Genomic DNA, 144,179 nt, shown 5'->3' on the forward strand with positions numbered 1-144,179 from the left:
CACAACTTTTAAAGTGCTAGGAAAATGTACCATGCTATTTTCAAATGTGTTTGCATTTGCCTCTCATTTGAGAGAAAGTGATTTCTGCTGAATGCTAACCATCACAGTTCAAGAAAACAAACTGCCCCTTTCCTGCAAGTGCAAGGCTAACAGAGCAAGAGCAACACAAAATAAATCTCTGATAACAATTCCTGTGTGCACACAGACTCATGGTGTGATTCTAGGCAGAAAACATTATTTCTGGGTGATACCAGTACACCTTAACTTATGCTGAAGACATTCTCAATAATATCTTACAAGTTCAAGACAGTTAAATATCTCCCAAAATACAAAATGTGAAAAACAACTTGAAAAGAACAATCACATTTCTATTATTTATATCAAAATGCACCACATACATTCCCTCTCAAATTCATAACTCACCTTTTAAAGTAGTTAGTTCAGAAAGAAATGTGGCACTCAAACAGCAGATTATCAGAGCCAGAATCTCTGAGCTGTACACCTCTCTCCTCTCACCAGAACCAGTTAATGGCAATGTTTCCCTCTCTTTTTCCACACATATACATGTTAACTCCAAATCACAGTGTTTCCCTAATTTTTTCAAATGGAATCACACATTTCTATTGGTTGGAAATTTCAACCCTTTCCAAATGATCCCTTCCCCCAACATGACTTCTGCCTGCTACCATGGCAACAGGTCATGGAACACTGGTGTGAGCAGAGAGGTCAGAAGTTCAGCACACAATGTTTCTAATCCAAAGAGCAAGAGTCCTTGACTTTTCAAACCTAACAGCAAATCCAAATTAATGTTCTGTGGGTACACATTTTTCTGAACCAATACAAAACATGCTTGTAAAAATCTAAACATACAGCCTAGTTTTAACTGTAAAATGGTTTGAATCAACCAATCAGTTCTTCTTAAAAAAAAAAAGTATGTTAGCCTCCATTTTACATCTTTCTTTCTTTTCATATTGCCATTCTACTGAAACACACCTTCTGAGTGCATCCAGATCTCCTTTGAAGATGTTCACAGTGTGGATTGTAGGTCACAGCTATGTCTTCTGGAGTGAAAAGTTTGCAGAAAAAAGAGGTATTGTGAAAGATCTTGCTTTGCCAAATGTAGACATTAAATGGATTGGTCAGAGAGGGTTAAAGTGGCACCAATTAATGCCTTTGGTGAAAACCTTTCTACATCTCCCACAGCCTGACCTTATGATTGTGCACTGTGGTGGAAATGACCTAGGCACTTTAACTGGGGTAGGTCTGGAAATGCTTGTTAAGGACACCTTTTTGCAATTGATGTCACTTTTTCCAAAAACTGCCTTTGTATATTCTAATATATGCCAAAGGCAAAGGTGGAACTGGTTCAACCAATTCTGTCCGCAGATTAACAAAGCAAGAAAGCACGTCAATAAGTCTGTTTCTGCTTTCCTCAGAGACTATGGTATGGGTTCTATATACGTTAAAAAACTGTTACTGGGGTTTTAGGTTTAGGTAACGGCGCCACAGGGAAACTTCACATATGTTATCTATTTGCTTAAGTAATATGACGGTGCTAGAAGGTGGGAAGTACCGCCCGACTTCCCAGAAAAGAGAGCCTTAGCTCTAAACAGTTTTGCAATCAGTCCTTAGCACACGTCCTTTTCTATCAAACATCAAGTTATCTCGTGTTTACACAATGACAGTACAAATCAGTAGGCAAAAGAAATAGATTAGTCTCCTCTTATGGGTGGTTCTTTATTCGTTAGGTGTCTTCCGTGCGATACACAACATCCAGCCGACACGTGTTTCGTCGCAACAGGGGAAAATTAGTCCCGCGACTTTTTCAAGGCTGTGTTACAAAAGAAATTGAGAACCTATATAGTACATAACTTGAAAACATGTACTTAATGGCAATGTGTGCTAAGGACTGATTGCAAAACTGGGTTCTATATACCACAACTTTTTAGAGCCAACCAACATTTAAACACTTAAACTTGATTTTTAAATCTTTTTTTTACATTTTTTTTACCGCCGTACGCTTACCGTACGCGCACGGTACGCTTACCCTGCGATTTTTAAAAAAAATTTAAAATGTATTTTTCACACTTCTGGGTCCTTCTTGGACACCCTGACAAAGGCTAAGGGGTTTTCAACTCTCTACCTTGCCCCCTTTTCACGTTCTCCACCTTTGTATTTCAGTGTGAGACACACAAAATGGCAGCCGACACTTCCTGATTTCGACCGAGTGGAATGTTTACTGTCATGTAACCACCAATAAGAATAACGCTCACGCACAGCGCCGTGCATGTACAGTATGCTTACCGTACGCGCACGGTACGCGCTTATAAATATATATGTACTTTTAACTGCATTTTTCTCAGCAACTACTGAACAGATTGACTCCAGATATCCAAAAGGCACATCCCTGACCTGAGGACTACCTCTATGCCAAATTTCAAGTAATTCTGTTCAGCCGTTCGGGCTGTACCTTGGACTAAAGGTCCCTAAGGAAAAATGCATAGGGAAAACGCGTTTTGGGACCCCCTTTTTCTCAGCCCCCGCTTCACGAATCCCCCCAAGACTTTCAGCGTAGGAGCGGAGCGGAGCGCCCCACGTATTTTGAAAAATTTGCGAGGATTCATCAATCGGCGCCAAAGTTATTCAAAATAGAATTTTCAGATTTCCTATGGAAACACGGTCCTAACTATAACTATCTACTGGCGACCGCCAGTAGATAATATATATATATATATATATATATATATATATATATTAACAGAAAAAACCATAGGTTTCAGGCACGTTATAGTTAGGAATTAGCATTTAAAAAACCTCAGAAATTCACTGAAAAAACCATAGGTTTCAGGGGTGTTATAGTTAGCTGGACTTTTCACTTGTACAAAACCATTGAAATTCCCCCGTTATAGTTAGTTCAGCTAACTATAACTCGCGCGCCCGCAATGCACTGCTGATGACGTCACATATTACATCACTCATGACATGGTCAGTGACATCACTCATGACATCACTGATGACATCTCAAATGACATCACTGATGACATCACTGATGACATCATCCAGTGAATGTGTGTTATTCTGAAAATTAAATATGTTTTATATATGTATATCTCAAGGTCGATGGAAGAATAAATGGGTATATAAGTGTCTAAATGGATGATTTGTTTTTGAAAAATTGATTGTGTAACTGACTGATTAAGTGTATCATAGTGAATACATGGCTTAGTGAGTAATGTTTAAATATGTAAATATCTGTATCAGTCTCTCACTTTGTGTATAAGTGGCTGCATGGGTTGGTGAGTAGCTACATGGGTGTCTATATAGGTTATTAGTTGGTTTTTTGAGTATCAGTCTGAGGGTCTGCATGGTTCGGTGGGGGGTATTACGTAGTGCATAGGTGCATGAATGAGTGACTCACTGTTTGTATGTGTTGAACACAGTATGTGTGCAGGACTGTATGGGTGGATGAGTGTGTGTATGGGTGTGTTAGTGAGTGAATGACTGTCTCAATAGTGTCTTTATGAGTAACTACATATGTTTTAAACTAGTATATGTGACTATTGGTGTATATATGTGAGTATATGTGAGAGTGAGAGATTGAAAGAGTTCCTGTATGAATAAGTATGTGTTTCTATAAGTGATTGTTTAAAAGACTAAGTATGTGTAAGTTTCCGTAGAAGTAAGTGTGGTGGTGTGTGTATAACTGTATATGCAAGTAAATGTATGTTTGATTCTTTATTAGCATGAGTGACTATGTGTGTGAGTAACTCTATGGATGAGTGGCATTGTGTAACAGGATGTATAGGTGTATGAGTACATATGATGAGTGAGTACATGTATGAGTGACTGTATTGGACTGTTGGTGAATGAGTGGATGTGTATGTGGATCTTAGAATTACTGAAGAGGTTGTTGTAACTGGTATTGGTATGTCCATTGTTTTGAACATTTTAGTCTCTATTTTTGAATGTGTGTATCAAAGGTTATATTAGGGTGAGAGGAGGTCTGCCACTCTATCACAAGGATGATGTCATCAGTGATGTCATCAGTGATGTCATTTGAGATGTCATCAGTGATGTCATGAGTGATGTCACTGACCATGTCATGAGTGATGTAATATGTGACGTCATCAGCAGTGCATTGCGGGCGCGCGAGTTATAGTTAGCTGAACTAACTATAACGGGGGAATTTCAATGGTTTTGTACAAGTGAAAAGTCCAGCTAACTATAACACCCCTGAAACCTATGGTTTTTTCAGTGAATTTCTGAGGTTTTTTAAATGCTAATTCCTAACTATAACGTGCCTGAAACCTATGGTTTTTTCTGTTAATTTCAAAGGTTTTTTAAATGCTAATTTCTAACTATGCCTACAGAGATAGGACATGTGAAGAAAGAAGAAAAAATGCACAGAAAGAAACAAAAGAAGTGCAGAAAGAAGCAACAGAAGTCCTCAAAGACGAAGAAAAGTGCAGAAAGAAGGATAACGTGCAGAAAGAACAAAAAGAAGAGCAGAAAGAAGCCTTGTTGCAAAATCATCCTGTACCCTCAACTTTTTCAGACGGATACTGGTGGTAACTGAGTCTGACTAACCAGTCCTAGAGCCAGTGCTATGTTAAAAGACACTTAGAATACAGTGAAAACACCTACATACACTAGGGAACATTATGCGTTGGGGTCCCCCTGTGATTAGCCTTACCTCCTCTATAAGCCCCTAGTATATAATAGGGCATGGGGATTAAAACTACCTCTTAAAACAGGCCACAGGGCGTTTTTGCACACGTTAACTCAGGCCCCGTCCCCTCCTTTCACCATTGTGTAAACACGCCCTGTGTCCGTTTTTAGTTGGGAGATTAAGTTCATTTGAGTCCTGAGGGTCCCTAGGGTCCAACTAGCCCACTAGGTACCTCCAGTAAGTGCCACAGAGCTGCGTTGCAGAGAGGTGTAAAAAGTGGCACGGCCTGGACCACCTCTCTGCAATGCAGCTCAGTGGCGCTTACTGGAAGCACTTGGTGGGCTAGTTAGCCCCCAGGGGCCCTCAGTATTGAAGGGAAATTATATCCCCAATTTAAAACGTGCCATGGTGCGTGTTTGCACACGTCACCTCAGGCCCCGTCCCCTCCCTTCACCACTGTGTAAACGCGCCCTGTGGCTGTTCTAAGTTGAGAGATTAAGTCCCCTTGAATCCTAAGGGTCCCTAGGGTCACACTAGACCACTAGGAACCTCCAGTAAGCGCCACAGAGCTGCGTTGCAGAGAGGTGTAAAAAGGGGCTTGGCCTCAGAACACCTGTCTGCAGCGCAGCTCCCTGGCGCATACTGGAGATGCCTGTTGGGGGCGCGTTTGCAGAGTGCTGCATGGAGGGGGCATGGCCTCCGGGACGATGCCAGTCTTTTATTTATTTTATTTTTTTAAGAAGGGGGGCTGTGTGGTTCCCCTTCTTATTCTAATTTATTGGCCCTGATGACCCCATCCCCCAGGGCCTGTCTCCTAATTATATTTTTTTGACCCCAATCCCCAGGGCCGGCCACTGTTTTTTATTATTTTTAAAAAATATATATTTATAGACACACCTAGGACATGCTGGACAAACCGTACGTACCTATCACCATGACGATTTGCGTGATATTCATTAAAAGGCGACTATGCATGCAATTAATCCACGTGGAATGTATTTACACCACTAGTGAAGCTCTGACATGTCTGATGCTCTACCGTGCCTAATCCCGGTAGACACCCTTGTCGTTTATTTATACAAACATGGGTAGCTATTGACGGGCACATTTAATACACATGCACACCAAGCCATTCAAAGGGGATTCGACAAAAATTCGACCAAAACTATGCAAGAAACCCCCCTCACAGTTAATAAAACACACATCCACTGCCGGATGTGTAATACTTTTTATTTTACTCTCTGGAAAGGGGACGAACATCACTTGCGAGTCACAGCGCGCTCCTGACAGAGCCCAATGCTGTGTTACACCCACCATTGCCTGCCGAGTGCCACACACCTCTGTATTGTATTCCACTAGCTAGTGCATATGCTATGACACTCTCTAGCCCATGTGCACTGTAACACCACCCCGTGAAAATGTCATGCCACACTTGTCTTCGCACGGGTTATATTGCCCCATCTAACGTGCCTTCCTCGATGCCTATGTTATAATGCACAGTGCTATGCCATACATATTACAATTTGGGATCCATATCTTTGTCACAGTGCATATGCAACGTTACACTCCCCAGCACATATTTTATATTACAACTTTAGAGACTAGTTAGGTTACACAACACTGCCCTGTGCATATTACACTCCAAGGCGCATATCGCATAGCACGCGCTAGTGCCTGTGCTATCTCGCGCTCTCCAATGAATCTGTCATTGCGCACAATGTATTGCATATTATATTTCACGCCTGGTTCATCTTATATCACACTTTTTGGTGCATAGTTTATACCATACACTATATCTAGTTTTCATTTTCAATCGTGCTCTCAGGACTATGTTCTATATAACACTGTGTTCACCTACCCTTTTCACGGGCATTACATTTTGCGATAGGGGGTGGAGGGTCAGGGGGTGTTTTTGCCAAGTGAGCCCGGAGTCACAGTTACTAACGTCTTCTTCTTCCTGAATAAAAGTGAGATTATGCTGCATACTTGTTCATATTTTAAGTAGTTTGCACAGACAAAATGTTTTAAAAACAATAAAGTTTCTAATACCCGCCTTCTCTGAACAGTTAGCTTGCTGCCCCATCCCCCTCCTCCCTATCCTCTGTTGTGTGAATCCATGGACTAGCCTCCTCCCTCCTGCCATGCATGGTCTGATGTGCTGCCACTGCCCTCAATTTAGTATGATGTACCAGTCCACTCCTCCTGCCCTCCATTGCCCAATTCTATGCCCCATCATTGACCTCCTGCTTAAACTCTGTGCTTAGCTTGCTGCCCCTATTCTCCTTCCCCCTGCCCTCCGATGTCTTTGTGCATGCCCCTGCTCCATCCTTTTTACCCACCATGTCCCATGGACCTGCCACTCCTATCTACTCTGAGTGTTCTGTTGAGCTGCCACTCCCCTCCCACCTGCCTAGCATTGTCAGATGACTGTAACCTGTCCCTGCCACCTCCACCCTGCCTGTCCACATGCCATGCCTCTATCCTCTTCCTCCTGTCCTACATGGTCCATTGTACTGCCACACCCTTCTGCCCTCCCTGGTCTGTTGTGCTGCAACTGCTCCTCCTGCCTGCCCCGTGTGGTCTGTTGTGAGGCCCCTTCCCCTGAACTTTCTTGTCTGTGCACAGGTCCTGACCCTCCCTTCTATCCTCCATCGTCCTTTGTGCATGCCCCTGCACCCTCCTTCTTGCCCATCATAGCCATTGTGCTGCCACTAACCCTCCCACTTGCCATGCATGGTCTTCTGTGCTGCCATGGCCCCTCCCACCTTCCCTGTGTGGTCAGTTAGCTGCCCCTGACCCCCTCCCACCTTCCCTCCATGGTCTGTGTGTATGCCATCACAGTCTCACTGTTGCTCTTCATGTTGTGTCTTGCTTCTAGTGCCCATCCTGCCTGACCTCCATGGCTATCTTGCTGCTCCTGCCCTGCCCCCTTGCCCCCAGCCCTCTGTTTACATGTGCAGACCCCTACTCCCTCCCTCCTGGCTTGTCTGTTCCATTGTAATGCCCCTGATCCGTCCCTCCTGCCCTTTATGGTCTGTTATGCTGCAGCCTTCTCTCCTGTCTGTCCATTATGGTCAGCTAGCTACCATTGCCTCTTGCCCCTCTGTTCTCTGTTGTCCATGTGCATGGTCCTGTCCCCTCCCTCTTGCTTTCTATGGATTGTTGTGCTGCACTCCCGTCCTGCATGCCCTGTGTGGTGTATTGTGCTGCTGCAAACCCTGATGCCTGCCCTGCAGGGTCAGTTTGGTGCACCTCTCCATGTCTCTCCTGTCCTCTGTTATCCAAGTCCATGTCCCTATCCAATTTCCTTTCATGATCCAATGTACCATACTTGCGAACATTTTGAACTTGGTAAGAGGGAGATTTTGAAAAAAAACTGGGGTATTGATTTTCCCCTTTGAGTTACATTGAAAAAGAGGATATTGTAGACAGGAGACAGATCAAATAAAGCCCATTTGAGCTTAAAAACATTGGACGTTTCCTGGCTGTATCGGGTCTGTTGGCATGTATGGTTGTACTACCATTGCCTCTTCCTTCTGCCCACAATGGTCTATTACATTGCCACAGCCTTGAAGGAGGGTAGATTTTGTATCACAGGGGGCCCCTGGCCCGTTCTGTCCACACCTGAAGTATGAGACCCTTGTCCTTGCCCTGCCAGCGGCATTTGTAGGCCGTATTAAATTGACCAGCGGGTCCTGTGTTGCTATATAATTATCCTGAGACATCCTTACCACTCAGCCAGCATAAAACCCCTGTGTAGGCCCTTCTGTTCAATATGTAGGCCTCTTTGTTAAATTGACCATAGCTCTGCAATTTTAGTGTATAGCAGTCTGAAGGCAGGTCTGCGAGGCCTTCTGCTCCAAACTAGTAGCCCCCACCCTACCCGAGTGCTCCGTGCTCGGTATCAAAGTTCAACATCCCCCTGAAGCTGTCGACATACAGTAGGCTGCATCCTGGACTGGTACTTGCTTCCTGGGCAGGTTTCCCGCTTTTAAGGAAGTGGCAACCGCAGAGCGTCAAGTTAGGAGAACTGAGGAGATTTTATACATGAATATATTGAATTCCTGTAGAATACCCATTATTTTCTGCTTGCTCTATGGAACTTACGATAAGCGATTGGCCTGAGAGACTGACCTTTTCACCCAGTCCATTGTCAGCATTAAGTGGGTAAATGACGAAATGTCTGGTAAAATCTGCAGACGAAGCTTTTGGGTAGCATACGTAGGTAGATGTAGCGTGCAAAGGAGCCCACAAAATGATATAAAAAGGGAGCACCCACAGATATCGACGGACAACCTCGTCGTCTGTATGTAGGTTAACAGGCTGTGCAGGTTTTACCCAAGAACTGGGAGCTCTTGTCTTCCTTTGCTTCAAATGTCTTGCTCTGCTTTGCTTGAAGTATCTTATTCTATTTTACCTATATGAAATGTCATGTTATTTTTTAACCATTGTTCTCTTTACTTTTGCATTTAAAAGATGTTGTATTGTAATTGCAGGAATGCTTGCTCTAAGAGTAAATGTGAGTGTCCCTAGGTAACATTTTCCTTGGTGTAACTTGTTTCTCATGATGCATTTATAGATGTGTTTTCTCTCTCTCTCTGTCAGTCCATTAATTGAGATACAGAGAATATCATGACAGCTGTATGATTATCTGGATTCTGTATTTTGTTCTTTATGTCTCTATTCTGTGGTTTCTTTGAAGTTGCATCTTCTCATTAAACTGCCATTGTATTCTGCCTCCAATTCCATGTCTCATATGTCTGTTTTCTTCATTTTTGGAGCAAGCGTTCCTAGGCACCCCGGCTCAAATTAAGGTGCCCCTTTTGTCCCTGACTCACTCTCCTGCTCAGTTCTGTGGTGGCTCCCGGGGCTCTGGGGACCGCCCCTAGCTTCCTTGACCCGTAATAGATCTTCCCTCCAACAGCCTCTCTTGCAAGTCCTGTATTGTTGGTTTGTTGCCTCTGCCCCCCTTTCCACTGCCCTCCATAGTCTGTTGTGCTTCCACGGCCCTTCCTGCCTGCTCAGTGTGGTTAAATTGTTGCCTTTGCACCCTCCTACCTGCCTTCAATTTTCAGAGTCCGTGCCCCTGGCCTCTGCCTCTCAACAGTATCCTAATGAACAACTAGATTGCTAACATTCTATATTTATTACAAAAGTGTGGAACGCCTGACATCATCTTAATGTAATCAAAACTGTAATACCTAGAGCATTCCTTTAGAAATTACATATATGAGAGGGTCTTATTGGCTTCAAAATTATGGTTAGTGCTCTAAAAGACTAAAATAAGGACATATTTTCTGAGTTTTCAAATAGCGACAAAGCACTTTTAAATTATTTGTTTTCTTTATGTTTTTTTATCTAGTTGACAACTTGATTAAATGTTGCACTTAGGGGAGAGGATGTGGTGTTACTTCCAGAACTGCAGACTTTGCAACTGGGGAACCAGGTTGAAGTTTCTGCTTCAGCTCGACATTCTGTGATTCTGGTCAAATCACTTAGTCTCCCCATGTCTACAACCAAAATGAATTTGTTCTTGTGTGATGTAACCAATGCTCATGTAAAGCACTCCAATACCTGACAAGTCTGCACTATATAACACTGCAAAAACACAAAATAATAAGTGTTTTGCACACTTCTGTCATTGGGCTATATTTGGGCTATATCTGGGTGATTTTGGGCTACATTTGGGCTCTTTTGTCTCCGGTGGCCATCTTGGGAGATTTATTTGTTATGAAGTTTCCTAATTTCCTCATGTACTGCAGTCTCCTCAGTCGGAAATGCTTTCAGTTTTTTACTTTGATTCCATCATGAAGGTATTCAGATATGTCACACATTTGCCATAAATTCTGAATGTTAGCACTCTAGTTGCTCATTAGATCACTGTAGTAAAACTACTGTTCACCATGGAAGTCTGCTCCTGGTATTAAAAGTGCATGTTTCAGTCTGCATGTCAGAATTTTTTAATGAAATAGAAGAGGATTTGAGAAGTCACTCAAAATGTGCCCTCATTTTCTTTCTTCAGCATTAATCATAATTTCTATGGCAAAATGAACCCCCTCATTGTGTTCCTTTTTAAATTAAATGTTTTAAGTGTTACCAGTTTATTCCAATCAAGATGGCTTCAGGTGTGCCATACTTTTGTCATAATGAAGACAGTAAGTGCTCTAGTTGTTTTTAAGAACATTCTTGGACATTCTGTCATTGGGCTATACTTGGGCTACATCTGGGTGATATTTGGGCTACATTTGGGCTCTTTTGTCTCTGGTGGCCATCTTGGGAGACTTATTTGTTATGAAGTTTCCTAATTTCCTCATTTACTGCAGTCTCCTCAGTAGGAAATACTTTCAGTTTTTTACTTTGATTCCATCAAGAAGGCATTCAAATGTGTCACACATTTGCCATAAAATCAGAATGTTAGCACTCTTTTTGCTCATTAGATCACTGTAGTAAAGCTACTGCTCACCAGGGAAAACTGCTGCTGGTATTGAAAGTGCATGTTTCAGTCTGCATGTCAGAATTTTTTAATGAAATAGAAGAGGATTTGAGAAGTCACTCAAAATGTGCCCTAATTTTTCTTTCTGCAGCACTAATCATACTTTTTATGGAAAAATGAACCCCCTCATTTTGTTCCTTTTTAAATTAAATGTTTTAAGAGTTACCACTTTAATCCAAGCAAGATGGCTTCAGGTGTGCCATACATTTATCATAAGTAGGACGGTTAGCGCTCTAGTAGTTCTTTGGAACACTCTTGAAAGCTGCAGTAGAACACAAAGGAATCAACTGACAGTCTCTGCCCTTGTTGGATGTACATGTTTTACTGAGAATGTCAGACTTCACTCTCACATGACTGAGAAAGATAATGTGAATTTACAGAAAATAAGCTCTCAGTTTAGCTTATAGATCACCTTCCAAACCTCTGTGGTAAAAGCATGAGAAAATATTTTTCTCTCAATCATGATATCCCAGCAGAAGGCTTTTTCACATGGTGAAATCACCTTAGAACATACCACAATTCCTAAAATGAGTATGGTACCATCAACAAATGATTTATAATGTAACTAAAGTCTTAAAACCTTCTATTAACTGCAATGCTTTTTAATGAGGTGCTATCATGTATATTGGTCCCAAGATGGCTGCCAACACTTCTTGGATGAAGTGCTGACAGCCAATCAGATCTCAGGATGAGATGTGTGGTTAGGCTCCGCCCACATATATATATTGATTTAAATGCTATTTTCTCAGGAACTACTGAACAGATTTACACCAGACCTACAAAAGGCACTTCCTTGACCTGAGGACTACCTCTCTGCCAAATTTCAAGTAACTCTGTTTAGCCGTTCGGGCTGTAGCTGTGTCTAAAGGTCCTATGGAAAAATGCATGGGAAAAACGCGTTTTGGGACCCCCCTTTTTTCTCAGCCCCCGCTTGACGAATCCCCCCGAGCCTTTCAGGGTAGGAGCGGAGCGTAGCGCCCCACCTATTTTGAAAATTTCGCGAGGATTCATCGACCGGCGCCAAAGTTATTCCAAATAGAATGTTGCGGATTTCCTATGGAAACAGGGTCCTAACTATAACTATCTACTGGCGACCGCCAGTAGATAATATATATATATATATATATATATATATTCCAAAACAAAGCCCCTTCCGGACAGCTGGCACCCGTGGAAAGTGGCGTACACGCCAGCAGAGCGGCTGGCAATCCTCTATCCAAAAGTCCAAAATACGTGCGCTCTCAGTCCACAAACCACACTCTCTCAGTGATGATGTGACTAGAAATTTATTACACGACGCGTTTCGACTGTATCCACAGCCTTGCTCACGTGAATGGTGCACTGACTCAAAACTCACATTAAGTAAACACGGAAGACTCGTCATCGTCAATAGACATAAAGGAAGGACATTTCTAGTAAACATAGTAGCAGCCATGTTGAAAGTAGTATCACAGTACATAAAATATACAAGGTACATCAAGAACCTTGTGGAACACTAAAGAGGGGGGAAATCTCCTGGCTGTTATTTACACAGATTCCTCACACTGATACAAATATCAGAATTCTTCCGCATTGGTAAATATCAAATGGCTGCCAGAGGCATTGACACGTAATGACCGTATACTACGTAAAGGTCAATGGTAATACCCTCATGCATCAAATGGTAGGAAAGGGGAACATGTTATCATAGTGTATTAGTAAAAGAGGTTAATTATAGTCTGCAGTGTCAACGAAAGCGTGGGCAAGTGCCCAAACTTTATAACTTGCAAATAGACGTTGACAATGAGCAGAACTACAAAAATAAGCAGGCAAAATAAATTTCTTATGTAAAAAAAAGGGGGGGGGGGAGGGAAAAAAAACATACCGGCATAGTGCGCTGGAGGTAAAGAGTCTCCCTTATTGTATTCTGTAGTGTGAACCAACTAAGGGCACATGCCAGAGCACTGCAAATGATAACTTGATGTAAAGCAGAAGAGCAAAGCAACCCAATGTAGAGACATTGAAAAGCAATGAATACATATACAATCATTGTTAGTTATGTAACATAATAGAGATGTCTTATTAAGATTACTGTAATTGCTTAAACTCTGCTGTGCCTAATGCAACTAGATCCTCTAGTACGAAGCTTGAACTGGTCTACAAATACAAAGTGCAAGGGCGTGTCAAAACCATATCATATCCAACAAGAGGAACCACCTAGTTACCAGTGTAAAAGTGGAATACTTGCTGCCTTCCTCCAAAGTAATGAATACTTATTGTCCGTGATGCAAACATGAGTGCCGGAGTCAACGCATGTCTCACTTAGTGATAACAAAAGGTGAAATCGAAGAAAAGGTTGGGCAACCTGTGTAGTGATTAGGTGCCTTCCTTCCCTCCTGCAAAAGAAACAAAATAAATAAAATTATACTTCAGAAAAAGTAAACAAAAATTACAGTTTCAAATGCACTCATATCATGGATATAGGAGGCTATCTAATATAAAACTTGATCTACTGTCACAAGATACTCAGTAAAAGTCTCTTAAGTCCGAAAAATAGAATAGTGAGGAACATAGAAGGGGAGAAAGCAGAGTTGCATCATATAGGAGAAACTTATTCTTTTCTAAGATGTATCGACAGTTCTTCGTCCTGATTCATTCCTCCAGGAGCTCTAGTCTGTAGATCCAAAATATACCTGGACTCTTTCTGCCTGAGTCTTAATGTTCTATTGCCTCCCCTATGATCCATCCGGATCTGCTCAAAAATAAAATATTTCAGTAGCGAGGAGTTAGAAAAATGTCTATCTTGGAAATGGCGAGCCACTGGGTATTTTGGATCTTTATTGGTAATGGCTTGTTTATGCTCTAGAATCCTCTTTTTTGCCATCAGAGTGTATATATTTGTCTCGGATATCTATATAGTTAGTTCATGTTTAGTTAGATGTCTTTGTCTCGTCTGATGATGTGCTTTGAGGGGGCGAGGAGGATTGATGTCTCATATAGAGTGTTTAGTATTAGATAAGTTAGATAGTTCAGAGTAACATTTAGTTAGTATAAGTGAGTTCAGATTAAGTTAGCTGTAGTGTTTAGTGTTACTTTAAGGTAGGTAATTTTGTCGATTTTGAATAAAATGTTAGTGTTTTGGATTTGCGGTTGCACTTATGTTTGAAGTGATTTGATGGAGTGGCGCTTTGGACGTTGTATACAACATACTCAATAACACGAGAAACATTAGAATGTCTAAGTGTGGTCATGACATAATATGTTTTGGAATGGTTACTATCATGATACTGTAGGATTGTGTTCAGGGAACACGTATAAATTTCAGGATGGCAAATTTGAGTATGCGCTTGGATAGACGATACTTTGCTGATATGTTTAGCATCTTCTGAGTAACTCACAGAGGTTTACACCACATTGGGGCACATTTACAATAGAATGGAGAAGCATGGGGTTGAGCAAACATTAAAATCGCTACGCTTATCTATTCAGAAAATGCAGGTATGGGCCATGTTCACAAGAATGCTGCACACCCCTGCATTTCCCCTAAGCCTGGCGCAGAGTCCAGCTGCCAGGCACCAACACAGGCACCCTTGCTACATTGTGAAAGGGTGTCTTTATTGGCAAAATTGAATGTTTATGTGCAGGAAGGGTCACCTTCCTGCACATACACAATCTGGTCAGTTTGCTGGTCCAATGTGTCCTGCACAAGACAGAACACAATGAAACAACAACCACAAGGGAAAATAATGAATTTCTCCTTGTAGTGACAGTGTAATACCCGGTTTTCCCTGGTATTACTTTTGGCACTGCTTCCTATTTATTCTACCCTTGGAAATGTGGGACAACATCTGAATCTATGCTAGTTGCGGTACACTAAACACCCCAAAACTCATTGCCCTCCCCTTAGATGCTGAGCACAGCATGAAAGTGTGCCTTATTTACAAGACATTGTTAAGCCACATTAAGTGGCTGAATGCTGCCTTTTAAATGAGGAAAATACCTTATTGCCACCACAGCGTCACTGAAAGTGAAATTGTGGTTCCAATAGAGCCTTGTAAATATGTGCCATTGCGCTTCCTCATCTCTGTAAATATGATATGGGCTCTATCTTGAGTTGTGACATACCATGACACCCATCACAACAAGCTTTGTCCGCACTTCTGGTGGCATGACACTGACTTGAACATTGCAGCAGGTGCCTATTACCACCCTGAACATGGCGAAATGCTGACTTCTTGCAAGAATGTTGTATTTGAGCCAAGAGGGATTGGCTAGTTCACACACCCTGTCATCGCTCTGCCTATCTGGGACACAGACTCAACATGACCATTTATCAAATGTCCCTGTGGTTAAGTTTTGATGGAAAGACTGATCTACATTTTTTGACACGTCTATACTTGAATGGTCATAGGCAACACACATCTGTGAGACTTTAGTGATTTTATTTACATGTGCATTCACAGAGGAAGCAGACTGGCCCAGTTCTGTGGAAATCAACCCCCACATTATGTAAATGCCCAGTGGTGGGCCAGACAGAGTCATTGGGGGGAACATGTCCAGAAACATGTTAAGGGAGAGGCAGAGTTCAATCAGCAGGCTGATTGCAGTGTCATTGAGGACAATGGCAAAATTGGCAGTCTTATTAAAGTCCAAGGTGAGTGATTTAGAGGACAATGGAAATTGATGTTCCGAGGCATAATGGTAAGCACAGGTCGAAGCAGAAACTGTCCATTTGACACAGATGAGTTTTACAGTTGACTTTTTTGCCACAATGTTGATTCATCCACATCTCCCTCCTCTAATGTGGCATGTGCCTCCTGTGTACCTGATGGTGCATTGGCTGGAGCACTGTGAGGCTGTAACACCTCAGGGGGGGAAGAGGTGGATGTTGACGGTGCAGCAGCATTCATCTGTGCCAAATGATGAGACATCACTGCAGTGATGATAAGCTGCAGGGCTTGCAAGACTACAGCAACGTCTCTGTGATACACAGCCATGGCACGCCAAGTGTGAATCATGCATCCCCCCCATGCTCTCCATGATCTTCCACATTTCACGCAGCTCCTTGGTGACATCGCTGGAGCCACTTTGACTGGACACTTGTCTCTGAGTAAGTACTCCAACGATGTCAGCCATGGAACGCTGGAGAGCATGGAGCGGACTGTGGGTGCCACGTATCCCTTCAATTTTGGCCGCTGTTGTGACATATAAGTTGGATATTGCTTTGATGTTCCCCATGATATGACAACTAGATGTTCTTGATTTGCCATGCTCTGACAAATGTCTATGTATTTGAAGGTGACCAAATAACATTGACACATGTCATTCACATTGATGTTTGTTGATATGCAGGGAGGGGACAGCTTCTTGTTTAGTGCCATTTTTTCACTTCAACCAGTCTCCCTTGCACTTCGGTGCATTTTCGATGGTGATATGTACCAAGCCAGAGGACATATGACTCTTAGTCTGGCTCATGAACTTTGTGCATTGTTGTGCTGCAGATGTTTTTCTTGCCTCTCGCAGGACATAGTTACAATGAAGTGACAGAGTGGGCCTTCTTCTTTCGGGATTAACTCTGCACTCCTCCACTTCTGTGACACAGGCCCGCACCATAGTTACAAGTTTGAGGTGCAGCCCTGCATTTTAACCTGCACTGCGGTTACCTTGTCATCGTGGTGCAAACACAGGCACCTTTGCAAGATAGTGCAAGTGTGTCTGGGTTCAGGGGAAAAATGTTCATGTGCAGGGAGGGACCCCTTCAGGTACATTAATGATGATTGACAATTTGATGTTTTTTATGTGTGCTGCACAATGCAGTGCACATGGAAACATACAAAACAATGAGAAATGAAGGATTTCTATTTGTTTGCATGTTTGAGATCATGGTTTATCTGGCCTTTAGTTCTGTGATAACCTCCAAATGACTTCACCCTTGTGAATATAGGGCAGCATGTTTTTCAATGGGTGTTGTGGGGGGACACCCAACACAACACCCATTACCCTCCCCTTTGACACCAAGTGAAGTGTGTTAGTGACCCTTGATTACATGGGTGGACTTTATGTTGGCTTGTAAGTCATGCAAAGCCCATCTCTCCATCCCAACTTCACAGCAAGTGACATTGGTGTGGTGATTGGGGCTTGTGAATATGGCCCTCAGATGTACAAATATATGATACATGCGATTCTGCTCGTGATAATCGGATGCCTTTGTTTGTGTAAGTATGTTTTCAGACATGACTGCCTATGCATTGGTTCACTGCCACTGTTGACTTTACCTAAGGACCGGTTTCCATGCATGTCAATGTGTCTTGGACATCCCACACCAGGACCGTGATAACAATACAGTACTGGTAACAGTACAACACATGTAGATACTTAGATGTGGATGACTGCGTTTTGATGTTTCAGGTAAAGGTGACATATACCAAAATGACATATATAGGTGCAACATTGTAAATCTTGTTCATTGTCATACCTCACTTGACATGCACGTGACAGGGACTGTGTGGTTCTCTGAGCATGGCAGACAGAGCAAACATGTTGTTGTTTTAGGGGACACATTCCTGATATGCAGAGTACTTACACTGTACTTTTGGATGCATATTCCTTCTGCTCATAGTTGAACATCACATTTGCCCTCCAGTATGTTCATTTTTGACAATTTGGAATGTGCACCTTTTAGACCCAGGGGTGCATATTTGCTATGGAGGGCGATGCATGTGTTTATGCAACGAAGACTCACAACATGCTTTGTCACTTTGGGAACACAGCATTGCATCTCAAAAACACGCAAAGGGGCATATTCACTGGAGAGGTGGCAGAGTGTTGCTAACTTCTTCCCCAGAGCAGGGTGGTTCAAGGAGCTGCATCATATTGTTGTAAATGAGATGCAGCCCTGTGTTCCCAATTTGGCTGAGTTTGGTGTTGAGCCAAGGAGACTAATGCAACACTCTGCCACCTCTCCAGTCAATATGCCCCTTTGGTTGTTCATGTAGCCCATAGTTTGGAGACTCATGAATGGTACATTTTCTTTTATTTGATTATTTTGATCTGCTGAATTCCAAGTCAGTGACACCACCATTATGTGTCTTTCTATGTATTTAAAAGCTAAAGTGACATGTGTTTATACTCTTAGATACCTATGTATCTGGAAGTAGATCTGCACACAGTGTGGGTGTGCACTGAGGAATATTTGGTTGGACAGGAGCAATATTAGTCCCTACCCCCTCACTCCCCCCCAGTCCCTGGTTTTTACTTACCCTGTTGTTGATGTAGCTGGTCATGTTCAGCGCTATCGTGTCCCTGGACTCCAACCACTGACTCCTCGCAGATGACTACAGACACCTGTTCCTCCAAGGCACCCAGCTCCTCCTGTGGTGCTGGACTCCAACCTCCGGTCTGCAGTGCTGCCTGCCGATTGTTGAACAGTTTCTGCTTGGTCTTGCGCTTAGCATCATGCCAGCGCTTCTTGCAGTCGGTCTCTGTCATCTTGACCTCTGCTATTGCATTCACCTTGGCTACGATGGACTGCCATATTGCATTTTTGGTCCCCAATGACACTGTGGAGCTGACAAATAGCTGGTGTTGCTTGTCTGTCACCTCCGCAATCAGGATCTCATGTTCCTTCTGGCTGAACCTGGTTTTCCTCTTCCTCTTCCCCTGGGTCTCTGGCTGGTGCTCCTGTCTGTCAGGGGGGATAGGGGGTTGTTGTCTCCTGCAGTACTGGTTCCAGGATGCTCCATGTTGCTTTCAGGGTAGTACATTTTTGTGATAAATTTTTTTTGTGCTTCGCGGGCTTTTTATAGTTTATTTGTTCCAGCTAAGCGTGAAAAACTGCAGTCACGCTGATTAACATGCATTTTCTGGCCGTTGAATGGCCAGCTGTCACTTTTTTCATGTTAGCGGTAAGATTTCTATCTCTGAAACGTTGGTCTTTACTTCAACAATTCCAGCCGCGATGAAAAACTATTGCCATGTAGCGATGTATTGTAAATACGTCGGTACCATGGTGATAGTTTCCAGTGGCACACCGCGGTAAGAAAACTGCTGCTAACTAACGCTAACGCTAGTTAGCGGCAGTTCTTGGAAATATAACCCTCACTGTTTTAAGTTAGCATGACAGTTGTATGAGTCCCCATTTTGCGAACGATGGGGCAGATTTATGAGCCCCTTGCGCCTCATTTACGCCGCCGTTGCATCACTTTTGTGACGCAGCGGCGGCGCAAATCCTGTGCCATGCTGCGGGGTATTTACAACGTGACGCATCTGGCAGATGCGTCACGTTGTAAAGCCCTGCGCCACATGTAGGCGTTCTAGAGCAGGGGGGGGGCGTTCCGGCGCAGGAACGCCTCCTAAAAGTGGCTGAGTGAAATCTACAAGATTTCACTCAGACACTTTTAAGGCCATGCTGCGTCAAAACCCTGCGCCTGCTTGAAGCAGGCGTAAGGATTGACGCAGCATGTAAGGGATAGGGCACCCCCGAGCCTTGCTGGAGCTGCGTCGCGCTTGCGACGCAACTCCAGCAATGCGCCGCCTTCCCGACAGGAGATGCGTCACGCATTTGCCCATCCGAGTGCCACGGTGCGCCGCATTGTAAATGCGGCGCATCAATGGTGGCGCACGGGTGGGCAGATGTGTCGCAACTCTTCTGGCGCATCTCTGCTGATTAGCAGAGATGCGCCCGACGTCATAAATCTGCCCCGATATATTTACTGTAGCGACGCAAAATTTGTCAGGCTGGCATTGGTAAAATTCGGAAGCGAGTTGAATTTTTCTAGCTAAAACTCTGCAAAAAACTTTTTAAGTTCAATCCCTGTAAAAACACCCATTTATTTTGCAGAACAATTCAACTATTCTGTAGAAACAATCTCCGGCAAATTTGACTCAAAGGAGAACAACCTTTGCAACTTCTTAATGAGGTGTTTTCATCTATTCGCAGCACCAACACTACACACACAAACAAGTGCCGCGTTCACATAGGGACAGGGCAGATCCCAAAATGTATCCAAGCGAAGAGTCTGACACAACTGTGAACAGCAATGACAGCTTTGAATTTCGCAGGCTGCGGCATGTATTTAATGACACAGGCCGCCTGCTGGTGCATTGACACCCTGTTCCTGCTTCGGCGCTTCCGTTCTGACTTCTGGCGACGTGACAAATAAAAGTTATAAAAGGGAAGATAGCAGCAGTAATAGGAAACAGAAAGAAGGGTGAGTGACACTTTGGCTTTCTTCCCTTCCCTTGTCATAAGCTTCATATGAGTGAGAGATATCATCTCTTAATAAAAATGAACAGTAAATGCAATGGTGTCTAAATCATGGGTAATTTTAACAGGGTTGAGGTTACTCAGACACCTATGTGAATTTCTCTGTTATCTAAAATCATTTATTTCTCTAATCTTGCGGAGAACAAATTTTGCAGCAACACACAATCAGAATCATAGACAAGAAATGCTTTTTTGGCAACTCAGAAAAGTGGTCTATTGTGAAAAAGGTTTCTGTGTATCCGTCTGTTATTGTTGAGACTGTAATTGCATTACAGGTTGGTATCACCTGCATATTTACATACTTGCAGCAAAAATTGCTGAATAAAAATCAGTAGCAATGTTACTGCTAGCATGTTTCACACCCTCATCTAAGCACTAAACAGATGTGGACACATTTGGGGAAAATGCTCTGAGATGTATCGTTTTCTATGAAACTTCCAGTAATGTTCTTTAATACTGTTAAGTTGTAGCTTCCAAATAAAGTCCCTTAACACCATGGTCGACTTAAGACTTTTAGAGGCCCTAAGCACTTAAAAGATTTTGGTGCCCCCCCATATGTATCTGATTCAAAATATAAACCATAACAAACCATAAGATATTTCAAAATGAAGCAAAGCTTAGAGTGAGATGGTAAATAATGTTTATTTTTGCATACTTCCAATGTATTTATAGGTTCACCTGCACCATTTTCAGTTGTTCACCATATGGTCCATGGTAAATCTGGCAATGGGAAATTTCTGTGGTGCCCCCTTTCCTTGATGCCCTAAGCATGTGCCTATTTTGCTTAGTGGTTAATCCAGTCTCGGTTAACACAAATATCAAAATATCTTCAATTGTAATGCTTTAAGAGAGAGATCTAAGAGTTGCTTCCTACACCACTGGTGGGGAAACTACAAGAGTACAAGTCTTAATCCCCCCTCCAATTTCTGAGTCTCCTTGCTACTCTCATACAGCATTAAAATAATTCAGTCAAGCACACTAGAAAGGAATCACCTTGAGGTATTTCGAACAAGATAAGAGAGACGAGACACATTTATTTTTGTAATTTTCAGAAATGTACAATTGTTTAATGCACCCCAATCCTACCAGGCGGATTTCAGCATGTTTTCAATTTTCGATAATTAGGCTAAGTTTGGAAGCCATGATTCAAACACAGGTCTCCAGGTGCTGAATTCTTCTCTTTCTCTTGACCTCCTCTCCAATTTCCGGTTAAAGTCCAAAGGATCAGCAAATGTTCCAGTCTGTTGATGGAAGAAAAGAAGTAATCAAAATAGTGGCCATTTTTCTTCAGGGGACATGAGGGGCAATGGTTCTCCTGACACAATATTTATATTAATATGTTTGTAAGGAAACGTCTAATTATTTTTTTCAGCTTAAAACAGCTACATGTGCTTCATGCTGCAGATAGAAAAATTCTTCTGCCGTCCCTTTAGGGTGTATACCAATGTAAGGCTTAAGACTTGAGCTCCCTCTTTTGGACCTTGTGCCAACCTACTGTTCTGTTCTACTATGTAGCTGGCCAATTATCTTTAAAGCCCCCCATTTAGTTCTGTTTATAATACGAATGTTGGGGAGAAGGAGTGCCCACACCACATTGACATGGAATCTTAGTGCTTCATTTACCAAAGCAGCCACATCTTACAACTCTCCTATGTTACACCAACATCTGTTCTTACGGTATGTTTTCTTTTCCTATCAAATATAATGACTGTCTTACAAAACAGTTTTAATCAAAAGAACTCACAAAAATAAACGCCACTTTTTTAGGTGTTGCAAAACGTACACATTTTAAAGGGAACTTCAGACATCCTTCTCTCACTTAAAATAGTTTCCCTTACATTCTCTTTGTTCCCTGCCTCACTCTGAACGTTTTTGCTGTCCCTTGTTACTGTGTGTGCAGCAGTTTCGTTTGGTACTTCCATTTGTAACATAAGTGAGTAGATAAGTGTGGGAATTGCACTTAAGCATGCTTGTGAAAAACAAGTGTTACCTGTATTGGCCTGCACCACATTTGCATGAGATTTCCCTAGCCACTCCATCTAAAATACCACTGGGGGCACCCATAAATGAAATTTAAGAGTGCCCCATTCAGACACATGAACCTTCCCTTACGTACAGATAATTCCCTGATTGACACTAGTTTTTAGCCATTTGTGGATACAGTTTAAGTTGCGAAATCGTAAGTCACTTATCTTAAACGGTGTAGGTCAGCCCTAAATTGAAAAATGATCCCTGTGAATCAGACCCTGATTCCGCCCTAGAGTTGCCTCATAAAATATGTCACCTCTTTTAATTGTCTGCGAATCTCCCCTTGCAGCCTTCGTTATCATATTCCCACTGTCAGACATGATTTCTGTATTTCCTCCATGACAAAGCATAAAGAGATGTCGGAAAGGTTCTTGTGCTACATGAATGGCGCTGTACAAAACTCATAGGTACATACATTATATATAATTACATACATTGAAAAAGTACATTCATTATGGATAGACTGAGTTCACCTCTCTCAACCACCTGCAAGGAGTTGAACCTTTCCACTTATGTCATAATAAAAACTGTAATTTACAGTGCTTTGAGCCTTGTGGCAATAGGCACTGGTGCCGATCACGATCCTGCAAAAACCGGGTACGAACCGTCGGACGGAGCACAATCTCCGCCCGACGCGTACCCGGTCGTCAATTTTCACAAACAAGGAATTACGATTCGCACGGGTACACCATTACCGTACGAATCGTAAAAAAGCCCAACCGAACAAAAAAACACCTACCAATGCGATCCGGGAAAGCGCCGACCTGACGTCGGGACGCTCGCAGCCAGCCATTCACGACCCAGAAATCACGATTCGCACCGACGTCACCCCGCACGGTGAATATTTTGCGGCAGCCAAAAACTGCCGGGAAATCAGGACGACGCGAACAAGGACCACCAGTACGCGACGGACAGACGACGACGCGAACAAGGAGGACCAGTACGTGACGGACACACAGGACGACGCCACCAAGGAGGACCCGTACGCGACAGGACGACGCGATCAAGGAGGACCCGTACGCGACAGGACGACGCGATCAAGGAGTACCAGTACGCGACGGACAGACATGGACCCGAACCTACGAGTCATCCCTGCCCTCATAGCAGTACACCTCCTCTACAGGTTACGACGCAGACGCCGCAGAAGGTCAGAATAACTAAGGGAGGGGGGAAAGTGGGGTGGGGTGGGGTGGGGGTGGCACGACCAGGGCAGGCCACAAAACAACCACATAAGTCACACACCACACATGGCCTGGACATACCTGACTCCCATGCCCTGGTCACCACGAGGGGGTGGGGGCGTGTCCTGATAAGCCAGCGACCGCCACAACGGAAGTCCGTCACCACGCGAACCGGCAACACAACCAGACAGGTACGTCCCGTACCCACGCCTGAAGAGCGTGGGTACGATTCGTACCACGCCCACACACACGTCACCCCAACAATGGCGGGACGGATCGTACCCACGTGGCAAAGGCCTGGGTACGGGCTGCACAAGCATCACATAGCATGGGGAGGATATGTACGGACCCTACCCCCACCCCGTATGCAAGGAGCGTACCCCCCACCCCAACAGTGAAAGTACGACCCGTACCCCCACCCGCGTATGCATGGAGCGTACCCCCACCCCAACAGTGTAAGTACAACCCGTACCCCCACCCGCGTATGCATGGAGCGTACCCCCCATGCCAACAGTGTAAGTACGACTCGAACCCTCACCCGCGGACGTACGGACCGTACCCCCACCCCCACCAGTGTAAGTACGACTCCTACCCCCACCCGCGGACTCACGGACCGTACCCCCACCACACCAGTGTAAGTACGACTCGAACCCTCACCCGCGTATGCAAGGAGCGTACCCCCCACCCCAACAGTGTAAGTATGACCCGTACCCTCACCCGCGTATGCAAGGAGCGGACCCCCCACCCCAACAGTGTAAGTACGACCCGTACCCTCACCCGCGTATGGAAGGAGCGTACCCCCCACCCCAACAGTGAAAGTACGACCCGTACCCCCACCCGCGTATGCATGGAGCGTACCCCCACCCCAACAGTGTAAGTACGACCCGTACCCCCACCCGCGTATGCATGGAGCGTACCCCCCATGCCAACAGTGTAAGTACGACTCGAACCCTCACCCGCGGACGTACGGACCGTACCCCCACCCCCACCAGTGTAAGTACGACTCCTACCCCCACCCGCGGACTCACGGACCGTACCCCCACCACACCAGTGTAAGTACGACTCGAACCCTCACCCGCGCATGCAAGGAGCGTACCACCCACCCCAACAGTGTAAGTACGACCCGTACCCTCACCCGCGTATGCAAGGAGCGTACCCCCCACCCCAACAGTGTAAGTACGACCCGTACCCTCACCCGCGTATGCAAGGAGCGTACCCCCCACCCCAACAGTGTAAGTACGACCCGTACCCCCACCCGCGTATGCAAGGAGCGTACCCCCCACCCCAACAGTGTAAGTACGACCCGTACCCCCAACCGCGTATGCAAGGAGCGTACCCCCCACCCCAACAGTGTAAGTACGACCCGTACCCCCAACCGCGGACTCACGCACCGTACCCCCACCACACCAGTGTAACTAGACCCGTACCCTCACCTCGAATGCATGGAGCGCACCCACACCGTGTATGTTCCAAGCGTACATATCCAGAAATAGGAGGTGTGTGTGCAGAGTCCACCCAGCAGTGCCCAGAGACAGGAGGGGTGTGTGCAGAGTCCTCCCAGCAGTGCCCTGAGACAGGAGGGGTGGGTGTGGAGTCCTCCCAGCAGTGCCCTGAGACAGGAGGGGTGGGGCCCTATCACTCACAGCAGTGCCCTGAGACAGGAGGGGTGGGGGCCCATCACCAACAGCAGTGCCCAGAGACAGGAGGGGTGGAGCCCTATCACTCACAGCAGTGCCCTGAGACAGGAGGGGTGGGGGCCCATCACTAACAGCAGTGCCCAGAGACAGGAGGGGTGGGTGCGGAGTCCTCCCAGCAGTGCCCTGAGACAGGAGGGGTGGGGGCCCATCACTAACAGCAGTGCCCAGAGACAGGAGGGGTGGGTGCGGAGTCCTCCCAGCAGTGCCCAGAGACAGGAGGGGTGGGTGTGGAGTCCTCCCAGCAGTGCCCTGAGACAGGAGGGGTGGGTGTGGAGTCCTCCCAGCAGTGCCCTGAGACAGGAGGGGTGGGGCCCTATCACTCACAGCAGTGCCCTGAGACAGGAGGGGTGGGGGCCCATCACTAACAGCAGTGCCCAGAGACAGGAGGGGTGGGTGCAGAGTCCTCCCAGCAGTGCCCTGAGACAGGAGGGGTGGGTGCGGAGTCCTCCCAGCAGTGCCCTGAGACAGGAGGGGTGGTGGCCCATCACTAACAGCAGTGCCCAGAGACAGGAGGGGTGGGGGCCCATCACCAACAGCAGTGCCCAGAGACAGGAGGGGTGTAACACATGTGTGTGAGGCCGGAATTACCCACATCCATACTGCCTACAAGGGAACATGTCCCCATGAACTCATGTCAACAGACTCCACACACAAGTACAGTGATCACCAAGGATGCCACGATTGTTGCAGGTGGAGACATGGCCATGCATGCATGGCCAAAGTAGAAGGGCTCCGTCACACACACAGCTCATGTAGACACAGCTCTGCGCTAAACATTGTGAACACCCTGCAGGGAAGAAATCTGGGTACACAGAGGAAGGAATACACCCTGGGACAATTGAACCATGCAGTAACTGCTGACATGACCTAAGGAAGTTAGCCAACACCTTGTGATGGCACACAGATCCCAGGGTCGCCCCAATGGGCAGAACACTACTACAAATCCCACACACCCAAAGCCTTAAACACCACCCAAAACAATGTAGCAGCCCCACCAACACCAATACCACCATAGCAGGAGTGTGATAATGAAAACAAAATTAAGCTTTATTCAGCATGAGCACAATGTCCGTGGATCGCAGGCAGTTCAATTTTAACAAAGGCCATAGGGCAGTCAATGATTCCCAGCTGGATGGGGGACACAGTGGGATGTGTGTCCCCTACCTTGCCTGCACAGTCAAATGGCATCGTCTTCCATACTGGTGAGGGCATCAGGGGGGGGGAAGCAACAGGCACCGCAGGGACATCAGGGCAAAGGGGTGGCGTTGTGGGTGCAGGGATGGAGGACTCAACCACAGGGGGTGTGTCATGGCCAAAGGCGGAGGCCAGGATGGCACTACACACCTTAGCAAGGTCCTCCAGGGAGTCCCCTGCACCCGAAGTGACCTCAGGCCCCAAGGAGGGGGGGGGGTCAGAGGGATGGGTTGCAGCGCCACCGGGGGAGGGTGGAGACAGGGGGGGAGACTCAACCACCCTGACCGAGGACTTCCTTGACCGCTTGCGTGGTGGTGGAACTGTGGGGCTCAGGGACAGAGCGGCCATGAAGGAGTCCTTGGGGGAGATGTGGCCAGGAGAGCTGAGGGGAGGGGATTTGGAGGGAGTGGATTGTGTGGAATGCGGACTCCCACTCTGGCTGCGTGTCACACGTTTGCCCCCCGACCCAGTGGGTGTGCCTATCTCACCCTGTGTGTGCGTGTCAGGAGGAGTGCGGTGGACCTTCCCTGCTGGTGTGGTGCCTGTGTCTGTTGTGGTGGGTGCATGCCGACGTCTGGGTGTACGTGGGACAGGCATGGAAGTGGGAAGTGTGGATGGGGCAGGGGTAGGTGGGGGGAGGTCGCGCTGCAGGAGACCCACTGCTGCAGTCAGTGTGGAGTCTATGGACCTCAGCAAGTTGCGTTGGTCAGCCTGCGAAGAATGAATGCCCTCCAAGAATGCCTCGATGTTGGTGAGGGTTTTCCCGTGGGCATGGAGGACATTAAGGATTGCAGCCTGACCAACCTGCAGTTGCCGCTGGATGTCCACAGACTCAGCATTGGCGGCAGCAGTGGAGACAGGGGCAGGGGGTGCGGTGCCTGGCCGGAAGGAGACATGCGGTGACCGGGCACGCTGGGAAGGGACACGAGCAAGTGGGAGGCGGCTGATGGGAACTGAGGGGGCGGTGCAAGGTGTTGTTCCGCTGTCAGCTGCTGGTGCAGCCACCGCCCACTCGGAGAACTCCTCCTCGGACCTGTCAGCTTCGTATTCTGACGTGCCAGTCGACAGGTCCTCGGCAGCACTATCCTCCACCTCTGTCCCACTCGATGTACCAGCCCCGATGTCACGGCTGGCACTGGTGCTCGGTCCCTCCGCCTTGCCTGTGTCCATGTCTCCCTCTGTGTCCCCCGACGATGCTGTGGGCAGGGTGGAGAGACATAAATTAATCAGACAGCTGTACACATCAGTCACATGAGTCCAATAGACATAGGTAACATTGCATAGCCTGAAAAGGAAGATCCCTAACATCTTCAAAACAAGGTACCGATGTAGGGCATGAAACACACAGTTGGTTGAGCCACCATGCCACTGAAATACCATGGAGAGCATGAGACAATAGCTAAAGACAGGAAACGGAGTCTGACATAGCACCCAGGCCCTGGGGACAATCCAGCACTGCATCTGCACCACACAGCATTGGCGAAAATACCGATGACCAGGGACCATATCCATGAACTTGAGACACATGCTGCATAGGTAATGCTGCAAACATGCCCAACATGACTCGGTCACTGCACCTTGCGTGTGTGTCCAGTAACATCACACACTGGCCAGACCCAGCAAGTAGAAATCCGGATTTGACACATAGGCATTGCCCGCCCCAACAAACCCCCACACGAGGCAAATTGTTGAGACACAGGTGGCACCAACATCTCATAGTCTGGGTGATAAACACAGGGGCAGGCAAAAAGCAAGATTGGACGCCAAACAGCCAAGGTGCGCCTGTACAAATAATGAGGTACCAGTGCCCATCCTCAGATGAGTATAACAAGACACACAGGCACTGGCAACTGTGAGTATGAAGAAGGACAATCAGGTCAGGCTGCACAGTGGACACCTGTACATAATAGCACGTCTATATACATGGTGACAGGGGACAATGGCACAGAGCACAACCTACGCTGTAGACAGTGAGAGTGCCCACGTTGATGATGACACATACAACACTGAGGATAAGGTGCCCCAGGGGACAGTAGTGGGCACGCAACTACATGCTACTGAATGGTAATGACTGCTACACACGTCACCATCCCTGCACTATGCGTATCGCACACTCATGCACATCATGTCACAGGCCACTACATAGGACATGCGCGCTGTGAGGCATGACACATGAGAGACCAACTCCCATGTCTGGAGTCAGCATCAGTGCCAACTGACATGGAACCCACATGCAGTGAACTTGACAGTGCACAGCCAAGGTCCCACAACCTGTTACACACCACCCCCAGACATGATGCTACAGTCATTGTTCTCGTGGACAAAGCGCCAGCCTACATTACCTTGTGAAGGAGTGACTACACACAGACCAGGGAACACATTGCAAGGAGGGGAAGGGTGGCAGGGGCGCAGCGCTATACTGGGGCAAACTGGATCTGCACAGCACCTTTAAACCCTGCCAGTGAATTCATGCCACTGTGCCCATACAAATGCCGGAGACACACAACAAACGCACATGTACCTACCCCCTTCCGGCTGCTGCATCGCCTGTAAGCGCCTCTCCAGGTCTGGAAAGACCACCGGCAGCACACGCCTGTGGAGGTGGCTCAGACGGCGGCGGCCGCGGTTCTTGTGGCTCTCAGGTGAATCCCCCAGCAGGAGCCGTGCAATCCTCCGCGTCCAGCACCGGATATCCTGCCAGCGTTTCCTCACCTGGGACAGGCTCCGCCTCCGACCATCCACACCCCTCACGGCACTGACGGCGGTCAGCCAGATCTGCTCCTTGGCAGTGGCGCCTACCTGTGAGGAAGAACAAGTGACACCACATCAATACACCAGCCACATGTCACAGAAAGACATATGAGAACAAATTAGCTGGTTACAACAAGGCATGTCATGCAGCCAACGCATTGCACCTTTGTCATAGGGACATCATCCTCTGGTGAGGGAAAAGGCAGTACGTGCAATAGTGGGTACACAGGTGGAATGATGGCAATGTCACAATCAATGATCAAGGCTCACACTGTGCATCACACCCACCCCTCCTGTCTCAGGGCACTGCTGGGAGGACTCCACACCCACCCCTCCTATCTCAGGGCACTGCTGGGAGGACTCCACACCCACCCCTCCTGTCTCAGGGCACTGCTGGGAGGACTCCACACCCACCCCTCCTGTCTCAGGGCACTGCTGGTAGTGATAGGCACACACCCCTCCTGTCTCAGGGCACTGCTGGTAGTGATAGGCACACACCCCTCCTGTCTCAGGGCACTGCTGGTAGTGATAGGCACACACCCCTCCTGTCTCAGGGCACTGCTGGGAGGACTCCACACCCACCCCTCCTGTCTCAGGGCACTGCTGGGAGGACTCCACACCCACCCCTCCTGTCTCAGGGCACTGCTGGGAGGACTCCACACCCACCCCTCCTGTCTCAGGGCACTGCTGGTAGTGATAGGCACACACCCCTCCTGTCTCAGGGCACTGCTGGTAGTGATAGGCACACACCCCTCCTGTCTCAGGGCACTGCTGGGAGGACTCCACACCCACCCCTCCTGTCTCAGGGCACTGCTGTGAGGACTCCACACCCACCCCTCCTGTCTCAGGGCACTGCTGGGAGGACTCCACACCCACAACTCCTGTCTCAGGGCACTGCTGGTAGTGATAGGCACACACCCCTCCTGTCTCAGGGCACTGCTGGTAGTGATAGGCACACACCCCTCCTGTATCAGGGCACTGCTGGGAGACATCAGGCATCCCCCCCCCCTGGGACCCTCCCTACAGTACATGGCATGTGTGTCACACCAGGACACAATGCCTGAAGTCACAGTCACAACATTGGGACAGTCTGTGGCAGTGGCCTATGCACTCACCTGATACCCTGGTCGCCCATACAGCATGGAGTACTGTGGGAGGATCACATCCAGCAGAGCCATGTTCTCCTCCAGGGTGAATGGCTGTGTCCTCTCCACAGCCCTTGATATGGTTCCAGGGAATCAGTAGCAGCAGCTTGGTCGACAAATGCAAAGATGTGCAGGCAAGTACTCCCTCATGGGACCTGGCTGCCTTATATGTGCCCTTCTGCCCAGTCTCATGCACAGGAGTACAGAGTGATTGGTCACTCACATTTGCATCCTATGTTTCCACCAATCCCTTCAAACCTAGCAGTCTGTGGGTTCTCTATTGGTTTCATTCTCCTGCATGATGTCAGCCCCACAAACACATTGCAACAAAGTAGAAGAATTCCAACTGACTTCTGCTGTGCACCTTCCAGAACAATTTCGAAATTTGAACTTGGTCTCCATGACAACCAGCATGCATGTAGGCCTTAATACTTGTCCCCTATGTAATTTGGAGAATCACACACAGGTACGGTGCGTTTCGGGGCCCTAGGGCACCCCAAATGCATGGCAACGGCCCGTACATGCATGCCTACGTTCACTATCACTATGGGTCTGCACGCGTATGCGTACCCGTAGTGGTACGGACCGTACACACGCATGTACGCTCACTATCACTATGGGTCTGCACGCGTATGCATACCCGTAGCGGTACGGACCGTACACACGCATGTACGCTCACTATCACTATGGGTCTGCACGCTTATGCGTACACGTAGTGGTACGGACCGTACACTCGCATGTACGCTCACTATCACTACGAGTACGCATACGCGTGCAGACCCATAGTGATAGTGAGCGTACATGCGTGTGTACGGTCCGTACCACTACGGGTACGCATACGCGTGCAGACCCATAGTGGTAGTGAGCGTACATGCGTGTGTACGGCCCTATCACTATGGGTCTGCACGCTTATGCGTACTCGTAGTGGTACGGACCGTACAAATGCCTGTACGCTCGCCATCACGATGGGTACACATACGGCAGCACTCCCACAGTGATTTGGGAACATACACAGCCCCTCTTAGCAGCAGTACGGCGGTTTTTACACATCACTGTGGTGATAGGCGACACACAGGTAGGAATAGGGCGGACATACTTGTCCATGGATGGACATACTTGTCCAGGAATGGACATCAAGGCATCGTCTGTGCATTACTACATGTGTGGGGCACAGGTGTGACAGGCTGTGATGTGGAACATGCCTCCTGAGTGGAGAAGGCACCAGATGTATGATGAGATGTGTTCAGGTGTACTGTGTGAGGGTGCAATGTGTGCCAGGCATGCCCTTGACATGTGTGCATGTCGGACTGCGCACTTGGGGTGAGCGTCACTGGCATGGCACGGACACCAACACACGGAAGTGTCCCATGATGCCCGGTACAGGGGTCATGACACATGACTTGTCACTACCCACAGTGCACAATGTGACTATGTCATTCATGTGTCCGGGATTTACATCAGGTTGATGTTGTAGCACCCTCAAAAGCTGCAGCCGTTGCAGCAACCAACATGTGTCTGTGTGTAGATTGTCATTGCACACTGTTCCGCACACCATGCCACATGTGTTATCGGATGTGAGGTGCACATGTATGCATGGGACACGGAGTACCGTGACAAGGCCATGTCAGCATCCTCACAAGGAATGTGTGGTGAGTCATGACATGTGCACCTTCATGGCAAGGTGTGTGGGCTGGACTAGTGTAATGTCATGTGACCTGTGGCTCCAGTGTTCCGCTACCAGTCTCTGCAATCGGCATCCCACTTCTGCTGATGTGTGGGTGTATGTCACTCCTGTCTTGCGTCGGGCTGTTCACTTGCACTGGGACACAGCTATTCCCATGGCGTGGCATGGGGAGGTTCTCAATCACCGTGTGTATCTGGGTCTTGGAAGGAGTGTCACCTTGCATCCATACGTGTCCTGGGCATGTAGCACATACCTGACTCCATATGTAGCATATGTGTATTGACAGATTAACATGTGCTCAGTACATATGAATTGTTGTCGTAGTGCACTCACTCTTCCTTGTCACTTCCTCATTACTGCAGAGCACCGCCTCTTGCCCGGATAATTCCAGACTTGGCTGCCATGCAGGAGAATGACAGCATCCGGCTCTACCGCTTCACCCAACCGTTGATTCTGGAGTTGACGGCGAGACTGACACCACACCTGCAACCGCTGCACAGGTATCCCACGGCACTGACACCCCAGCTGAAGGTAAAGGCTGCCCTACATTTCCTTGCCACGGGTACCTTTCAATATACCATAGCTCATGTTGGTGGCATGTCCCAGAGCATGTTCAGCGGTGTGCTGCATGATTTCTTAGAGGCCATGTTGATTCACCTGGATGACTTCATCAAGTTCCCAACCCCTGAACAGATGACAGAGGTCAAGCGTGGATTCTATGCCCTGGGAGGGATGCCCCATGTCATTGGGTCCATAGATGGAACACATGTAGGTTTGGTACCACCACACGCACGGGAGGTGGCGTACCGCAATCGGAAGCACTACCACTCCATCAATGCCCTTGTGGTGTGTCTGTCCAACATGGTGATTTCACATGTCTGTGCTCGTTTCCCAGGATCAGCACACGATGCCTACATCATGAGGCATAGCGGGATGCCTGATATGATGATGCAGCTGCGCAACGAACGGGCATGTGTTGTTGGTGGGTACAGTCTGTCTGTCCTGTATTCTGTTTGGCCGAGCAGCACGACCGCTTCGCCAGTTCTAACGATATCCATGTGCTTTCCATGTAGGGGACGCTGGCTATCCCAACATGCCTTGGCTGCTGACACCTCTCCACAACCCCATCACGCCGGCCCAGCTCCGCTACAACACCGCCCATGGCCGGACAAGGCGAGTGATAGAGAGGACGTTTGGCATGCTGAAGAGCCGATTCCGGTGCCTCCACAAGACCGGCGGCGCACTCCCATATGCCCCGGCGAAGGTTTGCAAGATCTTCATGGTCTGCTGCATGCTGCACAACATGGCAGTCGAAAGAGCTGTGCCACTCATCCTGAATCAACATGACGAGGACCATCCACCCGTGGAGGACGAAGGGCTTGGCAATGGGGCTAGTGATGTGGAGGATGTGGAGCCGCAAGAGGACATCCGGACTCGGCTCATACGCGACTTCTTTGCTTAGTGGTGAGTACCAGTGTCTGAGTGTGCACGCCTTGGTCCCCGTGTGGCATGTGTTGTGATGTGTGTCTCCACCTGCATGTATGGCACGTGAGTCAGAGGTGTGTGTGGGTGTGTCACTGGAGTGATGGTGGCAGTGATGGTAGTATTTCCCCACTCATAATTGTGACCTAGCATGTTGTCATCCATACATGTGTCGAGTCAATGCACATGCAAGTGGCTGTGCTTTTTGTGGCTGACTTCTTGTGTGTCTCTCTTCCCCAGGTACCTGTGCATGCCATCTTCTGGTTGCATTGTTGTGGCACTGCTATTCCTCATGGACATGGCATCGTGGGCTGACTCAGCGTTACAGGCACGGACACGTTTGGAAGTCTCCATGGGGTAAGGGATGCATCTGGGGTGTATTGGGTGTGGCAGTTGTTCACGATGTGTGCACACTGCCCCGGTCGGGGTTTGGTTCCTCTGCAGACATGTGGCATCCCCATGGGACACGACATGCAGCTGGGTACACCTGAATAGATGGGCTGCCTGGTTGTCAGTCATCAGTGATGGGATAGTGGATTGTGATGATGGCATCAATGTGTGTGACACTGCCCTCGGACACATACGGTTAACATTGGCTTGACATGGCGTGGGACTTCCACATCAGCGGATCTATGGTGTATGGCAGGCTCTCTGTGTGCAGCTGTGGGTATTTAGCTGTTAGCCGACACTTGTGTGCCAGTACCATGGCTATCACGCATTTGTACTGCAGAAGGGGGGTGCCAGTGTTGGACCCACATGTTACTTCACATGATGTGTTCATGTGTACTTCAAGTTGCCTCTGCAATCCCAAAAACATGACTAATAAAGGTGTCCCTATGCCTCCAAGGTGCCTCTTCTCAGTCAATGCTGGTGTGTTGGCACGGTGCATCCTGCATGTCTGGCATGGTATTCCCTGATTGTGGCTATGTGTCAATGTGTCGAGTGGCAAGATGCAAGCTGTGTGTGTGTGCTGAGACTGTGTATTGGGCATGATGTCCATGACTGTGTGGGTATTGTGACATGTGCCATCCCCATGCATCCAACGTTGTCCATGACCCCATTCTCTGCATCCACCGGACTCAAGCTTGCAGGACATGGTTCTGCCACCTGTCTACACATACCTGGGTGCCCCCCAGGACACTGGCCAGGATCCCTGACCTCTGCGCATGACTGTTGCTGTACTCAATGTGTCTGTCAGCACGGTTGTTCGGCCACCCCCTCAGCTGGTTGTGCCCATCACGGGTGTGTATGGTGCTCCATGTCTGTCTTGCCTAATAAACTGTGACCCATGTGTCCTGTGCCAGACTCAGGCCCCAGGGTGTGGATGGTTGAAGAGAACAGATGACTCAGGCATGTTTAGACTGTACAAGACACATGTTAGGTAATAATGCTACCAGCCGGCATCTACTCTTAATAGTGTGATTTATTATTGGGGGGGGGGGACAAAGTGAGGGGCTTTCCGGGATTAGGGAATCCAAAGTTCAGTAGGGGAGTTGGTGTCCTTGCCATTGGAAATCCTCAGAGTCAATGCCACAGTCTTTGTCAACATTGGTCAGCCAGTGACCAGCAGGGCCATGTGGCAGAGAATGTCTCTTGATGCTGTGATGCTGTTGCTCCAGTGGGCCAGGTGCCAGGCCAGGTGTCCTGGGAGATGGTGATGTAGCAGCCACCCTCACGGTCCTTTCCGTGGACGACCCGGCTTCCTGCGGGGAACCTCAGCAGCAGACCGTGACGACGTCTGGGATGCTCCGTCGGATGTTTCCTCCTCCTCCTCCTGATCCCTCCCTGTGGGTGGTGATGTTCTCCGCCTTCTGGCACAGGGAGGGTCGGCCATGGTGTCGGCCATCCGATGGAGTGTAGCGTGAATCCCCTGGAACGCCGTCACTTGCTCAGCCTGTCTGTCCTCCATCCTCCGTTGGTGTACCAGTAGACAGGCTATTAGCTCCGCATGTTGCTGGGCCTGCTGGACCTTGATCCCCTCGAGGACGGACACAACCTGGGCCATGCCCGTGGTGTCCTGCCGGTATGAGTCCAGGATGTTACGGACATGGGAAAATACCGGATCCCCAGCCAACTGGTCAGGCTCGCGCCTCCGCCATCCTCCACTCCCACCACCCCTGCCCACTTGCGCCTGGCCTGCACTTGTGGGCACATCGGGTCTCCGGGACCCCTGAGGGGTGGCATTGGCGTTGTCGCCTGCCTCCTCCTGGGTGCCCGGGACACCGTGTCCCTCCTGGCGAGCCTGGCTGCATTGTGGTGTTGGGGCAGGGATCCTGGGTGTCTCCTGGGATGTGGCAGGAGTGGGGGTGGTGGTTGGCACGGTTGTACCTGACGCAGGTGCTGCAGGTGGTTGGACACCAGAGGGGCCAGGTCGGTCGGGGTCGTCCGCAGAGTGGTGAGAGTGGTCGCTGCCGGTGGGATCGGTCTCCTGCAGATCCGGGTCCTGTGAGTGTTCCCCCCCAGTGTTGGGGGGTGCAGCACGACGTTGACCTGTGTGTGAGAGAGACAATGTTAATTTTGGTCCATGCAACATCCATGTTTCATCCGTTTCAAAGTTGGCACATTTCCTCTTGGAATTAGGATCTGTCTTGCATTCCACTCACAGTGCACTTGTGCATGGGTGTGTCCCTTGGGCACCAATTTGGCCCCTTTAACTATGTGTGGCACAGTCTTACTTGCTGCGTCAAGTGTGACTGCAGTCAGCAGTGGAGTGTGCAGGTGTGGCGAGCCATGCATTTGCGCCTTCCTTGTAGCACTGTACATGTGCACATGGAGTGGATCCACACACTTATATGATGCAGGTAGCTGTCCTTGTGCTCGTGTACAGGTTGTGACATGGCCCTGCGTTTTGCCATGATGAAGAGGGGGGGTTCTGGCACTGGCCACCCTTGTCTACATGCACGCAGTCCACCTGCTGACGAGCAGACATTCCCACACACCAAAGGACTGATTTGCTCTCCCTGTGTCTCCCTCCTTCTCTGTCCCCCTCTCCCTCCCTCTCTGTCCCCCTCTCCCTCCCTCTCTGTCCCCCTCTCCCTCCCTCTGTGTGTCAGCCTCCTCCCTCTGTCCATCTTCCTGTGTCTCCCTCCCTCTCTGTCCCCCTCTCCCTCCCTCTCTGTCCCCCTCTCCCTCCCTCTCTGTCCCCCTCTCCCTCCCTCTGTGTGTCAGCCTCCTCCCTCTGTCCGTCTTCCTGTGTCTCCCTCCCTCTCTGTCCCCCTCTCCCTCCCTCTCTGTCCCCCTCTCCCTCCCTCTGTGTGTCAGCCTCCTCCCTCTGTCCGTCTTCCTGTGTCTCCCTCCCTCTCTGTCCCCCTCTCCCTCCCTCTCTGTCCCCCTCTCCCTCCCTCTGTGTCCCCCTCTCCCTCCCTCCGTGTGTCAGCCTCCTCCCTCTGTCCGTCTCCCTCCCTCTCAGTCCCCCTCTCCCTCCCTCTGTGTCCCCCTCTCCCTCCCTCCGTGTGTCAGCCTCCTCCCTCTGTCCGTCTCCCTCCCTCTCAGTCCCCCTCTCCCTCCCTCTGTGTCCCCCTCTCCCTCCCTCCGTGTGTCACCCTCTGTCACCTTGGCCCAGCTTCCTGGGCACACACTGTTAGCAGATCTTTGAGTGGCCCTTGGCCTGTTGATGTGAGTTTGTTTCTGATCTCCAGGCACCCATTTGGTGTGATGTGTGTCTGTGCGCTGCTGCTGTGGTGGTGTGTGCTGCCACTCTTTCACAATGTTGGCTGTTCATTAGCTGCTGTCATGTGCAAAACAGTGCCTTAACCCCCATGTGTTGATGCAAGGCGTGCGCCATTTGCTGGCAAGTCATTCCTGTGTTGGGACACACTGTTTGTCTGGCTGTGACCTAGGCCATATGGGCAGAGGGCATTGTTGTCTGCTTTGGAGTCGCACTATGTGATTTTTGGTGCCCAGCCTCCCGCCATCCGGGTTACCGTGTCATGTGTTGTTGTCTTCTGTGGCCTGTGACTTGACATTGTCCAGCTGGGTGCATGGGGCATGGTGGCAGCAGTTGCATGTGCCTGCTCATGGAGTGTGGTTGAGTCATGCGATGGCTTGTGGTGGTTGCGTGCCTGTTAGTAATTTTGGTTGTGGTTGCAGTTCCCCCCATGTGAGGTGCGTTGTTTGTGTACTCACCCGGGTCTCGGAGTCCTTCTAATCCTTCAACTGCCTCCACCGGCAGTATGGCCATCTCCCTCTCCTCCCAGGGATGGTACTGTACGGCTCTGCGGGAGGGCCCTCCTCCGGTGGCGTTGGCCTGGTCGTGTTCCTCCTGCCTCTTGGCTCTGACCCTCCTCCGCAGATCGTACCACCTGTTCTGGCAATCCTGCTTGGTCCTCCTGGTGTCCGCAACGGCATTCACAGCATCGACGATGGTCTGCCACATGGCTGTTTTGGCTGCCTGGCTGGTGCTTCTGACCAATGTTCCAAAGATCTGTGGCTCGACTCTGAGGATTTGATCAACAAGGACCTCCAACTCTCGGTGACTGAACTTTGGATTCTTGGTAGTGGGCATGGTGAGGGGTGTGGGTGGGGATGGTGTGGGTGTGGGGGGTGTGTGGATGTTGGGGGGGTGTGGATGGTTGTGTGTGTGTGTGAATGTGATGAGAGGGTGTTTGTGAGGGTGGTCGTGTGAAGGTGTGCAAGTGTAAGGTGTGGTGTAGCTTGTAGTCTGGTTCTGTGGTGTCTGGCAGCAGTGAGTCTGTTGCAAAGGCTCATGGTTTGTGTGTGTGGGCCCTTTTTATTGGTCCATGGGTGGGTGTGGCAGTGTTTGAAGTTTGGGTGGGTGTGTTATAAGGAGTGGTGGTGTATTGGGCCTCTGTTTGTTTTTGGCAGTTGCAGGTCAGTGATTGTGTTATTTTAGTGGTTGTTGGCCATGTTTAGTGGCTTTGTGCCTTTCGAATGGTGTATTCTTGTGTTGTTTTGTTTTGTCCTGGTTGTGTACGTGCGTTTTGAGCGTGTGTACGGTGTGTACATGGGCCATTTGGTTGTACGATGATGTCCTTGTGTGTGGATTTGTACGACTCGTACATGCGGTTGTGATGTTGGGGCATGGGGTGCGCTCCGTACTTAGGAGGTTGTGTTGGGGGTGCGCCAGGAACTACTGGGGTGTACATAGACGGTGGTACGACACGTACAGGGGTGGGGGGGTGTATATTGATGGTGTTACGACACGTACTGGGGTGGGGGTACGACTGGAACGTACTGGGGTGTAGGTAGACGGGGCTATGACACGTACTGGGGTGGGGGTACGACTGGAACATACTGGGGTGTAGGTACACGGGGGGTATGACACGTACTGGGGTGGGGGTGGGGCTCGAACGTACTGGGGTGTACATTGACGGTGGTACGACACGTACTGGGGTGGAGGTACGACTGGAACGTACTGGGGTGTAGGTACACGGGGTGTATGACACGTACTGGGGTGGGGGTGGGGCTCGAACGTACTGGGGTGTACATAGATGGTGGTACGACACGTACAGGGGTGGGGGGGTGTACATTGACGGTGGTACGACACGTACTGGGGTGGGGGTAGGACTGGAACGTACTGGGGTGTAGGTACACGGGGGTATGACACGTACTGGGGTGGGGGTACGACTGGAACGTACTGGGGTGTAGGTAGACGGGGCTATGACACATACTGGGGTGGGGGTACGACTGGAACGTACTGGGGTGTAGGTAGACGGGGCTATGACACGTACTGGGGTGGGGGTACGACTGGAACGTACTGGGGTGTAGGTACACGGGGGGTATGACACGTACTGGGGTGGGGGTGGGGCTCGAACGTACTGGGGTGTACATTGAGGGTGGTACGACACGTACTGGGGTGGAGGTACGACTGGAACGTACTGGGGTGTAGGTACACGGGGGTATGACACGTACTGGGGTGGGGGTACGACTGGAACGTACTGGGGTGTAGGTAGACGGGGCTATGACACGTACTGGGGTGGGGGTACGACTGGAACGTACTGGGGTGTAGGTACACGGGGGGTATGACACGTACTGGGGTGGGGGTGGGGCTCGAACGTACTGGGGTGTACATTGACGGTGGTACGACACGTACTGGGGTGGGGGTAGGACTGGAACGTACTGGGGTGTAGGTACACGGGGGTATGACACGTACTGGGGTGGGGGTACGACTGGAACGTACTGGGGTGTAGGTAGACGGGGCTATGACACGTTATTGGGTGGGGGTACGACTGGAACGTACTGGGGTGTAGGTAGACGGGGCTATGACACGTACTGGGGTGGGGGTACGACTGGAACGTACTGGGGTGTAGGTACACGGGGGTATGACACGTACTGGGGTGGGGGTGGGGCTCGAACGTACTGGGGTGTACATTGACGGTGGTACGACACGTACTGGGGTGGAGGTACGACTGGAACGTACTGGGGTGTAGGTACACGGGGTGTATGACACGTACTGGGGTGGGGGTGGGGCTCGAACGTACTGGGGTGTAGGTTCACGGTGGTACGACACGTACTGGGGTGGGGGTACGACTGGAACGTACTGGGGTGTAGGTACACGGGGGGTACGACACGTACTGGGGTGGGGGTACAACTGGAACGTACTGGGGTGTAGGTACACGGGGGTATGACACGTACTGGGGTGGGGGTACGACTGGAACGTACTGGGGTGTAGGTACACGGGGGTACGACACGTACTGGGGTGGGGGTACGACTGGAACGTACTGGGGTGTAGGTACACGGGGGGTACGACACGTACTGGGGTGGGGGTACGACTGGAACGTACTGGGGTGTAGGTACACGGGGGGTATGACACGTACTGGGGTGGGGGTGGGGCTCGAACGTACTGGGGTGTACATTGACGGTGGTACGACACGTACAGGGGTGGGGGGGTGTACATTGACGGTGGTGCGACACGTACTGGGATGGGGGTACGACTGGAACGTACTGGGGTGTACATGGACGGTGGTTTGACACGTACTGGGGTGGGGGTACGACTGGAACGTACTGGGGTGTAGGTACACGGGGGGTATGACACGTACTGGGGTGGGGGTGGAGCTCGAACGTACTGGGGTGTACATAGACGGTGGTACGACACGTACTGGGGTGGGGGTACGACTTGAACGTACTGGGGTGTACCTAGACGGGTGGGGGTATACATACACGGGGGGTATGTGTCGGACGTATGGGGGCTGGGGGGAGTGTTGGGCGCGTATGCGGGCACATGTCTCCATGGTTGCTATAGGAGTTCGGTGCGGACGGTGTTTTTTCCATACGGTTGTACGCTCGGACGCACAGGTTGGATCGTGATTCCTCGGTCGGACTTGGCTTTTCACGTTTGTAAGGTAAATCGTCCGAGGACGTGTCGGACACATTTTCCGACCCGAGGACGTGTGGGGAATGATTCCCAGTGCGGTTCGTATGGACTTTTTACCATGCGAATCGTGATTGCCAGTTCGTACGGCACTTGTACGATTCGTACGGTAATAAGACCCGATACGAGTCGCACGGGGGAATTTTTTACCGGATCGTGATCGGCACCACTGTGTAATCCTTGTTTCTGCCATCACTGATGAGAATACTCCACATTAGTGTACCTTAAATCGTCTGATAAGAATAGCATCGCCTGTCTGATGTCTGCTTTTCAGTTTGCTTATAATAGGATACGGCATCTCAGCGGGTTGACAAGTCTACCCTGGTTAAAAGATCTGTGTGCAGTCACAGGTTCTAACTCCACAAAGCAGAGTTTCAAATCAAACACCTCTTCATAAATTTCAGTACAAAGGTTGTGGCTTACTAGTGAGGATGAGTTAGGCTTCCCTATGCTTGAGGTAGATAAAATAAGGAGTAATAATTTACTTCACTATTTTGTAACTCAGTGCTGTTTAAAAAGAGTCATAAATGTGATAACATAAGGATAAATCATTTACTTCACTACATTGTGACTTAGTGCTGTTTAAAAAGAGTCATACATGTGATAAAATAAGGATAAATCATTTACTTCACTGCATTGTGACTTAGTGTTGGTTAAAACGAGTCATACATGTGATAAAATAAGGATAAATCATTTACTTCACTACATTGTGACTTAGTGTTGTTTAAAAAGAGTCATAAATGTGATACAATAAGGATACATCATTTACTTCACTACTTTGTGACTTAGTGCTGTTTAAAAAGAGTCATAAATGTGATAAAATAAGGATTAATCATTTACTTCACTACTTTGTGACTTAGTGCTGTTTAAAAAGAGTCATAAATGTGATAAAATAGGGATAAATCATTTACTTCACTGCATTGTGACTTAGTGTTGGTTAAAAAGAGTCATAAATGTGATAAAATAAGGATAAATTATTTACTTCACTACTTTGTGACTTAGTGTTGTTAAAAAAGAGTCATAAATGTGAGATTATTGTCCTAGCTTCATAGTAATATACACTGAGGTCTAGATGTCTTCTTACTCTGCTCTGTTTCTCCCTCTTCTAAAGTTGTTGCTGTAAGTTATCAGGTATCATGACTGTCTTAATTTAACATACAGTATATCGAAACAAAAAGGGGTTTAAAATATTGCACTAGTGGTTTGCCCATGAACTGAACCTAGCCTATTTTGGAGCCCCTCAGTTCTATGTATGTTCTATGTATGACATTTTCAAACTCTGGCGCTCAGTAGCCTGCTTCAACATTTATGTATTTATTTTAAGTTATGTCTAAAGCTACATCTAACATTTTGGTTGCTATGGAGTGCTGTAGAAACCGTCAACATACCAGTGGTATGGGTGGGTGAGAGGGTGTGGCTTAGCGGGTAGGGGGGCCGCCCTTGAAGCTGAGGGGCCCAGTTCGAGTCTTGGCCGGAGGCTCAAACATCCTGTTATTCTGTGCAAATCACTTAATCTCCAAGTGCCTAAAAATGAATGTGTCCGTCTCTAATGCAACTAATGCTTATGGAAAGGGCTCTGACATCTTCAGATCAAGTCCGCGCTATATAAAAGTGCAAAAAAAAAAAACATTGTGGCCCTCAACATTTTAAAGAGGAGCAACACAGAGGAGAGGGTTTTTTCGGTGCCTGAAGTTGGTGCAAATTCAGGCCATTTCAAAGAGGCTGGAGCATGCTTTCCTGTCTAGAGCACAGTTACTTAGGGCATGAGTTAGAATTTGGTGTATTGGTACTTTGTTACAAATGTGATGGATATCCAGTTTGCCTTATTACAAATGCATTATAGCCTATGAAACCTGGAATAACGAGGAGAGGAGATCCCTAACATTTGTGGGGGCTTGCAACTGGTGTGAAAATAAAAAGTGTGAGAATTGTGATAAAGTGTGAGACAGGTATGCTAAAGAAAGGGAGTTAGTAGGGTGAGAAAGAGGATGAATAATAAAAAATGTTCAAGAGTAGCTAGGAGAAGCGAGGGCAGTGTGACACACAGGCGAGAGCACGAGCACTTTTTGGAGAACATACTGTGTAGATGTCTGAGTTGTCAACAGCTGGGGCGTGGTACAAGCAGCACAGGTGGCCCCATTGCTAGAGTGGGTGGTACAGAAAAAATGGCTTTCAACTAAGATGATAAACATCTGGTACTTGGATGTAGGTGGTAAGAAGAAAAAAGGAGTAATAGAGAGAAGGAAGTAATAGAGGTAGTAGATTAGAGATGAGAGTGTGGGAAAATGAGATGAGTGCAACAGCAGGTCTGAGTACTTGATTAAGGTGGGATAGAAGAATGTGGAGAGAGGCAGGTGTGAATGAAGACTATGAGGGAGTTGATGGAAAGAGAAAAGAGTTTAAAGACAATGAGAGTGAAACAAGAGAAAAAGGAGATGAGAATAAGAAAAGAGATCTTTAAGTTAAAGAGGTGAAAAAAGAGGAAGGGAAATAAAGAAAGACAGAAAGGGAAAGCAAGGATAGATGTAGAGACAGCATACAGAGGAAGAGAATAAATTAAATGGGGAATATCTAGGGTGAGAGAACAAAAGACAAGTACAATGGCATTTTTTATTTTGCCATTTGTTCTTCAACAGCAATACTAAGCACAAGCCTCTCTTTCCATCCCCTTTCACACCGCAACTTGGTAATGGCTCAGTATTAGAACAGCAGTGGTCCAGCCCATAAGATAAAAAGTTAATTGGCAAATGTGCATTTGAAAGGCAGGAGTTTGATCTATAGGAAGAGACAGGGGCAAGATTGCAGGATGTGACTCCAGGAGTTACAGCAGAGACAACAGCTCTCCAAATAACATTTGCAGGATTTTCAGTTTACTGACGTGGAATATCCCCTAAGTGAGAGTCTCTCAGTGTATTAAGCCTCGCGTCAAAGTTCTAAATTCTATAGGTCACTGATGAGATAACTTTACATGTTCTGTGAGCAAAGAAAGCTTAATGAATCTGTCCGGTAGGAAATGCAAGAATGCACTTGCTGCCTTCTGTGATAGAGGGAAGCTTGCTTTGCTGCTGTCATGCTGCGCGTGTTCAGTGAGGACACAAAGCCTGCACTGTTTTTTTATGATTTTTAAAACTCCTTTGACCAAGAAAGCTTGCAGCGTTACTGCTCTAGCTGTACTTCCACCCTAAAGGAGGGTAGATTGCACTGTTTCTGCCCGACATGTACGTGTTCTATGATGAAGGAGTGCACCCACTCAAGTTGCCTCAACTAATGGGAGAAACAAGGGGCATATTATCAAGAAACGGCGTTAAAATTATCGCCGCTTTAGCAGCAGAAAACTGCCAATAAAGCGGCGATAACGGGCTTGATAATATGCCCTTGAGAATTCCCATTGAAGCCCATGTTCTGGTGTGAACCTGGGCTTCTATTGGAATTCTCTGCGGCATATTATCAAGCCCATTATCGTCGTTTTAGCGGCAGTTTTCTGCTGCTAAAGCGGCGATAATTTTAACGCCGTGCTTGATAATATGCCCCCAAATTATTAATTGAATGTACTTGCAAAACGTGCCTTATAAACCAGGGGATGTTTCACAACACCTGACATGAGATACCATGATCTATAGTCCTGAGAAAGGCACCTGATCTGAAAGGGTAATACTTTAGTGCTGAAAAATGTCAACAAAAAAGAAAAGCAGAGTGGGTTGCTCAACATTATTGTTTTTATTTCTATGGCAGGGAGCTAACATTAAAAACCATTTTAGCTCACTAAATATTATTAGAACATTGGAATGTGGAGCACTCCATTGTAGACAATGGAGTGCTCCATGCTTCTACAGGCCGGTAAAGGCCCGCAGAGCAACATTCCAATGTTTTACAAAAGCCTCTTGAAGTTCGAGGGGAGTTGAATCCCCTTGAGCTTCGAGAAGCCTTTGTTTAATTTGTTAGAACATTCTGCCCTCTAGTGGCAGAATGTTCTAATAGCCTTATAGCCCTTCGTAGCGGGCTATACCGCTATTAAAGTCTCGCTGCTTTTGTTAAAGTGCCTCGCCTTCGGCTCGGGCCTTTAACGCTGCAGCGGGCATTTAATAGCCGGTATAGCCCGCTACGGCGGGCTATAAGGCTATAGTACAGATCTTACAGTTTAACAAAGGTAGAATATAAATGTCGCCCTAAGAGATGTAACCTCACCCATGACTAGATTGTACAACCAGTAAACAGTATTACTCTTGTAGGCTTCACAGGTGTTAGTTGATGCTAGATGTATAACCCATTGATGAATCATTCCACATTAGGTAGGTGATGGTTTATCATAATTTTTCCTATGCTAGTTACAAGAACATATGGAAATTCCGTAAGTGGTTAGGCTGTTTCTTCTGGGATTGTTGTACTTCTTTTACGTTTGTGTCTGTTTAGAGAGAGTATATAAAAGTTCTGTGTTGAACCCTTTCTGCATGTGTGAGAGAGGCCTGTGATGTGCAATGCTATTGCAATGTCCCTTTACTTATTCGTTGTGTTAGGGAAGGTAGCACTCCTGTTATTCTTTGTTGTACCTTCGTTGTGTTGGGAAGATTGGTATAACATTTTCCACTACACAAAAAATAAACCGATTTGCATTGTCAATGCTTGCTTTAATGCATGATATGAGTACAATAGTGACCCCAAAAAAATGGGTAAGCAAAGGTTTTGGGCCTGATTTCAATCTTGGTGGACAGGGTTACTCTGCCACAAATGTGATGGATATCCCTTCCACAAATGTGATGGATATCCCGTCCACAAATGTGATGGATATCCCGTCCACAAATGTGATGGATATCCCGTCCACAAATGTGATGGATATCCCGTCCACAAATGTGATGGATATCCCGTCCACTGTATTGCAAGTCTAATATATTCTATGGCACTTGTAACACAGCAGAAGGGATACCCGTTAGGTTTGTGACGAAGTATCCCATCTGCCAAGATCGTAATGAGGCCCACTGTCATGTATAAAACATTTTGCTCACTCTGCCCTTTTTTCCGACATCACTTTGCAATCTGGGTTTTAAGTTGATAATGATAGTGTTAAAAGCAAAACTACATGCCCCACAATGCAACATACTGTTGACCGAAAAGTCACAAGTGGCTAATCGTTTCATATGCCACTGTGCCATTTGCAGACTTTTGAAATCAAAATTAAAGTTCAGTTCCTGACTTTGCCTTTTTCCTTTGAAGGCAATAAAGGGTTAACACACCAGGGGGAGGGAGTGCAAAAACAGCCTGTCAAATGAAATCATCTCACTTGCTAAGGGCTTAATATTACCTTCCTTGGCTAAAGGATTATATTTACCAGAACTATGGGTAAGGCAGCAGCTAGGCACACCTGAACACACACTGAGAAAGGAAAAACAATGTGCTGGCACCCCTGTTCGTGAGTCCACCTTACAGTGACCTAACTCAAAATGATGGGCTCCCTGCAAAATGCAATGAAGGGCCCCTGTTCTTCTATATAGCACAGATATTCAATGGCCGCGGGGTGACTGGGCCTCCCCTTATGGTGACTTGGGGAAGGACCGGAAGGGTTGCAGGATATCCTGTGTGATTTGGCTGGAGCACCTGTTGCACTTTGTCATCCGGGCTGCTTTGAATATTCTCAGCACCAGCCTCAGGTGCTGCTATGTAAGTACGCCAGTGCAACAAAAAGTTCCCCTTGTTTCTTCGTTAGTACTTCAAAGATATGACGTCCTCAACATACAGGATAAATGTTGTGTTATTCCTAATAATATCCAGAACCCGAGCTATTGAAATAATTTCCTATGAATAAACTTGACAAAAAATTCAACATTTATTCTCTCACAATGGCACATGGACATATGACTTATCTCCGACTTTCGAGAGTCTTGCAGCACTACCGAAGATAAAGTGCTTTTTAGTTCGAGACGCCGACCTCACGGTCCAGGGCATACAACGTACAGTACACTATGCTACTATGACAAAACGAATTGCTGTCCGGCCAACTGCGAACCGAGGCACCTCAGACCTTCACGAGAGGCTGTAAGCCGCTGCTGTGCATCCATTCCCTTGGCGCGGGGCTCAGACAAACTGCTAAACTGTGCCTGTGAAAGGTGCCACTAGCAATCAGAAGTGAACCAGCAGCAAGCGCGCGAGAGAGCGCGCGAGAGAAAATGAACCTCCAGCCAAAGCGAGGGCACTTGCCTGTATGTCATGGGCTCTGGGAGGTAAACTAGACATGCCAATTTAATGCATAATCTTTCCATTCACCTGTGCTCCAGTTCACATCATTTAGCAAATACCATGACTAATGGCCTTGTTACCCGCCCACACTTTTATTCCCATCAACGGGCTTTAATACAATTATTTAAACCATCCCTTTAGGGTATTTTGACAGGTCTGATCCATTCATATATGTTAAAATCACTGCTGGTGTGCAAATTATTCTATTTTTGATTGTATGCTATTGCTGCGGTTTTTTCTTCATTTCTGAGTTTTTGGGCTACAACGTCTTATCCTCATGTTTAAGGAACTGTGGGGTCTTTCAAATTAGGCCCACCCTCAAACTGGGCATAAATTGTAAAATGTGTAGAGAGGACCAATATTTTACCAAGAAACCCACAGGAAGAACTACTAAATGTCAGAGTGCCGATACCAAGCCTGCATATTTTTGATTCCATCTATAAACCATTCAAGACACTCCCAGCTCAGTATTGGTCTATTTTAATCTTCCTACTTTTTTCCTGTCGTGTGATTTTCTCTCTCTCTTGCTCTGGGGCAAACTCTGATGACTTTAAATGAGCGTCAGTGGGCCCCATCTGCAACCACCTGGCATCCTCGGCGTTGTTTTCACTAATGTTTTGCCTTCAAACCTCCAGTCTTTGCTGACTTCGTTTTTGCTGGCCTTAGGACTCTGTGCACTTTACCACTGCTAACATGAGCTAAAGTGCTTGTGCTCTTTCCATAAAACATGGTAATATTGGCTTATCGCCGATTGCCATATTTAATTTGCTTGTAAGTCCCTAGCAAAGTGACACTATATACCCATAGCCGGTAAATTAAATCCTACTAGTGGGCCTACAGCACCGATACTGCCACCTAGCACTTTAAACGGTCTAACTATCGAAGTTTAAATATCTACCTACAATTATATTGAGTAAACAATATCGTAGGGACAGAATATCGATGTTAAGAATATCGTTGACCAGAATATCGACCTTAAGGTAAGTAATATTGTTTTTTTTTATATCGAAGATAGTAATATCGAAGTAAGTAATATCGTAAGCAAACATTTCGTTGTTAATAATATCAATATTTATATTAGTGTTATGAAAAACGAGAGGCTCCCTTGGTGGAGCGGGGGCATCTAGCGCACATAACCACTACGACAGCCGGAGAGTCAACACGTACCTGGGGTTCCGCCTGCTGCACCAGGGCCACCAGCGCTGTGTGTCTTCCTGCCGCCGTTCTGACATCTTCGCCCGCAGTGAAGAGACTGCAGCTCCCAGGCTGCAGAGCGGTACTAGGACACTTCCGCCCGCCATCGCGCCCGGAGGCGCTGAAAAACGAGAGGCTCCCTCCGCGTCGCGGGACGTGCGCGGGCGGCGCCGGGAGAAGCCCGGGACAAGGGCGGGCCGTCTTAGGCCGTCAGGGGCCGGAAGAGGCCGGGCCGGGCCCCCTCTCTTTCATTTATCCTATCTGAAGGTAATCAGTGCCAAAGTCTACATTTGGGGTGTGACATGGCGAAAGGGAAAGGCTCCAAAGCAAAAACACCAATTGGAGCCGGCGCTACATTAGATTCATTTCTGATTAGGGCCATGAACTTACTAGCCCACGAAATTGAATTAACAGAAAGGAGACTGTCTTTGGAACCTGGTTGTGCTCCATTGAGAAGTCAAGGTTTCCCTGCCCCCTTAACTCCCCAAATACCAAATCATGTCTCCCCAGGCATTCCACGAGACCTACTTGAAATAGAAGGTTCTCCAATACCATTGATTACAAATATTGGAGAAGTCAACTTAGCAACCGGCACCCAATTAAGCCCATCACCTACCATTGAGGACATAATATCACCACCCAAGGCTAGACAGACTAGAGCCAGGAACATGCTGGCTATACATAAACCTACAGCTGCTAAAATGGCTTGTGCCACGAAAAAGAAAGCACCTTCAAAAAAACCTACTAAAAAACTCGTTCAGCCCAAAGCAACCCTTGCAACATCTAACCTTGCTGTCCCTCATGTTATTGAGCAGGCTTCGATATGGGATGATTTATTAAAGAAACTGGATTCTATTATGGACCCGATAATCAATAAACTGGCCACTATTGAACTAAGGATCACCAAGCTGGAGACGCAATTTGACAATCTTTTTGCCCAGGACCAAGGCTACCATATATCTGATGGACTTTTACGTTGCTCTCAGCCAACTTTAATTGGAAATTCTCCTATATCAAGGGAACTGGCAGCCCAATCCCTGGCTATAATAGCTCCACCTATAGAGCACACGGAAACTATGAGGAGACTAGAGCAGTCCAAAGTTTCTCACACAGAGTAGATGGCCCTTGTGCTCCCGAACAATTGAAGGCACCAAAAATGGTACCTACCGCTAACAATCTAGCACAAACGCAACCAATGTTTCACTTACCTCCTGCAGCGGCTCCCTTGGTGTTGGTTTTGGCAAATGTACCTCCGTTAGAAGCTAACCAAAGAGAGCCCACTATCCATTTAATGGATAAATGCGCACATTGGATTGCTTCGAATGTTAATGCTCCTGACTGGGTATGTCACTCGCTTGTGAATGAGATCATTATGGCCAGAAGAGTTCCTTGGGTGGGTACCCAGGAAAATAAGTTAAAGGGGGACTGTGTGATTGTACACTTTTCTAGTAGTAAAGTTCTGCCTGTTCTCCTTCGGAACCTTTTTCCCCCACAAAGGAGATCTTATGAAATAGTGCCTCTATCACTTGATTACTTTTATAATAATCGTTATTTTAAAAAGACAAGACCAGCTAGGGTAAATAGCACTATAGCACAATCTAGCGCTTTAATAACGGCTAATCCATCCTGTGGTAACCCGATACCGCTCTCCAATAGATTTGAAGTATTTTCAAACCTATAGTGCGATTGACTAGGGAGACATTTTTCACCTATAAAACAAATCCCTATCCAACAGGAGAAAGAAAATGTTAATGCTAGCGGGTCTCTTTTTAATATAGTTAGTTTAAACCATTTGTCAACTAATCTCGCATTGTCTAATTTGAAAGAACCAGCTCCAAGGGATGAAATTCTAAACACACCCAATGCAGAGAATCCTCGTATTAAACTCCAAACTATCACTGCCCCTTGCTCAGATCTTAAAATTAGGATCCTATCTTGGAATATTGCTGGTATAAAAACCAAGTTAGATAATCCAGAATGGACAAAGTTTATATCAGAGTACGATGTTGTAATGTTCCAGGAGACTTGGTCAGTCGAGCCCATATTGTCTCTAGGGTTTTCGATTTACAATGTAGTAGCAACCAAGGGAAAGAGGGGCAGACCTTACGGAGGGCTCTCACTATGGGTTGCGACTTATTTAGAATGCACAATTTCTGAATTAGATTTTTCTTCCTTGGATCTTCAAGGTCTAGTCCTTTCTTTTAAATCTAACTTTAAATTAATCCTTATCAATGTTTATTCATGCCCAATGAGTCTCTCTCAGGAATCCCCGATCTTTGATCTATTATCTATCTGTATCGAAGATTTACCCAAATATGATAGACTAATAATGGGGGCGATTTTAATTGTCAATATGAACCGCTCGTTGATTTCCCATATATACTATCTAATGAGGAGGACATTTGTAGTTTAATACCAGATCCCCAGATCCAGAAGGTAAGGGCTTGGACCCCATTGGTCATGCAAATTAATGCATTTGTTCTCATGCATTCGATGAGGGCCTGTAATGGCCATTTAAAATCAGACCAGCCAGGGAAACCCACTTTTAATAGGATTGATTATTCTTCCCTAATAGACTATATTTTGGTGGAAGTATCCTCGTGGCACTACATCGTTGATTTTTCTGTCATTTCTAGATCTGACAGCGATCATGATGCATTGCTTCTCGAAGTATTAATTCCTGTTCTTCAAGCATCTCCCACCTCAGGCCCAATGGTTGATCAGAACCTCCTATTGGACAACAACAAAAGAAGAATTAGATGGGACACAGTAAAACGTACTCCGGAAAAAATGCTAGAACTTTATAGGTCGATTCTTCCCGCACTTCTAGAAATAGAAAGGTTATTTACCCCACTGTCGAGTGTCTGGGATCTACAAGCGGTAGAATCTATCTATTCCCATCTTACCTCGGCTCTTAAAATCTTTTTTAATCCTGCCTCAAGTAAACCTAAGCCAAAATATTCCTCTAACATGTGGTATACCAATTCATGCAGACAGGCTAAATCTGCTCTTATTGAGGCAATTAAAACAAAAAAACAGGGCAACATTGAAGTCCTCTAGGAGGACCTACAATGATACTATCAAAAAGGCAAAAAAAGCATGGGAAGCAGAAAAATGGGAGGCCCTTAAAATAGCTCTTTCCAATAAGGATATGAGGGGCTTCTGGAAACTTGTTTCTAATACAGGCAACAAGGATGAACGATCTCCGGTTCTCCCAAATATTGCAGCTGTCTGGGAAGCCCACTTTAAAACCTTGTATTCTATAGAAGTTGATTCATTAGTTGCAGAGGCTCCCCTCCCATTAGAGCAATCTGTATCCATTGAGGAAATACCAGCATTAGAAATAGAGGGTGCTATCAAAACTCTTTCCATGTCTAGAGCACCTGGGCTCGACAAGATCCCTGGGGATCTCTACAAAGAAGAACCTTCTATATGGGTACCATATTTATGGACCCTATTTAATGCCATTACGAAAGGTATGAGTATCTCAGACACGTGGTTGGGAGCTGAAATATTTCCTATATTTAAAAAAGGTTCACCGTTGCTCCCTGTAAATTATAGGCCAATTAGCCTAATAGATGTTGCCCAAAAGTTGTTTGCAAGAATATTACTTAACCGTCTGCATTTATGGATGGAAAAGATGAATGTCCTGAGTGATCTTCAGGCAGGATTTAGGAAAAGGGTGTCAACTGTGGACCAACTTCTAAGGCTGCAATTATTATTTTGGAAGACAGTCTCAGTGGAGGGTGGCAGTCTCTATCTGATATTTGTCGACCTGAAATCAGCATTTGATATGGTCCCGAGAGCTAAACTTTGGGCTGTATTAGACGAGATGGGAGTCCCCATAGAGTTATTAGCTATGATTATTAGATTGCACACTGGTAACTATGCACAGGTCAGATATGGGAAGTCAGGCCATTTAACCGCGCGCTTTCCAGTTTTATGTGTAGTGGGTTGTGTGTTTAACGGGGAATAGGGTGGGGAGTATTTTAATTTTATTTAAGTAATTATTATTTTAATTGTATTGGTATTTATTAATAAATCATTAGTTAATTAATTAATTTTAATGTGTGATTTATTCTACAAAAAGTATTTAATTAATAATGATGTTAATTTTACCCCTCCGCTATCCAACACTTACACTACTGTTGCACTCACTGGAGTGGGAGTAGTCATTTTTACCCTTCCGCTATCCAACACTTTCCCTACTGTTGCACTCTCTGGAGTGGGAATAGTAATTTTAACCCCTATACACTTTCCCTACTGTTGCACTCCCTGGAGTGGGAATAGCAATTTTTACCCACCCGCTATCCAACACTTTCCCTACTGTTGTACTCACTGGAGTGAGAATAGTAATTTTTACCCCTACGCTATCCAACACTTTCCCTACTGTTGCACTCTCTTGAGTGGGAATAGTAATTTTTACCCACCCGCTAGCCAACACTTTTCCTATTGTTGCACTCTCTGGAGTGGGAATAGTAACTTTAATCCCTACGCTATACAACACTTTCACTACTGTTGCACTCACTGGAGTGGGAATAGTAATTGTAACCCATACGCTATCCAACACTTTCCCTACTGTTGCACTCCCTGGAGTAGGAATAGTATTTTCTACCCCTCCGCTATCCAACACTTTCCCTACTGTTTCACTCTCTGGAGTGGGAATAGTAATTTTACCCCAACACTATCCAACACTTTCCCTACTGTTGCACCCACTGGAGTGTGAATAGTAATTTTTAGCCCTACGCTTTCCAACACTTTCCCTACTGTTGCACTCTCTGGAGTGGAAATAGTAAATTTTACCCCTACGCTATCCAACACTTTCCCTACTGTTGCACTCTGTGCAGTGGGAATAGTAATGTTAACCCCTACGCTATCCAACACTTTCCCTACTGTTGCACTCACTGGAGTGGGAATAGTAATTTTAACCCCTACACTATCCAACATTTTCCCTAATGTTGCACTCACTGGGGTGGGAATATAATTTTTTATCTATACACTATCCAACATTTTCCTTAGCGTTGCACTGTTTTTAGTTGGAATAGTAATTTTATTACCTCTGCTATCTAATAGTTTATATATTTTTTTTGTTAATGTAGCATATAATTAATATTAAAAAGAGTATTTTTTTCAATTTGTTAAATATATTCATTTAATTTGTATTTAGAATATTATTTATTGTGTAGAGATGTTTTTGTAATATATATATTTAAAAAAAATTATAAGCTATTACAATAATTATTAAAACTTATTAGTAAGTATATATTATATATTATATGTATATGTTAAATTTATTTTTACATTATATATATATACATATATATATAATTTAGAATAGAATAGTAACATACTTTATTCGATAACAAGGTATCATAAAAGTAAATGCAATACAACATAAGTCAGGTAAAGTACAATATAAAAAGTTAATATAAATTCATAAAAAACACATGTACAAATACACTTAAAATAGATAAAAAGTTCATGAAAGGGAATAAAAAGGACGACGAACCCAGAGAAATGTAAGCAAGCAAGTACATATCAATTAATAGGCTGCCATTTCATAAAAGTGGTACAGTTGTACAATATAACAAACTAGCCAGTACTTAATTCAACGAGCTTAGTTCGTATTCGCCACGCTATCCCCAAGTATTTAGCAACCCCACAAATTACCGACAGGGATGTGGTATCCGTTGTTAGGATACGTAGGGCCACTGAATGTTGCATAGTTCCCAGATTTCTACATGCTGGGCTTAGCCATCTTTTCCTTGGTCCCCTGTATGCCTTACAGGCAAACAGGAAGTGGCCCAGTGATTCGGATGGATTAGAACACCCCGGGCAAGCTGTTTGGTGGGATTTAAAATTTTTCCAGCTGTTTGTAAAATCATTCAGGGGTAGCGTGCCTAACCTCATTTTAAGGAACAACGTTCTGTCTCTTGGAGTTGAGATAAAATCAAGAAACGGTTCCAGTTTCGGTACTGGCTTATGACTCAAAAATGTGTCAGTTAAAGTGCCCAGCTTTGGATTTCTCAAATCCATTGCTTCTATACTTGCCCAATATAATTTCTTGATGGTATCTTTTGGCGGGGGCTGTTGTAATAACCATTCTTCTTTTAACCCCAGATTAATTACCAGGTCCTTTAGATTTTTCAACCACGGAATCACCCCAAAACCATTCAAAGCAATGAGTTCATCAAGGACTGCGGCATAGTTGCTAAGTTCTGAAGTCCTTCTAAGGTGAACCCAGAAAAGTAAAGGGCGAAGCTCAACAATATCTTTAATTGAGTGACGTCCCAAATCATAGAGTAATGGTTTAATGGGGGTAGAGACAGGGAGACCCACTAGCTCTCTCATAAATTTGTGTTCCGCTATGACTAAATCAGTAACTCTTTCTGATCCCCATAATTCAGAGCCATAGGTTGCGGCAGACAGTGCCTTGCCCTCATAAACTACCAAAACAGGGCTGATAGGCTTACTAGAGGTCAGGCGATAATCTCTACTAATTGCTCCTGTCACTCTCTTGAAGTTTAGTAACATTTTGGCAATATGTAAATCCCATTTCATTTTAGAGTTTACCCTGACCCCTAGATAGTCAAATGCATCCACTTCCTCTAATAAAGTGCCATTTAGTGCAATATTAATTTTCTTAGATTTTTTATTTCTGGACAATACCATCAGTTTGGTCTTAGTAGTATTGACAGTAAGGCCACGATTATTGCAAAAGTCACTGAACCTATCTAGCAGTTTCTGGAGACCAGAAGGAGTTTTAGACATAAGGAGAGTGTCATCTGCAAAATGGAGGGTCGGTATTTTTTCCCCCGCCAGGGCGGGCGCATCCGCTGAGTCCTCCCTCAAATGGTCTGCCACCCCATTTATAAAGAGGGAGAACAGAGTCGGAGCCATCACACATCTCTGGCGGACCCCCCTCTGGACAGGTATTCTATCAGTCAGTTGGCCTTCACTCCCCCATCTGATTCTTGCATACGTGCCATCGTGCAATCTTTTGATAAGTTCCAAAAGATATCGTGGCAGACCCATATCGTGTAGTACCTGCCACAATTTAACCCGGGGAACAAGGTCAAAAGCAGTTTTAAGGTCGATGAAGGCCAAGTACAAAGATCCCTTGGCAATCAGAACAGTCTTCCAATAAATAGCTGTGAATCTGAATACTTGGTCCATAGTACCTACTTTCTTTCTAAAACCTGCTTGTAAATGTGTTAGAAGGTTTCCCTCCTCTAGCCAGGACCTCATTCGTGAAATGAGTACCCTACCAACCACCTTTTGGATGACATCAATTAGACTCATCGGTCTGTAATTGGCAGGGTCCTCTCTCCCCCCCTTCTTGTAAACTGTGACTACCTCTGCACCCTTCCAGGAATCTGGAACTGCATGGCCCCGTAACAATAAATTCATCAGATTCAAAAGAAGACTTGCCCATACTGTAGGGTCATGAAGAATCAAATCACCTGGCAGGCCATCTGGACCTGCCGCCTTCCCTGGAGCGATGCTTTGAATAGCTGTCTGAACCTCCACAAGTGTAAAAAAATCTATTGGTTCCGGCTGAGGTGGCACTGGCTCAAGGTGTGGTCTGACAGTCAAGGAAGAATCAAACTCTACCTCGCTTGTGTAAAGGTTTGAAAAGTGCAAAAACCACTGCTGCTCAGTTATGTTATTGGGAATGGGGTCGGAGCCTCTTTTAGTTAATTGGGATATTAAAGCCCAAAAAGTGCAAGAATCTTTTAAAAAAGCTGCCTTCTTTAGTTCTTGCCAATGATCCTCCTCCCAAGCCCGTTTGGCAACATCTATAGATTTTTTGTAATCTTGTCTGGCCAACCTTACAGCTACGGGGTCTCTTTTCTGTAGGGCTAGTGAAATGGCCTTTCTCCGGGCTCTACATTCAGTAGTAAACCATGGATTACCTTGCTTAACTGCGGGATTTGTCCCACCCTTTGGCCCCCTTATTTTAAAATGAAAACCTATACCTTCTATAAATACTTTATAAGAGTTGCTAAGCTCTGAACAATTCATCTCAGCCAGCGTAGAATTAAGGAGGGCAAATTCCGCTGCCTTAGTGGCCACTTGGAGAGCTATGGCAGATAAGATATCCTCATGACAGGACACTTTTTGCCATTTAAGCCTTCTGTTGCAATTTGTAGGGATTACTGCTTTTAAGGCTAAATTCATATTTGCAGTACTTTCCCTAACATGCCATTTGACCGCTGCACAGAGAGGGTTGTGATCACTATCTGGCATCTCTTCTACCTTCATGTCGACCACCTACCCCCAAGATTTAGTGTCTAGAATAATGTAATCAATACGAGATGGTCCATTTAGTCTATTAAAGGTCATAGCCCCATGAGAGTCGGAGGGGGTTCTTCCATTTAGTGCTCGAAGGTTAAATTCCATGGTAAGGCCAGTGATCTGTAATGCCCTCGCTGTCCATCTCTTAATGGGACTCAGGTTTAAGGACGGGATGACATTTTTAGTATCATCCTCACTGGTCCCTAGGAGATCTTTATCAGTTAGCGGTTCATATGTACAGTTCAAATCACCTCCTAAGATGACATTGGAAAGTGGAGGGATTCCTGCTAAAACATTTTCCAGGGAAGAAATAGTGACAGAATTTTGGTTAAGGGGGCCACCTTTTGCGTACACATTAATGAGATCAATTCTGGTACCCTTCCATGGCCCTTTAAAAGATAAATGAAAAATATCCAATGATTTATCATTATGGACTTTGATGTCCAGGTTCAGTGCTACCTTGATCCAGATGTGAAGACCCCCCGATGGGCGGCCCACACCCTGTGTCACAGCCGGTATATAAAAGGTAGAATAGCCGGACATATAGAGGGGATCCAGACTCCAAGTCTCCTGGAACAAGCAGATCTCATATTTATTAACGAAGTCATGCCAATCTGGATTTACCAGATGTTTCTTGAGGCCTGCAATGTTCCAGGAGAGTATATGGATTAATCAAGAACTAACGCCCCCAGCATCTGGTACAGCATTATTCAGTAGAAGAGAGCAGTGATCACTAATTTCTTGTACCTTCGTTGGGCCACCAGAAGGGCGTCTAGTGTAGATCCCTGGTGAAAGTCAATCCACTTCCTTGAATCCTCTTAATGGGGAAAAACGATTAAAAGTAGGTAAATTAAAATTATAATTAAGAGGCCCTACTTGGGACCGTGAATACATGTTGGGCTGTGTTGAGTTCCTGATTAATGTCCATGGATAAAAATAAGTTAGGTCAAAGGTTCTAATAGTACTCTGATGTTCACCTTGGAACCAATTAATTATGTGTCTAGTTGCCCTATGGTCTCTAAAGTTAACAATAATTACATCACCTTCAATATCCTTTGGTCGTGAACCCACCCAACCAAGCCTGCGGACATTCAAAATTTCGCCATTTATATTAAGAGGTAAGGGCCTGTTCTTTCCTAACCAGTGCATTCCCTTATTTTTTAGGTCATAATAGCCCTCTTTTTTTCCTGCCTCTAATACTGGGACTCCTGTCATAATTACAGCATAAGGGGCTGCCTCTGGGGGCAGATCTATATGGTGACAATTAGCTCCGTGTGTTTCAGTTGAAAAAATGACAGCAGATGTTTTACGTGTGGAAGGATCAAATCCACCAGAACTAGGAATGGCGGTTGTCTGGCCATGGTTTGGCTCGGTATTATTCTTTCGATTCAGTGACAAATTGGCTAGATTTCGTGAAGATGGTAAAGTTTTAGTTTTGATAACCTCAGAACTAATTTGTCTGCCATCTAGGTCTATAAATTTTAAACATTTACATTTTTTTTAACTATGTTTATTTAATTATATGTATTATTTACTTTATTTTACATTATTTTTTAAACTAAAATAACAAACGATATTTTTAACAACAATATTTTTGACATCGATATTTTTTTCTCAATATTTTTGTACTTACCATAAGGTAGAGAGGATGTCGATATTCTGGATCTCGATATTTCGCCTCCGATATTTTTGACGTCGATATTCTTGTAGTCGATATTCTGTCAGTGATTCACTTTAAACATTTCTCAGGCCTGCTAATGCAGAGCCTGTGTGCGCAGTTAAAACTGCCATGTCCATCTGACAAAATAGACCATCCTTTTTAATACATATAACTTGCCCCTAGGGTAGGCCCTGGGCAGCTCAGAGGGCAGAGTGCAGTGTATTTAAAAAGGTGGACATGTATTTTTAAGTTTTACATGTGCTGGTAGTGAAAAACGTTTACATTCCTTTTTGACTATTGCAAGGCCTGTCTCTCCCAAAAAATAACATTGGAGTTGCCTTAATATATTTTATACATGTCATTTCGAAATGGGAAGAAATACATTGATTATGTTTGGTGTTTCTGAAATCACAATTTTAAATCCTAACTTATGATAAAGTCAGATTTTAAGTTACAACTCTGAAAATGCCACTTTTAGAAAGTAGGTATTTTCTTGACTGACACCCTTATGCATCAAGCCAAAATCCAGTTGGTAAAATACCGATTCCTTATTAGCTCCCGGTATTAAGTAAAAAATACCCAATCCCAATGCATCAACCCAAAAGCAGAAATCGGTATTTAAGGAATCCTTAAATAGCGATTCTTTAAATAGGGATTCCTTAAATACCGATTCCTTAAATAGCTCTTGCATTTAAGGAATCCCAAAGTGAGATTCCTTAAATGCAATGCATCAAAGTTAAAAAATTAGCGATTTCGCTAATAAGGGGAGCAAATTACCATGAAGATGAACTGCATGGTAATTTGCAAAAACTTTGAAAAATGCACTTTTGTGCATTTTTCAAAGTGTCATGTTGCGCACACACATGCCCTTAGAGCATGTGTGTGTGCAACATATGTGCACATATCATTTTCAGGGGTGCAACAGGGTGTCCTTTTGACACCCTGGCACCCTTGAAAGTGCTCCAGCTATTAGCGATTCGGTAATACCGAATCGTTAATACAGAATGGCTTTACATTCATTCCTATGGGCCTCCAAGCCCATAGGAATGAATGGGTAGGTGTTCCTTATTACCGATTCGGTATTACCGATTCGGTAATAAGGAATGTTAAGGAATCGCTATTTGAATAGCGATTCCTACATGCATAGCCTTTTGCTATTCCTTATTAGCGATTCCTTATTTTTCGCTAATAAGGAATCGCAAATGCTAATGTTGATGCATATGCCCCTTAGTCATTTGGTGCCTGCAGCCTGTCTCTGAGCCACATAACTGGGTGTATTGACATTGGATTATTTTATATCGAGCTCAAATGCCCAAGGTGTCTTAGTGCTAATGTTTGCTACATTGAGTAATGAGAGACCAAAAGCTAAAATTTACAACTAGAAAGGGCCTATAACTGATCACACCCAGTGAGAAAATAACCAGGCTTGAGAGGTTTCCTGAAACAGGGAAGTTAGACTGATGTCTAAGATGTTCCGGTAAGTTTGGGGAGAGTATGCGGCCTAATGGCTAGGGAGGTTGCCCTCAAATCTGGGGAACTGTGTTTGAGTCTCGGCAACAAAGCACAGCATCCTGTGATTCTAGGTAAATCACTTAATCTTCCCGTGCCTAATAAAAATCAATGTCTCTTTGTGTAAAGCAACTGGTTCTCATGTAAAACGCTCTAATACCCGATACCTTTGGGTCAGGTTTGCACTATATAAAACTATAAATAAAAAAAAAGTTATTACAGAGTTGAGATGTGGTGTAGATAAAGCTCCTACCTCCGCATTTATTTCTTCTGATTTTGAAGACATCATGGTGCCGACTCCGATCCGGTAAAAAAAATTACCGTACGACTCATATCCGTATTTTTTTACGTACGAGTCGCACAAGTACCGTACAAACTGCCAAGTACGATTCATACGTGAAAAATAACTACGAATAGTGTTGGGAAAAGTCTACGAGAGTGCGTCAGAAAGTGTCCACGTCCGAATATCGTCAGGAAAAGTGTACGAAAGTGAGCCAGACTTACAAATCATAAAACACAAGTCCGAATGCGCAAGTACGATCCCGTCCGCCCGTCCGAAAACACAATCGCACGTAAAAAGGCCCGTACGGAGCAAACGCAGTAGCACACATGTACACGGGTAAACTCATGCCCGTGTACGAGCCATACAGCCCCCCCACCCCCAAATATGTCAGCACCGTACAACACCCTGTCCTCACTGCACCCTCAGGCCCGCAACTGTACGCGCCGTACCCCCCCATGTATGCGCAGCACCCCCTCATGTACGTGCTGTACCACTGCATGTACGTGCCCCCAGGGCCGCACATGTACACACCGTACCCCCACCGCATGTACGCACTGTACCCCCAGCCCCCCCACCGCATATACACACCGTACCCCAGTACCGCATGTACGCACTGTACCCCCAGCACCCCCAACGCATGTACGTGCCGTACCCAAGCACCACATGTACGCACCGCACACCAACACCATACCCCAGCACCCTCACCCAACATCGCGTATGTACGGATCGTACCTACGCGAAAAATACTCTTACAGAACCAGGACACTGTAAAACAGCACAAGGAGGGTCAATCCGACTCGCACAACAACACAAAACACGTCGACATGACAAAATACATCTCAATGACTGACCTGGCACATTCAAACAGGCAAGCAGAGGCCCCAAAGCACAACCACCACTTATAACACCCCCACCAAATTTCAAACACAGCCACACCCAAAAATGGACCAATAAAAAGGGCCCACACACACAACCCATGAGCCTTTGCAACAGACCCACTGCTGCCAGACCCCACTGACAAACAACCCCACACAACTCATACCTTCACTACACCTTCACTCACACACCTTCACACAACCACCTTCACAAACATCCCTCTCTTCACATTCACACCCACACACCCACAACCATCCACACCCACACCCACACCCCACACCATGCCCACAGACCAGAATCCAAAGTTCACCACGGCGGAGCTGGAGCTCCTTGTCAACGAAGTCATCAGAGTCGAGCCACAGCTGTTTGGAACATTGGTCAGACAGACCAGCATAGCTGCAAAATCTGCCATGTGGCAGAGGATTGTCGACAAGGTGAATGCTGTTGCGCCCGTCCGAAGGACCAGGTATGAATGCCAAGCCAGGTGGTATGATCTGCACAGGGCGGTCAAGAGGAAAATGAATGAAGAACATGCCCAGACCAACATCACTGGAGGTGGGCCGCCCCGCAGACCCGTACACTACCATCCCTGGGAGGAGAAGGTGATGGCCAAGCTACCGCCGGTAGGACTACACGGAGTCGAAGGAGTCGCAGAGCCTGGTGAGCACACAAACAACTCACGTAACTTGGGGGGAATGGCATCCACACCCCAACCACAACAAATGCACGCACCTACCCCCAAGCACTCACCGCACACAACCACACCCAAAAACCACGCCCATGCCACTAACGTCACCATTCACCCTTCACAAATCAAGGCAAGGCCATGTCCAAGGCTACAACAACCACAAACACAAGACTGGATGTCCGGGAGGCTCGGAGGGTGGGCACATTGTGAAAATGAGACGCAGACAACAATGTCCTCAGCCCATATGGCATAGGTACATACCCATGCACAATGCACAGGGACTGGCAAAGTACTGCCAAGGTAGCTGACACTGGGCCCTGCTGTATGCAGCACAAGGCCCTCCTGGGACCACTGTACACTCAAACACCAACTCCACAAGCACCGGTATCTAGCACAGGAACTCACACACACTGTCATGCCAGCATGCATCATGAGGGGACACACACATCACCGGGGAGACCCAATCACAACTCACACTACACACAACAGCATGCCTGGTCACAGCCCCCTAACACAAGCACACACCCCCGGGGCAGACAACGGATACACACACTCGCACAATGGACATGTGACACAACAAGACCAATCCAGAGCCAAGTAAGCATCAGAGCCAACTATCTACAGGTCACACACTCAGGAGAACATCCCAATCTGTCCCCCGCAACATACCCATCCCCAAGTGGACACTGAGAGGAATGCTAGGGACATCCAACTACCTGGGGGAACTGTGTCAACTTGAATATGTATGAAACATGGATGTGGCTTGAAACAGCAGTAACATTGTCTCTCTCTCACACACAGGGCAACGTCGATGATCTCCCCCCAATACTGGGGGGGAAGAATCACAGTCCCAGGCACCGCGTGAAGACGATCCCACCGGCAGCGACGACTCTCACCACACCGTGGATGACCCCGACCAACCTGGCCCCTCTGGTGTTCAAGCCCCTGCAGCACCTGCGTCAGGTACATCTGTGCCAACCCCCACCCCCATTCCTGCCACATCCCAGGAGACACCCAGGAGCCCTGCTCGCACTGAACAACACAGCCAGTCTGACCAGGAGGGACAAGGTTCTGCGGGCACCCAGGAGGAGGCAGACAACCCTGCAAATGCCATCCCTCAGGGGTCCCGTAGACCCGATGTGCCCACAATGGCAGGCCAGGCTCGTGTGGGCAGGGGTGGTGGGAGTGGAGGCAGGCGGAGGCGCGAACCTGACCAGCCAGCTCAGGACCCCGGTATGTCACACATACGCAACATCCTGGACTCATACCGGCGTGACACCAGAGGCTTGGACTAGGTCGTGTCCAGACTTTCCGGGATGCAGGGGACCCTCGATGAGATAAAGAACCTGCAGGTCGATCATCATGCCAGTCATCAACAACACCAAGGACGGATGGAGGCAAGACTGGCTGAGCTCCTGGCGGTGCACAGGGACATGAGCCAATCACTCCGTCAGATCGCCCAAAGTCTGGCAAACCCTCCCTGTGCCACCAGGCGTAGACCTGCACCAGACACAGGGAGGGACGAGGAGGAGGAGGATTCGTCGGACGGAGCGTCCCTAACATTGTCAAGGCCTGCATCTGAGGGTCCCCGGAGGAAGGTGGGTCGTCCACGGAAAAGACCGTGAGAGTCAGCGGACCATCCCCATCTCCCAGGTCACCTGGCCTGGCACCTGGCCCTCTGGCGCAACAGCAGCACCTCACCCAATGACATTCTCTGCCACATGGACTTGCTGGTAACTGTCTGACCAATCATGACCAACACTGTGGTCTGGACTCTGATGACTCCAAATGACAAGGATGCCATCTCCCCCTGTGAATTTTGGATTCTATTCTTCGGTAGAGCACCTTGGCACATCTACCAAAAGACTCACCCCACCAAAAATAAATTCATATTGTTATGCACATGAGATGTTGCTGTCATTTTGCATTATTCAATGACATATGTGTGTGGAAATGTCTAACTATGCCTGAGTGTTGAACCAACTCCAGCCATCCATATGCTGGGAACAGAGTCTGGTACAGGACACACATGGGTCACAAGGTATCATTCAATGTAGGCATGGAGCACAACATTCACCTGTGATGGCCTCTGGCTGCTGAGGGGGGGCTTGCTAAACTGTGCGGGCAGACCTATTTGGGAGATCATCATCGAGGCGTAGAGGTCTTGGCCCATGTGGAGGTACCCGGGGAGGGAGTCCCAGGTATGTGTGGCCAGGTGGGAGAACAATGTCCTGTATGCTGGAGAACGGTGGATGTGAAGAACGGTGGCCAGGGCAAGGTTGTATGCACGGAGATGGCCCAACGGGATCTAGGATGACAGACGTACAAGGTTGGTTGGGTTCGGGGTTGGGGACTGCCTCCTGAGTGTGGGTGGGGAGTGTGGAGGTCATCCTGCAGCAGACAGTGATCCATTGCAGCTATCTATGGTGGACGGTGAGGTGGCTGGGGCGCAGGGTTTAGAAGCTGAGGTGTGCAGATGCCCCCTGGAAGTGGACCAGTTTCCTGGGAGTTTGGATGTACTTGCTCCGTAGAGGGCAGGGCAGTATATGAGACGGATGTTGTCATGGACCTGGGGGATGGTCTGTCGTAACTTGGAGTGGATCTATCTGTGGATCATGTGCATAATGCAGAGGTCGTTGCAGCATGAGGTACAGATGCTGTGGACTAGCATGGCATATGTGAGCGAGCCAAACATGATGCACACCATCTTGTGTGTGTGGCCACTGGGTGCTTGTGCAGGGCCCGCAGCAGCAGGCGCCATCTCCCTGAAAAATGCCCCATTTTGCACACAAAGACTAGGATGTCAGAAGGACAACTGCAACAGGTGCGTGTGTAAAGTAAGCAGTGTCCAGTGTCACATGGCACACCCAGAGACAATGCATGCACCAAAGAGCCATTACACCGGATAAGGAAACTGAAGGGCGACCTGCGCACAGGACACACACCCTCAGCAGCTGGTGATGGCCCATTGTGTGGTCGACCTTGCTAAAAAACAAACCATGTACTTCATTCCCAATAGAGAGCCTAATCCATGAGCAACTGCATGCATGTCGCTAAACTACACATGGACTCCTATGCATTATCTACAGCAAGTATGCCAGAGATGCCACATGCCAAGTGGCAAGAGACCTGCATTGACAGAGATGAGGCACCTTGGAGTGTGACGAACACCTTTATTACTCAGCCTCACACTAATGGAATTGCATCCATTGGAACAGAATCACAGGTCATTCGGCTGACCATGTGGGACCTACACTTGACATCACCTGCAACACACAGATATGGTAAATCCTACTGAGCTGGCATACAAGTGAAGGGGTTGAGCCTCACACCCCTTGCTGCAGACGGAGAGTCTACAATTCCCCATTGAGCCTCATATGGGGATGTCCCACACCATGTCCACCATTAGCATCCCGTATGTTCCTGAGGGATGTTAAACACACATTGATGCCTTTATCAGAATCCACAATCCATGACAGATGACTGTCAGGAAGGGTGACTATCAATTCATGGGAGCCATGCAACACGTCACGTGGCCCATGGTGAGTCGACATGTATGCATGGTAACACAACATGCACAGGAGCAGTCCCCACATATCACAGACACGTACCACCCACAAAACGCCTTGCTGCACTCCTTACCCAAAATGACTTTTCACCATGTCTGTGCATGTAACTCTGATCCAGCACACGTTGCAATACTCATGAGGAATAGCAGGAGTGCAATGATGACATGAGCAGACGACAGCCGCAGGAACCTGGGGAGGACAGACAAACAACAAGTCAGCGAAGAGCTAGTAATCCGCAGACATGTACATGCACTCTACAGGATTGATGTTGTCACCATGCTAATAATGAATTTTGTGTACCCGCAAAAATTTGGGGAATGACATCATCACTTGAATGACACATCAGAACACACCTCCAAGTCACTTAGCACACAGTCAGCTCGACACACACATTGCAACACATGCCACACAAGGCTCTAAGCGTGCACACTCAGACACAGGGACTCACCATCATGAGAAGAAGTTGTGTATCAGCTGACACCGGATGTCCTCATCCTCATCCTCATCCTCATCCTCACTTGCCCTGTGCCCGAACCCTTCATCCTCCACGGGTGGATTATCCAGCTCATCCGGATCCAGGATGAGTGGCACGGCCTTCCCCACTGCCATGTTGTGCAGCATGCAGCACACAAGGAAGATTTTGCAGACCTTCACCGGGGCATATGGGAGTGCGCCGCCGGTCTTGTGGAGGCACCGGAATCTGCTCTTCAGGAGTCCAAACGTCCTCTCAATCACGCGCCTCGTCTGCCCATGGGTGTCGTTGTACCGTTGTTCTGCAGCTGTTCTGGGGTTGCGGAGAGGCGTCATCAGCCATGGCATGTTGGGATAGCCAGCGTCCCCTACATGGAAACATCATGGACAGAAGTAAGTCAGGAGAAGCAGTAAGATATTAAGATACCGCTAAATACAGGACTAACAGAGTATACCCACCAACAAGACATGCACGTTCGTTGCCCAGCTGCAGCATCATTTCAGGCACCCTGCTACGCCTCATGATGTAGGCATCGTGTGCTGATCCTGGAAAACGGGCACAGACATGGGATATCATCATGTTAGCAAGACATACCATAAGGGCATTGATGGAGTGGTAATGTTTGCGGTTACGGAAGGCTACCTCCTGTGCGTGTGGTGGTACCAAAGCCACATGTGTCCCATCAATGGCCCCAATGACATGGGGCATCCCACCCAGGGCATAGAACTCACCCTTGACACCTGTCAACTGCTCAGAAGTTGGAAAATGTATGAATTCATCCAGGTGTAACAACATGGCCTCTAACACATCATGCAGGACACGGCTGAACATGGTCTGGGACATGCCACCTACATCAGCTAGGGTCAATTGAAACATACCCTTGGCAAAGAAATGTAGGGCTGCCATCACCTTCATCTTGGGTGTCAGTGCAGTAGGATACCTGTGTAGCGGTTGGAGGTGTGGTTCCAGCCTTGTGGTCAAGTTGTCAATCAACGGTTGGGAGAAGCGGTAGCGGGGTATACAGTCACGTTCCCTCATGGCAGTCAAGTCTGGCATTGGTCGGGGGAGAGGCGGTGCCCTGCAGAAATTTGGAAAGAATAACGAAGATTGAGTGCAGCACTACACCACTGTCAATTAACGGAGCACATGTTCAACAGCTAATACACATATGCTACATACAGAGTCTGTACTGTGCAATGCATCCAAGCCACGTATGCCAGCCAGGTGACACCACTACCAACAGTCAGCTACACACGTGGGTGCTCAAGGTCAACATGACATGCCATGGAACTATCTGTGGCCCAGTGTAAGTGAACAGGCAGACGCATTACAGGAGTGACAGACATCCACATATGTGCATAAGAAGGATGTTTCATCATACAGACCAGTTGTGGAACACTAGAGGCACAGGTCACATGTCCTTGAAATAGGACAGTCCACACACCTTGCCATGAAGGGGTACATGTCAGGAATGATCACACATACATTGAGACTACACAGATATGTCCTTGTCTCGCAAGTCCATGTGCGATGCATGCATACACCCGTTACGTCTGATTCCACATGTGGCCTGGTGTGCGTAATAGTGTGCCATGCCCATCGACACGCACACACATGTTGGATGCACCAACTGCAGATGCATGTTACGGAACAACTACAGCAAGCTCATGGGAACACATGACACACACATGACATAGTCACATCGTGCAACACCGGTATTTACATCTCAGGTGTCATTATCCGTGTCCCTGGCATCAGGGGACAGTTGCGGGTGTAGGTGACTGTGCCATGCCAGTGATGCAGTGCTCGACTGTCCCAAGAGAGTAGCACCTCTGTATCAATTGATATCAAGTAATTTGCTGTTGTGTCATGCTCCCCATTGTTTCCCAGTGGCATGGTGGGTAAACCAACTGTGTGGTGCAGGGCCTACATATGTTTGTAGTATTGTAGATGTTACTCATGTTGCTGTTTAGGCTATGCGCTGTGTCCTATGTAGTTTGGACTCATGTGTCATATGTATACAGGTGTCTGATCATTTCCTGTCTCTTCACCTTGCCCACAGCATCGTCGGGGGAAACCGAGGGAGACAGTGGCACGGACGTGGGGGAGGTATCCAGCACCGAGGCCACCAATGCTGGGGAGTCTGGCGCAGCAAGTGGCACGGAGGCCGAGGGGAGTCAGGCGGAGGACCTGTCCAGTCCCAACACCGACTATGACGCTGCCGGGTCCGAGGCAGAGCTCCCAGAGGGGACGGAAACTGCTCCCAGAGCTGAAGGCAGCACTCCATCTCTCGCCGCACCCTCCATTCCCATCACCGCCCTCCCACTTGCTCAGGTCCCTTGTGTCCGTGCTAGGCGACAACAGGTGCGTGAGAGACGGCAAGGAGGTGTATTTAAAAGGTGAAGGGTGCACTTCCACTCCGGATCATTCTGTGGTGTGTAGGCACATTCAATTGCATGGTGCTTGTCAAATGCACGCTCATGATTTAGCTTGTATTCTGAAAGGGATTTGTGTGCCATTTATGACCCCGTCTTGTACGCTGCTTGCTAACGGTAATTATGTGCTATTCAATGATGAAGCTTCGCTGTGGGATGCTTCCGGGAACTGCTCACATCGTGACTGTATCACTACGAGTGGTTTTCTGTCATTACGTCCTTTTCCCACCCCAGCATGGCCGGCTCCATGTATCCATCTGGACTTCCATTCCAACCTTGAAAGCAGAGTTCACCAAGATGAGCAGAATAAGGGCTCTATTGTCTCAAAAACAAGTCGTGTTGACTTCATCCCGAGAAACATTTGTCCTTCACATAGCTCACACGCTCACACAGAGGTGCAAGCGCTTTTGAACACTGATCTCCCAATACATATTTGGGACTCGGAATCAGACTATCTTTCATGCCTCGTCAACAAGTGGCCTGGATGTTTTTTTCTAAATTGTGGGCTCCGTGCTCGTGACCTCCTTCCAAACTCTGTTTGGTGTGATCCCCGCATTTCATCATTCGAATTTTTCTAGCATCTTCGGAGGTCTCCCTTTGCTTCTCGCCCTCATAGCTGGGGTGCTATTATTGATCTGCGTACTACGCTGTGGCTTCACAACTTGCGTTACATGAAAGCATGCACCGGCTGCTCCATCTTCGGAAACAGATGCTTGAATTCTACGGCACTCTGCCGCTGGCGACCTTAAGCAGTGCCTATGGATTGTCTGTCCGGTTTCCCTTCTTTACCTGCGTGCAACCTGTCTTTCATTGCCTAGATTGTCCATTCAAATGGGCTCTGGATTTGTGCCTGTCTAACTCGGTGTCTCCTGACCCGGATTATGATCGACTGATGAGCCCCTTAGTGGCTCATGAGTTGGACTGTTCTGGCGTCAGGATTATGGCCTGTGCTGCAGCACATGGAGTCCTAGGGAATTGGGACATCGGAACGGCTGCAACTGAATTCTTATCCAGAAGTTATCTTGATGTCCCCACCTGTTGCCCACAAATGGTGCTGGATGCCCCGATTGTTGAGGAACACGTGTGTTCTTTCCCCCTGCTGAACTGGATGGCAGATAATTTTGCGGAACGTTCAAATGATTTCCTCTTGGAAGCTGTTGCAACTTATTGTGCTTATACCTTGATGGATTGACTTTAGCCCTGCTCATTTCATGGTGCATCCATCGATGTTATATTTTTTCCCTTTTTACATGGTTAATTTCCCTGCAACATCGTTCATAATTGACATTTATTTTCTGACTTTTTTGCTTCCCTTCTATGGACTTCCAGTTCATGCCCTTGGTTCCGTTCTATCAAACTTGAACTCTGCGTTCTCAAAAATGTGCGCCCCTAGTGGTTAGTGGTACGAACAAGGGGGGGTGTAGTGATGATTCCTATCTCCCTATGTACAATGCTAAGTTGGCACCACCGCGTTGGTTGTTAGTAAGCCATCTTGCTAATTTTGCTGCTTTTGCACGCGACACTGTAGTTGCGTGTTATTAATTTTAAAATGCCTACTCGAGTTTGCTTCACATGAGGACTGTCTGTTGTTTGACATCCTTCACAGTGAGCAGTGAGCTTGTACTGTACATTGTGTACACAGACAGTCTGGGTGACTAGACGGTGCATGTTGTTGTGTGCAGGTTGATCGTCCCACTATTTAGCCATTACATGCACGCAGCTGCAGATACCTGATAGACGAATGCTTGCCATATTGCAGTGCAGCACGTTTTAGTTTCATTGTGATGGGGAACTTTTGCAGGAGAAGAGACTAGATGATCCTGTGATGTGATACCACTGAGCTGATCTGTACAGTGGGGGGTCCCCCGTTCAAGCCTAGGGACCTTCTATTAGTCGAATGATACTACTATTGGTTTACTGGCGACAGGAAGGTTGCTGTTTCCACAGTCATTTTCTCATGATTGCTCCTTTCATTGTCTATGATATTGCAACAATGCTGATGCTTCTGAACTTAACCATTTGTCTGCTTATGTTAGCCACAGTACTGCATCCTAGGACGCGAGGTTCATTGAATGAACTCTTTCAACTTTACCGTGTCTGTGTCTATTCTGTTGTGGACTGATCTGAGAATAATGACGAACAGGTATGTCTGATTCCCACCATTCCTGAGAATATTGTCATGCGCTTGTGCTGGGTTGTCTATACATTGGGACCGCCGAGCTCAACCTCGGCTAACGAATGGGAGACTAAGCTAGTCGGATAAGGGGTTCTGGGTTCTGAGGGGAGTTTGTGGGACACCAAACATGTCTCCTTCGTGCCAGGCACCGCACCCCCTGCCCTTGTCTCCCCTGCTGCCGTCAATGCAGAGTCTGTGGACATTCAGCGCCAGTTGCAGGTTGGTCAGACATCGCTGCTGCGTGTCCTCCATGGCCACACCAGACTGCTGACACGGATGGTGTCGTACATGGAGGGCATGTCATCAGCGATGTCTGACCAACGGGTGTTGCTGAGGTCCATGGACTCGTCACTGACGGCAGCAGTGGGTCTCCTGCAGCGCTCCATCCCCCCATCCGCACTTCCCACTCCCATGGCTATCCCATACACACCCAGACGTCCCCATGCACGCACCCCACCAGACACAGGCAGCACACCACCAGGGAAGGCCAAGCGCACACCTCCTGTCACGCACACACAGGGGGGAGAAGGCACAGGCACTGGGTCAGGGGGCAAACAGCAGCCACGCTGTCACAGTAGGAGTCCGCAGTCCTCACGACCCACTACCTCCAAAAACACTCCCCTTGGCTCTCCTGCCCAACAGTCGGACAGAGTGTCCTTCATGGCCAGTCCATCCCTCAGCCCCAGTGTGACACCACCCCGCAAGCGTTTGAGGGATTCCCCGGGCAGGGTAGTTGATTCCCCCCCTGTCCACACCCTCTCCCAGTTGCGCTGCAAACCATCCCTCCGTCCCCCCCCCCCCCTCCTTGGGGCCTGTGGTTCCTTCGGCTGCAGGGGAGACACTGGAAGAGCTTGCGGCCGTGTGCAGCGCCATACTGACCTCCTCCTTTGGTGCTGCCCCACCCCCTGTGGTGGAGTAGTCCGTCTCTGCACCCACGACACCTACCCGTGCCCCTCCTGTCCCTGCAGTGCCTGGTTCTTCCCCCTCCCACATGATGCCCCCCCTTCTGTGGATGATATGGTACAGTGCACTGTGCAGGCAAGCTAGGGGAAATGTGTCCCAACGTGTCCCCCCCCCAGGACTTCGCATCTGGCATGGCCTATCGGCTTGGTGAATGGTGTACTGTAGCTAATTTTCTTCGAAATGCTGAATGTGGTTTTTTGTTTTTCCTTTGCACACTATAGCTTTTCTGGTATTGCTGCTGGTGCTGCTGCTCCCTGAGTTGGGGTGGTGATAATGTGTTGGGTGTCTGGGAAATGTTGTAGTGTGCTGCTCATGGGGTGGACCCTGGTATCTGCATGCCGTCACAAGGTGTCTGTATATATTCATAGGTCATGTTAGCTCCTACTGCATGGTGACATTGTCCCAAGGTGTGTTCCGACCTCTGTGGCACCTGACATCTTCCCTGCAGGGTGTTTCCCAATTGTTGTGCTGAGCTGTGTCAACATTTCCTCGGTGTGTGACACATCCCTTCGACTTTGGCCATGCATGCTCTGCAATGTCTCCACCTGCATCGTTTGTGGCATCCTTGCTGGGCACTGTACTTGTGTATGGAGTATATTGACATGACTTCATGTGGACATTTTTCCTTTTACGCACTATGCATGTGTGTACTCCCTGCCTCACACACATGTGTTACGTGTTCTGCAGGGTATTTGGGCACCTGACTGACAATTGTGGGCATTGTATCTGTGTGTACTCCACCCTTTTCCTTCCATGGGAGGCTACAACTTGTTGGCTGCCCCGGCACCTGTACATTCCTATCATTCCTGGAATGTGGGTGACAGTGTGTGTTCCCTTAGGCTCTCTTAGTTTAGTGGTGTTTGACCTGAGGATACAGTCTTGTTGCATGATCTCAGTGTGTGTATTGTGCTGCCTCTGCCAGGGGTGGGTATGCATGTGTAATTTGTCATCACACCCACATGTGGTGTGTCATGCAGTGGGGGAAGGAAATCCATCCTCATGGGAGTGGGACACTGCTGTCAGTGATGTGTTGTCATGGCACTCTCAACATTGTCGCACATTGTGGATGCCTTCATGCACCCATGGAGTTTTGCTCATCGGAGGGTGATGTACACACCCCCATGTCTCTGTCCCCTGCTGGGGGTCCTCTGCACCCACCCCTCATATGTCTGGGCACTGCTGGGAGTGATATGCACCCACCCCTCATATGTCTGGGCACTGCTGGGAGTCCTCTGCACCCACCCCTCATATGTCTGTCCACTGCTGGGGGTCCTCTGCACCCACCCCTCATATGTATGGGCACTGCTGGGAGTGATAGGCACCCACCCTTCATATGTCTGGCCACTGCTGGGAGTGATAGGCGCACACCCCTATGTATCTGTCCACTGTCGTGCTACGAGCCGTACCCACGCGCTGATTGCCTGGGTACGGCCCATACCCCTACGGCACCCCAACTTTGGGGGAGCGGCCCGTACCCATGCCTTTGGGACATGGGTACGAGCCGTCCCGCCATTGTTGGTGTGGCGTAGGGGTAGGCGTGGTATGTGCCGTACCCACACGCTGATGGCCTGGGTACGGCCTGTACCCCTACGCCATCCCAACTTTGGGGGTGCGGCCCGTATCCCTGCCTTTGGGACATGGGTACAGGCCGTCCCGCCCTTGTTGGTGTGACGTAGGGGTAGGCGTGGTATGTGCCGTACCCACGCTCTGGGGGGCGTGGGTACGTCCCGGACCACCATTGTGGTGGTGACGGGTACGCGTCCACGTCCACTTCCGTTGTGGCGGGACGTGGGATTGGTGGACACGCCCCCCGAAGTGACCAGTCCATGGAGGTAATTAATGTGCAGGATGTTTTAGTAATTTGTGGGGTGTGGGTTATGTTTCCTGCCCCTTGCACCCCCCCCTTTGCCCCTGGGGGTTGTTCTGACCTTCTGCGGCGTCTGCGTCAGTTTCTGTACACGAGGTGATAGGCTATGAGGGGCGAGAAGACGCGTAGGTTGGGGTCCAACGTTGTCCGTCGCGTACCGGGGCTTCTTGTTCGCGTCGTCCTCAATTTCCCGGCAGTTTTTGACTCCCGTAAAAACTGCTGCGTGCGGAGTGACGTCGGCACGAATCGTACTTGCTGGTCCGTAGAACGCTGCCTGACTTCGTCCGGACGTCGCTTATGCGCAGTCCAGAATCAGATTTGTATGTATTTTTTGGCCGGTCGGTGTTTTTTACGACTCATACGGAAATGGTATTTCTGTGCGAATCGTACTTGCAAGTTTGTAAGGTGTTTTTCCCGGGTACGAGTCGGACTGAAAAAACACTCCGTACGACCATTCGTACCCGGGTTTTAGAGGATCAGAATTGACACCCATCTGTTCTGGAATTTGCTGAGTGCAAAGTTCTTCTGGGTATATACTAAGAGAGATTTTTTTTCAAGTATAATGGACCTTCATCATACCGAATCTTATATGCCAGACACAAAGCCGTGAACATCACTCTTTAACTCACAGTAAGCCAATGGAGTTCTAGTAATGCCTTAGAAACCAGCTTAAACTTTAGGAGTTGAGCTGCTGCATTCTGTAGGCATTGCAGCTTTTTAAGAGAATGTTGATGAATGCCTAATTATAGAGCATTACAATAGTCCCTCCTAGACAGAACTAAGGCATTGACCACTATTTTCTGAAGTTCACATGGGATGGAAAGGAGAACTTTCCTTAAGGTGTGCAACAGGAAGAAGCAAGAAGAGGTGAGTTAGTTGATCTGTGTATTCAAAGACAAACTGGGGGTGGCTACCTGAACCTACACCTTATTTAAGAAGCTTGTACAAACTTTTGATAGTACCCGAGGACTAATATCCAACACGCACCAGGTGCTGCAACATTCCATCCCGATTCGCACCCATAAGAATCAATCCACGTGGCAAAACACCATTCAGGAGGAAATAACACCTAAACAATGGGAGACACTGTGGCCGGACATACCCAAAACCTATTGCAGTCTCTCTCTTCTTAAGGCCGCATATAAATAGATGTTTCATTGATATTATACACCCGCCCGCCTGTCTACCATTTATTTGGATGGTTCCCCCTATGTTGGTGCTGCAGGGAGGGATATTTGGTGGTACTGTAGAGTGATTGCTACATACTGGAAGGAGATACTCGTCATATTAAAGGCATTGTAGGCTATCTTCTCCCCCTCTCATATCCTGAGATTATACTAGGCATACAACCTCCAACTTGGCCGCAATGACCCACATAGACTGGACACTAATTAGTTACCTACTCTTGACAATGCATAGCACTTAGGTGGAAGCAACTAGCCCCTCCCTCTTGCACAATGGTTCGCTCGTGTGTGGCATCTCCTAGCAATGGAGCGGATATCTCATAACCTGACTAACACTGACAAAAAGTTCCAACATCTGTGGAAGGCACTGATCCATTACCTCATGTGCATAGAGTTAACCTGCTTTAGCCCCCTGAAACTTCGGACACTCCAGCTCTTTGATTGAGGGCATCTTCCATGCCGTATGAACCTTGCAGGATTAATGGGGCCAATCTCCTCCTCCTGCTGAATGGTACTGCTGCCCATGCATATCTCTGCCTTTTGAAAGATCAAGACTTGTGCCTGTTATGTTTGTTCATTCTTTTCAGGTGTGTATACAGCTGTACTACTTGAAACTTAAAGTATTAAACTACTGGAACATTTCAGGTTAGCATTGAAGTATACTTGTATGGTTATGATCATGAAATATTTGAAGTGTTAATAGTAATTGATTCTAAGACAACAAGAATGTTTGTGGATTGGGTTTGGTGCGCAAACATGGGTTCCCCCAGATTAAGAAAGAAAAAACTGAATTGGTAAGAGCAGTAGATGTGACTTCTAGGCCTACTACTCATTGCACTCTGCCTTGACAGTAAATCAGCTCATCACACCATAGAGAATAAATTACATGTGACATTATTGATTCCCCACAATTTCAAGTTATATTGGGTGTGCCATTGCTCATTAAGCACAATCCTACCATAGATTGAGCAAGAGGCACAGTTCAATTCAAGTCAGATCAGTGTAAGAAGAGAATAGTTGTATGTATTTTAAGAGAGGAGTGCTATGGGAAGGAGGTGGCAATATCAAAAAGCCAGTTTATGAGGACAACTATACCAGATGGAAAAGAAGAGGAAGAACTCTCTAAAGCGAAGATATAATCCCTTTGGATCCACCTAGATGCTATGATTGCTGTATTGATCTATAACCTGGAGCAAAACTCCCATGCAGTATATGCCTTATTCGAATTAGAAAATTAGAATTAAAAGAAATTATTTGGATGCATTTCTGGTCAATGGGTCCATTCCGCCTTCTCAGTCTCCAGTATCATCACCTTTGATTTTCATCCCAAAGAAGGGTGGAGATCTTAAAATATGTAGAGACTGTAGGGCTTTAAATCCAGTCACTATCAACAAGAGTTATCCATACCCTTAATTTTTAGTAATGTTGGATCAGATAAAGCAAGAAAAAGCATTTCATAGGATTAACTTACTTGGGGCATATCATTTTGTGAGGGTACACAAACGTGATGAATGGAAAACAGCTATTCAATCACATTTGCTTGTATGAATATCAAATCATGCCATTGGTCTTAGTAATTTCCCAGCAGCTTTTCATTTTTTTGTAAATTGCATTCTTAGAGAATACATTGATATTTTCATCACAGTCTATATAAATGACATCTTGGTCTTTTCAGACAATTTTGAAGATCATGTATTGCATGATAAGAAAGTGCTGCAAAAATAATGAGAAAACCAACTTTATGCAAAAGCGGTACAAATTTTACTTTCAAGTCGACACCGTAGAGGTTTTGGGATTTATTCTACCATGATAAAGGTTAAAGATGGATCAGCAAAAGGTACAAGCAGTTCTAGACTGGCCAGCCCCCATATATGTGAAAGATGTACAAAGTTTTCCAGGATTTTCCAATTTCTAATGATGGTTCATTCAGTGCTTTTCCAAAATGATTGCACCTATTACACGTTCATTAAAAAAAGGAATACATTTCCATCGGTTTCCTGAAGCAGAAAAGGCATTTGTAGAATTGAAAAATAAATGTGCTGAGGCTCCCATTGTGCGCCATCCAGACATTAGCTATCCTTTTTTAGCAAAGCAAAGTCTCTAATAAGGCCATTGGGGCACCTCTGTCACAAAAAAAATCCAAAGACATCCAGAAAGCATCCAGTAGCTTTCTGTTCCAGGAAACGAAATAATGCTGAATGCAATTATACAATCACACAAAAAGAACTCTTAGCTATTAGGCAGCATTCATACAATGAAGACACTAACTATTTAGATCAAAAACACCAGGCACTGTGATTACTGATCACAGAAACCTTCTGTTTTTAAAAACAGCAAAGATCTTAACTTCAAGACAGTTAAGATGGGCACATTTCTTTGCCGAATATAATTTTATAATAGCATAGAGTCCAGGAATCATGAATGTAAAAGCAGATGCTCTATCACAATCTTGAAGACTCCTCTCAAACTTATAGTTTTGAGCCCATCATTCAGAAAACTAAATTTGTAATTATAGCACAGTCAAGCACTGAACAGATTAAGAGCATATGGTCTAAGGAAAGACTTCAAAATTGGATTATGAAAGAAGCTAAACTGGAGAACAATGCTATTCGTAGGTGAAGGAAAAATTATATCTCTGAAAGAAATACATGAAACTCCTTTCTCAGGTCATCCTGTGATATCTAACACCTTAGAATGAATAAAGCGTTGTAATCATTGGGAAAAGACAGAAGAAGACTTCAAAGAATTTATTTCAACTTCTAATGTTTGTGAGCGAGCAAAAAATGACATTACTAGACTAATGGGGTTACTTCAGCCTTTAGAAGTTCCGCTGAGACCTTGGCATGCCATTAACGTGAATTTTATTGTTGATTTACCATCGGATTAGGGGTATACCTCTTTTTTGTGGTGACAGATTCTTAAAGAAAATCTAGACTAGCAAAATCTTTTTACATAATATAATCAGATTGCATGGATTGCCAAACATAATTGCCTCTGTTCGTGGCAGCCAATTTCATTCTACATTTCAGAAGGAGTTATGTAAATGTTTAAAAAAAGAAACTTGTCTATCATCTGCATATCATCTTCAGACAGATGGCCTATTAGAGAGAGTACATTTAGAAATGGAGACATATCCAGGCTGCTATATTCAAGATCTACGTTACAACAAACAATTGATGGACGGAATGCTGACAATGCAGACATTCTCCCCCAGTCAAGAGATCTGGGTTAAATCCATCGTTCTTTTGCCCACTACGCCACCCCAGTTTAGACATGGCCATATGCAAATCAGTCTTGACCCTGTGCCTCATGAGAACAGTCCAGCCCGAACTGCCAAGCCATGTCTTCCCTGGACCGGAATCAAGCATCCTAGGACCGGTTTCTGGCTATCAGCCGTCATCAGCCAGGATAGCTTGACTCCAGTGGCGTAGTGAGCACGGGTCCCACGTCTGGGAATACCCATCCCACTTAGGGCGAAAAGCGTTACAACAAACAATTGATGGACGGAATGCTGACAATGCAGACATTCTCCCCCAGTCAAGAGATCTGGGTTAAATCCATCGTTCTTTTGCCCACTACGCCACCCCAGTTTAGACATGGCCATATGCAAATCAGTCTTGACCCTGTGCCTCATGGGAACAGTCCAGCCCGAACTGCCAAGCCATGTCTTCCCTGGACCGGAATCAAGCATCCTAGGACCGGTTTCTGGCTATCAGCCGTCATCAGCCAGGATAGCTTGACTCCAGTGGCGTAGTGAGCACGGGTCCCACGTTTTGTACCGCATATTCAAGATCTAGGCAGTTGAATTGAGCACTCTCATAAACAACACCACGCATTCTTCCACTGGTTATATACTTCTCTTTAACTCCCATGGTTATCATCCTCGCTTCACAGCTGAATAAAACGAAACAAAATTCCTAAAAGAGTTACAGAACATTAACATATGGCAAGACAAAGATTCAAGTTACATGCAGATAAAAGAATACGTCCTGCTTGTGAATATCATGTGAGTGATGCTGTGTGGTTGTCTGCTAAGAATATATACCTACAGGGGAAATGTAAATTTCACCCAAGATTTATTGCACCATTCTCTATTATTCGCATCATAAGTTCAATTGCTGTAAAATGAGTTCTACCAGATTCCATGTAGATGCAGTGAGTTCTTCATGCATCACTAATTAAACTAGTGTAAAGTGGTACTCGACATTGCCAACCTCCTACTTCATAGTGCAAGAATCTGATATTGAATATGAAGTTCATTCTATCATGGACTGTCGATATGTAATGGACAAACTCTAATATTAAATTAAGTGTAAGAGTTATGGCCCTGAGGGACGATCATGGTAATCTGATACACATGTGTAGTAATCTGTTAAATCAGATTACGTTTATTCTTATTTACCTATCCTTCACATGTTTTTATGCTTATGTATTATGTACCTGGTTGGAGTGTTCTACTGCTGCCTAGTTACTATAGAATGTTAGTGGGACACTCTTGAGTTGGTGTCTGTTGGAGTTGGCTGCTTCTAAGCTTTCTCCTCTCCCATGTAACTACAAATAAACTACTCAAGACAACTACTGCATCCTGCGTGCTTACTACAACATGTTTGCTCCCCAAATAGTAAATAGGGGAGGGGTAACTGTCATCAGTTAATAAAGAAGCAAATTTACATATTGTGGCTGTCTCGTGAAATAATCCCTGCCAGCTGCAGAGGGGTCCTGCTCATGCAGAGGCACCCCCTCACATTGTAAACCAAGCACCCTGCCCTCAGGATTGATAGGGCCTGCCTTAGGGGTGACTGATAGGTTTATATGTGTGTGTATGGTGAGATATAGGAACCTATACCTCTGTGAGGAGTGCTAACACTACCTCACCTAGGCTGCAGTAGCAGGCCTGTGGTGTAAGATTTAGTCTGCTTCCCAGGGGTGGCATAATACATGCTTCAGCCCCTGGTAGGCCAATGAAGTGCCTATGCCCTTGGTACCTAGGGTACCATATACTGGGGGCTCATAAGGTACCACATTATCCAATCACTAGTGCATCTAGTATGCACACAAAGTTGTTTAGAGAGACCTGAGAGACTGGGGCCCTGATTAGCAGGGACTCAGCCTGACTATAGCCAGAAACCAGTGTATACATCAGAAAAAAAGTGGGGGCAACATAAGTGCAGATCCTACTCTCCTACATAAGGCCTTTCCAAGCACGGATTTTCACCGCTCGCAGCTTTCCTGCTTTCATCGTCACCAGTACTGGGACCCTGCTTTTCAGCAGTCCACTGTTGTTGAACACCGCTTCGGATCAGACTTGCAGCTTGCTCTGCTGCCAGCTCATTGACAACTACTGTTTCTCCATAAAAGTTGCTAAATTCAAAGGTAAACCTTCCAATTAGATGAACCTGGCCCCTTTATCTGACTCCCGTTCCATTGCGGTTGGCCTTAACTTTTGAATTTGTCTACAGTGACCAGATAAACGCGGTTGGCGCATTGTGCTTTTTGGTGCTAATTTTAATTCAAGCATTAAATATACATATCTCCAGTTCTACATATTGGATTTCTTTTGTACTGGTGTCACTTTATTTTTTTAAATATTCTCTATTTTACTAAATTGGTTTGGGATTTTTCTTGCGTTGTTTATTACTTTTTGAGTAACTGCATAACTACTTTGCACATTGCCTTTAAGTGAAGCCTGACTGCTTTGTGCCAAGCAATCAAAGGGTGTTAAGCACAGGTTTATTTTGTGACTTTAGTGGTTCAACCTGGCAAGGATTGTGATTATGGTTTTAGGTGAGTTCTCACCCTCCTCCTCTACTACTCCAATTTCATACAGTGGATATCTTATGACCTGGGGGCCCTAGCAACTCAAGGTCAAAGGCTCCATATCCAGGAGTGTGGTAAGTCAGCTTGGTTGACTGGCAAGCAGTTAACCTTTGAAGCTACGGGCAAAAGCTCACACATAGGAAAATCTCAAGCTCTTCATCATGACTCTTAATCAGGCAGTGCACAGCCAACCAGATGATAGAACTTTGTACGAAATCTAGGAATCAGGGGTGAAAAGATATTAAAAGGTGGCCCCAGCAGTGTTTGTGCTTAGCAGGAAGATTCACCACTCTTCTCATTGTACATGGTGTTGTTGCATCTTTTTTCATCTGTAGAGGCTTTGAAGCAGGCAAGGTCTGTGCAGTGTAGAGGAGCTTTGGAGGGTCTTTAGACTTGCTCCTAGCCTTGAGGAAGTAGCTAGCACATGGTTACATACACATTCTGGACACACCACCGAAGGATCCACATAGAAATGTATTAATGATGGTTAAAAACTAGGAGAAGCTCCAGCTTATGCTTCCAGCCCTTGGCAGACGGACAACGATCTATTACATTTTTTATCAGGACATCTCCAAAGTGTGAATTCCAATCAACCAACTGAGTCTGGGAAGAGTTTCTCTGAATAGAGGGACTTCTGGGAAGGGTAGGCTTGCTCTCCCTTGGGTATGTACTGGTGCTGAGCCAACATAACACCAGACATGTAAATTCTCCTGAGAATATTCCTTTAGGGACAGTGTCTGGTCCATGAAAACATCTGATACATTGGATTCATTGTGTAAATGTATGTTTAATTTACATATCCAGATTTAAATGCTTGCAAAGAATGCATTTTAGCAGCACTTTCATTTGAAATATAAACACACTACCTGAAGCTAATTACGTTTTGTATAAGTCTGACTTTTAAAATATTTTTCATACACTTTTTGGATGATTACATTGTAAACACCATATACGAAGATATTATGTCAAATGTCATCCTAATAATTGGTGTTTTTATATAGCGTCTTCTATTGAATTTGTGGTGCTTTATACCACTATAAAGAAACAGTGCTACTACCAACCTATATTTATCATAAATTCCTCTAAGGAAAAAGAGTGATCATATATGTCAGACCAGTAAAAAACAAACTTACTAGCTCATTTTGAGCTTCTTAGCAGCTGGTCAGCCTGCCAGAACATCAGAGGTTATGTTGTCTGTTCCACTGGCAAAAGTCAGGCTGCCTATCTAGAGATCCTTGTTGATCTGGTCGGGATTCCCAAAGCCTTCACTGCAACTTCTGGTGCAGTGGTTGCAGTAAAGGCTGTGAAACTTTGTGAATCGGCCCCATGTTTGTTGGGCATGCACAGCAAAGTTAATTGTTTTCCAGAAACAAACCTGCAAAGTGGGAGAAGGGGGCATTGTTGCTAAAGACAAAATCTAATGCCATGATAAGAAAGCATATTTTGACCTATAAAGATCCTTAGATTTGTTTAACATTGCATCTCTGGGTTTTGGGCCTCCTTAATGTAGTCTCACACATTCCACCTTTTAAAATAAGATAAACTGCTGTGCAGCTGAGGAAAGAAGCGCTACGCTGTTTGCTCATCACAAAGTGCATATGTACGCAGGTGCAGACTGAGGGAAAAAGACTGTTGTCTGACTCATCCTAGCACTTCTCCATGGACAGGACTGTAGTAGATGGGACCCAGAAGAAGGCTGCCAGCTAAGATCGTATAACCCCTTCAGGAGTAGAAAAATAAATATTCCCTTGAACCAGCCTTAATGGAATTAATGCTTTAAGCTACCCTGCTGCCCCACACTGATAACTGCACTGGCCAGCTAGCAGTTCAACACTTCCTCTGATTAATTAACCTTTCCTGTGGGATTAGCCTTCCACTTGAAATGGGGCAGAGATGAAAACTCTAAGAGGTAATTAGGACCCTCGCTCTGACAGTCACAGGCAGAATGCTCTCACAGGGACAAAGGAAGAGGCATCAAATATGTGGCTCTATTCATCATAGAGGGTATTTTGTAGCTTGGAGGGAAGAAATAACATATTTGTGTGCGAGTATTCTTTTTCAAAGCCACTTCCAGGGGCCAACATGATTCTGTCCAGAGAGCTTTGCAAGGGGTTAGACAGCCTTTGATCTGCTCTCTGGAAGTACCAGTCCGTGATGGCAATGTGAGGTGGCATCTCTGGCTAATCGGAGCTCTTCCACTGCAGCCAACATTATTCAGAGGGACATTGCAGAGAAGATATCAGACCCGTGGATCTCCCTTCTGCCACAGCCTGCATCTTGCCCTGCTGGACGAATTCCAGCTCCAAAAAAGTGACTACGGGCCCTAATACGATTGGCGGTCCACCCTACATCTAGGGCAGCGGTCCGACCACCGGATTATGATACCGGCAGTCAGAAAACAGCAGGTGGGGGGAAAAACACCACCTCTGACAGGCTCAAGGAGTCCGTCGGGGCGGCGGTCGAAGCCTAATCCCTACAATGGAGGCAGTGCCTGTGAAGGCATCATCATAGGAATTAGGATGCCAGTTTCCAACAGTTTTTTCATGGTGGTCCGACAGCCATGGTAAGGCAGTTGGAAACAGACTTTGGGGGATCCTAGCATGGCCCCGTTCCCCCGTAGGCTTCCCCAATGTGGCCTGGGTAGCACATGTGGTGCCCCCTCCAAACATCCATGCACTGTGTGCCAGGCACAACATAATGCCTGGCACACTGTGAATGGATGCTTAAAAACATCCCTTTTTCTATTGCAGCTTGTGCTGCAGCCATTTTCCAGGGCACAGAAGAAGCCGCAATAGAAAAAGGGATGTTTCTAACCACCTACACGGCTGTCGCATCCGAATCTGGTGGGTCCTCCAACTACTTGTCAAATGGTCCCACTCCCACTGCAATGGCGGTCATACGCTTGTTCGACTGCCATCATAATCAGACCCTAAGTGTGAATGTACAAATCTTCACAGTGTGAAGGTGCCAAAAGTATATGGCTGACAAAGGACTTTTCTTGTGCGCAAAATTCAAATTTCTCCCACTCACAGCTTTCAAGCCAAAAGTCAATGTCAAATGTCAAAGTCATCCGACCTCATAGAGCCATTCTTAATCACAGCCAGCTGCCTTGCTCTGCTAAAGATTTTGGACTTTCATTTCAGAGGCTAAGTCCAAAGGTAAAACTTCAGACGAGGTTGAATCTGGTTTCTATAGCTAACTTGCACTTTATTGCAGTGGGCCTCAAATTAGGTCTCGGCCCCGGTCTATCATAACAAGCTGACTGTAGTTGGCACTTAATACTTATAGGCACTATTTTATTAAAAACTTTAAACATTGATATTTCTGATTCCCTTATTGAATTTTTGTGGTACCATTTAATATATTAAAATTTGCTCTATTTTTCTAAATTGGGATTTTTGTTTTAGGGTGTTTTGACTGTATTACTCTTTTGGTGCTGCATAATACTTTCTGCATTGCCTCTAAGTTAAGCCTGACTGCTCTGTGCCACCGCTACCAGGGAGTTGAGCACAGGTTAAATTTGGGTTTGCTTGTGCCTTACCCTGACTAAGATTGTGCTTGCTGCTTGACCAGGGCTCATGATGCAGTGTGGAAAGTCAAATTCCCCCTTTGTCACAGACCAAATATCGCATTAATACACTCACTCAAATACATTCATTGGTGGGGCCCATAACACCAATACTCACACCTCATTGATCTGTTTTCCTAGAGGGATAAGTTTCCAAACGCTGACATGAAGGAAATATCTTTCACTTAAACCCTAACGCGCATTGAATGCTTTTAATAACTCCAACCTTGTGACATTCCCCTCATTGGGTGATGAATCAGTTAGTTATATATATGATTTAGTGACTCAATTCATTTACCTATACTCTTTTCTTATTCTAGTTTCTTCAAATAATCGACACAACACATTTATCAATTAATCAAAATATCTTTTATCCAATTAAATTGCAAATTTGTTAGAATATCATCGTCCAAACCCCAGAACATCATATTTACCTAATCTGGCTATTAGTCGTCCTCTAAGTCAGTCAAGTCGTGGAAAAATCTTTAAATTCTTCAAAGTCAGGCCGCAATTCAGTCTCTCAAAGAATCAGGATAACAGCTGTCCAGCAGTGTCACCGTCCTCTCCGTCAGCATAACGTCAGGAAATCGCAGCAAGACAAATCGAATGACAAGAGCTAAGAGGGTTTTTTCCTCACTATTCTACTGTTTTTTTATAATGATTTTCATGTCAAAATGTATCAAGATTCAGTTTTAGACAATCCTCATTGGTGGATTTGGGGTCACTCGGTAAAGTTCTCACATAGTCCGCAAGATTAAGTCATCGCACTTGCTGGTTCCGGTTTTAAAGACAGTCTATTGTTGTGGTCCTGGCGAAGCTCCCAGGGTGTCCTTGGTGGGAACATCTTCTCCTGGGGTCAGGACGAGGCCATTGTTGCTGGCGGTGGCACATGCGCACTTCACCCAAAACCTTGTGAGACAGCAGCAGTCACGTCGTACGTTTCAGTCAGCCATCTTTAAGAAGGCCCAAATGGTCAACTTAAGCAAAACAAACACAAAAACGTAATTAAAACATTGAAATGGCTAATAAAATGTTAAACCCTCACTAATTCCCCTATGTGTAAGAAATTATCTAGCATAATAGCAACATGCAAAGCGTTTATACTCACCCAGTGATGCGCAACTTACAATTACATCACAAAAGCAACATATATCATGCAATATTCTAATTTTCTACAATTAGTATGCGTACATATATTAGTATACAATTAGTTTAGCCATGCAAAATGCAAATCCCACGTGTAATTCTTTTGTTAATATAATTGGTGAGTTTTCACTTCAAACAAATTAATAATATTACTATTAGTTGATTATTCAGATTAATATAAACATGCAGAATGGGGGGGGGGTATACAACATTTTGCACTCCCTGCTCCAGCAATTCCCCCTTTGGTGATTATATCACCACACCAACAAAATGTTGTATCCCATATACGGAATATCAAAGTGATTTCTTGTTTTATTCATATTTCAGTTTCCCCTGTTTCTTCTCTTTTTGCTGTTTTATACATACTCTCCTTGATTTCCTCCAATTCTATTTTTTCAAATGCTCTTTCTTGTTTCTTATCTCTTCTTAAATTTTCTCTTTTTAACCTTTTCTGATTTTTATATTTTTTACGACAAATACATCCTAATCTAATTATTAATACTATGAAAATCACACATGTTAATGGAAATAAAATCTTACCTATAAATGTACTACCTAGTTTTACTACAAAATTTTTAATAGCTGATAGTTTCTTTCCAATCTTTTCCCAAACACCTTCAATCTCCAGTGGTGCAATTTCGTCATGCAATTCTTTAATATTTTTAATATAAATTTTCAAATCTTTACTTTTGTCAGGAATGTAAGTACAACAATGTTGAACTTTCAGCATTCCACAGACTCCACCCTCTTTGCCAATAATATATCAAGGGCAAGTCGATTTTGCATTACCTTAGCACGCTTGGCAACCATTTCAGTATTTACCAATAAGAATCCTCCAGCGGTGCTTGTTGACAAGCGATCCACTACTGTTGAAAGCCTTCTAATTTATTTTGCATTCAGAGATATTCCCACTGCGGGTATCAATGCTCCAAAAATGTCACCCACAACTTCTGTCCAAGATTCTCTCTTACTACGTGCTAAATAACTACCTAAACTATGTACACCATCTTCTCCTCTATCCATATGAAAAATCTTTGGAAAAACCAGGCCTACATAACATGTGCCATACCAATGGTCTGGCAAACGATAATATGCCCTGTTCCCACAAATGAAATACAGTCCAGGAAACACTTTTCCACCTTTAAATCCCCATCCACCAATGATTCGGTATGTATCATGGCACTCACTATTCCCTACAAAATAATTATCATATGCTGTTTGATTCCTTCTAATACACATTTTCCCTTTCTGAGGCCAATCTAAAGCCATAGTTGGACTTGTTTCCCCTTTCAAGTGTTTTTCCATTTCTACATCCCAGACTGTCTTCTCCACTTTTCCCTCTGAAGCCTTTCTTTGCATTTTCAATCTCCTTTCTTCAACCATATCTAAACATGTCTTTTCCTCTTTCCTTAAACTGCATGTCAAATTATTTCTAAATATGCATTCTAATGTTAGTTCTTTAGTCTCTAAGAAAAATTCACCTAATACCTTTGCTGGTTTTACCTTGTTTAGTTTGTTAATTGACGGTACTTGTGAAAATATAGTATCTACATCTGAAAAATAATACTCTAATTTACCTGTTTGATAAAATAAACTAGCTATTACACTACCTGTTACTCCATAAGTTACTGGAAGGCGATGATAAGTCACTCCCTCCGATACAGAGGCAGGTAACTGCATACACACGTAGCAGTCCCTTACGTGCATTGTCTTTACATATTCATACAACAATTTTGAAAACACATTATTAGAAAAATCTGTCATAGACCTATCTTTATGTAAATCATTTCTATCTATTCTAGTCGGAACTACCCTTTGAATATTCCCTATATTAGTTATATTCTCACTACGTCCTTCTAATGTATCTATAGTAACTTTAAATGAGATCAGCAGAGCAAGTATACGCCATAGAAACATTAATAATCCTGTACAACAACACATTTTACACCATCTCCTCAAAAATGTACATCTACCTTTGCTACTATCTATGTTTGCCATCTTTGCTAAAATGGACCTTGTCTTTTGACTTAGCCTCTTCTACTTCACAACTAGTTTTCTAACCCAAGGCTCTAAGCACCTACTTGGTTCTACCCGTTTTTGTCTTTTTCAATATTTTAATTGTCTTTCTCTCAGTTGGGTCCTTGTCTCATTTCCGTTTGGCATTTCATCATTTTTCACTTTTCCTTCGTTTTCAGTATACAGAATGTCCTGAACATCCACTTCTTCTCCAATATCGGACAAGATAACTCTCAGGATTTCTGATTCTTCGTCTTCCTCAACCGCTTGCGGTACAACCACCTCTGGATTTCCTTGGCTATCCGCCTCTTCTTTTACTTCAGGCAGGGACACATATGTCCATTCTGGCGATTTATACTTCTGGTTAGGTTTCCTTGTTCTTTTGCTTTCTTTAACTACAATTCTTTCTTCTTCTTTTGATTTCTCCTGACTCGTCACTTCATTCACCTGTTCAGCTCTTGGTGAATTTACCTCTGTCAGCCGATATCTCAATCTTTTTATCTTATTCGGCCAAATATCGTCCTTTGCAGCTCTTTTCAATTTACTCCCTTTATCGTTCTTTTCAGTTCTCCAAGCTCTCTTTCTTAGAACTCGACCTTCAGGTACCTCATCTTCGCTTTCCTCTGACTCTGTTTCAACTTGCTTTTTACTCTCAACAGTTTCTTTTTCCACCACTTCTTTTGTTTTCCCTACTTCTGTCCCTCCTTGAATCTCCGACATGCAATCTTCCTGCTGATTACGTGTCCCTGCTTCTAACTGGATGTTGGAGTTCAATACACCTCCTCAGGGGTCTTCCGCAATAATCTTTCCCTCTCTCTGTATCTGGCACCTGTCCATCTAAAGGTGTTGTTTCAGGTGGAATTTCTCTCAATCTTTCATCTGGCACTTCCTTCTCATGAATCTTTTTTATCGTCTCTCCACTGTCCTTTTCTTTGTTCTTCCCTTGTTCTTTCCTGAATGATTGTGCTCTTTGTTCTGTCTCTGAGTCTGAACTGGTATCAGAAATCTGTAACCTTCTCCTCAGGGAATTACTTCTGGGGACAAAAGTTAAACTTGGTTCTGTTTCCCCCCATTCGGGGTTTTCTTTGTCTTTTGGCTCTCCGTCATCTGACTCTGTACTGGATTCTGATTCATTAAAATACTCCTTTTCTGTGCTGTCTACTGGATTTGGAATTCTCAAGGTATGGCTTGCATGGATCCAGTTCTTCAATCCAGCACACTTCACAGCTGTTGTTGTGGTCAAGATGACTTGTCTTGGTTTTCCCCACCTGGGAACCAAACAGTTTCTTCTTCTGTGGACTTTTATCCTTACCCAGTCCCCTGGGCTTAGATCATGGGCTGGCTTCTTTTCAAGAGTGGTGGCATCCGCTCCAACCTGATGAAACACAGAATGAACTGTGTCAGCCAGGCTTTTACAGTATTCCAACACCATGTCATCAGTTATAGTCATCAGCTTGTTGACTGGTATAAAAACGTGGCGCATGGCTCGTCCCATGATGATTTCATGTGGACTCAACCCCTTAGTTCTGTCTGGAATTGATCTAATAGTCATGAGTACTAGAGGCAAGGCATCAGGCCATTTCATACCTGTGGCTAAACACATTTTCCCTATTCTGTTTTTGATAGTACCATTCATCTGTTCCACCACACCAGAAGCTTCTGGTCAGTAGGCACAATGTAGTTTTAGTCGTACATTCAATGCTTCACAAATCAGTTTTATGATCTCATTATGAAAATGTCCTCCTCGGTCTGACTCAATTGTCACTGGGAACCCAAATCTAGGGATACATTCCCTCAAAAGTAATTTTGCCACTGTCATCCCATCATTTCTTCTTGTTGGAAATGCCTCTACCCATCTGGAAAATAGACAGACCATAACCAAAACATACCTCAACCTGTTACAGGGAGGCATTTCAATGAAATCCAGTTGCATTCTGGTAAATGGCCCTCCTTCTCGACCTATTGTTCCTAGACTCACTACTGTTTTTCTTCCTGGATTGTATTGCTGACATATTAGGCATCTCTGACAAAGACTTTCTGCTACAAGTCTGAACTTTGCATTATACCAGGTTTGCTTAAAGGACCTGATCATAGTGTCTCTCCCTATGTGTCTCTGTCCATGATACATCCGTGCCATGGCAGACATCATGTTATCAGGCATGACTGGTCTTCCATCTCGATAGACCCACACATGATCTTTCTCTCTTGGTGCACATCCTGCTTTTACCCACTGCTTTATTTCCTCCTCTCCTGCTTCTTCCTGCACTTGTCTTACTTCTTCACATGTTCCCATAGTGTTAGTAAACATTGAAAAGCAAGAAATCACCTCTTTTTCCTTTGCCCGATTGATTGAATTCTGATTTCGTGCACAGTATTGTGCCATGTCATTTGCAAATTTGTTTCCAGTGGCGATATAATCACCACTGTGACTATGGGCAGCACATTTTACAACAGCCAATTGCCTAGGCAGCTGTATCGCCTCAAGCAACTTTCCAACCACTTCAGCATTCTTAATGGGAGTTCCACTTGAGGTTAAGAAACCTCTCTGCAGCCATATCTGGCCGAAGTCGTGGACAACTCCATAGCCATACTGGCTACCAGTTATCACAGTCACTCTCACAACTTTCCCAATCTTGCATGCTCTCGTCAAAGCAACAAGTTCAGCTACTTGGGCCGATTTAATCCTTTCAAATAGGATGCTTCCATTACTGCTGCAACTGTACATACCGCATATGCTGCACTCAACACTCCATCATCTGTCCTCAAACAAGATCCATCGACAAACATAACAAAATCACTTTCTGGTAAGGGTTCATCTTTTATGCCAGGTCGTGGTTTTGTACAAAAATCAAGTACATCCAGACAGTCATGATCTGCTTCATCTCTTACTTCCACATTCTCTGCATCAGGCAACAATGTTGAAGGATTCACATTCATGCATCTTACAAGACTTACATTTGTTGCACCTAATATGACCTTTTCATACTTAGTCAGCCGACTATGTGTCATATACTGAGTACAACTCCTTGTTAAAAGGATCGCCACATCATGAGGTACAAACACTTTCACAGGATATCCCATCACAATTCCCTCACTCTGTCCCAAACTTCGACATGTAGCAGCTACTGCTTTCAAACACCCAGGTAGGGCTACAGCTACTGGGTCCAACATGGATGAAAAATATGCAGTTGGTCTCCTCAGTTTCCCATCCTTCTGTACTAGAACAGAGAGTCCACATCCATTTCTCTCACTTCAATACAACTCAAATTCTTTTTCATAATCAGGCATACCCAATGCAGGTGCTTCACACAACCCATCTCTCAATTTTTTGAATGCTGCCAATTCCTCTTTGTTCAAATCAATGAGATCTTTCACATCACTTCTTTTCAGTCGTACCAAAGGTTTTGCGATCAACGAAAAATTGCTAATCCATTGACGACAATATCCAACCATTCCCAGAAACATTCTCACTTCTCTTTGGGTCATAGGTGGACTCATTCTCTTTATTATCCTGATTCTGTCTATGGTTATCCTTCTCAGTCCTTTTTCAATGTTATGTTCTAAATATTGTTCTTCTTTCTTGCAAAATTGTAATTTCGATGGTGACACATTTAGTCCTCCATCTGCCAAATGATTCAGCAAGGCTACCGTGTCTACCTCACAAGCCTCATGGGTTTTCAATGCCACAAGTAGGTCATCGATGTATTGAACTAGTACAGAATTTTCAGGCATTTCTAGACTTTCCAAAGACTTCTTCAATAGCTGATTAAATATTGAGGGGCTTTCTGTATACCCCTGTGGGATTCGGCACCACGCCAAAATACGCTCACCAAAACGAAATGCAAAAATTTGCTGACTGTCATGGTGCAAGGGGATGGAAAAGAAAGCATGGCATAGATCAATTACTATATACCATTCTGTGTCATGGGGAATCTGATATAAAATCACAAATGGATTTGGTACAATGGGACAGCATGGTACAACAATTTTGTATATCTTTCTCAGATCTTGTAATATCCTGAACTTCCCACTAGGCTTTTTCAGTCCCATTATTGGTGAATTACATGGGCTACTCATTATTTCTCTCAAAATTCCTTGTTTTATCATTTTCTCAAGAACAGGAGTAACTCCTTCAATTATTTCAGGTGTTAACTTATATTGAGGGACATTTGGATAACTTACTCCTTCTTTCACTGTTATTTTTACTGGATCTACATTTCTCATTAATCTTACGTCTTCTCCGGTGAAATCCCAAACTTCTGCTTTAACAGATTGTTTTCATTCTTTAGGTAATTCGTCAGGGTTAAATACAGCATAGGTTCCAGTAACCTCCTTCTCCCTGTTTACCATTGTCATTTTATACAGCACGTCATCATCTGGTGTTTCAAATGCTATTCCATCTGGGGTACAAAATATAGTGCAGTTCATCTTGCACAACAAATCTTTACCTAACAAGTTCACAGGACTAGTGTCGCACATGACAAAGCGGTGCATTTCAGAAAATTTCCTTATGCTAACTTTCACTGGTTCTGTAAGGTAAGTTTTAATCTGTCGGTTGGATACACCAACTACTTGGATCGTTTCATCTGAGAGAGGAAGATTCTTGACATCAGCTGATCTAACAGTTGATCGAGTAGCACCAGTATCAACTAGGAAAGTAATATTTTCATTATTAACTTTTCCATCTACAAATGGGCCTGTCTGGTCTACTTCTAGAGTTGCGCCAAGTACGCACTCTTCTTCTTCCCTTCGGCACCGTCAATAACCCTCCTCTGAATCGCTTTCATCGCGTTGTTTTTGTTCTGTGGAAAAGGTGGTTTTGGCACCTGATTCTGTTGTGTTACAACCTGCTGCTGTTGCTACAGTTGACCACTCACCTCATTCTGCACCTGTGGATTCAATGATGCATTTTCATCGTTAGTACTCGGGGGAAATTTACACTCGGATTTCCAATGCCCTATCCTACCGCAATTATGACACGGAAATTTCTTCTTAGCTTCCTCGATATTTCCTTTACCTTTCCCAGGATTACATTTTTGTCTTGACCCTGCTTGTTCTTCTAACTGAGCTTCCTGTCTCTCTGCTACTTTTAGTTGTGCCCACATAGCCTTTTCTTTCAATTTTCGCTGTTTTGCTTCAATCTCATCACTGAAATATTTAGCATGTCTCAGTACTTGGTCTATTTTCTTATTTTGCCAGTCTACGGTATGCTGTTTTATCATCTCACTAATTTCTGGACGAAGACCATATACAAACCTGGATACAACATGACTTAGATCCTTTTCACTCAGATTTTCGTCCCCACTAAATTGTTTAAAGGCCAAAATTTACCTCTCATAATATGCGTGTACTGACTCTTTGCTTTCCTGATGTGTTCTGTCAAATTTTACCCAGTCTGTCTCTTTAGGAGGTACTTTGTTTTTCAGATATGCCATAACCTGTTCGTATTTCTTCATTACTTCGGGGTCTGGAGCCCCTGTTTTTGGATCCCTTGCGTATTCTTGTGTCGGCCAATCTATCATGATTTTGCACTCTGTCCATAGATCTGCTGGTACTATTATGTCAAACAAGCTATTTAGATCAATCCACAATACTTTGGACAATTTTGCAAATCTGTCCACCTGTCTATACCACTCGACGGGTTTTTCACGTAGTCGAGGGCAGTCATTTGTAAATGACAAAATATCTTGCCTGGTCCATGGGACATGTACATATCCTCCTCCTGGAATTTCTCTCATAGAACATTCTGTCGCAACATTCTCTTTTTCTCTAACAGGGAAAGCTGAAAAGGTTTTATCCGAAACATCATCTCGTTTCCGATACCATCTACTTTTCTGTTTGTCCACATCTCCCCATTTTCTCAAAAAAATAATTATTTCCTTAATCTGACTCATTCGTCCTGTGGTATTCATGTTTTCAATGTCTTTTTCAGTGAAATCTACCCGATATGGTTTCTGTAGTGCTTTTAACTTTTCGATATCTATACCCATTTCATTTGCCACTTCTTCTAATCTTTCATGGATACTTTTTGCTCTCCACGTTATGCTTTTACACAGAAATAACAATTCCTCATCTTGGTAGGCTTTTAACTTCTCCGTAGGGATAGTTCCTACTATTAACTCTTCCAGTACCATTCGTAGTTTGGCCACATCTACTGACTGAGATTCTTTGTCTTTCTTCTGCAAGCTTCTCAACCATTCACTCAATTCTTCTGTAGATGGTCCTACTGACTTCTCTACATTTCCTTGTCCAAAATCCTTTTGTGTTTCTGATATTGATTGCAATATCGTCATACGCCTTTCTGCACAGTTCTGGCCTACAAACGGGTTATTTGAAACATTTGGTTCAATCACACTCATTGTCTGTCTCCATGGATTATCATTTTGACTCACTTTTGGTTGTTCAACCTGTTTATTACTTTTATAAGGGACCGTCAAGCAATGTTCGCTATCTTTCTGTTTATCAAAAATAGGCATTACCTGACCTATCGTTACTGGGACTGTTACAGCTTCCAGATTTTTAGTCAGTACTCTTATTTTCTCTGTTAATTCTAGGGTTGTCTTTGCTAGTTCTGTTGAATTTTCATCGTTTATTTTACCTCCGGACTTCTTCTCTACCTCTCTAATGGAATTGTTTTTTCTCAAATCTTGGAACTCTGGTTCCGATTTTATGATTCGTACTGTGTCTTTCATTGGGGCACTTGGGGTTAATATTTCTGGTTCTGGCCGATATGGGGGTGGATTTTTATAGAACATGTCATCAAGAACATCATCCTCTGATCATTCACTCCATACCCTCTCGATTCCACATTATGTCTTTTTTCTACGCACTTTCTTCCTTCATTCTCTCCTGCAACTCTTATGGGAAACAAATCCTCAGTCATACTTGCATTCCGCCACCTTCTCATTCGATCATCATGAGTCTCATGCCCGTATGACCTACCAAACATGTACCTATACCCTCTGCCACTTTTCTGTCTTTCTCGGTCATGCATCTCATCTTCCTATTCTGTCAATGCTTCAAATTGAGTAGGACTAGGTCTTGGTTCTGAATTCACCATTTTCTCTCTTAAATTTCTCAAAACTGCCAAATTAAATGACCCATGTTCTGGAAAAGCCAACACTCCATCCTTTTCAATATACTTGACCCAATTGTCTAACCAAATACAGGTGTGATATCCATATTTCGCAAACATAAAGGATGTGGGGTTTTCGGTGGAGGAAGTAACTGTCCTTCCCTAGTTACAATCGGTTTGTCCTTCTTAAACCACTTTTTAATTCTACCACACCAGGACTTTTTCTCCTTTTCTGGTGGATCGTAATACATTTTCTTGTCTTCCGTGTATCGCTAGTCTCTCCTTACAACTGTACCGCTATTCTGTCCAATCGTAGCGCGACTTCCACTGATGCACCAATCCGGAGCGTCTATGTCACTTTTGCAATTCTCCAATCCCAGCGCGACTCACACCAACGCACCAATACGGAGCGTCTACGTCACCCTGTGCTTCTCTACTCCTAGCGCGGCGCACACTAACGCACCAATCCGGAGCGTTCTACGTTTCTGACTGACTGGCCAATCCCAGCGCGGTCATTCTGACATCAACAGCCTCTGCCACAGCTCCTGCTCCTGTCTACCCCTCCTTCACAAAATCCACTCGGTAAGTTTTGTTTCAAATTTACAATTCTGTTAGTAACAACACAAAAACACCACTATTGTCCGCTTCGCTAACCAAGGAATAGCAATAGACCTTTCTCACGAGAATTCCGTCTTTCCCGAGAGTAGCGCTTACCTCTGCCCTACTACAGAATCGTTACTTCCGTTGATAAAGTAGCACATCCCTCTACCTTACACTTCTAACAAGCATTAGTTAACCGTTTCTCCAGAATTAAGACACATAGGGGCCGATTCCGATCCGTGTAAAATATTCCCCGTACGAATCGTATCTGGATTTTTTTACGTACGAATCGCACAAGTCCCGTACAAACTGGCAAGTACGATTCGTATGTAAAAAACTCCATACGAATCGCATTGGGAAAATTCCCCGACACGTCCCCAGGTCGGAAAAAGTGTCCGACACGTCCCCGGACAGTTTTACCTACAAATCGGGAAACCGAAGTCCGAACGCGCAAGTACGATCAGTCCCGTCCGTCCGAATGCACAACCGTATGGTAAAAACACCGTACGGAGCGAACCTCTATAGCAACCATGTAGACGTCCAAACATGTGCCCGCATATGCGCCGAACACCCCCCCAGCCCCCCGCGGATGTACGCGCCGGACCGCCAGCCCCCCTGCGGACAGATGCGCCGCACCCCAAGCCCCCCTGCGGATATACGGCGCGGACCCCTAGCCCCCCCACGGATGGATGCCCCGAACCCCCAGCCCCCCCGCGGATGTACGGTGTGGACCCCTAGCCCCCCCGCGGACAGACGCGCTGGACCCCCAGCCCCCCCGTGGATGGACGCGCCGGACCCCCAGCCCCCCCACGGATGTACGGCACGGACCCCCAGCCCCCCTGCAGATGGACGCGCCGGACCCCCAGCCCCCCCGCGGATGTACGCGCTGGACCCCCAGCCCCCCTGCAGATGTACGCGCTGGACCCCCAGCCCCCCCGCGGATGTACGCACCGGACCCCCAGCCCCCCGTGGATGTACGCGCCAGACCCCCAGCCCCCCCGCGGATGTACGGCATGGACCCCCACCCCTATGTACGGTGCTGACCCCCACCCGTGTATGTACGGTGCGGACCCCCACCCCCATATGTACAGTGTGGCCCCCCACCCCCGTATGTACGGTGCGGACCCCCACCCCCGTATGTACGGTGCGGAGCCCCAGCCCGGGCCCCCATACGGGGGTGGGGGTCCGCACCGTACATACATGGGTGGGGGTCCACACCGTACATACGGGGGTGGGGGTCCACACCGCACATACAGGGGTGGGGGTCCGCACCATACATACGGGTTGGGGGTCTGCACCGTACATACGGGGGTGGGGGTCCGCATCGTATATACGGGGCTGGGGGTCCGGCGCGTCCGTCTGCGGGGGGGCTGGGGGGCCGGCGCGTCCGTCCGCGGGGGGGCTGGGGGTCTGACGCATCTGTCCGCGGGGGGGCTGGGGGTCCGGCACGTCCATCCGCGGGGGGCTGGGGTTCCGGCGCGTACATCTGCAGGGGAGCTGGGGGTCCAGCGCATCCGTTCGCGGGGGGGCTGGGGGTCCGGCGCGTACATCCACGGGGGGGCTGGGTGTCCGGCGCGTACATCCGCGAGGGGGTGGGGGTCCACGCCATACATCCACAGGGGGGCTGGGGGTCCGGCACGTACATCTGCGGGGGGCTGGGGGGGTGTTCGGCGCGTACCGGGCCCCCTTTTCCTCACGCTTCGCGGCGTGCTTGGTTTTTCCGGCACTTTTTGGGTGCCGTAAAAATATTGCCATCCGGAGTGCTGTCGGTACGAATCGTACTTGCTGGTACGTAAAAGGCTGCCTAACTCCGTCCGCATGTCGCGTATGCGCTGTCCCGGATCACATTCGGATGTATTTTTGTGTCGGTCGGTGTTTTGTACGATTCGTACGGAAATGGTGTTTCCGTACGAATCGTACTTGCATGTTTGTATGGTGTTTTTACCGGGTACGAGTCGGACGGAGAAAACGCTCCGTCCAACGATTCGTACCCGGTTTCTCCAGGATCGGAATCGGCCCCATAGTTGGAGACCCAATGCTCCTGAGAAATAAAACTAGAGTTTCACAATTAACTAGAATGCCTTTACATTCACGCACTTTCATACGAGAAAATGTAGTACATTCACACAGAATCCTGTCTTTCCCGAGAACAGCGAACACTCTGTCCTACTACAGAATTATGACATACGTTAACAAAGTAGCACTTCCCTCTACTTTATCCTTCTAACAAGCTCAGGGAACACCTGTTACCTTTCCAGTGATAAGCGTTATCGGAATGCCATTTGGACTCCTGGTACCTAAGACCAAAATTTCACAGGTGACCTTCGCTATCATACACACTTCTCTCACACAGAAAATGTCTCTAATGGCAACACACGACGATGTCACTGAATCGAACCCAGACAATGCGTTGTGCAACTTCAATCATTACACGTTTCTCCCTGTGTACCTACAGGGCAATAACAATTCCGTCTTTCTCGAGAGCAGCACTTACCTCTGCTCTACTACGGAACCGTTAGAAACTTCCGACTTCCTACATCCCAGAAGCCGTGCAAACAACATAAAACTCTACGCAACTCAACATAGAGTGTTAATACATAAACCAATATCAATAACCAATAATCAATAAGCAATGTACAAGCAATAATCACCAAACCAAACAAAAACAACCATCAATCTGCTACCAGAAAAACTGATGCAACGTGGAAAGTCAAATTCCCCCTTTGTCACAGACCAAATATCGCATTAACACACTCACTCAAATACATTCATTGGTGGGGCCCATAACACCAATACTCACACCTCATTGATCTGTTTTGCTAGAGGGATAAGTTTCCAAACGCTGACATGAAGGGAATATCTCTCACTTAAACCCTAACGTGCATTGAATACTTTTAATAACTCCAACCTTGTGATATTCCCCTCATTGGGTGATGAATCAGTTAGTTGTATATATGATTTAGTGACTCAATTCATTTATCTATACTCTTTTCTTATTCTAGTTTCTTCAAATAATCAACACAACACATTTATCAATCAATCAAAATATTGTTTATCTAATTAAATTGCAAATTTTCTAGAAAATCATCGTCCAAACCGCAGAACATCATATTTACCTAATCTGGCTATTAGTCGTCCTCTAAGTCAGTCAAGTTGTGGAAAAATCTTTAAATTCATCAATGTCAGGCCGCAATTCAGTCTCTCAAAGAATCAGGATAACAGCTGTCCAGCAGTGTCACCGTCCTCTCCGTCAGCATAACGTCAGGAAATCGCAGCAAGACAAATCGAACGACAAGAGCTAAGAGGGTTTTTTCCTCACTATTCTACCGTCTTTTTATAATGATTTTAATGTCAAAATGTATCAAGATTCAGTTTTAGACAGTTCTCATTGGTGGATTTGGGGTCATTCGGTAAAGTTCTCAAATAGTCCGCAAGATTAAGTCATCGCACTTGCTGGTTCCGGTTTTAAAGACAGTCTATTGTTGTGGTCCTGGCGAAGCTCCCAGGGTGTCCTTTGTGGGAACATCTTCTCCTGGGGTCAGGACGAGGCCATTGTTGCTGGCGGTGGCACATGCGCACTTCACCCAAAACCTTGTGAGACAGCAGCAGTCACGTCGTACGTTTCAGTCAGCCATCTTTAAGAAGGCCCAAATGGTCAACTTAAGCAAAACAAACACAAAAACGTAACTAAAACATTGAAATGGCTAATAAAATGTTAAACCCTCACTAATTCCCCTATGTGTAAGAAATTATCTAGCATAATAGCAACATTCAAAGCGTTTATACTCACCCAGTGATGCGCAACTTACAATTACATCACAAAAGCAACATATATCATGCAATATTCTAATTTTCTACAATTAGTATGCGTACATATATTAGTATACAATTAGTTTAGCCATGCAAAATGCAAATTCCACGTGTAATTCTTTTGTTAATATAATTGGTGAGTTTTCACTTCAAACAAATTAATAATATTACTATTAGTTGATTATTCAGATTAATATAAACATGCAGAATGGGGGGGTATACAACATTTTGTACTACCCGCTCCAGCACTCACACCCCATGCAAACAGTAATCCAATTTCCTACAGGAGTACATTATCTTCCTATAGAGATGTCACATTTATGACCATATTGGTTTAGTCTTCTTGGTGCTTTATTTTCTACAAAAACTGTTTTATTTTTTAAAACATGAGATAAAATAGGCAATCAGATGCTATAAAAACCCAGGTATCTGACCATAAATTGAAGGGAATTTGCACTAGGACTATGACGTCAGAAGTCATGCCAGTCTGAAGCGACAACTAGCCTTGGTCAGAGGTTGCTCAGTGAGTGGTGCAGAGAAGTGTCCTTTAGGCTTGCCAGGCAAAAGCTGTGATACAGAATAACTTATTTTACAGAGAAACGTACGCTGTGCAATCTATCTTAAGAACCTCGATGTATAGGCTTGCCATATCTTGCGTCTGCTAAAATTTAGCATAGCACTTAGAAATAGCTATATGATTTTAAGATGCTAGGAACTTGCTAACCGTGTTAGGAATGCTCATACTGTTTTCTCTGGTCATTAAATGCATTGCTGTATTTTTATTCCCAATTCGGTGTGGTTACCGTTCTTATTCTAAGCACTAGGGGGCAGATTTACAAGCCCCTTGCGCCACTTTTGCGTCACTTTTAACATGGGAAAAGTGACGCAAAAGTGGCGCAAGGGGCTTGTAAATCTGGCCCTAGATTTTTAAGTGCATGCCCTGTTTATTAGTACTGCCGTGAGCATGGTATTCATTAATGAAAGAGGGTTTGGTGTTCCAATGTGTCCCTGAACTCATTTAGTCACACTGTTCATAACCAGAAAACACTTCCTACACAGTAGCGCTCAGTGGGTTGTATTTTTTAGTTTGTATTAGTCCATCGCGCCAGGGAGTTAGAAATTCAATACCTGTGCCTCTGGTGCAGCGATGCCTAGATCGTTAAAATGCAATAATACAATGACAAGCATTTTGTTGTGCTCTTTACATGAAGACACTGGTAGCCATGTTGTAAGTTTCTAAGTCTTCTTTATTAGTTCCAAGTCAAGTGCTGTCAATCAAGGATCAGCCATGTACCAGCTCCTACACCAGCCGCACCAGGAGCAGCCTGCCTAGCTGCTCAGCCCATCTCCAACTGTCACCACTCATCCACACAGGCACCCAGGCATTCTATTCATCACAGACACACCAACATGCCGTTACCATCTCTCACTCTGGCTGAGCAGCTAGGAAGACCTAGGCTGATCACAATTAAATGTAATACTCAGGATATGAATGAATGAATGAATGAAACAGACTTATATAGCGCTACTAAGCCCAATGGGCGTCAAGGCGCCTACCAAAAATGCTGACTATAGGATAGGAGGAACTTACTGGTAGGCCTTCAGAAAGAACCAGGTCTTAAGTACTTTCCTAAAAAGAACCAGGGAAGGTTGAGACTTAATCTCCAAAGGGAGAGAATTCCAAAGTAGCGGGGCGACGGTGGAAAAGGCTCTGCTACCCCATCTAACCTTCTTGGTTCGAGGGACTACCAGTTGATTAGCATCCGAGGAGCAGAGACATCTACTGGGAATGTAGCGGGTCAGCAGAGACCCCCGAGCATCCGAAGGGCCTACAAGAAGGGCTCTATATGTAAGACATAGGAGCTTAAAAGAAATCCTATGATGGATGGGGAGCCAGTGAAGATGCTTCCTGGCAGCTGTTGTGGAGGAGTCTTGTGGGAGGGCCAAAACAAATTTGGCGGCAGCATTCTGCACAACCTGAAGGCGCTGGATAAGATGTTTATTAATCTCCGCATATAATGCATTACAGTAATCCAGCCTCGAACCAACAAGGGCGATCACGGTCTGCTTACGTGCCGATGGCGAAAGGTAATGAAGAATTTTTTTAAGGGTCATAATGACTCCCCAACAGGTAGATACCGTCCTGTTGACCTGAAGATCCATAGTCAACGAAGTATCAAAGATGACACCTAGATTTTGAGCCGACTTAGAAGGGGAAGGGCAGGTTCCTAAAGATGAAGGCCACCAGTCACTAGACCAGATGTCCTGATCTTTACCAAAGACCAGGACCTCTGTTTTGTCGGCATTCAATTTTAATGAGTTTAGAACCATCAACTCCGCCACCATCTGCATACATGACCTAAAGCTAGACGCCGAAGCACTAACAGAGTGGGCTAGGGACACCATGATTTGTGTGTCGTCGCCATACGACACTACCTCCATCCCCTGAGATCTTACTAATCTAGCAAGGGGGGCCACATAGATGTTGAATAAAGTTTGGCTTAGAGCAGACCCTTGGGGCACCCCACATTGCAAAGATTTAGCAGGGGAGAGGAACTCTCCAAGCATGTCTCTTTGCTCTCTAAGATGTAAAAAAGAGTCAAGGAGACCTAGAGCCGACCCAGCCACCCCTGCCTCCCTTAACCTAGAAGTTAGAATAGAGGGAGACAGGGTATCAAACGCTGCAGTGAGATCCAGTAGGACCAGAATGGTCGTCTGACCGCAGTCAACCCTACAGCGAATATTATTAACCACCATAGTCAGAGCAGATTCAGTGCTGTGGAATTTCCTGAATCCATGCTGAGAACTATCTAGGAACTCAGAGGAGTCAAGAAAGGTGGATAAATGAAGGTTAAGGTGGGCTTCAAGCATCTTAGCAGGAGCAGGTAGCAAAGATATTGGTCTAAAATTCTTCAATACTCCAGGATCGAGGGAAGGCTTTTTAAGAAGAGGCTTCACTATGGCCTTTTTCCAAGCCAAGGGAAAAACACCCTGGACTAGGACCTCATTCATTACTTCCAGCAATGGGGGCAAAAGGATCTCCCTGCACTCCTTTAAAACTTTTAAGGGACAGGGGTCCAAAGAAGAGGCAGACTTAGTTCTGTCAAGTAGGACGTTAAGACCCTCAAGAGAAAGCGGCGGAAAGAGGGCAAGGGACTTATTTGAGTCCTTCCTCCAGGATTCTGAGGCCTTAATATCAAGGAGGGAACCATCATCTAACAGAATCCTTTGGGTTTCCAGGTCCCAATGAATGTCCGAAATTTTCTTATAAAAGAAATCAGAAATGTTGTTGCATAGCTCCTGTGAGTCCACCACTGGATCAGGTGTCTGAAGAGAGCATAAAGAGTCAACTATTTTGAACAATTCTTTGGACGAGGAGAGGGAGACCGTCAAATTCGAGAAATAATCCTGTTTCTCTTTAATCACAGTAATTTTATAGGTTCGTAGCATCCGTTTATGATCATCTCTGTCAGAAGGATCCCATGACTTACGCCATTTCCTCTCCTTGGCTCTACAAGTTTGTCTAAGGAGTCTTAGAGACTCCGTGAACCAGGGCGTGGAGGGTTTCCGCCGCGCCACATATTGCAAGGAGGCGGGAGCAAGCATGTCAACCGCTCTAGTAATGGAGTCGGCGAGCTCCTGAGCCGCCTCGTTAACGTCTCGCATAGGCGGATCCCCAGAGCCTCTCATAAAAGGAGCGAGGGCTTCAGTAGTGATATTTTTATAGCTTCTTTTCCAACCTCTATTGCTAATGGCAGAACTGCGGGCTCTTCAGCCAAGATTGTAAATTCCAGGGGTACTGCTAGATGGTCCGACCAGGCCAAGGGAATAGGAGAGCCAGCTGAGAGTCTAGAATCGTTGGTAAAAACCCCATCTAATATATGGCCAGCCAGATGAGTAGGGCTTTTCACCAGCTGGCTAAACTCACAGGCTCCTAGTGAGTCAATCAGCTGAGATGTATCCCTTGCTCCCAGGTCGTCCAAATGAAAGTTTAGATCCCCAAGAATAGTAATCTGCGATTTACCAAAGTATGGTTCTATAATTCGAAATAAGTCAGAACAAAAACTGGCTCTAGGACCAGGCGGTCTGTAAACAAGAATGCCAGTGAAGGAAGCTGTTGGAGAGGACGAAATGCAAAAATACATAGCCTCGAAGGAATCTGAGGGCTCTGAAAGAGTTTTTATCTCACAGGAGAGTGGGGCTCTGCACAAAATTGCCAGCCCTCCCCCTCTTCGTCCTACTCTATCCTGTCTATGAATCATAAAGCCCTTGGGAATCGCCAAAATTAGGTCATGTCCGGAGGAGTCGGACGCCCATGTTTCCGTGACAAATACCCAATCCGGTTGCCTGTTGGTCACAAACTCATGGAACGCTATATTGTTCTTAATAAGCGACCTGGCGTTAATCAGAAAGCCCTTTCTAGATTGAGTAGTGATCCGCACAGCTGAGGAGTTTGGAGGAACCTTCTCAACTATTTTAGGTGGAAGCAACACCACCCCACACGAGCGACATGTAGATGAACGTCTCAGGTCCTCAGGAGAGAGACCGAGGTGGCACGTTAGAGGCGGTGGTCTCAGAACCAGCAACTCACCTAATGAGTATTTCATCACTGTATGTTGCGGATAAAAAGGGATCTCTGCGAACAGCCCGCCCATCAGCCCGTCCTCAGCGCCGACGGGCGCAGACGGGCTGAACTCAGGCGTAACTCCGGCTGAAGTCCGGCGAATCTGCTGCGCGACGGCATGACTCCCTTTTAAGCGTCTATCGCCCTTAGGACAGCTAGAGCGTCCAAGCTACGCGCTCAACACGTAGTACTCCCAAGATGGCGGCCTAACGTCCTAAATGAGACCGGGAGGTGGACCCGCCCAACAGCGGTGAGTGATACAATTTTATAGTGCGAGCAAGGGGCCTAAAGTGTAAAACCACGGAGTAATACAACCAATACTTTTAAATAAAATACAAAACGAGGAAGTTTTAAAAGAGCCTAAGGCCGTGGTTCCAGGTACAGAACGCTCGAAAAGCGCAAGCGCTACATACAGGTTACAATGGTGATCAGTCAGCAAAGGGAAGCGGACAGTTTACCTCCCTTTTAAGCGTCTATCGCCCTTAGGACAGCTAGAGCGTCCAAGCTACGCGCTCAACACGTAGTACTCCCAAGATTGCGGCCTAACGTCCTAAATGAGACCGGGAGGTGGACCCGCCCAACAGCGGTGAGTGATAAAATTTTATAGTGCGAGCAAGGGGCCTAAAGTGTAAAACCACGGAGTAATACAACCAATACTTTTAAATAAAATACAAAACGAGGAAGTTTTAAAAGAGACTAAGGCCAGTGGTTCCAGGTACAGAACGCTCGAAATGCGCAAGCGCTACATACAGGTTACAATGGTGATCAGTCAGCAAACACATTTACTACAAGTAAAGATACAGATAATACATGTTTTGAAATATAGGGATCTATTAACAAAAACTATTTAAAAGTATGAACGGAGATTTACATCTTTGTCTGAGCATACTGTTGCCATTTTTTTCGGGCCAAAAACATTCCCAAATGTATGGCATGGCCGGAAAGCTGTACCAAATGCAGGCTTTGAAGCTTGGGGCATATTATCAAGGCAGGCTATAGAATTATCGCCGTTTTAGCGGCAGAAAACTGCAAAATTCCAATTGAAGCCCATGTTAGATGTGAAGGACATCTAACATGGGCTTCAATTGGAATTCCATAGATCATATTATCAAGCCCATTATCGCCGTTTTAGCAGCAGTTTCCTGTCGCTAAAGCAGCGATAATTTTATCGCCTGGCTTGATAATATGCCCCTATGTTAGATGTGAAGGACGTCTAACATGGGCTGCAATTGGAATTCCATTGATAATATGCCTCCTTATTTCTTAGAATGAAATTTGACAAACCTGTGAGGTCCTTCTTGTCCCGTGCAGATTCGTAGACAGGGTAAAAGTTTGCACACGGGGAATGGAGACTCCTGTGCAAATGTGCACTTTTTTTCTCTATCGGGTAAACCTTTTCCCCCATAGAGAGTGCTTTTCCAAGCCAATTCCAGGGTGGGAAACGCTCAGATGGAAGATTAAGAATGACCACAAATGTACATATTTGTGACATTCCAAATTTTTCAAGGTAAACCATGCTATTGAAGGCTTCTTATCCCACCCTCTGAGTGGCATTTACTACTGTGGATTTCTCTAAACTCGTGATGTACATCTGCAATAGTAAATGCTTTTACTTCTGGGAAGAATTCTATTCAGAGTTCATGGCAGTGGTAAATGGAGGTGTTTCCCACTGAGACTATCTTTCTGAATAGTATCTTTCTTGCTTTGCACTCAAGTCTGGCCCCCACATAGTCTATAGGCAATGATGCTAGAAAATCCACAATCCGAGGCACAGTCTGTTGTGATAGTATGCCGCCGAAAGTCTGTGTAGTCTAGGGATATGCAGCAAAAATCAACTGGCTTCTACAATTATGCCTTAAGAAACAGTCCTTTCATGACATTAGTAGAATAAAAACATGGGCAGCTTAAGTGACATCCCATACTCCTTGTTCCCCATCAGCATCAAAGGAAATAAGAATGCACATTCCTTGACCACATGATTGGAAATTGCTTATTTTAAAAACCTGCTTTGGAAACCTGAGCTCTATAATATTAATAACAAGAAACAGAAACAAACCCAGAAAATATTTGTTAATGCTCAGTCCATATTTGCATATGGAACACCCAGTTTGTGTATGTGTGCACCCACACCCGCTTCACCAAATAGAGATGCAGTACAGGAGCCCGTCATAAATATAACGGGATCGTGCAAGAAATGAGGGGCATATTTACACGCCCCTATCGCCACTGGAGCATCACTTTTTTTTTACGCCCTGGTGGCGTAGCGTCATTTTACATATTTACAAGATGGTGTGAAGCCACTTAGTGTGGCTTAATGCCACCTTGTAAATATGCCCCTTTCCGCTGCAGTCCTCTGGCAAAGGGGCATGCAAAGGGTGTTGCTATTGGCATTCTACCGCAACACCCATTTCTTTTTGATGCTGCCCCAAATTTACACGGTTGAGGTAGCGCCAAAAATTAACACTATGGAATACCAGGCATTAGAATTAAGTTACGAGGAGAAATTATTATTTTCTCATTTGTTGCTCTTTGCATGTGTACTGCAATCTGTAACACACATAGAAAGGGCAAATCGCCATTATTTACTGTTTATGTGCAGGAAGGTGTCCCTTCCTGCACATAAACATTCATCCCTGCAGCATAGGCACACTTACAATATGGCGGCAGGGTGTCTGAGCTGGTGCTAGCCAGCTTTTTTGGTGCCAGTGCTAGGGGAAACACAGCGGTGCGCCGTACATATTCTTGTGAACAGGGCACATCCCTGCGTTTTCAAATTGTCCGTGCGTGGAGTAGCCAAATTTGCCAGCTCTGCGCTCCTATACTTTTTTGTAAATATGCCCCGCATTCTCCTGCATACACACTTAGGGCCAGATTTATGAATCTCTCATGCAATGCAGCATCCAAATTTGCTGTGCAGCATTGTGCAAGGGTAATGCAGCACAGAGCAATATCTTCTAAGATTATCCCATTTCTGGTGTCATTCTCAGCCCTGCACCCAAATAGACTGCCTTGTTCGATGCACAGTCTTGCATTACTGTGCAGAGGTGAGTGTGCTCTACCTAGTTCACATTTTGTAAAAGAGACATTCCCTTCCAATACAAAGTATTATGAGCATATAAACTCAGATTGCTCCCAGGCAGTTAATATGAGCTGCTCACTGCAGCACCCCTGCATTATGTCTTTCTTATAGAGAATTTAACACATTTCTCCTTGGTAACGTTTGCTCTGGATGGGTATTCATTTGTGAAAGAAATACAGGTCAGACTGCCTTATGAAACCAGCCTTTCCATCAAAATCTATGGGTCTTTGAATTGGTTCACGCAAGTAATACTCCTAGATTCAAGGTGGCAAAAAGAAGCTTTTTGCGCTGTGAAGAGTGCACCTTGCCTGTCAAAACAACACTGTTGTTCTGGATAGCAGATAGAATATGCTGCTTTCCATCATTTTGCACATGCTAGAGCTAGCGCAAAGCTTTAGTCAGTCTGGGCCTAAATGTAAAATTTAAGTCACATACAAGACAGTAGAAGTAGAGTGACAGCAGGGGGGCACTGTGTCGTGATAAAATGCATAACTATGGGGCATATTATCAACGGCCAGCGATAATTATCGCTGGCCGTTCATAGCGATAGAAAAATTATCGCCAGCTATCGCTGAATATTATCGCCATGATAACGCTATATTTACAACGCATAGCGCTATGGCGATAATATTTCAGCGATAGCTGTGTTTTCAATGGAACATCCCTGGTTTTCCAGCGATTTTCCATTGAAAACAGCGATAACATTGCTGATAGGACCCTGTGGTCCTATCAGCATAATCCATATCCCATTAAAAGTATGCCTTAGTCAGGAATTTAACAGGTGTTAAATTCCTGAGTTAAGGCTGAGGTAGCGTGATTTTTTTTATCGCTGCACCTCCTTGTTAATATCGCGAAGCTGCCTTCACGATATTAACATGTGTTGTTTTCACAGCCACGCCTCTTTTGCATCTCATTAGTGATGCGAGGCGAGGCTGTGAAAAAACGGTCTCTACATCAAGGAAACACGCGCTAGCGTGTCCTTGATGATATTTGCGATATAATTATCACCGCTTTTCGCCCAAAAACGGACGCTAAAGCGGCGATAATTATATCGCCAGCCCTTGCTAATATGCCCCTTAGTCTGTGTTTAAACAGACGATCCTGTGCTGAAGAGGAGGGAAGCTGACCGTCTCTGGAAGAGAAAATAGAGTGCCCGATTACACCGATAACTATCAGGGCCTTCGGAGACCACCTCAAGTATCGTGAATGTAGGTTACTCATATCCGGATTCTGACAGTGCAGCGGGGACAGTAGTGCACAGAAGGGAGGAGGCAATCTGTAAACCAAATAGGATATAGCTGACGTAATAATACCCTCAAGTATAATTCTTGTGTTGCACCCTTTTGGAGGACATACTTGAGGTAGAACCTCCATCCTTCTCTTATTAGGGATTCTTTAGGAGGCAATCTGTTATACTCTTTGCCCTATCCCAAAATTCATCGTGTTGCAGCATTCACCCTGTACGGAAAACAACCATTGCAACGCAGTCATTACTATGCACTACATTTACAATGCAGTCATTACTATGCACTACATTTACAACGCAGTCATTACAACGCAACTGCCTTTACATTGCATGCCATTACAACGCAGCCATTACAACGCATATTAGTACAACACATGCCATTACAATTCATATCACTACAACGCATGCCATTAGAACGCATTATAAGGTAAGTAATGGGGAAATGTAATTATTAAGTCTACACTATCCAACACTTACCCTACTGTTGCACTCACTGGAGTGAGAATTGCAATTTGTACCCCTACACTATCCAACACTTACCCTACTGTTGCACTCACTGGGGTGGAAATAGCAATTTTTACCCCAACACTATCCAATACTTACCCTACTGTTGCCCTTAAAGTATTATGTGTATTAATGGTATGTGTTGTAATGGTATGCTTTGTAATGGAATGGGTTGTAAATGTAGTTTCTAAAAATGCATTGTCATGACATGTGAAGTAAAATCATGCGTTGTAATGGGTGTTGTGATGTACAAATTGTGTTGTAAAGGCATGCGTTGTAAATGTTCGTGTTGTAACGTTTCCTATTCCCCTGTACATCACCTAATGGGGGAGCAAATTCAGGGTGTCTCCCACGCACCCTTCTGAGAATGCACATGATTCAATAACATCAGCAAGTATACGTGCATCAGAAATGTCCTTGTGTACATTCACGCTGAAGTGGGTATTCCTACATGTGAAGATGCACTCACTGAAAGAGTGGTGAACATTCCATATTACAGAATAGCCCCATTTCACATGGATTGCAAATTGCATAATCTGACCATAGGTGTCGGTTTGAGATGGGTGGATCACTTGAATGGCATATCGGAATTTAAAATTAGATTCAGCATAATGTATTATACTTTATATGGCTTTTTTGAATATTTGTCTTTCATTCTTTAACTATTGCATTATCCAGGATATATTATAAAGGGAAGCAAAACTGAAAGGGCTATTTTACAATTGAGCTATCACTGTAGAAACGTGTTAACTGTTACTCACACACACTCTCTTATAATCTTTGAGCAAATGTAAAAAGCAAGCACTTTGCAAAACAAAATCACAGTCCTCATAAAATTTAGAAACATCTAGTAAGATTGTGTGCTCCCCCTTACGCACAATATTCAGTGCTAAAACACTGGATTATGTTTTGAACAGTAAATTTAACCACCATTCACATAGTTTACTTACAACGGTATCCAGAAATAGTATCTCATTTTGGTGAGGTTTTGAGCTATAACTCCACATGACGGCAAGCACTCTTCTCAGCAAGAGCTATGCAGTGCTGCCTCCTACAGATTGTCATGGGCAGCACCACATCGCTTCAGCCTGTGTGACTAGCAGAGCAGCAATAAGAAACTGCACAAATGTGATGTTCAAAGTGCTCGTGCACATGTGCAGTTCAAGCATCTAAAGGGCCAATAGCACAGATAGCTCTTTCAAAAAGGTGTGACGGGCACTGTGGGGTCTAGTTGTCTGAGTGCTTTAATCAGATCCAGCGATCAGGGATCAATAATTTTGCATAAACATAGGCCCATTTACACTGCCCAACTAATTCCTTCACGCTGGGGCTCAGTGTGATGCAAGTGTATACCTAATTTACCAATTACGCGTTTAGAACCTGTATTTCTCTCTAGGTGTACATTTGTTGCGATGAATACTATAGTTGATGGTAAATAATTATATACTCATCTATACTACTAAAATATAACAGACTCTGTATGTATATTGTTGAATGTTTATCAATAATAATATGAAATGAATGCTCATCACGTACAGTCACACAATGCAAGTCATGATTTATCACAGTGAACATATATTTGCAATGGAAGAAAGCAAACTCATATCAAATCACAATGCTTAGGTGGATAGGCAAAGAGAGAAAAGTTTCAGAGACAAATATACTTTTGCAAAGAATATGCAAACTTGGATTATTATACTAACCTAAAAGAAACTGGGACACCTACCCCACTGGCCAAGCAGATCAGCAAGGCCTTCAAAAAGAGTTGAGTGGCAAAGATCAAGACAGGAATCAGGAACAGGTAGGCCTTTATCTGCAAACAGCAAAACCGATGACAGCAACGATCTCCCTCTAGCTAACACCTGCCGAGCCAACAAAAGCACACCAACCGGGGCACTTCAATTATACCCTAAAACCTAAATGTCCAACCCACATTTGTTTCAATTCGAGCACAGATTTTATCTCCCATTGGCTAAAAACGGAGGTGTCTCTGTCACATCACTCTCATCTAGATCATTTATTAAATGTCCCATTGTTTTGAACATTCAGCATTACGAAAACTTCTACCCACGAAACATTTTTTTAACAAAATCTCAGCACGCATTTCCTAGAGTTTATTACATGTATCTAATGTAACAAGACTTTCACACTTTCTTTGTTTTCCTCTGCCATCTCATAAGGAAGTTGCATCGCTTCTGCTGAAATCTCGTATCATTCTTCCGAAGCTTGGTAGACAGTCAGCACATTATGAAGGCCATTTCTGTGCCTTTGCGTTCTCGCCTTCTAAATCTAAGTCCATTTTATTTCTTATTTTCTTTTAGCAAAATTAACCCCATTCTGGCATGCAGAAGTGTAGGCCCATGCTTGTATTTTCTACAAGAATCAAATACAAACATTTATTACTTTCATGAAATGCGATTTCTAAGCGCACCAACCCAGCATTGCACTAACCCATGCACAACCCATGTTAATCCTAGCAGAATATTATTTACGTGCACAAAAGCAGCATTAGTTTTTTTATTATGTTCAAAACTTATAAGAAAATGCGGCCTAGTTTTCATGCATCGCCATAAGTTGGCAGGGTATGCTCAGACGTGAGTCCCTTGCTCACTTTGTCACTGGATTCAAGCAAGCCTGGCTGAAGACGGCTGAAATGCCAGAAACCGGTCCTAGGAAACTTGTTTCTGTTCCAGGGAAGGCATGGCTTGGCAGTTCGGGCTGGACTGTTCCCATGAGGCACAGGGTCAGACTGATTTGCATATGGCAATGTCTGAACTGGGGTGGCAGAATGGGCTAAAGAACGGTGATGGATCAAACCCGGATCTGTTGACTGGGTGTGAGTGTTTGATTGGTTCTGATGCTCCGTCCATCACCACCCCCTTTTGTACCACTTAGTTTTCATGCATCAGTACATCCGTTTGTTTTACACATGCGCAAAAGCATTTCCCCATGTTAGCATTTTTATTAATGTTTTTCACAGCACACTATTATGTATGTTACTGAAGGTTCAATCTGAGCATGTTTTATTTTCTCAAAACCCTGCTCCATCAGATCCTTCACCAAACGGCAGGCATCATTGCAGTGGCAGTGCAAGAGTGAGAACAGGCTCACTTGTGAATTTCCAAAATTATGTTATTTGGGTTCCATGATAGAGAAAACAAACAACAAAGTCAGGATAAACTATGATAAACACAAATGACAGATACAAAATGAATTGAAGGGTAGTACTTCAACATAATATGGACCAAATCTAAATGAATTAAAGAAATAATGAATTACTCTTGATTCGATTACTTTCAAAGATGATAATAAAAGATAGATGCACATAAATAATTAGTAACTTATTCAATAAATATAACTAATCCATGAAAGTGCACTATATTCGAAATTATTATAAACTGTGTAACTAAAAATGTAAAACATTTAATATCTAAACCATTGGTACAATAATTTAGAATTAAGTTAAAATATCATGGAAATAGAACCATAGATTCAGAAACAATTTCTGTAATATTTCAGAAAAGTAGCGAGTTATAATATCGGACGGCAGATAAATCATAGCTGGTCTACATCCATTAAAATGGAGCATCTCGAGGATTGGGAATAAGAATTTTCATGAAACTGAGAGGTAGTACTTACAGAAAAATCTAAAGTGTGACAGAGACTAAGGGGATTCTTCATCGCAGCAAAGACAATTATAGATACTGGCTGTAACACATTGGCCCATGGGAAAACATAGGGCCTCATTACAATGTCTGTCTGCCATCATCTCCTATCTGGGACTGCCCGCCAACCATGCGACAGTACAACAATATGGGTGCTGCTGGCTGCAGCACCCACCTCAATGTTAAAAAGGGATGTTGTACACATCCTTGTACTACGTGACAAGCACCCTGCAGTGTACAGGGATATGTAGGGGGGCACCAAAATCCTAAGGAAAGATCCAGGGGGAAGGGGGGCCTGCTACTGGCCCCCAATGTCCATCCCTGCCTTTTCATGGTGGTTGAACTGCCGTGGAAAGGCTAGCATGGATTGACATCCTAATCTGACTGGCGGTGCCTAACAGGCACTGCCGCGATCCTGGGCTATGGGGGCGGGCCGACTGGCGGTCGGATTTAATTCGACTGTCGGAACTGTGGCGCTCGCATTTTCCGACTACCACCGGTCCGACGGCCATCACAATGTGGCTGTTTGATCGGCCCTTGAGATTGGTGGGGGGACCACCACCGACTGGCTGATGGTGGCGGTCCACTCGCTATCATAATGAGCCCCTAAGTAACCATCCAATAGAGTCCATTTTGAATCTGGTTAGCTGGTCCATTCCCAAGTGTGGTTAACCAGATCCAGATCGTGCTCTAATCCTAATGTAGTTTAAATCCGGCTATATTTGTGTACTGTATGTTTCAGCAATTCATTTATTTCACGTTTACTCTGTCTTGCATTTAAACATTTCTCCTTGCTCTATCCCATGCCCCTTTCTTTAGTTATAAAGGTTTGTGAAAGATGGGTGGTCTATTAGGAGAGAGAGTGGTTTCCCTTATATTATGAGGGCCAGGAAATCTTATCACCAAGGTTGCATGAAAGGCAGTCTTGAAATATCTCTTTATTAATTGAAACTTGAGCATTGCACCAAACTGAGGACCATAGTAACAAAGGAGCTAATTGAATGTGATTCTCTATGCAATCCAGCCCCAATTCTTCATGAATCAAAATATGTGAATTACATATGGGGACACCTAAAATGTGTCTTCCTACATTGTCCTCTTCTACTTGATATCATCGCTACAGCCCCAAGTACCCACTCTATAACTCATGAAGTAGAATGATGAAACATAACACCTAAATAGGAAAACTGGCTTACTCTTTTTATGATTTGATTTGATTTGATTTGATTTTTATATTTGTAGAGCGCACGCATGCCCGAAGGCGTCTTGGCGCTGAAGTTGGATGCAGGGAGATTCTGCGAGGATGATTAGCAGGGGTATAGCCATGTCTTGATGGCCTTTCTGAAGGCGAAGAGAGTAGGGCTATTTTTAATGTTGAAAGGTAGAAGGTTCCACAGCTTGGTTGTCCTCAGCAGAAAACTTCTTCCTCCCCATCTGTTCTGCCTGAATTTGGGGACTTGGACGAGTTTGGTGTTGGAGGATCTGAAACTTCTGCCTGGGACATACCATTGGAAATGGGTTCTCAGGAAATGTGAACCTGAGCCATGAAGTGCCTTATAGGCCAGGCACAAGGATTTAAACTGTATCCTTTTGTCCACGGGGAGCCAGTGCAAGTCCTTTAGCTTGTTAGACACCGATTCAAATCTAGGGATGTCCAGCACCAGTCTTGCTGCTGCATTCTGGAGGCGTTGCAGTTTGGTAAGGTATTGAGTTTGGTGTATCATTAATACACAGACAATGAGTTGATGTTGTTAGGGCCACAAGTCATAATAATAGTCTTGGAATAGCTGGTTTCCAAATTAAAACTCTTGATAAAGACCACAAAGACGTCTAGAAGAATCTTAAATCCTTTCAATGTTTTTGCCAGCAGGACTGAGTAATCTGCGTATAGGAGCACTGGAATAGACGTGTTATTCACAGTTGGCATGTCCTGCCCCACCTCAGGCAGAACTTTTTCCATATATAGCAAGAACAAAATTGGGCACAGAATGCAGCACTAACACCTCATGATAAAGAAAGGTATCAGTGCATTCTCAAGCACGCTTTCAGCTCTGCAGAATTTCTCTCTGGCTTGCCCACTGTCCAATTGCCAACCAGCAAGCTCAGGTAGGACACCTAGGGGGGCAATGTACTCCCTAGTTGGTTCGTAGGTCTTCTCCTCAGGTGCCCTGTCAACCTTGACTAGGGGAACTTCAGGGGCTGGTTTCCAACTCCCATTGCCCCTCTCCTTCTTGGCAGCTGTCTGGGCTACTGCTCCAGGCTCCAGGCGCCCTTGACTCCCTTCCCAGGCAGCCATTGGTCATGTTGTCATACAGACACATTCAGGCAATCCAACATCTCCAAGTTTGACTTGAGCTCTACCTCCCTCCAGGTAGTGTGCTCCAGGTCTTTGCCCAACAGACAATCTACAGGCATAGCAGGGCGCACAGCTACCTTTAGAGAACCTTAGGCTATCACTATTGTCAGCAACAATGACTTGGTGGAATGTGTTAGGGAGGACCTGCTCTGGGGACACTAGCTGACACTTTACAGTAGTTATGCTGGCTCCTGTGACTCTCACAGCCTCTACCCATTCTCGACTGATGGCGAACCACTGCCTGTTCTTAAAAGTATTGGTAGGCATATGGGCTTTTGGAAAAATCTCCTTATTATGTATTGTGATACAAAAATATTGTGTCTATAATATTGAGACATTAAAAATATAGTCGACAAGAATTTTGACAGTACAAATACAGTTTTTATCGTTGTTTTTAATATTATTGTAAAACATCAATGTTGAAAATATCATTGTATGCAACATCTTTGTGTTAATTAGCATGTAGTGTACTGTAGTGTATTTGTTTGTATGTTTTTATTTTTTACAAAATATGAAATGTATAAAAAATTCCTTGTTATATAATTTGTTTGTAACGTTTATGGATATTAATACATATTTTCTAAAATACTTTCTTTTTTAATAGTAATTAAAATAGTACTTTTATAATTTGAAATATAACAATAAATATCATGTTTTGTAGTTAAATTAGTCTGTTTTTCCATAATATTTTACTACAATTTATACTACATAATAAGGGTGAGAATATGTAGGATTGATTGTCTTTCTGATATGTTCATTTTGTAATATGTTTTTAATATTTATAAATTTCTTTTTTTTAGAAATGTGTCATTTTCATGAATATGTTTAAGTTTGTCTTTTTGGTTGTATTAATTTAAATAATTAATTCTAGGGTTTTCTTTTTCGATTAGGGATATTGGATTTTAAGGGGTAAGGGTAGGGAGATTTAAAACAAATTATATTAGCATTTTAATATATAAGGTAAATATCTTAATGATATGCAAATTAATAATATCAAATGATTCATTTTATTTTATGATAATATTTAAATAAATTAATCTGATGGTAATTAAGATGTATGTTAAAGGTATGATATATATATATAGGAGGGAAGTTTAAAAATGTAGTTATAGCGTTGTATAACCACCCAGCTGTGTGAGCATCTCATGGACCATCCTGCTCTTCATTTTTTCCCTTCAATTATGGACACCAAGAACTTTGTGGTTCAGAATGGCTGCAGTTTGTTCAGATCATAAATAAGATGGTACATCAGTTATCTTAATGACATTGATCATTAATATGACCAGTTCTTGCTTATCTTGCATTACAAGGTGTGCATCCTGTTCCTAATTAGTTATACAGTCTACATCTCATCTTTATTACATATTAATAACCATAACTTGCATAATCCTGCACTGAATCATCCTTAAAGTGATAACGTCTCTATAATGGTTGTTATAAATCACTTTTTCTCAACTGCTGTGACAGCTCTACTTCAGTCGAATATTTGGTACAGTGGGTTGTGGCTTTGAGGCTTCCCTTTCTACCAAATGTCTGACATTCTTGGCCCTGTGGCCATGCCTAGGCTACAAGTGCAGTGTCCGCCCAGCTCTGACCATTTCTTACTCCTTTTGTTTGCAATCATGTCTATGCCTTGCGGCATCCCTAGAACCTTGTTTGGGCAATTGACGTTTAATGTTCTTGTGTGAAGGTATTTATTGCTGTGCTGCTTTGCCCTACATCCTACTCCTGCCCTGGCCACTAGTATTGGCCAGCCCAAGTGAATTGTGATCACAGGGATGTTCCTAGAACTCCTGACCCTTGCCATGGCTACCACACAGGGGGTCCATTGAGGGCTGTAAATACTGTGTGCACCCTGTGGGTTGCCCTGGCGATGTGGACAATGTGTTCACTACCCTGACCTGCGTCCCATAGTTTGCTATTCTGTGTGCTGTGCCCTGCTGACCTGCCAACCCTAACCAGGTCCTTCTTGCCTCAGTATCCTCCTGCAATGCACACCTCGTTAGTGTGTGCAGCATACTCTGTGCTAGATGTGCGTGTCTCATCATTAGGTGCTGGTGGTCCACCCTGACACTCCCTCAGTCCTCATCGAGCACAGCCATGGAGGTTGCATGTCCTCGATGGTTGAACCCTGGATCTAGGCACTTGTCTTGCACCGCCATGGAGGCTGCAGGCACCTGCTTGTTGTTCCTTAGAGCTAGGTCCCTCTCGCTGCTCTGCCCATCCTCGCTGTCTGATGGTGACTGAGGATGCCTCTGCCTGCATGGGGCTGCTGATGTTGCTGCATGCCCCCTTGACAGTGTGCCCCTGGAATCTGTGCTGCTGCTTCTGCTTCTATATTATCCCCTCATGCAATATCTCCACCGGTGCTTCTCCCAGGGTCCACTGCTCCTTGAACTCCTGCTGTTGCTGGACTCTCTCCTGTGGCGTTCAGTGGCTCGCGTCATTCTGTATCCCATTGGGGGGTCTCCTCCAGGCTGCTGCTGCTCCTCTTCCTGCTGAAACTTAATGGCTTCTCCTTTCTTTGCCATGGCTTGTCCCATGGGCCCAGTACCTACTCCATCAGCCATTTGCTCCTGTTCAGCTCTGCCACCTGTAGGTCGGGACACACTACTCACTTTAGAGGTTGGGAACCAAACCAGTTATACTCCCATCAAAGCCATCTTGGTTGCTAAGTTTCGATTGACCCCTAAAAAGTTCAGCCTAAGGTACGGAGACTGTCAGAAGCTCCCCAACCAGTCCTCTGTAGATTTTGAGTATTGCCCCAGCAATGCACTGAATGCTTGGGTGCGGGGCAGAAAATGTAATAACTACAATGGACTGTACAATCTGATGAGAGAGAACACATCTAGTATTTGGTTATCAAAGCTGTGCCAGCACCTAAGTGACAGCACATTTTGAAAAATAGAGTAAGCTTTAATTACCAAAACAAGAGCAAAACAAAACTTCAATTAGTAGAACTGGGGCTATTGAATTTAAATTTTATAATGAATAGAGTGCCCAAAAGAACATACTGCTACTGGAGATATCTGTGTGCACCGGACTTGGGAGAAAGTCACAAGTTAAACTGAACTATGATGGAGTATGGGCCAGCTACAGAGACACATTTCAGCCCACTGAAGAGTGTACATGAAATCCTGGTTGTGGAGCTTTGCATGGATCCACCTCTAGGATGCGCTATTCAGCTGAAGCAAAACGTTGGTTCCTAGATGTGACGAGGCTGCCGGGCAAGGTCCTGTTGCATCTTCATTGAGGATCTCATTGACGGGGTTTCCATTATGAAGTCTGGCATCGGAATGCGGAGTGCAGCTGGAGATGTCTCAGTTCTGAGGATCTGCGAGGATGCAATGCAGAGTCTGGTGTTGTGGTTCAGGCTGCCGATGATAGGAGATGCAAGGACCTGGGCTGTGGCTGCACCTCACCGTTGGGTACGTGAGTCAGCTCCAAGGACATTTGGGGCTATGATGCAGGCCTTTTGCGATTGGTCCAATCTACGCAGTAGCAGTGGTGCATCGGATCTGCTTGGGGAAAAGCCACTCAGCAAAATAGATGTGTCATTTATGCTCAGGGATGCGTCACTCAGCAGAGAGGATGCATCGGTTCTGCTGGCAAGAAACCTTTGGCCCACTTTCAAGGGTCAAGGACTAGGGGGGCACCAATTCACAGGATGGGTTAACAGATGACAGAGGCTGGGTGCAGAAGGTTGGAAGACTGTTGTGTCCCTGAGGCTTCAGATCAGGAGGACAGCCAATTAGCCCTTGAACTAACATTGGATTCTGGGTTCAAGTAATGAAGTTCCAGTCCATCTCACCCAGGCAGGAGGACAGCAGGCAGTAGATCAGCACAGAAAGCCAGGAGTCTAGCAGAGTGGCACTTCTTTAGCAGCACAGCAGTCCTTCTTCCCGGTAGAGTATGCACAGGTCCAGAAGTGCACTGAAGTGGTGGTTTCTGAGGTCCTTATTTCATACACAGTTCTGCCTTTGAAGTGGGGAGATGCTTCTATAGGTAAGCCTTTGAAGTGCACAGATGCCCTGTTTTCCCTGCCCTGGCTCCAGACTGGCCACGGGGGTATGCAGCCTATTGTCCTTGTGTGTGGACAGGACACAACCTATTTAGGTGTACGTTAGGCTGGGCCCAGCTCCTCCCTCCAATGCTGTCAGTGATGGCCCACACAGTCACACCTAAGCTCCCATTGTGTGTGGCTGTCTAGGAGGAATACACAAAAACCAACTGCCAACTGCAACTAGCCATGTGACCAAAAACAGGCTGAGGGCACTAATGGCTAAGGGAACTTTCTAAAAGTGCAATTTTCAGAATTGTAATTTAAAATCCAACTTCACCATAAGTTAGAATTTTAAATTAGGATTCCTGAGTCTCCAAACGTTGATCAGTTCTATCTTCCCATTTGGAAATTACACTTATAAAATGTAATAAGGTTATTCCAATGTAATCCTATATTAGATATAGGCCTTGCCGTCGTGAAAAAAGAGTTTTCGAGGTTTTCACTACCAGGACAGGTAATACATAAAAGTAAAAGTGCAGCTTTTTAAATCAATTGCACCCTATCCTTTAGATTGTCTAGGGATTACACTAGGGGTATCTTATGTGTATTAAAAAGGATGGTTTGGGCCTGGCAAAAGGTAAAAAAGGCAGTTTTAAAAGTACACACACAGGCTCTGCAATGCTTTGTTTAGAGGACTAGTTAGGTGGCTGGCACAATAGGTGCTCCAGGCCCATTAGTAGCATTTAAAACACAGGCCCTGGGCACAGGTAGCACACTTTACCAGGTACTTATAAGTAAATTGAATATGTCATTGGGTATGAACCAATATTACCATGTTTCGAAGAGATAACACATGCACTTTTGCACTGGTTAGCAGTGGTAAAGTGCTCAGTGTCGTAAGGCCAGCAAAAACAAGGTCAGAAAAAAATGGAGGAGGAAGGCAAAATGTTGGGGAGTAAGACCACCCTAAGGCTGATAAGTATAACACACACCAAATGCTAAAATACCCTTACTAGCCTTTGCCACTACCCACCCTATACCATATTATCACCTTTACTACCCTTCACAACTAAACCCTTAATCTACCCTGACCACCCCCTAAACCCCAAAATTACCATTGCAACCCTTTGTTACTTCCCACTCCTTAACCGATATACTTACCTTAACAATATGTACCATGCATCGTTAAGGCACAAAAACATACATGCATGGTAAAGGCACAAAAATGTCCCTGGGTGGTAAAGGATGCATGGGAAAGGAATTGTGTGGTAAAGTCAGCATTGTAAAGGCTGTTTTCCCAACCAAAAGGACCTTGACTACACATCTAAATTACAATGATAAATACTGCTTTGGAAATTGGGCTTGACTACTGAGTATACAAATAAGAACTCATATAAAGAAAACATGCAGAGAATGCATCTTGCACATTACCGAAGGGTAGTGCTATACAGCACAGCCTAGCATCCCACATCCTCTGAAATGACACACTCATAATAGACGTTTTTAAAGGGCGAATCCAGACAACCATAAGAAAAATGTACTTTACTTGGTGATGGCTGGCTGTCTCCTCCTTCAAAACATTCACTGACAGAAGTGGGATAGTAAAGGTACTATGAGGCCCATCAATCATAAGCAGGCTGAATTGCTCACTGAACTAAACTTGAAAAGATGCAGTGAGCTAGAGATGATGGATTAGAATCCCAACAAAGCAGACTTAGGATGCCACACGCTGGCCAATAATAACAGCTGTTATTTAAAGAAATACAGAACTGCAGTATGAAGTGCTATATTATGCACAAATAATTATTGTAATGTGTGCATGGGGATACTGAATCACTAAATGATACAGGTGCAGAGTGACAGTATACAGACTCAAAAGGATAATGTGCTACATATAGTAAGTATCAAAATGAACATATGTGACTGAGGATTCACTTCAGGGAGCATTCCCAAAATTTGCACGCCCAACCCTATTGCACCGAAGAACAGACATATATGTGTGCTTGATCTTTCATAGCAGGGTCTGGGTGCAGGCCCTGTGCCAGCCGTTGTGCCTTTGCACAACTTCCTCTATGTGCAATGATTGGCCTATGGTCAGACAATGAACTAGATTCTCTCCAACCAAACACATCCTTCTCCTATGTGTAGCGGGATCTGGTTGGAAGATGTAGTAGGAAGGCAGGCCTGCAACAGTCCTGTACTACTGAACCAGCAGTGCAATGTCATCAGGCATCCCTTGATTTTTCCAGGCACTTAATCAGTCTCAGGATCCACAGTGCTCACTGTGCATTGTCTTTGCCATGAATAGTTGATCTTTTTTTTGTTGTTTTAATTTCTTTTTCAGGACGTGCAAGAAGTATATGGGTTTTCAAAACAAGTTTGCAAAAATAACTTGGAGGTTGTAGATCCATAGACCTGAATTTGGATCCATGAATCATGCAGGCAAAATATGAAAATTTTTGTTTGGGGTAATGTGTGATCCTCCTGGGACCCCCAAACACCCTTACTGCAATCCGGGAATATTTCACCTACCTTCTTTCTTTTCATCTGTCACTTTTTTCAGGACACAGTCTTTAGTGCCTTGCATCCTGTAATGGTTATTGCATCAAACATTTTCAGGTGCTGCCACAAATTGATGTGGATATAAATAACAGAATATAGTACTTAATATCAAACTTATATTATCATGGGTACCATGATGTTGAATATTATTGAAGTTTTGAATATCTAGGGTACGTTTATAGTACTTCTTTTTTGTACAATAATTTTGAAGTTTTAAATATCTATTACTTTAATATTATGTTTTTTAATTTTGATTTAATGTGTGATAGAAATTAGAAACTTATATTGTTTTATGTGGGTGTTTTTTGTGTTTTTAACTTTCATATTTTTGATGTTATTTACATTTCTAATTATAACTCCTTTAGGGTTGTTGGGTTAGAAAGGGTTTTGGGTTGGTAGTGTTTTATTTGAATATTTTAAATATATTTTCTATTTTTTAATATATGTTTGTTTTCGTATTTTCATTTGAATCAGATTTTAAGATATATATACTTTTTAAAGTTTAATGTTATTTGTTTTCTGGGATGTTGGGTTTTGTAGGATATTTGGATTGAGAATGTTTCAAAATAACAATTTAATACTGTTGAAGATAACTGCATTTTGAATATTCTTTTTTCATTTTGTTGTTTATGTTCTGAGTTGATTATATATGTTTTTTAGTGGGTAGTGTTCTAAAGTTTTTATTTTGCAAATATTGTTGTATTTGCTTGGTTAAAATCCTTCAGTTCTTTATTGTTTTAATTAGAAAGTATAATTTGTTTAGTTTAAGAAATGTGTAAGTTATTATGCCTCCCTACAGTCTAACACTCTCCTCAATGTTACTTAGGGGCTGATTATCCGTGGACAGACAAAATCACAGTGGCAAGGTGGTGGTGGGTCACCACCGTATTAATACTTTGGTAGTTGGACCGCCATTGGACTGCCACAGCCGCCAGGGAACTGCATTCCCTGGTGGTGGAGCAGAAGTCAGGGGCTCACAATATGCTGGTGGTGAGCTGCAGCAACGCCATGCATAGATTCCTGACCACCAGTGGTCTCATGGAGGTTCTTGCTCTATGAAGCTGCTGGCGGTCAGGAAACAAAGGTGGCCCTACAGGGCCTCTGTAGCCCTATGCATGATGGTGCATGCAGGGTGGTAAATGGTTTGCCCCCCTGTCTGCATACACGCCCAGTTTCTGCATGGCATGGACTTAACAGTCCATGCCGTGCAGGAGCTTACTTTGGCGGGCATTCCCATTTTGGTGCATTTTTCAAAGGCAACGCCGTGGGAATGCCACAGGTCAGCCTGCCAGACAATGAGAAAATTTGTAATCTGGTGGACGGCCAGCGATAGAATTTGGATGTGTGGTAGCAGGGTGGTGGATTGCCGCCCTGCTCCTGCTCCGCCAACTAAAAAACTTGCCCTTAGTTTGGGGTGGTAATAGTAAATCTGCCTGCAGAGTCCAACATTTGTCCACCAAACAGGGTTGCTTAGTTTGTAGTGGGAACAGTTAATATGACCCCTCACCTAATAATTCAACCTGTTCCCAGTGCTGCATAGTTTGGAGTGGGAAGAGTATATCTAGCCTCCCCAGAATCTTACACCTTTCCTGCTTCCCCAGTTTTGTTTATTCTGGAGTGAGAATAGTAAATCTGCCCCAAATATATGATAATTTAATAAAAGTGTACATTTATTGAAAACGTTTTACATTTTCATAAATGTATATGATTTTTCTACATTTTCAAAATTTAACACAATAATGTTTTGTGAAAGTTTTTCATTTTCATTTTCTTTTTCAATAAATAGACGTTTACAAATATTATATTCATATTTGAAATTGGTGTTTTTTGTAAGTGGAATATTTTTGATGTAAAAAGGTGATATTAGGGTTTGTTAATTGTAATTAGAAATGTATATTATTTTTATAGAAACATTAAGTAACACTTTAATAAATTATTTTAAATATATTTTAACAAATATTGTATTTTTTACTTTAAAAATAATTAATTACATATGTTTAATATTTCAAAAGTATAGTTGGATATTTTACACTCTATTTTGATTTACTATATTTGTTCAGTCAAATATTAATGAAAAAACTCAATATTATTGTACTCTATATTTTGCATTAGATCTTTTTTTACTTTAGATATTTGTATAGACGATATTTTGTAATTAGTGTTTTATCATGTTAATTGTAAATAAGAGTTGTCAAGATTATAGTTTGGCCTCAATATTATTGTAGGTTGACATTTTTATAATATATATTGAGGACTACATTCCCATCATTCATATAGCTATGATCCTAGAATACTCTGAGGTTCCTCAAATCTCCCACTCACACCTTTTTGAGAGTGAACCTTCGTCACTCATTTTCCTCACTTGTGCCCACCGTGTGAATCATAGTGGACATGGGCATGGAAAATTTAGAATGTTCCCAAAACACAGGGTGAAAACTCTACGTGGGTAAAGGTCATTTGCAGTTATATTGAGAAAGCAAACTCCCTGCTTGGGGGTTTAGTTCTCAATTCCAAACCAGATTTCTGAGGGCGCCATTTTTTAGATAGTTGTACAGCGGGTCTGAAAAGAATGATGCGCTCTTCCACACCTCACCACTACTGACTGCATACAACATGAGGTGTGAGACAAATATCAGAAGCAGATTCAGGTTAAAATGATTATCTAAAATGGGTTTTTACTGGATAGGGACATAGTGGGCTCACCACTGGCAAAAGATGATTCTTCCCAAGAACCTGATCTAGCACTTTGATCTGAGTTCTGTACAGTTTTTGGGCTGACGGATCTTAGTCCATACAGCACTATGCAGTAATATACTGCAGCACCCCCTTCTCCACAGTAGGTAATCTCTCCTCCATCTTAAAGCCCATGTTAGACGTCCTTCACATTTAACATGGGCTTGAATTGGAATTCCATAGAGCATATTATCAAGCCCATTATTGCCATTTTAGCGGCAGTTTTCTGCCGCTAAAGCGGCGATAATTTTATCGCCTGGCTTGATAATATGCCCCCATGTTTTTTCAGTACTCATGCTCTTCACTTCAGCACAGACCCAGATGGCTTACTGTCCTAAGACAAGGCAGACTCCACATCAGTACCCATAGTTTTTCTGCTGCCGGACACCGTCAGATTAAACTCCTCAGTCACTTTGTTCCACAGTCTCTATCAGGGTGTCAATACTGAGCAGCAAGAAGTTCTAAAATTAATGATGACAATTAAGTAAAAATGAGTGCATAAAAGGAGAACACTGCATAATACACTCAACATGCTGGCACTTCGTAGGGAACTGCAGTTAAAATATGAGCATCAAATGTTGTAGTTACATAATATCACTGACCATTGTAAAATAATCAAGTAAAAAAGCATCTAGTACAGATAATGGGCAGTTTAGTTATTCTGACCCTTGAGATAGCAGATATACTATTTTTCAGACCAAAAAGAGATTTTGTGCAACATGATGAAAATCAAGCACACTCAGTGCGGCTTCACTTGGCTAAAAGATGGACAATTTCAAGTTAGCAGATAAAGAACCCTGTCTTGAGGCACTTCGAGTGGTAAAGTCTGAATCTCTTTGAAGAATTACCACCATGAACGCTTCAAAGTTTTAGAGTGTGTGGGAATGCATCTCAGAAAACCAAATCCTTTTCTGCACATACTTCCCACCTGCTACCACCCAGTTAGGAATTTGTGTGGGACACAGGTGCATATTTACAATAGAAACCCGAAGCATGACGTTAGTCTCTTTGGCTCTTAAGCTGCCTAGCGCCAACACAGGCACCCTTGCACCATAGTGCAAGGGTGTCTGCGTTGCAGGGGAAGAATGATTTTGTGTAGGAAGGTGTCATTTCCTGCACACAAACAAACTTTAAAAGGCGTTTTGTAACTTCTATGTGTGCTGCTTAATGCAGCACTCATAGAAGATGCAAAACCTCATTTTTTTAATGATTGTTTATGTGCAGTAAAGTACACCTTCCTGCAGATAAACAATCAATGGCGTTTTGCTGTTTCCATGTGTGCTGCACAAAGCAGCACACATGCGAACACCAAAAACAAGAATAAACATTTCTCCTCGTTGCGCCATGGTAAGACCAGGCTTTACCTGTTCTTAATTTTGGCGCTGCCACATATTTACGCCATTCTTGTAAATATGTGGCAGCATCAAAATCAAAGGGTGTTGCAGTGGAACACCCACCACAACACCCATTTCCCTCCCCTTTCACGCTAAGTATAGCGTGAAAGGGTGCCTTATTTACAAGGCAGTGTTAAGCCACTTTAAGTGGTTTAACACTGCCTTGTAAATATGGCGCAGTCCCCACCGTCACCACGTCACATAAAGGGACTTTGTGGTGGCGATAGGGGCTTGTAAATATGCCCCGCAAAATCTTGGAATTATATGCAGTAAAAGACTGGCAAATTCAGGGTGCAGCATGTTATTCCCATTTTGGACCACTCATTAAGCCCATTTACTGGTATGAGATACTGGCAATATCGGTAACTCTGCGAAGGGTCAGAGCTTTGCGGATCCAGCACTAAACGTTCATGTTAGTGTGAGCCTATCCTATTTCAGTTCCTGAGCGTTGGGTCTGGGATGTGACCCATACACATCCCACAAGGTGATTATGAATCACCACTTCACAGAAAAAGCAAAAGTGACCCCACACCCGGGCACAAAAAAATATATATCTCTCTATTGTATTTCTAGATATTCCAGTGCGTCATATAACAACAAAGAACATTGTATTTCAATAAATAGCTTCCCAGAATAACAAGTTAGACAGTCGCAAAATTTTATTGTAGACAATTTATTCTTTTTTCATTCAGAGACTCACACTATCATGAACGTTTAGTGCTGGATCCACAAAGCTCTGATCCTTCGCAGTGTAAATGTTTCTAAAATTTGAGCTTACCAAGCACATTCTGTAGAGGAGCCCTAAACATTTTGATAGGATGGATGGTGACGACAATAGGGAGGAGTTACTGGGAGACCTATTTGGCAAACAAGATGGTAATGCTGCACAGCCAGCTGCAAAGACACCAAGGACTGAAGGCCTAAAAAATAAATTTGTACGGTTAGAGAGACTCAAAAAGCAGTAACTAGCCAAATGGTGGGACGGGGCCACACTAAAGAAATATCTTGAGAACAGGAGAATCCCACGTGGTCTCCGGATTCTAATATTTCCGAATTATGAAGATCTGGATCCTGACCACCTAGGGGAGTTGGAGGATGAACTGTACGATGCATCTTATAAGATGAGGATATATTGATTAGGAACTCAGAACGTAAGGTGAAAAAGATCAGAGATGAAATAATATCTCTAGAAAAGGAAATCAATGACACAAATCTGACTGGCGTGATACAAAAAAATCAGGTTATCTTAAAGAAAGAATTAGCCAACTATCAAATCTATCTTAAAGACAAAAAACTACAGAAAGTAGAACGAGATCAGAATTAATAGCAAGATACTGGATTGCGAAGAACCCAAACTACTATATTTGTTTTACCAATAAATGGTTCCGTCATTGCTGTTATTTTCACGTGTGGCATGAATCGTCGTCCAAACAATTTTGATTAAGCCCTGAAGAAGTCCCATGAGGGATGAAACGCGTTGGTGGCAAGCAATTTCACAATGTTTTAAAAGAATCAAGTGTCTCTGAATGAAAAAAGAATAAATTGTCTACAATCAAGTTTTGCGACTGTCTAACTTATTTTTCTGGGAAGCTATTTATTGAAATACCATGTTCTTTGTTGTTATATGACGCACTGGGATATCTAGAAATACAATAGAGAGATATATGTTTTTTTGTGCTCAGGTGCGGGGTCACTTTTGCTTTTTTTTTAATATCGGTAACTCCATGGTTGTGCCCAGTATTACCATTACTAGTTACTAACCATCTCAAATTCTTCTTAAATGTACACATCAAAGCTTTTGGAAAACGCAGTAACTCGTGATGTTGTATATCAGCAGAATCTTCATGAAAGGGGGATTACTGAGACACGATCTTAGGACCATATACACAAAATAGCGTCGCTCATATTATCTTAAAATGTGAACAAAACGTTTCAGTGAAATGGACAAAGCAGGTAGGAGGCTGTGAAACTTTTGAATAATGGGCAGAACATGGTATGTTTGATTGACCCTGTAGCACTGATAGCACTGATAATTCTACCTCATTTATTGATTCCAATGCATTTTAAACTTTCATGAGCAAGCAAAATGAAATCAGAAAAATAAAGCTTGATGTTCTGTTTGTTCCTCAACCGTGTGACTGTGTACTTCCGGTATTAGATCCATCATTGTAAAATGTAGGATAATTCATCCACTGTAATTCAGCATTCATTTTTCATTTTCAGGTAATGGTTTAAATAAGTAATTGATCTGCCGCTCTATACAGAGCCGTGACAGCGCTGGGGTCAATCTGGGCAGACAGTCGGCATCTTATTGAAATGTAATTAGGCTCTTAATTAGGCCATGCAGGAACAAGAGCGCTGCACTCCGTGGAAAGGTTATTTTTGTTTTTTATCCTTCCCGGCGCAGCTAAACTCCCCTTCATGCTCTAAGCCAAATGCTATCTGACATCTCAATTTGGAGAAGAAAATGTGATCTTAATCGGCGATATTCAAATGCCAGACACACGCCACCAATTTACCCTCTTACCTAAAATTGCTTTTGTTTAATAACTCTGCGTAAAAAATTATACAGAGACAAAAGGAAGACTGATTTCTTTAAAAGAGGGAGATAAATAAAACTGACAATTCTTTATCAAATAGTAAATAATCATAAGGAACTCGGAGCACATGAACTGTGATGAGTGTTCATGTTCTATTTCTAATGAGAGGAAAGAGGAAGCATGCTGGCTGCTTCATGGAGGGTAAGGAAGATTGGACATTTTTGGATGGAATAAGCGCTAGGATCATTGTTAGTTTAATTAAGATGTGCTGGTGAATACACTTCTGCCTAAATAGTTGTCTTCTGGGCTACTAATCATTATTAAACACGCAACATGTACTCCGAGGAAGAACAGACTTATCCTTTGCTCTTTTTCTCAGAACAGGGAAGAGCTAAAGTTAATACAGAGTGAATTCCAAATATGGGAAAAAGGCCCACATAAAATGCTTCCTTGCAATACTGTACACACATATTTGTAATTGAGTTTTTATCGCCCTTGCACCGCACAAGGATACGCAAGGGCAACGCAACAACTAACTCTGATTTATCTAGCCACGCAAGGTCACCTTGAGTGGCCCTGCATGGCTTGATAAATTTGGAGTAACGCAACGCAGCACAAATTGCTGCATTGTGTTACTCTGCCCCAGGGCGGCATTCCATGGGTGGAGCGTGGGTGTTCCCAAACGCATCTGCCCATGGATTTTGGAGCATTACTAGTTTTGCTGTAAATGGAAGATCTGGAAATGCGCCAAAATGCTACATCTCCCCAGGTGAGGCATAACAAGGAGAAATATCTTTATTTCTCTTTGTCTTTTCCTCTCTCTATATGAGCTTCATTCTGCAGCACACATAGAAAGAAGACAATTCCTCAGAGGATAGTTTTTGTGCAGGAAGGTGTCACTTCCTGCACAAAATCAATCCTGCTTACGCATTAGGCACTGGGTGCTTGATGGCAGTAATTTTGTGGATTCCTGCAGATTCCGGAAGCTTCCATCACAGAAATGTAAGGAAAATATGGGATTTCAGGCAAAGTTTGAGGTTTTCAAGGCATTGTGGGTAAGATAACTACAGGGGTTCCATGTGAGCACATAACTTAGGAATCCTCTGGTTGTCTAATTTAAGAAAATGTCTGTGGTTTGCAGATTGCAATTGATAATGGCACAGCACAGCCCAAAATACTGCAGCTACGCCTAGCACTTCAGCGCCTTTCGTATCGTGGTCTCTTGGACCAGCCACACATATGGGGTACAGTTCTTATTGGTAGACATATGGGAATTCCGGGTTGTGGAAAATTGGGGCTTGCCACGGCTTCTAGAACTTTCCATCATAGAAATGTGTGAAAAATGTGTGGTTTTTTTACCAAAGTTAGAGGTTTGCAAGGGCCTCTGGGTAAAATGACTTAGGTAGAGCCATGCCAGTAATGCACCGCTTGACTCCCTGAGTTGTCTACTTTTTATAATTGTGCAGGTTTGCTGGGTTTCCCTAGGTGCTGGCTGAGCTAGGGTCCAAAATCCACAGCTACCCATTTAGCAAAAAACGGGTCCGTTTTGAGTAGACAAATGTGATGCGTCCATGTCGCATTTTGGTGCCTTTCATGTCACAACCACTAGCTCTCCCACACAAGTGAGGCACCATTTTTGTTGGGAGAAGTGGGCCTATGTTAGGTGGTAGGAAGTCTGTGGTTCCCAACAGATACTAGAACCTTTCATCACAGAAATGTGAGGAAAATGTATTTTCTTTTAGCCAAAGTTTTAGGTTTGCAAGGGCTTCTGGGTAAGATAACCTGTGAGAGGCATGAACATCACCCTACCCTGGATTCCCCTGGGTGTCTAGTTTTCACAAATGTGCAGGTTTGCTAGGTTTCCTGATGTACCGGCTAAACAAGGGCCCAACTCATTTTCAATACTTTCTGATTTCAACAGTTAATTTCTTTGAGAAAAACTTGAGAAATCTACACAAATGACCCCTTGTTAAACTCATAATTCTAACTACCTTTCAGATATATAAAGCTTTCCGGGAGTACCCCTGGGGTTTTCTCCTGTTTCCACCACAAACTGAAAGTAGGTTGAAAGCACAAAAATTAGGAAACTGAGCTACCTCTTTGAAAAATATCAAAACTGTGGCACAAAAATTTAATTTTTTATTCAGCTCTTCATGTTCCTGAAAAACGGGAAAACTGTGACTTTAGCACAGTAAGCCTTTTGTTGATGCCATTTTTAGGAGAAACAAACTAACACTTTTTTGCGGAGCGCTATATTCCTATTTTTCCCTAAAACCCCAAAACCTAGCTACATTTTGACTATTTTCTCAGTCCCCTCTGGAGGAATCCAGAGTATGTTCGATTAAAATTACGGATATTTTGCATGGATACCTTATATGAAAAAACGTTATGAAGGTCTAAGCTCGAACTACCCCAAATAGCCAAAAGATGGCTTAGAGTACTTGAAGAAAATGTTTAGCAGCCAAGAGGGTCACACATAAATAACTACAAATAAAAGCTGGATGTAAAGTAAAAAACAATTTAAAAAACAGCAGACATAAAAAACATTCAAATAACAATACATTGTCAAATAAAAACATTCATAGTTGTCTCTTTTATAGTTTTAAGGGTAATGTGGTGTGCAATCCCTTCTGTAAAAGTATTTACAACTTTTCTCACTGGCTCTGTTCCGACAAGGATGACAGTTTATTCATACATGTCATTTTAGACTTCTCCCTCTTACATTGGCCTCAAGATACGTTCTGTATCTAATTTGTTTTTTGTTCTAACCCTACTGCTTGGCTGTTCCCTATTGCTTGCATATATAGTACTGTTCATTAAAAAGTCCTGTTTGTGCCTCATGTACACAAGCACACACAGGGCTCAAGTACAACTAGAGTAGAGAAGCAATGTTCACAGGTGCAAGCTGTCTTGACAATTTGGTTCACAAAACACATTCACAATCTCTTAAGTGCAGCTGTGCACACAATCGTAGATCAGGATCAAAAGTAAGTTAAGACCACCAAAACAATGAATATCAAGCCTTTAGCTGGAGCCGAGGCCCAAGTGGCATGATCTTACCTAAAAATGTGTTCTTTGCTGGATGACAAATATGTCTGCCAGAGCTGGAGAGCAAACTTAGGCACCAAACGCGACAACTGACAATGTTGATGATGAAGATGTGCTTTGGGCCAAAGAATACCAGCCACTTTTATTTTCATACCTATCTCAGGTATATGCTGCACCTCCACTACATCAACATTCATTCCTTAAAACAGGGAAACGTAGTCAAAATCAGCGGTATCCAAACAGAGAGCTCTTGAATAGGCGATGATGTGCGGGGCCTATTGCCAGCTAAACACAGAGCATTCTTGCCCTACAGTCTATGCAGTTATTAAAAAGGACAGTGTATTTTGAAGTCAACCACAAGGCACACATGGTGTTTTCCTAACAATAAGAATCAATGAGGCCATTGTCTCCAGCACTGCAGGCACCACAACTCAATCAAATGTGTGAGGCCACAGAGGCTACAGAGTCTTCTGACATATCTGCAGTGGCTCATAGGTGACCAACAAAATATACAGCAATGGCACTAAAGAAGTGCAATGCTTCTTCAATGCATTCTAAATTGTGATATATTCCAAAGTCTTATAGGGAACTGATTTCCTGTACGCCTAACATAGCAGATATGCCTAAAAACCAAATTAACATAAGGGGCAACATTATCTTGTGGGTACTGCAGCAAATCCAGAAATAACTCCAAATGATAGTCTTCCTCCTTTCTCATCACTGTTGATCCTTGAAACACACTTTGCTGTCCCCAATTTTACCAAATTTCTGGTCATGTTTGTTTAACATATCTTTATTCTTTTTCATATGGGCCAATATTAATAGTGCATGACATTTATAACCCAGACTACTATGGTCACAGCAACAGATACTGTGAACAAGTAATTTGCCCTTCACCTTCCAATTGCCCAGATCTGTCCTCCACTGGCCCATCAGAAAAGGAGCACCTCAATCCAAAACAGCTGCAATGTTTGGGAAGATTTTGTAAATCAATTACAAATTGCATAATCAGCCCCTAAAATAAATCGTCTCAAGGCCCACACGCTTGGCATTATATCAATTCCCGGTTTTGAAGGCCTTACAAGAATAGAGAGCTGAACCAATTTGTGATAAAGTTATTTGTGTAGTTATTTTAAGTTGACTATTGGTCTCAACATTGCCACTATTTCCAAAACATTTGACTGCCACATCTCAACTTTTAAAACAACAAGGTGACAAATGAAATGCTTGAATTAATCTCAGCCACCGGCAATCGCTCAGGCGCATCCCAGTCCATCGTTTTTTGCCCACCATGCCACCACAGTTTGGACCCAGACATATGCAAATCAGTCTTGACCCTGATCTTCATGGAAATAGTCCAGCCATAACCACTAGGCCAGGTCTTCCCTGAACCAGAACACAAGCAACCTAGGACTAGTTTTACCCTAGTAAGGGTTTTTCAGCCAGGTATATCTTGAATCCAATTACACAGACAGCCCATAACCGGCACACTTAGGGTGGCAAATTCAAAAACAACAAGGTGATGGATGGAATGCTTGAATTAATCTCAGTCACTGGCAATCACTTGAGCCGCATCCCAATCCATCATTTTTTGCCCACCATGCCAACTCAGTTTGAACACAGCCATATGAAAATCTGTTAGACCCTGCTCCTCATGGGAACAGTCCAGCCCGAACTGCCAGGTCAGGTCCTCCCTGAACCATATCATAGGCAATCTAGGACTTGTTTCACCCTAATTGGGGCTTCTCAGCCAGGTATAGCTTGGTTCCAATGGCACAGTAAGCCCAGGACCCATGTGTGGGCATACCCAGCACACTTAGGGCAGAAAATGCAAAAACCACAAGGTGATGGGTGGAATTATTGAATTAATCTCAGTCACTGGCAATCGCTCAAGGCTGCATCCACTATGGTCACAATAACACATACTGTCGACAAGTAATGAGTCCTTCACCCCCAATAACCCAGATCTTTCCTCCACTGGTCCACCAGAGAATAAGTATTTCAGTCCAAAACAGCTGGAATGTTTAGGAAGGTTCTGCCTTCACTTATTGGAGTCGGTTAGTTGCCTTCGTCTGCTGAAGTCGGATAGAGTCGAAATCGAAGCAGAGGGAATCGATTTGAGAGATCTGCTGCCGAGAGACGCGAGGTAAGGCCCTCCCTCGGGAATCTCCTTCCTGACTCGCGAGGGTTGGCACCTATGGGTGTCTTGTCAATAAGGAAGAGGTTTGTTTGCCTGTCACTTGGCACGAGCAATCCCGCTGATGGAGATGTCAGATCCTGTTAGTTGGCAGCGGTCCGTTATTCGAGATACCACGGCTCTTCTTGCAAATAAAGGAATCCACTTGTCTCTCTGCAGATGACGGAGCCACCTTCTAATTGAAATGATGGATCCTTCACAAAAAAAGGTATCTGATTCACCTATAAGTAGAGATTAAATTCCCTTATTTTGGATAAGACTCGTTTATAACTGGATGTAACGTCCAGTTTATGAGGCGATGTGGACCGCGTACAATTGGGGTTGATGTACATTTCAACATGAACGGATTCAATTGTTACTCAGGACGAGGGTAAGTTAATTAAGATACAATTCAAAAGCAAGGACTCGCTTGTTTTTCAGATGACGTCCGGTTAATGGGAATTAGTTTCGATTCACGGAGAAGGGATCCTCTGAGAACCCTGGAAGGGAGCCTTGTTACTTAATTTTGGATTTGCCTTCGCTTTGGGGATCTTTTTGAATAGAGAGACCGGCTTGTAGCTGGAGGTGTAAGTAAGAGTTCTGCCTCCTTTCACTGAAGGTGTAGGATTCTCCTGATTATACAGCGATTATTTCACTGAAATTAGCAGAACCCACATGACTGCACAGTGTGATTTGACGATAGACCTACCTGCTGCCCCCGTAAATGGTAATCCATGTGTAGCGGGAAGAATTGTGGACAGTGTTTTTGGCCGTTCCAGGGGCACTATCAGCAGCGGAGCCCTTTCCAAGACTTTCTGCGTGGCCTGGGAGCATTTCGGCTCGGTCACCTCGGCTGGGGGAGTGCTTCAGACGCCACCTGCATAGGGAGCGGGACTGCGAGGTCCAGAAGTGCTTGCGCCGTCCACCGCGCGCACCTGGCTCCTCTTCCCGCCCCCTTCTCCCTCGGACCTCCCTGGACCTTCCTGGAAGTGTATTAAACTCCTCGCGGCCCCCGCTGGTGCGGGTGCCGCTCGTGTAGCGGGAAGAATTGTGGACAGTGTTTTTGGCCGTTCCAGGGGCACTATCAGCAGCGGAGCCCTTTCCAAGACTTTCTGCGTGGCCTGGGAGCATTTCGGCTCGGTCACCTCGGCTGGGGGAGTGCTTCAGACGCCACCTGCATAGGGAGCGGGACTGCGAGGTCCAGAAGTGCTTGCGCCGTCCACCGCGCGCACCTGGCTCCTCTTCCCGCCCCCTTCTCTCCTCCTCTACTTTAACCCCGCCTTGTACGCGTACGCGGGACGCGGGCGGACGAGGAAGCGGGCGAAGACCGGGCAAAGAGCGGGCCGTTTTAGGCCGTTAGAGGCCGGCAGAGACCGGACCGGGCCCCCCCTCTAACTTTGTCCCTGTCTCAAGGCTCTTCTCCATACTCCATCAGCCTGCGGCTTTGACTGTTCCTCTCGCCATGGCTACTAGAGTATCCAGGAGTAAGGCTGCCCAACAGTGCTCTAGCACACTGGAAAAATTCTTTCCGAAGACCAGTGCTGCGGCTAGCAAAGGTCGCACAGCATCAGACACTCTCCTTGAGGTAAACTTAGAAAACGCGTCAGTTTCAGTGGACCCCTCGGACTCTTCTTCCATCGATGTTAGTACTCCAATACCCCTTGACGTCACCCATCTATCTCTCATGGATAGCATTGATCAGACAATCGAGTCAGTCCTCCAACAACTTAGGACCCCGTCTAATCTACTGAGGGATAGCGAGTCTCTGCGTCCCTCGGGGGTGGTGGAGACCACTCCGTATATGAACTGTGCGGAAATGTCTAAGGCGCAGGATGAAGGGCAAGTTGCAGCGCCAACAGATCCCGTAGGCAGTAGAGCGGACCATCCTCCGAAAAGGAAAAGGTCCAGGAAGCTTAGAGGGGCAAAAAGGGCCAAAGTGGATAAAACCAACCCAACATTAGATGTTAGCTCAGACATTTCGGCTTCTCCCGTGGTTACTTCCCCGGGAATTGGGTCTGATCATCCAGACTCGCCATTAGCCACAGTGGTACCTGGGTGTTCCGGGCCGTTCATATTTGGTGGAAATCCTCCTAATGCGGCAGAGGCTCTAATTGGCTCTTTTAGGGACATCCTTAGGAGCCTGTTGGAGCCCCTGTCTGTAAAATTGGACTCCATAGCTGCTAGACTCAGGGCTATAGAAAACGCACATAACAGGAATAGTCCTAGCAGGGGGTTGGGTCCAAGTGCACAGACGGCTCCCCGGGAATCTGTAGGGAATAGACCATCTACTGCTGGAACAAGCATACAGGCCCCGGCTGGGGCACAACACAGTGTTACAGGTAGTCATGCTCCCCCACTGCCCTCTTCACAAATGTCTAGGCCCCCTGTCCCTGCACCTAGAAGATCTAAGCAACCAACACTACCCCTTCCAACGAGTGGGGGGCGAGTTAACAATGAACATACTGGTCGCCCCACTAGCCCCAACACTAGGCGCAGGGCGGTCAATCTGCCCCCTGAGGCTGCGCCCCACACAGCGATTATGGTGGGAGTTCCTGAGCTCACTGGCGACACCAGAGAGCCACAGGACTCACTCCGTAATAAGGTAATTAGCTGGCTTAATATTAACAGGCCCCTCCCCTCTAACATCAAAGGTGATGTGTTGATGGTCAGAAGGATCCCATGGATCGGAATCACCCCCAAAAACAGGGTAGGGGACTGTATCATAATTAGTTTTAAAAGCCCACTGGTTGCCCCTTACATTTGTAACTGGCTGGTAAGGCCGGATAAGTCCAACATAGAATTAGTGTCCCTCTCACACTTCTACCCAAATGTTTCCAACTTAGTAGTGGGGAGGGAACAGAGTTGGACCAGAGTGGGCTTCGCCGTAGATGGCTCACGGTACAGACCCAAGCACAACACACTGCCCGCCCATGGCAATTTTGTCCATCAGAATAGATTCTCCTGCCTGGACCAAGTAGATTGACCAATAAGGGGGGTCACTCCACAACACCCAGTAAATTCTGCCTATGGGTCTACACTCAGGGGGGAAGGTACATCTGTTCCCGTAAATGAAAAAAGGTCCCTGGCCCCTGCAAATGAGGGGGGGACCGCCCTGGGAAGCATCCAAGTTTTAGATGAGGATCCACCAAACACACCAACTGTTCTTACAACGCAATTGGTGGAGCTTGTTGAATTACCCACCCAGTCGCCCATTACTACTGGTTTGGGTGACTTGGGTAATTTTGCACATGACATCCTGTCTGCACCAAGTGAAGCAGGTCCGCAATTTCAAGGTCCAGGCCTGACTATCCTTTCCTGGAATGTAGCTGGCATTTTAAGTAAGGTGGATACCCCGGAGTGGGAAACTTTGGTCAGTAAAAGTGACATCCTCCTCTTCCAGGAGACATGGGCTAGGGCACCACAGCTTAGGAGGGGATATGACATTTTTGAAATCCCGGCAAAGTCGAATGGGAGGGGGAGACCCTCGGGAGGTTTAGCAATCTGGGTGGCGAGCCACATTGGGTGTCAGGTGGAAAGAATGGATACACTTTCACAGGACATTCAGTGTGTGCTCCTCAGATGGCCTGGCAAAAGTACATGGGCTATTGTTAACGTCTACTCTCGACCAGTCGCTGTGGGCAAGGAATCCCCAACCCTAGTTGATCTTTCATCTTTTCTAGGGCAACTGCCAGGTGACTTGAAAATAGTGATGGGAGGAGATTTCAACTGCCACTTTGAACCCCTGGAAGGTCTAATGGAGGGTGCCTTTACTGCCGAGGATGACCACTGGGGAGTCCCACCTTCCTCCTCACCTCACCCCAAAGCTTGGTCTCCGTTGGCAGTACAACTTACCTCTCTCACTCTGAACTTTGCACTGAGGGCGTGTAACGGACGCACCCCCTCAGACACTCCTTCGGTGTGTACTTTCAACAAAAAGGGCCATGAGTCAAGGTTGGACTACATTTTTATAGATATTTCCCTGTGGCCCAAAGTTCAAGATTTTAGAGTGATTCCGAGGACAGACAGTGACCACAATTCCCTTTTGTTGGAGATCCAGCACCCAGCCCCTGCTATAGGGCTGCTAACTACCGATTCTGGAGTCGACCAGGGAGACATACTACTCACTACAAGCAGGCGCCGGGCGAAATGGGGGAAGCTAGTTGATAAAGAAGAAGCTATAAAAAACCTCTATGGCATAGCACTCCCCAGGTTCCAGGAGGTGGATGCTCTCATCAATCAACCAAGACCCTCTGACTACAATGAGAGACTATTTGGCATTCACCAGGCCTTAGTGAGGGACCTTGCAGATGTCTTCAATCCGGCCCTGCCCACTAGAAGGAAAAAGACTCGCGCTCCGACTTGGTACACCTCCACCTGCAGGAAAACTAAGTCTGAGCTTCTTTCCGCAATTAAAGAGGGTAGCGATAAGGTGAAGATTGCAGCCCTTAGGAGGGGGTACAAGTTAGCACTGGCCAACGCAAGGGCAGAGTGGGATTGGAACCACTGGCATGAACTGACTGAAGCCCTCAAATCCAAAGACTCTAGGAAATTTTGGGCTCTGGTAAACAATGGAACAGGGGATCTGCTATCCGCAGTAGAACCCAATATTGCCCCCTCTATTTGGGAGGCCCACTTTGGGACACTATATCAAGAAACCACTCTCTGGCCGGAAGGGATGGTGGCGGAGTCCCCCTGCCTTCCAGATGTGGCCTTTGAATTTTCCTTGGGGGAGGTGAAGCTAGCACTGGAGCGCCTAGCGCTGGGGAAGGCACCGGGGTTGGATAAGCTACCCGGTGATTTGTTCAGATACCACCCTGACATCTGGGCCCCGTACTTTCTTGTTCTTTTTAATGCTATTTTGGGAGGTATGGCGGTCCCGTCCTCTTGGCTAGGGGCTGAAATAGTTCCGATTTACAAGAAAGGGTCCCCTTTGAGTCCGGCAAACTACAGGCCTATTAGCCTGATAGATGTTCCCCAAAAGCTTTTTGCGCGCCTTATTTTGAACCATCTATTAGACTGGGTGGAGGAAAATGACATCATGAGTCCCCTGCAGGCTGGCTTCAGGAAAAACACGTCGACCATGGACCAGATCTTCCGCCTCGTTCTCCTCTACTGGAAGACGGTGAGGATCGAGGGGGGGAGATTGTACATGGTCTTCGTGGATCTGAGGTCAGCCTTTGACCTAGTCCCGCGCAGGAAACTTTGGGGGGTGCTGGAAAAGTTAGGAATTCCCCCCCAGCTACTTAACATCTTAGCCAGGCTGCATGAGAACAACTATGCTCAAGTCAGGTGTGGGAAAGATGGCAAACTTTCATCCAGGTTTCCTGTCCGTCGAGGTGTGAGGCAGGGTTGTGTCTTGGCACCGACCCTGTTTTGCTTATTCATTAATAACGTCATCTCACACCTGGAAAACGTCAAGGACAACGACGCCCCCTGTTTGGCAGGTAGGAAGGTACCGGCAATCATGTTTGCCGACGACACCCTCCTCCTTTCAAAATCCCCCATGGGGATCCAGAGGAGCCTGGATGGATTTGGTCTTTTTTGTCACCAGCATGGGTTGGAGGTGAACACAGAAAAGACCAAGTTCATGATCTTCAACCCACCAACCAAAACTAGGCCCAATCCCACCCTGGGGTCTGCCAGCCTTGAGAGGGTGTCCACCTTCATATATCTGGGGGTAACACTGCAGGAAAATTTAGCATGGGATCGACAGATAGTACGATCTAAGGCCAAATTATCCCAACTGTCGGGTGCAATCCTGAAAGTGGCTAATACTTCTTCCTTCAAGCCCATAAGCCCGGCCCTTGAAACTTACAAGACCCAGGCCAAGGCTGCGGCCATGTATGGCAGTGAGCTATGGGGATACAAAGCGGTGAAGGGCTTATCAACAGTGGAAAATAGTTTTTTAAGGCGCCTTCTAGCCCTTCCAAGTGCCACGCCACTTCAGCCTCTGAGAATGGACATGGGTCTCCCCCCTATTGCAGAGGAGCTTGTGTCAAAGCCAGTGAAGTTCTGGCACAGGCTCTGGTCTACGGACGAACTTCATCATTATAGGGAGGATCTCACCCATGTCATGAGTTTAAACTGCAGTGGCAAAATCCCCTGGCTCACCTTTGTGGAAAATGAACTGTCTGCCATCAATCTCCGTGTCCTGTGGGAGGACCCCGCGCGAGGCTGCCAAACAATCTCGCGCAAAGCCCTGGCACAAATCTACAAAGCCAGGTCCCTTGCTCACTTGATGGACGCTCAAAATAGCGGCACCCTAACTTTGCGATTTTTAGAATCCAAAAATTCTTATGTTTTTGAACCTTTTATGGATTTTATTGTTCCCAGCCTGGCGAGGAAACTGTATGTTCAATGGAGGCTTAGCACACTACCTATTAATTCATACACCTGCAAGTGGACAAATGGGGGCGATAAAACATGTCCCTGCTGTAACAACCATGTGGAAGATGACCCCCACATCTTGTTTGTGTGCCCTGCATACCAAAGGCCCAGAAAATACTGGATAGCACCGCTCTGTAAGAACCTGGGGTTCAGAGAGTATGCACAGGCATACAGGATTTTGAAAACTAGCACCCTGGGCCACATTGTGTTCGCTGTTTCCAAATTTCTTATGGCCATATGGTTGATCAGAAAGAAAAAATCCTCTGAAGCCCCTTGAACTTTCTAATGCAATTTTAAATCACTCCTCGCTGGGAGAGCGGACTCTATTTAAATGTGTTTTAAAATAATGTTTTAATGTTTGTAATGTTTGCATTGCATCTTTTATGGTCTATATGGCCGAAATAAAGAATTGGAATTTAATTGAAGTAAATCAAAGAACAATTGCAAAATCAGCCTCTAAAATGAATCGTCTCAAGGCCCGCAAATTTGAGGTTATATTAAACAACGTTTTTGAAGGCCTGACAAGAAAAGAAAGACAAACCAAATTGTGATAAATGTACCCCTGTAGTTATTTAAAGTTGACCGTTAGTCTCACCATTGCCATTATGTCCAAAACATTTAACTGCCACATCTCAACTGTTTGCATCTACCCCTTTTTCATATTTCTGGCAATGATAAGCTTTTTCCTTGGTAACAGCTGATATATCTGTTTTACATACCTCACTTCTATTTCACCACACTGGTCCAATTTCAGACCCAGAATCATTCGAAGAATCTCATTACATGCTATTCTGATTCCTTCCACAATATTTGCATTTCGGACATTTATACCAGATCTCGATAGCGATTTCTATCAGTGCACATTGTCTCCAATATTTCCTGAAGGAGTTAGGAAACATCTTTCTCAACCTATCTTGATTCAGAACCATCCAACCATTACGTCAAATGTTGCATCACTATGTTGTATTGGCAAACTATATTTAGCAATATCTTCCTGCTGGTGCTCCCATTCTCATCTGACATATGCCTACCCAGTTCACTCTCCAAATGCACAACATATTGCCATGCTAGGTTGTTGCTAGGGAAATATAGGCACTTATCTATAATGGTGGCAGAACTATCCACTATTGGTTTGTAAGCCAGTTAGTGCTTTCAATTATCATACATTTTAACACCATTCCACATAAACATAAACATAAACACCACCATATGACATTTTCCTTTCCCTATAGGTGAAAATTGTGGATTGATATGTGCTGTAAGTGGGGAGGGAAGAGAGGTCAGCAATTTTCAAATTGCCACTGCATCATTGCCATCCAATAACTTGCTTGTGATTTCAGTGGTAAAGATGAGATAATCTGTGTTTCCCGGGTATCTATATTACATGCCAGTGGACTTTGCCTGATCTATTTAGACCTATTCTACAGCATTTATACTTGCAGACCCCTATAGTAATGGATATGATCTGGGAAAGCCAGTCCATCCACATGTTTTAGGTCTTTAAAAAGAGATGTTGACAATCACGGAGCTTAACACTGCAAAACAAATTTCAACAAGTGTATATAAAGGCCAGCCAGCATCAGTTTATATGTTCAAGTGAGAGGAGACAAAAAGATATATAACAGGTGGAAGACGCTGCTCACCTTAATTTCTAATATACTCCACACAATTATCCATTAATTACCCATAAACAATAGCCACCTGCCTAGATCATAAATTTTCATCCACAGTAACTCTGCAACATAACTGTACCATAACTTCCTTTTCATGCTTTTAGCAACATATAACTATTCACAAAGGTAAGTTACACCTGTGAGTGAGTTGCTCATGGAACTTTACTCTTACACTTTTGACTAACTTGACTTCTTTTGGCTATTCACCATTCCCGAGAATAAAGCTACTCAAAAGTGCAGCTCTTCATGTTTTCACCACCTCAGTTCAGGGGATGGAGACAGAATAATCACAATTTAAGATGTTATAATTAAGACAAATTACTTACAACCATATTTTACATGTAGCAGGACCTCTGTACTCGTATCAGAACCCTTGCACTCAGAGCAAAACCGCATGCATAGATCTGAATAGGAGACCTCTGCACTTGATGAGGAACCCCTACCCTCGTGACAAAGACCTCCACATGGAAGTACACAGGAAAATATGCACACCCGAACAAAGTCAGAGATAGATGATGCAAATTCCTTTATAACCTCATAAATACAGACCACACCATTTGATCAGCTTTCTTCCTATTTGTTGCCTGGATCCCACAGCCCACACCTTCAGACAGAATCATGCAAACCACCAGTCACTTTCAGAGGAAGAGAGATTTTACTGAGAAGGTGACAGCTCTTGTAGTAAATGTTGTTATAAAATACTAAAACAACTTGGGCTGTCTCCGTTCACCATCAGTGAAACCTTGAAGGCAACCTGATGAAAGGAGGTTATGGACTCTGTGAATGCATTGGGGAAGTGGTACGCACAGTGAGGTATTTAAAAATGGAAATAGAAAGACAATAGGAGGTGCTTGAAGAAGAAGTTCTCCATGATTCAGCTAACTGAAGCTCTTCCAGGTGTGCCACTTGGATCATGTCACCATCGCCCCATACTCAAGAAGGCTATGATTTCAACAATGCATTACCACCTACTGTATGGGCTGCCTCTACCCAACAATAGTAATGTGGAGCCAGGTAAGATTATACATCCCCTTAACTCTTTCTAGCTCTCAAAATATAAGCCCTCAATCACTCATCCACATCTGTCCTTTACTCATGCCTGCATTGTTAGTCACACATTGCATAGCCTACCTAACCACCCTACAACAAAAGCCCTTTAAATTCATACACACTGTGTTAATGTTGCTTTTTTTTGTGTTGAAATTTTTTTTATTGAATTTTATAAGACAAATACATTAGAGCATATGCAATAATAAATAAAAGAGAATAATTACATGTTAGAAGGAATCATGGAATAAGAAATTGATAAATAAATACGATATAAATATGCGTTTAAATAGATAAATACAACTTGATGCAGCAAAGATATCAAAACCCAGCATAATATATAATAAGAGTGAGCAATAGGGAAAAAAGAGAGAAGAAAAACATAGTGGGATAAAGAGTGCTGGAAATATAAAGAAATAGAACAAAGGAAAAATAATTAAATAAAAGCAGAGGAGTACCACAACGGAGGAAGCAAATGATTGTGAGGGAACAGGGAGAAGAGAAGACAAAAGACAGAAAAGTGAAAGTTAATTAGTGTGTTTGAGTAGAAGTGGAGGCCGGAGGGTCAGCAGCATTTGATTTAAGAAATGGAGACCATATTCGAAGAAAGGTGTCATTTTGATCTTGAAGATTATAGATTGTACGTTCATGGGAAGCAGTTTGCATCATGGCCACCAACCAATCCTCCTGTGATGGAGGCATAGTTGATTTCCAATGACGCAGTATACATATTTTGGCAGTAGCAATTGAAGTATGAAAAAGACGGAGTTGTGGCTTCGTGAGCTTTGGGGAATGACGTAAGTCATGTAGGAGAATGTTAGTAGATGTAAGTGGCAATTTTAGGGGCATGGTGGATTTCAAGGTAGCACCAATAAAAGTCCAATAGGGTTGAATACTAGGACACTCACAGATGATATGAGTAATATCACAACCTGAATTGAAGCATCTCCAGCAGTTAGAATGCGAGAGAAGACCAGCTTGGTGTAATTTGACAGGAGACCAGTGCCAATCATGCAGAATTTTAAAAAGACAAAATTTAAGCCTTGATTCACGAGCTCCCTTATTTAAAATCTCTAGAATCAAATCCCACTCAGCATCGGAAAAGGAGATGGAGAGACGAGATTGCCATTTACGCTGGAGATCATGTGAAAGAGATTTAGAAAAAAGATGAGATGAAAAAATTTTGTATATACCAGAAGTAACACCCTTAAGTTTCCCCCAAATGTGCAAATAGGATAATATAGGGGAGTCCTGTAGGAGCCATGGTGATGATCCCATATGGGTCTTTAAACATTGTTGGAGTTGAAGATATTTGGAAGAATGATGAAGGGGAAGATCGAATTCTACCCTGAGTTGAGAGAATGACTTAAAATCCCCATCATGTAGGAGTTGATCCGGATAGAGAATACCTGCAGCTCGCCATTCAGACCAGGATAACATACGGCCATTAATACGGATCCCCGAATTATTCCACAAGGGAGCCTTAGCATGTATTCTGGAGTTTGAGCCTAATAATCTGTGACTTCTCTGCCAGGATTTATGCATGGCGGAGAGTATCGGGTTTTTTGGGTCAGAACGACTAGAGCCAGTACCATACAGAGGAGAAAGATTTGATTCCGAGGATAGAAGATGTCTTTCTATTTGAACCCATTGTGGTAAATCCTTGATGCCAGGTAAAAAATATGAGATTTGGGAAATATGTAACGCCAGAGAGTAGTGCTCAATAGAAGGAAGACCAATTCCGCCAGATAATTGGTGAGCCTTCAACTTAGTGATAGCAAGTCGCGGTTTCATAGTACCCCAGATGAAAGTTTTAATCTGGGCATCTATTGATCGAAGTAAGGATAGAGGGATCTGCAAAGGAAGCATACCTAGAATGTATATAAACCTCGGAAGGGTAACCATTTTAACCGCCTGAGTTCTGCCCCAAAGAGAAAGGCCCAAAGCCTTCCATTTGTCAAAATCTCGTTGCATTTGGGATATAAGAGGAGATAAATTATCTGCAACCATGTCTTGCAATCCTTTATTAACGAGGACACCCAAGTATTTAAGGCGTGAAGGCTGCCAATGAAAAGGGAATCCAAAAATGGCTGCTTTGGTGGTACCGTTAGAGATGGGCAAAGCTTCACTCTTGTCCCAATTAATCTTATAACCTGAAAAAGAGGAGAAATCATTGATAATGTGAAGAAGAGAAGGAATCGACCGGGGAAGACGAGTAAGTGTGAGTAGTATATCATCAGCATATAAGTATATTTTAGAATGTCCAATTGGAAGGGGGACACCAGAGACCTCATCCGATTGACGAATGGTGGCGGCCAAGGGTTCCATAGCCAGAAGAAACAAAAGAGGGGATAGTGGACATCCTTGACGTGTCCCTCTCTTAATAGTAAAGGTGTCTGATAGAAACCCACCGCAATTTACCTGAGCAGAAGGATGATCGTATAATAAGCGTACCTTATCAATAAATTTCTTGCCTAAACCAAATCTATCCATGACCTTGAAGAGATAGTTCCATTCGATGCGGTCGAACGCCTTTTCTGCGTCAAGTGAAAGGGCTAACGCATCATCCTTAAGATGTTGAGCCGACCATAATGCATGGGCCAGAGAACGCAGATGATTCCTAGAGGATCGACCCGGTACAAAGCCTACTTGAGAATGGTGTATCAAGGAAGGCAAGACCTTACGCAAACGCGAAGCAAGGATGCTGGCCAGGATTTTAATATCAGTATTTAATAAAGAGATGGGGCGATAGCTACTGCAGAGCTGGGGGTCCTTACCTGGCTTTGGAAGCACAACAATAATAGCCTTGT

This window comes from Triturus cristatus, chromosome 5_2 (genome assembly GCF_964204655.1).
Source record: "Triturus cristatus chromosome 5_2, aTriCri1.1, whole genome shotgun sequence".
Lineage (NCBI taxonomy): Eukaryota > Metazoa > Chordata > Amphibia > Caudata > Salamandridae > Triturus > Triturus cristatus.